The sequence below is a fragment of the Oncorhynchus nerka genome, linkage group LG21 (genome assembly GCF_034236695.1).
Source record: "Oncorhynchus nerka isolate Pitt River linkage group LG21, Oner_Uvic_2.0, whole genome shotgun sequence".
Lineage (NCBI taxonomy): Eukaryota > Metazoa > Chordata > Actinopteri > Salmoniformes > Salmonidae > Oncorhynchus > Oncorhynchus nerka.
Window position 1 is genome coordinate 23,123,200 of NC_088416.1, and position 144,179 is coordinate 23,267,378.

The 144,179-nt window shown below is 47.2% G+C and overlaps 3 protein-coding genes, 1 long non-coding RNA gene and 1 other non-coding gene across 5 annotated transcripts; 3 read left to right on the forward strand and 2 right to left on the reverse strand.

The window, feature by feature from the left end:
• The first annotated feature begins 5,900 nt into the window (after positions 1 to 5,900).
• LOC135563683 (uncharacterized) lies at positions 5,901 to 7,190 on the forward strand. The gene is made up of 2 exons (XR_010460434.1): positions 5,901 to 6,508; positions 6,685 to 7,190. It is a non-coding gene; the product is annotated as an uncharacterized LOC135563683 (long non-coding RNA).
• A 2,691-nt stretch (positions 7,191 to 9,881) lies between these two features.
• On the reverse strand, positions 9,882 to 27,802 carry LOC115104115 (cyclin-dependent kinase 12-like). Its single transcript, XM_029625337.2, has 14 exons — positions 25,761 to 27,802; positions 22,034 to 22,744; positions 21,281 to 21,460; positions 20,908 to 21,047; positions 20,380 to 20,550; positions 20,111 to 20,300; positions 17,145 to 17,201; positions 16,267 to 16,368; positions 15,871 to 15,948; positions 14,960 to 15,076; positions 14,699 to 14,830; positions 14,244 to 14,467; positions 13,605 to 14,048; positions 9,882 to 11,795 (listed from the first exon to the last, which is right to left on the reverse strand). Exons 1-14 carry the CDS (start codon positions 27,017 to 27,019, stop codon positions 11,371 to 11,373), a joined length of 4,230 nt encoding a protein of 1,409 aa, XP_029481197.1. The 5' UTR covers positions 27,020 to 27,802; the 3' UTR covers positions 9,882 to 11,370.
• On the reverse strand, positions 21,568 to 21,704 carry LOC115104445 (small nucleolar RNA SNORA5). The gene has a single exon (XR_003859748.1). It is a non-coding gene; the product is annotated as a small nucleolar RNA SNORA5 (small nucleolar RNA).
• A 2,964-nt stretch (positions 27,803 to 30,766) lies between the features above and the next one.
• LOC115104116 (F-box/LRR-repeat protein 20) lies at positions 30,767 to 54,512 on the forward strand. The gene is made up of 15 exons (XM_029625338.2): positions 30,767 to 31,067; positions 36,796 to 36,857; positions 44,315 to 44,369; positions 44,482 to 44,556; positions 45,247 to 45,341; positions 45,484 to 45,552; positions 45,670 to 45,765; positions 46,181 to 46,307; positions 46,851 to 46,925; positions 47,780 to 47,910; positions 48,241 to 48,301; positions 49,249 to 49,293; positions 49,391 to 49,447; positions 49,669 to 49,881; positions 50,042 to 54,512. The coding sequence occupies exons 1-15, from the start codon at positions 31,026 to 31,028 to the stop codon at positions 50,147 to 50,149; spliced, it is 1,311 nt and encodes a 436-aa protein (XP_029481198.1). The 5' UTR covers positions 30,767 to 31,025; the 3' UTR covers positions 50,150 to 54,512.
• Positions 54,513 to 58,124: 3,612 nt separating this feature from the next.
• On the forward strand, positions 58,125 to 90,053 carry LOC115103608 (SH3 and cysteine-rich domain-containing protein 2-like). Its single transcript, XM_029624451.2, has 11 exons — positions 58,125 to 58,242; positions 75,588 to 75,942; positions 79,896 to 79,990; positions 81,744 to 81,834; positions 82,842 to 82,960; positions 84,608 to 84,677; positions 84,818 to 84,906; positions 85,031 to 85,119; positions 87,526 to 87,577; positions 88,523 to 88,660; positions 88,921 to 90,053. The coding sequence occupies exons 1-11, from the start codon at positions 58,159 to 58,161 to the stop codon at positions 89,017 to 89,019; spliced, it is 1,281 nt and encodes a 426-aa protein (XP_029480311.2). The 5' UTR covers positions 58,125 to 58,158; the 3' UTR covers positions 89,020 to 90,053.
• The last annotated feature ends 54,126 nt before the right edge of the window (positions 90,054 to 144,179 follow it).

The following is a 144,179-nucleotide window of genomic DNA, read 5'->3' on the forward strand; positions in this document are numbered from 1 at the left end:
AAGCCCATGATGCGTGTACAGACTCTGAGGTAATACACACAAACAGTTCATCAGTGACAACAGCACATACAGAATCAGGGCCACTCAGAATACCAATGGAGAGAGATAGAGCGTAAACACTCACTCACACACACACACACACACACACACACACACACACACACACACACACACACACACACACACACACACACATATCCTGTAAAAGGAGAAGGTTCCACACGTTCAGAAGCACAAAAAAAGAACTGTCACAAGTGCTCACACAGTCATCCACACAAACACTCTCCCACAAACGCAGACTGACAGGCAGACGAGAGAAACTTCAAAAAGCAACAAATAAATAAATAAAAGACAAGTATGTTCGAGATTAATTATTAACAAGGAGAGAGAGATGCAAACAGGAAACAAGAGCAAGAGAGAGAGGGAGTGGGGGGGAGAGGGAGAGGGAGTGGGGGGGAGAGAGAGAGGTAGTGGGGGGAGAGAGAGGGAGTGGGGGGGGAGTGAGAGGGAGTGGGGGGAGAGGGAGTGGGGGAGAGAGAGAGGTAGTGGGGGGAGAGAGAGGGAGTGGGGGGAGTGAGAGGGAGTGGGGGGAGAGGGAGTGGGGGAGAGAGAGAGGTAGTGGGGGGGAGAGAGAGGGAGTGGGGGGGGAGTGAGAGGGAGTGGGGGGGAGATGGAGTGGGGGGAGAGAGAGAGTGGGGGAGAGAGAGAGGTAGTGGGGGGGGAGTGAGAGGGAGTGGGGGGGGAGAGGGAGTGGGGGGAGAGAGAGAGGTAGTGGGGGGAGAGAGAGGGAGTGGGGGGGAGTGAGAGGGAGTGGGGGAGATGGAGTGGGGGGAGAGAGAGAGTAGTGGGGGGAGAGAGCGGGAGTTGGGGGAGAGAGAGGGAGTGGGGGGAGAGAGAGGGAGTGGGGGGAGTGAGAGGGAGTGGGGGGGAGAGAGAGGGAGTGGGGGGGGAGTGAGAGGGAGTGGGGGGAGATGGAGTGGGGGGAGAGAGAGGTAGTGGGGGGAGTGAGAGGGAGTGGGGGGAGATGGAGTGGGGGGAGAGAGAGAGGTAGTGGGGGAGAGAGCGGGAGTTGGGGGAGAGAGAGGGAGTGGGGGGGAGAGAGAGGGAGTGGGGGGGAGTGAGAGGGAGTGGGGGAGAGATGGAGTGGGGGAGAGAGCGGGAGTTGGGGGGGAGAGAGAGGGAGTGGGGGAGAGAGAGGTAGTGGGGGGAGAGAGAGGGAGTGGGGGGAGAGAGCGGGAGTGGGGGAGAGAGGGAATGGGGGGAGAGAGCGGGAGTGGGGGGGAGAGAGAGGGAGTGGGGGAGAGAGAGGGAGTGGGGGGAGCGGGAGTGGGCGGGAGAGAGAGGGAATGGGGGAGAGAGAGGGAGTGGGGGGAGAGAGAGGGAGGGGGGAGAGGGAATGGGGGAGTGGGGGGAGAGGGAGTGGGGGGGAGAGATAGTGAGAGTGAAGACAGAGACAGCTGGGGAGGGTAGACCCCCATCTCACTTTTCTATTGAGCCTAATACCAATACTCACAGCTGTTGAAACTTAATAGACAGCAGGAACTACATTATTCACTGCATAAACAACTAGCAGAAGCTCTAGTTAAACTGTACGTTTGAATGTGGGGTTGTGAGTACTGTAGGTACTGACTACATGTACCTGTGTGTATAGTATATGAATGTGTGTAAGTTTTGGCGACAATGTTCATGAGTGCATCCTATTTTGCCCATTTTTTAAATTTCCTTCCCTCTCTCTTTTTTTGGTAAGGGAGCGAGTAGTGTGATCGCAGTATGCAAATGGAATGGTTATTACCGCATTGCTCATCAAGCAGCGCGGAGCAGACATTAATAGGCTGATGAATATGCATGTGAATTTGTTAATTAAGTTAATTATTCTGCTGAAAATGCATTCGTCTTCCAAGGACATCTTTCCCAGGATTCCAACCACCTCTCATTAGTCATGTGATATTTTACACTGGGCCTGGCTGGTGCCGGGACAAGTTGGGTCGGGGGTCAGGGGTCAGGGTGCAGCACACACTACATACAGCATGAGGCTTAAGCCTACTTAATAACAGTAATCACAGTCTCAGAGAGGAGAATAATGACCTCAGATCATTTATGTATTCAAAACTATGTCTTTCACATTCAGTCAGGAGAGAGAGTTGAACTTGACCAATATATTCTATCAAAACATACACCTGCCTTTTGTGATCAGGTTTTCCCCTCCATCTCTATTTTTCCTCCTCCCTCCAGCTCTCCTGTCCATCTCTCCTCTTTTCCAGTCTGGTAATTCCCTTTCTCTCCTGGTTTTCCTCTAATTGCTTATTAAAACCCTCTTAAATGAACTTTTTGTGCCAACTTTCCAACACATTAATTAATTGTTGTAGCCAATTAAGTGTCGCTGTGCAAATGAGCTTCAGCACAAATGGTCCTGCAGGGCCACCCCCCCCTTCCCAACCCCACCCCACCCCCAACCGCTCCCCAACAGTCTGCCATCCCAGCAGCCCCTGCTCCCTTAAAGAGGCAGACCTGAGTGAGAAATAGAAAGAGGCAGAGGCAGAGCGACGTCTGGCAATGGTCACTTTCACCCACCGGAAATGTGGGATTATTCAGTGACTTTACTTGGTCGATGGAGCTTTCTATTGACTAACCCCAGTCTTAACCCCCCCCTCAAACACTGTGAACACTGATCGGTTTCTCTCATCTCTGTCTAGTGATTCGACTAGCGATTCTGTTACTGTCTTTCTGTGGCTGTTACTCATTAGTGATAAAACGGCGAACAACAAACGGTGGCACCATTTTGGCTGTGAACTATAAACTGAGGAGGATTAGTATTTGGTGTTTAAAACAGCAATAAAGCACTCTGCTGCAGCAGTAAAACATATATCACTGGAGGAATAAAGTCAACGGGTTTTTTCAAAGAGCCCATCAATAAACATGTAGCCATATCTGGAACGACTGACACACAATTTGGTTGCAAAGATGGTGAGGAGAGACAGCTAATTAAACATTGTGCTTAACTTTCACCACACGGCCTGAGTTGAATTCGAAATGTAAATATTTTTCAACGTTTATAATTGTGTCTTAGCCGTGAGCGCCCTTAGCGGCATTGGCAGGAAGCAGATGTTTCTGGTTTTCAGGGATACAGTATTTTCAACCTAACTTCCGTTTCCCCCGAAAAAAAGGAAGCAAGGACTCCGCAACGTTAGGTTAAAGCCATGAGGTTCGTTGTAAGTGTTCAGCCATTTCACAAAATGTTGCAATTCTGCTGTTCATGCAACTCTATATGGAATTTGAATGTGACACGTGCTCAGCAGCGATGCCTGTACCCTTCTCTGTGTTCCAGTGGTGTGTGTGTGTGTGCGTGTGTCTGTGCGTGTGTGTGTCTGTGCGTGTGTGTGTGTGTGTGTGTGTGTGTGTGTGTGTGTGTGTGTGTGTATGTGTATGTGTATGTGTGTGTGTGTGTGTGTGTGTGTATGTGTATGTGTATGTGTGTGTATGTGTATGTGTATGTGTGTGTGTGTGTGTGTGTGTGTGTGTGTGTGTGTGTGTGTGTGTGTGTGTGTGTGTGTGTGTGTGTGTGTGTGTGTGTGTGTGTGTGTGTGCGCGTGTGTGTGTGTGTCTGTGCGTGTGTGTGTATATATAACTATGTCTTAGCTCTGGGGCCGCGGGAGTCTCTGTCTCCGCTCCCTGAATCTACACAGCCTTGGATCAAAGATCCTCAGTCATCAAACTGAACATCAAACTCTAGCAGGGCACAGGGAGGCAACTGTGGCTCAGACACAAGCAAACACTCAGGAAGTACAACAAGCATAAGCAAAACATACACACACACATACATGCACAGCTGCACACACACACACAAACACCATATTCCAATAGAACATATAAAAGTATCTTGGTCTACTGCTCTATGGGTACAAAGAATGACTAGTGGTATAATTAAGCAATAAGGCCAAGGGGGTGTGGTATATGGCCAATATACCACGGCTAAGGGCTGTTCTTATCCACGACGCAACGAGGAGTGCCTGGATACAGCCTTTAGCCGTGGTATATTGGCCATATACCACAAACTTCATAGATTCCTTATTGCTATTTTAAACTGGTTACCAACATAATTGGAGCAGTAAAAAATAAATGTTTCGTCATACCCATGATATACGGGCTGATATACCACGGCTGTCAGCCAATCAGCATTCAGGGCTCGAACCACCCAGTTTATAATATTTCTTATTCCTCCAGAACCATATCAAAAAAAGAAGTGTGTAGAACAAGCTGTGGGATGAAACCAATGACGACAGTCAAAATGGAGTGTCTTAGCACAGACATAGTCCATGGGTTGTCTGGATGGGCCATAGTGAGTATGATAATCAAAATGGCAGGGTGGCACTTTTATGGGCATTCCCTGATTGATGATAAAACCTTGTCTACCCCCGCTCCTCAATGTATTCCTCTTGTCTCTAAGACTTGGCACTGGCATGTCCACTACTTCTCCTGTGGCAGCTCCCCGTGGGCACATTCACTATCATATAAAGCCCCTATAGGACAGACACACATCACACACACACACACACACACACACACACACACACACACACACACACACACACACACACACACACACACACACACACAAGCACGTGAACACACAAACAGACATATATATGCACACACACACACACCACACAACCCTCTCAGTCACACACTCTGCGTTTGGGGCAGGTGAGCCCCCCACCATCACCACTCATAAAGGATCACTCACCCAGAGGGCTCAGCTGGGCCTGTGTCTGGCTGGTGGGGCAGGGGGTAAGCGTGTCTGTACGTGTGCCAAATGTAGAACTAGTCTGTGGGCAAAATAGGGCGCGGGGAGAACTCAACACCAACACACACAGCCTGCCATTAGACTGTTCAGCCCCACCTCTACATTTGCCCCATTCTTTACTTTCTACTGTTCAATTAGGCTACATGAGCTAGATGTTATTAGTTTAGTCCTTTTAAAAAAATCAAACAAACACATTGTAAAGCCATAAAAAACATTGAGCATGACATCCAGACATACCCTTCCAGGACAACACGCATTCACAATCTAATACTACTTCAGCTTCACATAAGATAGAATAAAACATGGGTTCACAAGCACAGTGTTAACATTCAACCTGGACTATCACCTCCCAGTCCCAGAAACGACGTGACGAAGACAGTGTGATTCTCTGAACGTTTTCATTTCTACCAGTGATTCTAGCAAGCATTTGTTCATAAGATGCCACGTCCAGCATTGATTCTATCCACTGTTTCAGAGTAGGTGTGGCATGGCCTTTCCAAAGCAGAAGGATCAATCTAGAAGCTGTAAGGATACCATCAGTGATCAGTGAAAATTCCATCATTTGATACATTAGGTAATTATGTTGTCACCTAAGAGACATATTCTTGATGAAACTGGGATTGTTGATTCTGACCATTCTCCCAAATGTTTTAGAATATCCTTCCAGAAAGGTAGCTATGCATTCCTATATAGCTTGTAAGAATGTCCCTGTGTCAAATTGACATTTCCAACACAGATTATTGTCCATAAAACCCATTTTATGAAGCCTTGTTGGAGTCCAAAAGAACCTTTCTAGTATCTTGTATTGAGTGACCTTCCCCCTGGCTTCCCTTATGTTCCTCCCCGAGTTAGACAAAAAATATTTAACCAGGTATCATGAATTTCACATGATGTCCAGCTACTTTTGAATTGCAAACCAAATGTTTAAGCCATGGGAGTTAAGAAATGTACAGGCAATCCCCCAGTACAGTTTCGGCCTTAGGTCATCCTCTCATGACTGAGAATCCGTAGCATGCTGTAAGTGTTAATTGCGTGCATGATTTTCCATCTGCATTTACTTTGGGGGTCTATGGGATACCGTTTTGGCCTACCCAAATGACGCGCCAGTCAATTGCTTATGTAATGTGCTCTTGACGATTCAAGTGTTGTCTTTGTCACCGTAAACAATTAGGTTTCTCACGCTTCCCGCCTCATCAAAAGGTGCTAACCCATTAAATACTGGACAGGACAACGATATTTTTGAGAAGACAAATAGCCTGTGGTTCCAACCGAATAAACCGTGTTACCGTCTGGATAAAATACAGGTAGGTCTAGGCTGGACTATGTTTACGGTTTTTGCGCATCGGTTGTTGTTTTTTTGCTACCTGAATGAGTTTGGTCTCAGAATTGTCCGACGACTCTTTTCATGTGGATGCCCTCAGTGCCCCGACAGGAGGAATATGCGGAGCCGGCTTTTTCAACACAGTCCTTGAAACCTAATGTGCCACCAAGAAGACTAAAACCCCATCCCTGTCCCTCAGGGTCCAAACCTTGCCCTCCCTAGACTACGGAGGTCCCAACGGGTTGTCAACCTAAATTCAGGGTCAGTCTCTCATTCCCCCAGGACGAAGACGCGCAGCACCTTCCGCTGGACTGGTGTTGGTAAACGAGACCAGACCTACTGAGAAGACACCCCGGTATAAGCGAAGGAGACGGAACAGGACCAGGGTGAGTCCTTCTCCGCTCTCATATGTAAGCAAAACTGTAGCATGTATCTTCTCTTTTCTCAGTATTTAATTTGGCTACTTCAATATTTGAACTATATGAGCCTAATATTCAGATAGCGATCATTTTTTGTTGAATGTCTCGTGGATTTGTCTAACCCCTTGCTATCTCTTCCACAGGGTAGACCTACAGCACATTCAAGGCAAGGACAGACAGTCCAGCTCACCTGCCGCTCCTGAGGCTCCACAGTCAGAGTCAGTGGACACGAATGGACATTAACCTACTTTGAGTAACGACCCAGCTCCAGGCCAACACTGAGCTGCAGCTAGCCTGGCATATCCAACACCTTATTCTGTCAGTGGACAGCAGAACAACACCTTGAGCGAACTCCCAGTAATCAGGACTGAAATGGTGGAGATATCTCCATTTAAAGCAATTTAAATGTTTGCTTGTTAGCAATACTTTACTCTACACTACACGATTAATCATATCAAGTATTCCATAAAATCCGATTTTGTGTATTAGTGCAATGGGTCGTGTGTGTGTGTGGGGTGGGGTGAAAAACATTTCTGGGGACTCTAATTTTTCCTGATCTGGTATGAAACCAGGTAAAACTCCGGACCTAATTTGGTATGACACGATTAATCTGTTGTAAAAAAAAAATCAAATAAAAGGTTTAATATAAGCTTGCGGGAGCCGTTTTTCTAGTCAGGTTACATGTTTGTTTTTTTTATCCTGGAAAAACCCCTGGCCTTGGGGAAGATCAAAACCCATTCATATGAATTACAATACCAGTCAAAAGTTGACACACCTACATCAAAACTGTGAAATAACCCATATGGAATCATGTAGTAACCAAAAATGTGTTAAACAAATCAAAATATATTTGAGATTCTTCAAGCAGCCACTCTTTGCCTTGATGACAGCTTTGCATACTATTGGCATTCTCTCAACCAGCTTAATCTGGAATGCTTTTCCAACAGTCTTGAATGAGTTCCCACATATGCTGAGCTCTTGTTGGCTGCTTCAAGGCAAAGGTGGCTACTTTGAAGAATCTCAAATATAAAATATATTTGGGATTTGTTTAACACGTTTTTGGTTATTCCATGTGTTATTTCATAGTTTTGATGTCTTTCTGTTATATTACAATGTAGAAAATAGTAAAAATAAAGAAAAACCCTTGAATGAGTAGGTGTGTCCAAACTTTTGACTGGTACTGTATATTTTAAAGGACTAGGGGGGTTCCTAAACACAGCCACTGGAGGCTGCTGAGGGGAGGACGGCTCATAATAATGTCTGAAACCGAGCGAACGGAATCATCAAACACATGGAACCTATGTGTTTGATAAAATTCTGCTCCAGCCATTACCACAAACCCATTCTCCCCAATTAAGGTGCCACCAACCTCCTGTGACACACAGAGAAAGCAACCTGGTTGGACAATAAAACTCACAGGGCTGAGCTTGCATCATGCAGGTTTGCATCATTTAGTCCTGCCCTATGCAACTGTAGGTCTAATAAAACAATTACTCACAGTCTTGTCAGCTATTGCATTTATTGATTCATTCCAGTTAATAATTCGGGACTGAAAAAGTCTAGCCTAGTCTGCCCAAGATGGAATATACACTGAACAAAAATATAAATGCAACATGTAAAGTGTTGGTCCCAGGTTTCATGAGCTACAATAAAAAAATCCCAGACATTTTTCATAAACGCAAAAAGCTTTTTTCTCAAAAATGTTTCTTTACATCCCTGTTAGTGAGCATTTCAACTTTGCCAAGATGATCCATCCACCTGACATGTGTGGCATATCAAGAAGCTGATTAAACAGCATGATCATTACACAGGTGCACCTTGTGCTGGAGACAATAAAAGGCCAATTTAGAATGTGCAGTTCTCACACACAACAAAGTGCCACAGATGTCTCAAGTTGAGGGAGCGTGCAATTGGCATACTGACTGCAGGAACGTCCACTTGAGCTATTGACAGGGAATATAATGTTAATTTCTCTACAGTGAACTGCTTCCAACATATTTTTTTGGGGGGGGAAACTCATTCTGATTGGCTGGGCCTGGCTGCCAAGTGGTTGGGTTTATGCCTTCCAAGACCCACCCATGGCTGCACCCCTGCCCATTCATGTGAATGTATCTTGATTCACCCATTTCCTTATATGAACTGTAACTCAGTAAAATCTTTCAAATTATTGCGTTTATATTTTTGTTCAGTATAAACCAAATTTGATCCCATTCACAACCCCCCCCCCCCCCCCCAAAAAAAGTGATAAAAGCACGGTACTGCTTCTTTTACCCTGGCCAGAGGGACAGCTCGTGTTAGCAGCCTAAAGTTGATCAGACTGAAAAAGAATGGTCTCGTTTCCATCCAATAAAACATGTCAGGTCACTAATGCTGCCACGATTGTTTTGCTCATCGCCTTTCTAAATTAAAAACCCGGAGGAAAGTAGAGAGATTTGTGGCCGGCCCGCGCGAACTGCAATTTCTGTCTGATTGGTCAAGGTAAGCAGAGGCTGCAGCAACACTCAACGTTTAGTACTGAAATAGTGCAGGAGTTGTCAAATCGTTTTTTTTTTTAAATACACAAAAATACTTTTGCCCTCCTTTTAAAACATTTGCGTCATTTGATTTTATTAAAACTTAATCAATAGTGCCACACCTGATTGAAAAGTCCTATGGCAAATTCTGCCTTGCAACACGTCTTCCAGTGACCCTGTCTGTGTGAGAAAGAGTGAGAAAGCGTTTGAGAGAAAGATGATTCAATGTGCCACCTAGTGGCCATTCTGAATTCTATCAAGGAAAATACACTGAGTATACAAAACACTAAGAACAACTGCTCTTTCCATATTATAAACTGACCAGATGAATCCAGGTAAAAGCTATGATCCCTTACTGAATTCAGTTATTAAATCCACTTAAATCAGTGTAGATGAAGGGGAAACTGGTTAAAGAATTTAAGCTTTGAGACAATTCAGACATGGATTTTGTATGTGTGCCAGAGGCTGAATGGGCAAGACAAAAGATTTAAGTTCCTTTAATAGGGTATGGTAGTAAGTGCCAGGCACACTGGTGTGAGACAAGAACTGCAATGCTGCTGGGTTTCATACTCAAGTCTCCCATATGTATCAAGAATGGTATACCACCCAAAGGACATCCACCCAACTTGACAACTGTGAGAAGCATTGGAGTCTACATGGGCCAGCATCCCTGTCAAATGCTTTCGACACCAGGTAGAGTCCATGCCCCGAAAAATTGTGGCGGTTCTGAGGGCAAAATGGCTACAATTCAATATTAGGAAAGTGTTCCTAGTGTTTGGTATACTATGTGTACATGATAAGAGAATAAATCACATCACTTTAAAAACTTTCTGGTCGCATGATTTCCTTTAATAAATTGAACCGAGAAAACACATATTACAAAATATCATCTTTTACAGTCTCATGAAACCCAAAGCCAGATCTCTTCCCAATTTCTCCCTTCCCCAAAACAAAACAAAGGAAACACAACCATGGACCATCGTTTTAACATGTAACTTTGTCTTTAAAGTAGAAAATAATCACACAAAACGTATTTGCTGCACAGAGTTAGGCAGGGAGGCAAGAGATAACACAAGGCTATCAGAGATCATCAGGGAAAGCTTTGGAGAGAGGTGTGTGTGTGTGTAGGTCTATAGGTGTCCAGTCACTATGGGGTTGGGTGACCGGCTTGCTAGCTGTAAACAGAGGGTCAATGAAAGACTAGTGAGTATAGTAGAGCAGTTAATGACACAGTGTCAGAGTTGGTGTTTTCTGCCAGTGTGTAGCAGAGGAAGTATGAGGGTTAAGAGAGGCACACGAATCTGTTATTAGAGAGCGCGAGCGATCGAGAATGAACATGTTCATTTCTACATGGGAATGCTAACGGAGGCTGACATACATAGATTGAGCGAGAGAAACAACAAGAGGAGATAGGACTGAGACCCAAATACCTTATTTTACAGTACCTTTGACCAAGGACACACAAGGTATGCTAATTTATTTTGAGCCATGCCTTCTCTTGTTAATGTGCCTTCCCAGAACAGAAGAAACAACTCAACTCTTCCGTGTGGGCAAAGATCATTCGGGGGTTGCTAAGGACACAAAGGAGGCACGAGGTTGAAAGTCAGGAGCCAGCTAGCATGATGAGACTGACTGAGTAGTTAACTCGCTCGCAGTCCCAGTGTTTCACATCTGTACCCCTAGTTAACCACCTCTACATTTCAGACTTGTTCTTTGTTCCACCGGTGTCATACATAGCAGACACCAACCCCCACCCATTCAACCGCAGATGAAAAGGAGTGAGGACACCAGACTCCAAAACCCACTGATAGCCTCGGCGTTAGAGGGCACTGCAGTAGACATAACAATCATTTGAGTTGCAAATTAAACAAAAGAAAATCACAGCTGATCACATTCCATGTGAGGAACCAACTTCTTCAGCAAGTCAGGAGGTCCAGGAGGGGCAGTGTTAGTGATGGAAGGGTGTGGAACTTTGTCCCACCCCCAGGTCTAGAACCCTCACCAAGGCCCAACCCCAGTCTGTCTAGAGTGGGGCTTAGTTTGTCCTTTAGCCAAACCAACACTGGCCATCTTCACAATAACATCCTCCAAATATCCAGACCCAAAGACCTGCTCTTTTCTCCAGACTAACAATCTCAAAGCCATCTACCTCACATCTTCCAATATACACAACCTGCTCAGGTGAGCTGCTCTTCTGTTCCCACCTAGAGAGACTGGTGTATAGTATCATCATTATCAGTAGAGTAGGAGTCCCTGGCTCCTGTCCCTGTAGGTCGGCCCACTCTACCCCAGGTCTCTAAACAGGCCCATCCAGGATCAGCGAGCTGTCCTGTGGGCAAAGCGGAGGTCCTGGTCCTTGGGGAACTGTGCTGGGATAGCAGAGGCAGTGGGTTCCATGCCAGTAGGAGGCTCTCTAGCAGGGGATGGTTTAGGGGAGTCAGTCATCCAGGCAGGGGGTGGCTGTCCCCGGACAGGGGTGCCCACAGCGGGGGAGTGGTCCCTGCTGCGCTGGGGGGCCCCAGCCTCTGGGTCCTGTTGGGAGATGAGCTGCAGCAGGGCGGCTGCCACCGCTGGACTGATGTCCTGGCCGGGTCCGGGCAGGGGTTCAGACCTGGGCTGCTGCTGGCCAGGAGAGAGGAGGGCTGAGGGTGGAGGGCCAGGCGGAGAGGGGGGACGTCGCTCGGAGGATGGAGGGACCTGATTTGTTCCAATCTGCTGCTTCCGCTTGGTGACTGCACAGTCTGAGGGGGGAGTCAGAGAAAACAAGACAGTCAATCGGATATTTACAAGAAGCACAAAAGCAGACGCAGTTACAGTGAGATTTCACCTGGACATTTGTGCCATCTACACTACAGACACATTTTTATTCAATTCCCTTTAGTGAAATGTCCCAGGTAAGTGTTTGTGAGTGGGGTCTAGACAACGTACAGCTGTATCTCCCACGGTGGCCAGCAGAGGGAGATCATGTACCATTCCTACCTCACCATCCAGTCAACAATGTCGTTTCAGTTGGATAAATGTTTTCAATAGGCTACTGTAGAATTGGATGAGTAAAATGTGTAGCTGTCACGGGTTGATAATGCTACTAAATACCACAATTGTGATTATGATAAATGTTCATGCTCAAAACTAGTCTGGAATTGTGCCACCTACGTAATTCCTCCCCTCTCGGTTCATGGTATGTCATAAAATCCTTACGTAGGTGTTTAAAGTGTACCAACATCTTTTTAAAATGTTGACAGACAAGTTGGAATGTTGAGAGATGATGGAATATCAAAAGACCTCACGGTGACCTAAATAATCAACATAACATTTATTCACACACGTATGTGAACAACAAAAGAAAGACGCAGGACATGGGGGGGTTTACAACAATAATAATTGACTGGACCAATATAGCGCTTTTCGAGACACCCAAAGCACTTTACATAGTAGAGGGAAATGCTCACCTTAGGGTTTGTTCAACCCTGACAGACACTCAGTTATATTTCAACAACAATACGAGCATGGGTTATTATGGATAGGGAGGGGTCAAACCTGAAGTTTGGGGAGGGGGAGAGGTGCATAAAGCTGAGACAGAGAGAGATGCCTTCTCAGTCTGCTGCCATGGCTACTGGGAAACACTGCTGCTACAATTGTTTCCTAGGCAACAGGGTTGTTGCATTAAGTGACAACAGTAGGGTGACTACGGATACAGACTACAGAGGAGAACGCTTTACTAGCGTTGGATGATTCCGAGGACTAATGTAAAAGACAACATACAAACATAAAATTTAAAATGTGTGATTTTAAATAAAAGTTAAATGAAGGACATGCAGGTGAAGTCTAAGGTTCAAAACATTTATTTTTGCTTGATAATTTATTAGACTTTCTTCAGAAAAATGTGGACATTACAGACTGGTTTTGAATCAATATATTTTTATGGAAGGAAGAACAATCCAAGAAACCTGCTTTAACAAATGGAGAAATGAGAGAGAAAGAGGGAACGGGAAAAGAAAACAGGGTGATAAAGAGGGGCCATTGTCTTTCTAACGCTGTAAAACTACAAACCTTCTCTTAGTTTACATTCACACCAATGACAAAAGTCCTTGTGCCCAAAGCCCAGTCCATGTGACCTGGGCCGTCCGAAGCCACTCTGGTCAGACATCTTGAGGACTTGCCAACTTCCTGTATGGTATGTTTCCACCTATGTGTGACTGAGTGGGTGAAAGTAGCCTTTGGAAGTAGGAGACGGGTGAGACAGACAAAAGGTGGGTGGGGGTGAAACTGTTGGTGAGAGGAGGGGGGAGAGGTGGTGGGTCTAGACAACATAAAACTTCCTCAAAAAATATTTAAAGTAACCGTGGAATCTTTCTTTCGATTTGCCATTTAGTTAAGATCTTTCATCTCATCAGCTCGTTTATAAAGTAATTTACAACGGCTTTATGGTAAGCGGGAAAATAATTGGATGACAAGATCCGCACCATGACAAGATCGTCCACCAGTCTCCTGTGAGATCCCCTGACCCAGTGCTCTCTGCCCCTCCCCCTAGAGACTGAACCCAGACTTGCCCTTGCGGTCAGCAGTTGAGGCTGACGAACCGCGAGTCACCGCCTCCTCTGATTGGACGCCATTGCTCTCGTCGCCTTGCTCCGCCCCCTCGGCCTGCGGCTTGATGAGCTGGCCCAATAGGAGGGCCAGGAGGTTGGTCTGGTCATCCTGGCTGAGGGGCGGCTCGCTGTGGTGCGGGGAGGGCTCCTGAGGCTCTGGGGGAGGTTCAGGGGGCTGGGGCCTAGCCGGACCCTGGTCCTCTGAGGCCCCCCGGTGGTGGGAGGCCTCGGTCAGGGCAGACAGGGACTGGCTAAGGGTCTCTAGCTGCTGCTGGCTCTCTGGGTTGGAGGAGACGTTGAGGAGCTGGGCCATCTGAGGCAGACTGAGGTCTGTCTGTCTCTGCAGCAGGTTCAACAGTACAGCCAGCTCTGTCTGGTTCAGCTGCTCCGCCGCAGCACCCAGGCCTGATGGGAGAGAGACAATGGTCACACATACTGTAGACAGCAGCCTGCTGAGAGCGTATGGAGACAACATGCGTTCACATTATCGACTTACAACAACCTTTGTCTACCTGTGCAGCCACTATCTAACCAAGGAGACATTTGGATAAGGGTATGTTCTTCTATAGTAGCGAACTGTGACTACTGTTTCTGCCTGACCTGCTAGCTCATTGGCAGAGATGGCTGAGGGTGGTGGTCTTCCCGGCGGAGGGGGCGGGGCTCCAGCTGGGCTGGCTTGGGGCCGGCTGTTCTCTCCACTGGAAGCCCCCGAGGGGTCCTTACGGGGCACTTTGGGCACAGGCACATCCTCGGGCAGCCCGCTCTGACGCTGGCGCCTCCGTTTCTTACTCCACAGCTCGTGGCAGTCCTGCCAGTGAGGGAGACTGGAGAGAGAGGGAGAGAGTATGATAAAGAGGCAAAAACAGGGTGATGAAAGTATGAGGGAGAAAAACAGAAAGGCTAAAGGTAATTGTATGGGATATAAAGCGAAGAGGGGTGTTGGGTGTGACAGAAAGAAATCAATAATGGTTTGGGAGTATGGTGGTGGATAGTTTGAGGTTGTTCTCTAGATGTAATGGGCCCAGGAAAGGACAGGGCAAAGACTAGGTCCTCACTTGGGCGGGGACATCTTGCTTGGCTCCACGTTACACAGGAAGTCACTATTGAGGGCCTGTTCGGCCGTGCAGCGCCGCGCAGGGTCAAGGGTCAGCATGCGGTCCAGCAGGTCCAGGGCCTGAGCAGGCAGACTGACAGAGAGAGAGATGAGAGCGTGCGAGTCAAACAAATAGCATCAACAACTGATGTACTGCCACAACTATCAGATTGATGAAAGGACTAGAAAATCCCATGGTGTGTATGTATGTCATGTTACGTACAAGGCAAACTCCTCGCGTAGCCGTCGGCGGTACTGTTTCTTGGGCTTCATGGTGTTGAAGTAGGGCAGCTTGATGACGTCAGGCCAGGCAGCGGGACACGGGCTCCCACACAGACGACTGAGACAGAGAGGGAGAGAGTTAGAGCTGTGGTAAACATGGACTGTATCCCAGATGGCAGCCTATTCCCTATATAGTGCAATGCTGTTGACCGAGGCCCTTAGAGCTCTGGTCAAAAGTAGTCCACTATATAGCAGGGTTATTCAACTACTATTTGAGAGGGTCCAGTCCCACAAATTTCCTAGGCGGCAAAGGCCCAGATGGGCAGCCATTTATCAGCGTAGTAACAAACCCCAACATCAAAACCCATACAACCCAAAATGGTTCACACGCCTCTTGTTGGCGAGGAGAACATACTTTTAATAAGCTAAATTCCTGCAATTCTACACATTTTGCCATGTCCTATGTGTGTTCATATAATACTCGCGTGACTCAATAAAATCTAAAATGGGGGACCAATGTGGGTCGAGGCCCCCGGGCACATCATTTGGCCATGATAACTACAAGATTTAGGTAGCTGGGTCAACTTACCTCTCTAGTTGACATCAACTGGACATTTATGACAAGTTAAAAACAGCTCTTTAAGATCGGTCAGTGAATGACATGAAGAGGAAACCTGCCCATGCCCTTCCAAATTTAGAAGTCACACTCAACAGCAGTAGGTTGAAAGCCCGACTGAGTTCCAAAAAACAAAAGAAAGTCAGGACCCGCGGTCCGTATTGACCCCATTCTGGGTCTGGACTGCGGTCTGCCTGTTGAGTATGGCGGCTATATAAGAAATAGGTTGCCATGTCAGACAGGATTTTAACGTGGCAATGCAGTCTTCCAGGCAGCAGGGGGCAACAGCAGCATACCTGATCAACTCTAACTGCAGCAGCTCCTGATTGGCCTGGAAGATGGGCTTCTTGGTGAACAGTTCTCCCAGAATACACCTGTGCACAAACATTCAATGGACAATGTTGATAACTCACATAAAAATAAAAATAAAGGATTTACCAATCTTGAGTTAGGATTTGTTAAGAGTGATAATTCTTTCCCAGTTTTTAGGTTTAGAGCTCCGACTACTTCAGTCAAAATTATATATCAGTTTTATAGTGACACCATGTGGAAAAACAAGGTAAGTGCAATCTGTTTTCCTACGTAGAGCATGTTTGATTGGAGAATGTGTGTGAATGAAATGTGTCCAGGTACATGGCAGTGTGTGGGTGAGTCACGCTGAGCTGTGTGTGTGTGTGTGTGTGTGTACTAACCCGCAGCTCCAGACGTCGATGGCCGGAGAGTACCTCTCCTCTCCCAGGAGGAGCTCAGGGGGACGGTACCATAGCGTGATTACTTTATTAGTGTAGGGTCGACTGGAGAGAGCAGGGAAGGGAACATTCAGATAGAACACGCAGATACAGTACCAGTACCTCTACTCTGCCCTCCAGTGCCCAAACACCCACAATGCATCGCTCAACAATGGGCTGACGGAGGGAGAACCTCTTTATACACAGCACCACCAAGTGGGGAATCATTGGAATAGATAGGTGTTTTCATTCAGACTGCCTTTTCTCAATTGGATTTGCTCAACTCCAGCGTCCTCTCTCTCCTCCGTCTTCTCTCGCTTTCTTTTGAAGAAGGTCAAAGGTAATCGAGGAAAGGTGAGGGAGCGTGGATGAAAATGTGCTTGTATGAAATGAGACTCCTCCACTCACAGATCATGAGGCAAATTAGGTTTACATTGGTGGATCCCAAAATAAATGTGTAAAGTGATCAACTAAACGAAGTAGCATATTGTTTGTGTGCATGCTTTTCTCCTCCAACAAAACAAAAGCGGATTCAAAGGGGGTGTGGCAGTTATTAAAACCTCCGTGAAGGACTCTGGTAGGATACACATATGACTATCCTCATGAAAGGTGGCTATCAAGGAGGGAAGGACACTGTTCCGGTCGCCTACTAACAAATTGAAATTTCCCGTGTCACAGAGGTCGTCGGACAGAGGGTGGAGGACGGGGCTTTTTACCCAAATGAGAAAAGGCCAGTGTGAGGGTCACCGTTTAAAAAGGTATGAACCAGGGACAGGAAGGACCTCTGACTTTATGATGTCACCGTTGCGCCGAAGCAACTTGAAAAAATCCAAGTCTCTCACCTTTCCTCCGAGTTGTAGAGGCGGGCCAAACCAAAGTCAGCCAGTTTGATCTGACCACTGCGCGAGGAGAGAGATAAAAGAAGTTAGAGACAGAGAATCAAACTCAATAACAACACAACTTATTGCATTTCTACAGCTGTTAACTTACACAACCCTAACTACAGAAGTGAATAATTCAATCACAACAGCGAGGCAGAGGAAAGGGCATTTGAATTATCATGGTAGAACGTTGCACATTGAAAGAAGCACCAATCAAAAAGGGAAAAACCCAACCCTACCATAGCTACAACAATCATTTCAAACAACTCCCTCGTGTTCACGACTAAAACCACACAAACTGCTACCGTTGCCATTACCATAACATTCTAGGTTCGTGGGTCCATTGTTTATATCAGGGACCGGCAATGCTATGCTTTTCCCTCCTTGGGGAACTGCTTACATTAAAAGGTAGACTCAGCGAGGTGACGTAGCTGTTGTCAAGTTCCACGACAACTAAGAGCGTTGAAGCGCGAGGCTGAACTCAGCCGCTGTTTTGGTCCCGTAGATACCACGTTGTAGCGGCGTAAGATATCACGTTGTAGCAGCGTGAGATACCACGTTGTAGCGGCGTGAGATACCACGTTGTAGCAGCGTGAGATACCACGTTGTAGCAGCGTGAGATACCACGTTGTAGCAGCGTGAGATACCACGTTGTAGCAGTGTGAGATACCACGTTGTAGCAGCGTGAGATACCACGTTGTAGCTGGGTGAGATACCACGTAGCAGTGTGAGGCACAGAGATACTCTGTGTGACGGGGAAGTCTTGCGTCACGCTCATCTCACGGTGCTGCCTGTCTTCTCGTTGAGTCTACCTTTAAAACTAGCACTGTGGAAGTGTATCATTTCAAATGGACAGTGAACCATCTCAGCGACCAGCCAGCAACATCTCACGTGCTGCCTGTCCCATGGACCAGCACTGGGTGAGATGTTGAACCATCTGGACCAGCCAGCAACATCTCACGGACCGGCCCATGGACCAGGGGTGAGATGTTGCTGGACCAGGGGTGGAAAAAAACACTGTTCCTTCCCTCCTTCTGAACCTATTAGTGTTGTTACGACACCAACATTTAACTAATGATACTATACGGGGGGGAATCAGTGGCCTAGCATCCTGTTTGCCCCGTCTCCCGGACGCTTGTACGCAAAGAACCGGTCACTGAAATTCACACTTCACACTACTCAATACAACGCATTGCATTTAACTGCATAGAATGGCTGATTTGCTCATATTTGCAAAGGCCCTACCTGTGATTTGGCTGGAGGAATGGGGGGACATGCATAATGATATGCATGGCATTGTAGCAGTAAGGGGAAAGCGCTGCATGACACATTTACTCTTCAGTTAACAGACACAGTCCCTCACACACACCGCCTCCCTCTCTCACAAACACACACACACCCACTACTCCCAACTTTTAAAACGTTAGGCACCAAACAGAATTTAAGGAGCCCCAGAAAGAGACATTTGATATAGTTTAGACTTACAATAGGCCTACCTCTATGAATCTAGCTTTGAAGCACATCTCATGAGTAGCAGCCCCTTCTCCGTTCTTCCTGTGCCAATCAAATTAGCCTAAAGCTACTGTCAAGTTACCAGATTGTTAGCTAGCTAGGTAACATGACTGAACAAAGTTAAAGACCCCGGATTCGTGTTACAAAACTAACTGCGACATGGTTTGTGAAATTATATCAAATGCGCACGAATCCCGCTAGAAAGACAAAAAGTTATCTCCGGTAATATTGCTCAGATGTTTTGTTGTTGTTGTTGCAGTTCAGGCTAGAGACAAGCCGTTTTCTTTGCTGCAAAGCTTGCAATGCCTGTCGTGACGCGGTGCTCCATTTCCCCTCTCTGACACTCAGAGGCTGTATGACAGTGAACTCGCAAAGTCTACTCTGACTGGCCTGTGTTCTTGGTTAGAACAGGCGACGAAATGATACAATGTATCAACATTGCTTGAACTGAGCGCTGCTCCAATGTAACACAAGTACAAATCTAACAGAAGCCATCTGGGTCTGCATCCATGCTCGCATTCACGGCTAAATTATATTTGAAAAAATAATGGAGGAATAGATTAGCATGAAGAGGGGATGGAGAGAGAAGCAGGTAGGGGATGCTGAGAGAAGCAGGTGAGTGAGGGCTGGTAGGGGATGCTGAGAGAAGCAGGTGAGTGAGGGCTGATAGGGGATGCTGAGAGAAGCAGGTGAGTGAGGGCTGATAGGGGATGCTGAGAGAAGCAGGTGAGTGAGGGCTGACAGGAGACGCTGAGAGAAGCAGGTGAGTGAGAGCTGGTAGGGGACGCTGAGAGAAGCAGGTGAGTGAGGGCTGGTAGGGGAGGCTGAGAGAAGCAGGTGAGTGAGGGCTGGTAGGGGATGCTGAGAGAAGCAGGTGAGTGAGGGCTGGTAGGGGATGCTGAGAGAAGCAGGTGAGTGAGGGCTGATAGGGGATGCTGAGAGAAGCAGGTGAGAGAAGCAGAGTGAGTGGGCTGATAGGGGATGCTGAGAGAAGCAGGTGAGTGAGGGCTGGTAGGGGATGCTGAAAGAAGCAGGTGAGTGAGGGCTGGTAGGGGATGCTGAGAGAAGCAGGTGAGTGAGGGCTGGTAGGGGATACTGAGAGAAGCAGGTGAGAGACGGCTGGTAGGGGATATAGCTGGCTGATTATAGCCGCCATACGTGATAAGCGCACGGAAGTGAAGTGGACATTATTGGACCTGTGCATACAAGAGACTACTGGCTGGTGCTTCAATTCAACCGACTTTATAAACCAAACTGACTTTATAAACATTTTCTAACAAGCAGCGGGTTCTTTAGATTGGTAGGGCTGAAAGATTCCGTAGTCTCATAGGAACGGTACTACGGTATGTTAAAATGTTGGTATCATAAGTGCCATGACGTTTTGGTACCGTGATATTACCATGCTACACTAGTACCTGTTGTTGAGCAGTATGTTGGAACACTTGATGTCTCTGTGCAGGAAGTTCTTCTTGTGGCAGTAGTCCAGCCCATCCATCAGCTGTCTCATGAAGCTCCTCACGTGTTCTTGGGAGAACTGACACAGCCCCGACTCCAGCAGACCCATCAGGTCATGATCCATGTACTCAAACACCAGGTAGAAGGCACCTGACGGGACAGGCAGGGGTAAGGAGGATCCGCATACAGGCACAGACATACACCAGGCACAAAACCCCCACACACACACCTTTGTCCTTCTTGAAGTCGAGTGCGTCCTGTTTGTCTGTGACGATCTCCTTCATGTTGACCACGCTGCGGTGGTTGAGCTGGCGGAGGATCTTGATCTCTCGGATGGCCGTGATGGGGAAGCCCTCCTTCTCATTGTCCAGACGCACCTTCTTCAGAGCCACCAGCTCACCTGGAGGGCAGGTAGAACAACATGAACATTACGTCACTGTCCAATGTAGGAGGGTGGATGAAAATGTCCGTTTAATGGTAGCAACTCTGTCGATTGTCCTGATCAGAAGATGAATAAATAAAAAACATTTGTCCGATGTACACGGACGCCCAACGGAAATGTGTCTTCTGCTTCATTTCAAATTCCTCTAAAAGACACGCATAGAGAGGCTGGAGCAAAGGGGACATGGGGAGGCGAGATCAGTCACAACACCCCGTGGCATACACACATACTGCAGGCGTGGGGATCCTTTGAGCCTCTCTCAAGAACAACGAAAACACAGGTATGCCAGTGAAAGGGCGAAACAGGGGCTCTCACCGGTGTCTTTGTCCTTGGCCTTGTACACCTGGCCGTAGGTGCCCTCCCCGATAATGCCGATGATGTCAAACTTGTCCACGCAGCGTTTGCCCCAGTCGCTCTGTGTCTGTTTGCGTTCGCCATAGCGTGGACAGCAAAACCTAGACAGGAGAGCCGAGGAGACATGCTATTAGGAAATGTTTTACCTCACGGAATAAGCCCTTGATGATAACTTTGTACTATCTTATGCTTATTTTTTCCCCCTTTCTATTGAAAGGAAATAGGCTGCGGTGGGAGAGGAGGGCTGTGGAAAAGAGGAGTGTAGAGAGGTGGTTTGAGGTGATTGATGAGGAGGAGGAGAAGGGTAGGTTAGGTTGAGCAGATAGGAACTCACTTTGGTCTCTTCTTGAGAGTGGACTGGGGCGGAGGTGGAGCTCTGTAGACGGGGGACTGAGGGGGAGAGGGGTCTCCTCCGGCCAGCGTGGGGGGCAGCGGGAGGTCGATCAGGGACGGCCGATTCCGCACCTCTTTCTCCTTCCTGGAAGACCTCTGAGGAGGAGTGGACTTCTTCGGACTGATGGAGGGAGAGAGAGAGAAAAAGAGAGCGCGAGAGATTGAAGGTAGAGAAGGAAGGAGAGAAAAATAACATTTCATTTCATGAGTTTGGATTTTCTTTTCCTTATATGTCTGTGGCACAAATGTATCCCCAACTACTATGACAAAGGGATGTGGGGCCCATGAACTACAGTTTCACCTCAGCAGCCATTTTGGCCAGCGCAGTCCACTGTAGAGGAAGCTCTGAATTTGACAAGGCTGCAAGGAGTTAGTAATGATTTTGAAGTCCCACGTAGGCCTGTTTTGACTACTTGACATAGTCACGGTCTGATGGCAGCTAAACCATCGCCTACAGAGCATTCAGGTAATCTGTTCAGAATTCCAGTACTGTACTGCAGGCAGGTGTGTGTTTCAGAGAGACTGACTGTTGGGGGAAACCTGAGCCTACAGTAAAGGCCTAATGACTGTTCTGTTGATGACTACACGTTTGCCAAGCAACAGGACTGGGGAGAGGATAGTTGTGTGTGTGTGTGTGTGTGTGTGTGTGTGTGTGTGTGTGTGTGTGTGTGTGTATGCACGTTTCATGGCTTACCTGTCCTGGCAGTCTCCCACTAGCATGGGTGGTAAAGGCAGGGGGGGCAGAGTGGAGGTCTTGTGGATGGGTGTCAGGCGGGCAGGGCTGCGTGTGGGCATGGGGGCAGGAGATTTGGACTGGGGAGACGACAATGAGGAGGAGGAGGAGGAGGAGAGGGCTGTGGAGGGTGCGAGGCTGGTCTCAGTCTGGCCCTGGGGTGTAGGTGGCTGAAGTTGGGTGACAGGGGTGGAGGGCAGAGGAGGTGGAGGTAGTGGGGTCGTCTGACCGGGGGGCAGAGGGGGAGCAGGAGATGAGAAGGGTGAAGATGCAGAGCCGTGTTCTTCCCCAACAAGAGTGTCCCGGGGCTGGGGTGCACTGGGTGGAGGCTGGAGGTCCGCGGCTTGGACAGTCTCTCTCTCAGGTACTCTCTCAGGCTCAGCTTTAGGGGGGCGTGAGGTGGACCCCTTGGTCTTGCGTGAGGAAGGTGGAGGGGAGGGGGGGCGAGCTGCAGCCACCGCAGCCTGGCGCTCCTTCTTCCTCCGGCTAAGCTCCGCCCCCAGGCTGGAGTTGAGTGGCAGGCGGGAGGAGGGTGGGGAGCGGCTGGTGGGCCGGCTGCTGTGAGACCCGCCTCCCCCGGCAGAGGACGAATGCTTCTTGTTGCGAGAGCGAGAGGAGGAGCGACGGGAAGAGGAGAAAGGAGGCGAGCGACTCCGGGAGCGAACTGAGCGCCTGGAGAGAGAGGGAAGATGTTAGGAAAACAATAATTCCTTGTTGGCTGCAAATTCTCTCTCTCTCTCTAAGTTGGGAGTGAGCAGCAAGAGAGAGGAACTCGAAGGGAGGCCATTTGACATTACTGGGGCATTGTGCACTGGTGTATTAAGGTGTTAATAAAAACAACAAATGGCACGTCATTGCAGATGATAACTACCAAACGTGTGTTATGTTTATATAATGAGATAAGACCATGCGGCAAGTTCACTCCACAGCTAGCTTGGCATTTCACCAATTGTGCTATGGAATTGGATCCTTTTCTATAACAACTGGTTTGTAAGTGGTCAACTGGCGGTCACTTGTGTTGGCGAGGCAGGACCCTGATTCAAGCTCAGTTAAAGGCAAGTTCAGGGAGGTAGTGCTATTTGCTAAGATAAAATGAGTTATGTGTAAATCCGGTCAGTGTGCGGTGTCTCCTTCCATATAAGCTACACTTCCCATTCCCTTAGTCAGCATACAAACATACAATTAGGTCAGTCAGGGGAACAACCTTTGCTTTAGTCTGAACTTAAAGTAGCCAATGTGTGTACAAACGTCCTCCGGAAGTCTGTCTTGTGAGTTAACCTCAACATTCCTCTGGCATTAGGCCAAATTCAGACACCTCATCACCATATATGCTTTTGATAACCATCAAAGTAACCCTTATTCAAATGTGGGAGACGTAAGTATGACAAGTACGAAGATTCTGAACATACTTAAAGGGATACTTTGGGATTTTGGCAGAGTGAGATAAACTCATCAATACCATTTTTATCTTTGTGTCCAGTATGAAGGAAGTTCGAGGTAGTTTTGCGAGACAATGCTAACTAGTTAGCAATTCATCTAGCGCTAGTTGGCAACTTCCTTCAAACTGCATGCAGACATAAAAATGGTATCCACAAGTTCATCTGACTCTTGGGAAGTAGATTTTTATTTGAGATTTTACTAGGCAAATCAGTTAAGAACAAATTCTTATTTACAATGACGGCCTCATAAAGGGCACTTAGAAGAAGATGGCACTGACTAAAATAATGAAGTATCCCTTTAACTGCGGAGACAACATTCAGATTCAATCATTTGTTTGAAGGTTAGGAATACAAATTAACTAGTAGCAAGTGAACATGTCCCTGAGCATGAAGACTTATAAAAGTCTACAAAGTAAATCTAAAATATGATTATTATAAGTTAATAACTAGGACATTGAAGTTAATTAGCTAGACTAAAAAAATAGCCTACAGTTAGATACAGGCTCGACTGGCACCCGAGGGACGCAGCAGTCTAAGGTACTGCATCTCAGTGCTAGAGGCGTCACTACACACCCTGGTTCGATTCCAGGCTGTATCACAACCGGCCGCGATTGGGAGTCCCGTAGTGCGGTGCACAATTGGCCCAGTGTCGTCCGGGTTAAGGTTTGGGCAGGGTAGGCAGTCATTGTAAATAAGAATTTGTTCTTAACTGACTTGCCTAGTTAAATAAAGGTTAAATAAAATGAAATAAAAAGACTACACCAACATGATTCACCAGCAGCATCTTTCAACAGAGTCTACTGACAGCAGAGAACCTTTTAACGATCACTATGGAGGGCCTAGTTTTATCGTACAGCTATGCCCCCTCCCACCAACAGAAGCTCAAGGTCCACTCTCTGACGCAACACAAAATCAAAATGGCTGAATGTCAACAGCCTAACCCAAGGCTCTCTAACCCTGTCCCTAGAGAGGTACCATCACCCCGCTGTCTGGCTAGTGTAGTCTATCTCCCAATTTATGCCCTCTCCTGTTCCAAAGACCACCACAGCTCCTCATAGGGTTTCCCTAGACTGGAGCACAGGCCTTGCCTGTGTCTGTCTGAGCCCAATGTGATGCCTCACCTGACTTCCATAGGTTTCCCTTCCCCCTCTACACCACATGGCAAGAGGCAACAACTCCCTGGCAGAAACAGCCCTGCATGTCACACAGACACATCTGAACATAGAATCAATGTCTCTTCCCTGACCATAGTTTTAAATAGCCTATACAGGACACTGCAACCTGGCCTAGCCATTCCCATACCCTGAGGCTAGGAGCACAGGAGAGGAAGCTGCAGGTACTGTCAGTTACCCATGGCTCAACCTCAGCTGTCTAAAGCGCTGTCTAGACCACTTACGATTTAAAAAGGTGCAATATGCAGAAATCTCTCCGCCATTTCCTGTTTGGTAAAATTCTAATAGTTCTCCTAATTTCAGTTTGTGACTAAACAAGCAATGCATCATTGTACCAACTAAACTCGCTGTGAAATATTGTCTATAACCCAAAATATTGTATTTTCAGCTGTTTGAAGCCGGTGTACAAAACCGAAAGTAAAAGACGCAAAAACGAAACTTAACAGGAAGCATAGAAATAGCACACACAGAACGTATCTACTGCTTCTTAAACTTACTTTCAATGAGAATGGCAGATCTATAACTCACATTTCTATGTAAATTTGGTCAGGTCGCCCCAAAAAATACATATTGCTGCTTTATCAAACACACAGTACAAGCACCTCCTTAGCACACAGACAAAAGAGGGTAGAAAAACAGTAGAAAGAGTGGCCTGGCCCTGTTCCAATATGACCAATGAGAACATCAACAGTAACAACAACAGTTCATTACCACGTTTGGGGCCTTACTGAGTCTCTGTAAAAAGGCACCTTGGGCATTTGTGAGAATCAATGTGTTAGACAGCACTGGTGAATATGCCTCTGTGTGTGGAGGTGCATGCCATGCATACAGTGAGTGAATAACCGACTGAGATTGGGTGGCTAGTAGTAGTCCATAGCTACATGTTAGTATTAGGCTGTATCTCAAATGACACCATATTCCCTTTGTAGTCCACTACTTTTGGGGGCCTGGTCAAAAGTAGTGCTGTATAAAGGGAATAGAGTGCGATTTGGTACGAACTACGCAACTAGCATAAATGTGAATGTGTATACGAGGCAAACTGAATGGAAGGTGCCTGGGCCTGGCTAGAATACTCACCGGGACACAGGGCTAGCGCTGGAGGACCTGCGGTTACCATAGGGACTGATGGAGCGTCTCCTTGAGTAGGGGCTGTCGTCTCGCTCATAGCTGGAAGACCTCTGCCTGCTGGCGTAGGGGCTGTCCGACCTCTGCCTGCTCCGCCTGGACATCTCCCTGTAGGGGCTGGGGCTCTGTGGGGCCGGTCTGCGTCTCTGGTGGTGGTAGCTGTCCACCTCCTGGCTGTAACTACTGACCATGGGGCTTCCATTACCCCCTCTCCTTGGGGGGCTGGGGGACTGTGTAGGGGCTGTTACCTTCCGGCGAGGGCTCCCCCTGCTCGAGGAAGGCTGCCCCTTGCCCTTTGGGCTGGACTTGTGGCTCTTTGAGGACTTGCGTTGGCTCCTCTCTGTCCGGACCTTCTGAGAGGCAGAGGTGCTCTGGCTGGCGGTTGCATCCCCCCGACCCTCAAGCCCTTCTCTCTTCTGTGGCTTATCCTTACGAGACTTCCCGGAGCGGCCACCCTCCTTGCTGCGAGATGACGAGGAGGAGGATGTGGTGCTTCCCACACTGGCCGCCGTTTGGGCCTGGGAGGAAGGGGGCAACTCTCCACGCTTTGGCCCCAAGTCAGCCTCCAGCTGACCCTGACGACGTGACCCGGAGGACAGGGATGCTACAGAAGACAGGGAGGCCACCTTCTCCTTGACTTTCCCAGAGCTCCCTCTCTCACGGTCTTTGCTGCTTTTTTTCTTGGTACTCTGACCCCCTTCCCCAGAGTCTCTAACTTTGTTGGGATCCTTCGACTTTTTGCGCGAGTGTCGGTGCTTGTGTTCCCGACCATCTCTACCAACAGCCCTGCCCCCATCCCCTTTACTATAATCTGGGACAGGTTCTAACCGATCCCCAGACCCTCTCTCAGCAGGCGGGTCCGAAAAAGTATCCGAATCGGAACTTATGTCGTCATATTCTACCAGCGGCTTCACGGCGCTAACGGAAGGAGGCGCTGTGGAGGCGAGCGCAGAAAAACCAGGGCCCTGAGCCACCTCGGACTCACGTCCATGTTTGGCTGATTTATGCCGTTTGCGCTTGGAAGAAGATGGCACTGACGACTTTGACTGGGGGTTACCGTCCTTGCTCGTCATGTTGCCCGCAGAGGTATGAGGCAGGACCAGGGGCTGGTGTAGCCCACTGTTACCGCTCGTTGTTTGGGGTGACAGGGCAACGCTACTGTTGGATTCCGGCTTCCTCTTGGTCCCATGGTGTCTATCCGACCCAGGCATTCCTCACGTCAGCGGCGGAACCTCTCCCGAGCGTGGGCCTCTGTAGCCGAGATAATACATTAACGGGAGAGTAGTACTCCGAAATCCGGTAAAATTAGATCCAGTGTTCTAAGCAAGCCGACAAATAGAAATTAGTCTGCCCAGGTTTAGTCCTCACGCATTATCCAAGTCGTTCGGCAGCATGGTTTGTCAAATCAGAAAAATAAAGGTTGCTAGTGCCAAAAAAACGCCACTAAAATGAAGGCCTGTGCATTCAGCTAGTTAGAGAAACTGGCTGAAAGGCCCAAACAATAAATCGGAGCATTGTGCGCTCTTCTCCGTTTCTATTTGGCTAGCTAGCTCTGTGTAGCTAGCATGCTGTTTGTAAAAAACGAAAGAAAAAAACAAGTCCCTTTTCTTTTAGATTCCCTTGTCCGGTGCCAAGCTTAGTTTGGGTTTTATTGTTCCTTAGATTTACGGTTTTGGAGTTCAATAAACAAACAGTTAGCCGTCATTAACAGCCGATGTTGTTTCTCGAACAAAATGAAAACTTGACCCGGTTGGTACTGTTTACATGGTCCCTTTTAATATAATTTTATCTCTTGTTAATTTGATATTGATCAGAAATTATAGTATTTTCATGTGCAGTAATTGTTCCAGTTTATTATTAATGGCTCTGGGAATCAACCAGGCCTATCTTTAGGGCGATGATAGTGGATTTAATAACATCCACAGCCCTGTCAAGAGACGACAACCGCCATTGTGGCTCCTGTTATAAATTCTGCAACTGCGCTCTTATCGTTATCGCCCTATGACTAGTACCGGAAGTCTCGACGGCTGTCATTCTTCATGGTAGCTCAGCAACAGCCTATCCCAAAGCGTTATCCAGGGAGCTGCACCGCCAACCGCCCTTAGTGAGACGTAATTTTTCACCTGTAGAGGGCCTATTAAATATAACTTTCTTTCCATGAAAGTCAACATTATTGTTTTCCAACTAAATTAGCTAGCTTGTAAATAATTTAAACATCTTCAGAAGTTTTATAACAAAATACGGAACACAAAAACGATACGGGTAGAATAATGTGTCAAAATTGTATTAAGAAATTAAACAGAAAGTGGCCATAGCCCTGTGCAGCCGTCCAACAGCTAGCTATGATGTGTAAATACAGATTACTGAGACCCCGTTGTCGCAAAACATAGCAAACTGACACTAACCGATTTAAAACAAATGTTAGTTTTTTATCACTCAGTGGTGTCACCTAAAAAAAACACAACACTCAGTGGTGTCACCCCAACAACCACAGAAATGGTAACCAGAGACCAACTGTTGCTTCCATGAGGTATCAGCACATTCAATAATTAATTAATTTTGCTCCATAATAAATCAGTGCAGTGCTCAACATTAGACAGTTTCTAGTAGTAACGCCAATGTTAAATAAATACTAACTTATTTATTTCAACACTAATGTTATCGTAGACCGGTCTCCACCATCAGAGACTTGTGTTATGAAAAAGTATCCATAATTGTATGTTGAAACATATAGAAAATTATCTAACCGATACATCAATTTCCAACCTGGACTCAAGGGTAGACGTAATATAGTCAACAAAGTCCGGGACACTCAACTTAGTATGATATGTTACATTTAGTATGGTATGTATTAATTTGCGGATGTCCATCATCCATTTCTATGATATGTTACGAATTTGCAATACGTATGATATGTTACTATTTCCAATTTGTTGTGGCTAACGTTAGCTACTTGGCTAATGTTATCTAGGTGGCTACGTTAGCTAGGCTAGGGGTTAACATTAACATTAAGGTTATGATTTAGGTTAAAGGTTTAGGGGAAGGGTTAGCTAACATGGTAAGTAGTTTCAGAGTAGTAAAAAAGTATTTATCCGTTATTTAACTAGACAAGTCAGTTAAGAACAAATTCTTATCTACAATGACAGCCTGTGAACAGTGGGTTAACTGCCTTGTTCAGGAGCAGAATAACATATTTTTACCTTGTCAGCTCAGGGATTTGATATAGCAACCTTTCAGTTACTGGCCCAATGCTCTAACCACTAGGCTACCTGCCACCCCAAAAGTAGTTGCAAGGTTGCTAATTAGCTAAAATGCTAAAGTTGTGCTTAATGAGATTCGAACACACAACCTTTGGGTTTTAGACCTTTGCATTAGCTAACATGCTAAGTAGCTAAAAAAGTAGTAAGTAGTAGCTAAAGTTGTCTGTGATGAGATTTGAACACACAATCTTTGGGTTCTATACCTTTGCATTAGCTAATAAAAATAAACTTTGCATTGGCTAACATGCTAAGTAGTTGCAAAGTAGCAAGTAGTTATAAAGTTGTCTGTGATGAGATTTGAACACACAACCTTTGGGTTGCTAGATGTTCTTGCCATATCCACCCCGACCGACCGACCAACCAACCACCCACTCTCCTTTAGTTTTAACCTTCTGTAACCACACCAAACGGATTTTAGTTTACTATCTTACGCCTAGTCTATGAGACCAGCCTGCCATTTCTCGACCAACTACGCTTGTCCATTGCTGTGTTCAAAACCACTTGGAACTCGAAACATATGAAGGCAAATCATGACGTTTGTTTTCTTCAGGTTGGAAAGTCAGAGCTCTAGAAAGAGGCCCGAATTCCCGAGTTGGATGATTGATCAAATCGATTTTTCCCAGTCAAACCTAGTTTTTTTTCGGATTTCCCAGTTGTTTTGAACGCACTAGTCGGAAGTCAGAGATTTCCGAGTTCCCAGTTGGTTTGAACGCGGCACATGTCCCGGATATGCGACGTTGGAAATTTTTGCCAAAGTATATTTCATCCGTTATAAAGACATTATGTGTAATCATGTTTTCTTTATACTGTGTGAGTCGACAATAGGAATCCAGAAAGAACTGCAACTTGATTTAAAGTGCAATGGCTCAGCATGGATTTCTACTCCCTGTTTATATGCACCTTTTCCCGCTACAATGACATCGGATGACAAGTCACATATATGTGTCTTGATTGGTTTCTTGCAGCTGGAAGCAGTCCAAAGCGGAAGTGCTCTTTCCTCCAACAGCAACAACAACAAAGTTACAATGTATCAATTCGTTCATCAGATTGGCAGTTTCAGAATGTTGTCCATTGTTTTGTCAGGGGCTATTGAAGTTTGATATATATATATATATATACACACGTTTTATAATGGGAAATAATGGACACCACAGTGAATTATTTTTTAATAAAGATATGTTTACATTATTATGACCATTTATGTGTATACACACAAAGTAGGTCTATGCAAAAGGCGATGATATTATGTATGTAATCTTTATTTATGCAACATCATTATGCCCTTTATCCTGCATATGAAAGACAACACACAAAAACTGTACAAAACAAATCGCAGGTAGGTTACGCTCCTGTCCAAAACTAGGCCTCACATGGCTCCAATGACAACTGGACAGCACAATAGCATATACAGTAGGTCTACCAATAAACTGCTATTGCATAGTGTCCTCCTTTATATCTCAGTTATTTAAGGTTAATGTTTTGATATCCCATAGCCCAATGATATAGGCAGGGCCTAGGCTAAAGGTAGAAATAGGCTAGGCCTAATTCTATAGAATTCTAAATAATGGCAGAATATTGCCCTGATGAAAAATGCATGTAGGCTATACTTCGTCCAGGGTTATTATCAAATGTCATTATTTGTGTCCATAATAAAGAAGGCTAATGCTAAAAGCAGTGTTCACATATAAAGGGGGAACGGTGGAGGGGAGGGCGAACTAGTGAGCGGCGATATAAGAGTTCGGGTTGTTGGCTGGGGCAGTTGTCGATAGGTAGGCTATTGCAATTGTGTTACAAACCGAAAAAACGATGAAATCCGCCGTCGCAGCTGCCGAAACAACGGTAGCATGGTAGTTTTGGACTGGGGTTTCCAAGACGAGCGCCGATATCTACACGTTACTGTAATTTTAACACCGAATTACTTATCCCCCTGATCGAGTCGGGTAAACCACCGTCCGAGATGGGGAAGGAGGTTAATGGTGTTTCGCGGAGCCGGTTTGAGGTGAGTTTATAATATATGCGATTGATAGATGACAATTATTTTTGATTGGTGTTATGGTGTTTGTTAAACTGCGTCCATGGTTGCGCACCGATGCAGCTTCCGCAGTCAATGTTTGGATTAGGGCAAACATGTTGTTTTCAAGTAACGACAACATCTTGATTTATTCAATAGCCTACCAGAATGTACAATTATTAAATTGGATTATAGTTTAACAATTTGTTTTATAAAGCATTCATAAGGTTAAGGCTGATTTTAACATTGTGGAGCCTATCCGAGCTTTCTCTTTGTGCCGTCAAAACAAAGACAATGGCACAAACACAGACTTTTAGGCTTCACACTGATACGAAGCCCTACATTTCCCATCGTTTTTATAAACATAAAATGTGATATAATATCCGGGCCTACTTCATCCTACTGTGTGACTGAGTTATTTCACAGAGTTGGAGAATTGGAATGTTGTCTTTGATCAGCTATGGTTCTGTTGTGTGTAGACTCATGGCCGCTGCTGGTTGATTCTAATACAGATGGGCCATTCGCTCGGCCACGACTCGGCTAGTCCACCACCACCACCCTCTGAATATCAACAGCAAATACAACAATATATATCTGTTTTTCAAATCATACAGGCTACAATTTCCCTATAGATGTTTACGTTGACAGGAGTCCCATGTAGTTTTTTTTATGCAAGCGATCGTTATTCAACGTTGTGGCAAAGTTTGTCCATTTATACGCAGCGATAAAGAATGCACCAAATGTGAAATATTGCTTTGGATAAATACAGTCTCACTAACAAATGCCACTCGTGTGTGTGTGTGTGTGTTCACACCGTGACATTGGCCTGTCTACCATGAGCACTCTGTGTTGTTTAATCCTCATCTAGGCGGCGTAGGATTTGTGGTTTTATTTATTTTTAAAGTGCAACAGCTGACGACTCAGAAGATTCAGGCCGTACCGTCTGGCCTGACAAGCTGACATCTGCGGCAGATACGTGATCTGTAGTTTATTAGCCAATAACAATGGACTTTAACGGTTTGCAGAGTAGAATTGAAATTGTGTTGCATTTATAGGCAGGCCTATTCTTAGTCACGCCCCTGTTTTTTTTTTATGGATCGACATATTGCATATTGTCAAGAGGCCTAGTGTTTGTACATTGAAACGCTACAGTTAGAGAGAAACAATTTTGTGTTGTGCGTATTTAGTTTCCAAAGGGATGAGGTGTGTTGTCTTCAGAAATTCTTAGTGTGAATCAGTCAGTGAGCTCAGTTCATCTACCAGTATATGTACTGTAACCAAGGCAAGGCAACACATATCCCTTAAGTCTTGAGCATTTCCAACAGTTTTTCACAGACCAGAGACAAAAATGTTATAAGAGAATTTTAACCCATTGGCTTTGAATTGTGTCTTGTATTCTGAACATTCTATTTCAACGTTTTTTAGACCACACTGTCAGTTATTGAACTAATAGAAAGTTATTCATGTCTAGATTTCATATTCAAAGGTTAGAGAACAGTGAACAATTTGTACATTTAACTTATAACTTATCATGATGGGAAAGGATCCAAGTTATTTGAAAACTTCCTAAATAGTATGAGTATGATTTAGCCTTATTTCAAACCATTTGATTTACAGTGCATTCGGAAAGTGTTCAGACCTCTAGACTTTTTCCACATTTTGTTACGTTACAGCCTTATTCTAAAATGGATGAAATATATATATATATATATCAACCAACAAACAATTCCCAATAATGACAAAGTGAAAACATGTTTTCAGAAATGTATTTATAATTTATTTATTTAATTAATTTATAAATCAGCAAAAACAGAAACCTTATTTCCACACGTATTCAGGTCCTTTGCTATGTGCCTTGAAATTTAGCTCAGGAGCATCCTGTTTCCATTGATCATCCTTGATGTTTCTACAACTTGATTGGAGTTCACCTGTGGTAAATGGACATGATTTGGACAGGCACACACCTGTCTATATAAGGTCCCATAGTTGACAGTGCATGTCAGAGCAAAAACCAAGCCATGAAATAGAAGGAATTGTTCATAGAGCGCCGAGACAGGATTGTGTCGAGGCACAGATCTGGGGAAGGGTACCAAAACTTTTCGGGAGCATTGAAGGTCTCCAAGAACACAGTGGCCTCCATTCTTAAATGAAAGAAGTTTGGAACCACCAAGACTCTTCCTAGAGCTGGCCGCCAGGCCAAACTGAGCAATCCGGGGAGAAGGGCATTGGTCAGGGAGGTGACCAAGAACCCGATGTCTGTGGAGATGGGAGAACCTTCCAGAAAGACAACCATCTCTGCAGCAATCCACCTTTATGGAAGCCACTCCTCATTAAAAGGCACATCCCACTTGGAGTTTACCAAAAGGTATCTAAAGGACTTTCAGACCATGAGAAACAAGATGATCTGGTCTGATGAAACCAAGATTGAACTCTTTGGACTGAATACCAAGTGTCACTTCTGGAGCAAACCTGGCACCATCCCTATGGTGAAGCAAGGTGGTGCATCATACTGTGGGGATGTTTTTCAGAGGCAGGGACTGAGACTAGTCAGGATTGAGGGAACTGTGCAAAGTACAGAGATCCTTGATGAAAACCTGCTCCAGAGCGCTCAGGACCTCAGACTGGGGTGAAGGTTCACCTTCCAACAGGACAACAACCTTAAGTACACAGCCAACACAACGCAGGAGTGGCTTCGGGACAAGTATCTGAATGTTCTTGAGTGGCCCAGTCAGAGCCCGCACTTTAACCCGATCAAACATCTCTGGAGAGACCTGAAAATAGCTGTGCGTCGACGCTCCCCATCCAACTTGACAGAGCTTGAGAGGATCTGCAGAGAAGAATGGGAGAAACTCTCCAAATACAGGTGTGCCAAGCTTGTCACATTATACCCAAGGAGACTCAAGGCTGCAATCGCTGCCAAAGGTGCTTCAACAAAGTACTGAGTAAAGGATCTGAAAATGTTTTGCTTTGTCATGGGGTATTGTGTGGAGATTGAGGGGGGGGAAACAATTTAATCCATTTTTTTAGAATAAGGCTGTAATGTAACAAGATGTGGAGAAAGTCAAGGGGTCTGAATGCTTTCTGAATGCACTGTACAATAGGATATATCACATGGAAGAGTATTTACCATTCAAGAAAAGGTACTTTGTAAAAATGTGTGACATAACATACTCAAACCATAAGGGCAGTTCCACGGTAACGGAATTGCGTTGATTTTTCGCTTAAAATGTATGCCCAACAAAAACCATTGATTTCAAAGTTTAACAAGCCTATGCACAAGGAATAGTTTTAAAAGCAATTTACACGGAACATTTTACAATAACACATTCACTGGAAGAACTGTGCAGACGCAAAGTTTGTTAACAGAATTTCATTAAAAAAATCTCCCTGTGTCAACGTTTTCCAGAAACTCTAAACATCTGCTCCGAATTAAGATTCAACAATGTCTGCAGACAGACTGCAATGTCAGCTATGACCTGAGACATTGACTTTGAAAAATCTCTTTTGGTTATTAAACTACAGCAAGTGAAGTGGATTTACACCCGGTAACGGAATTGCGGTAACAGAATTTCGTCATGGGTCCCTGATCTGTACGACACAGAAATGCATAATTCTGGATATGCATATCATTCTCTTCATAGTGTTGTATCCTAAATAGGTACACAAAAGGTATAAATATGTAATATCCTCCTCTGCATATTTGGGTATTATTCTACACACGGGCTATTATTTTAATGAGCTCTGCCCCCAGACAAGACCAAATATGGTTGGACCGGACCAAATCAAAACCAATCATAGACCTCTGTTTCACAAGCTTGGACATTCAAAGTACAGTACAGCACAATCGAGCTCAGTGAAGGACAGAACAGTAGAGTTCGGTAGAGTATAGTTTACCATTGTAGCCAATTCAATTTCAGAAAATCACTTACCAATTGGGGGGGTTAATCACTTAATAATGAATTAACAAAATGGATATCTGTAAAAACAGTAACTTATTGATAGGTCTACCTTTACTTGTTACTTAAAGATATGTGGGTTTTTGGTAAAGGAATTTCAAGGCACAGGGCAATGTTTCTTAAACTTACACGTGGCAAAAAAGTTATACAAAACATGTTTATTAGTTGGCAGGGGTCTTTATTTACTTAAGCATTGTTATGTTTTTATGTATTTCTATTACCTTTAAAAAAAAAAAAAAATTTCTGGTAGATGTTTTCTAAGACCCATTTTCCATCTGTTTGGCCCAAAATCAAAGCCTTTACTCATTCTGAAATGTTTAGGATGGATTTTTTAAATGTATGTATGTATGTATGCCTTAATTTCTCAAAAATATAGTCTTCGCTTTCATTTGACACCAGATTTGATATGCTCATGTGGATTTCACATGTTGGTGCTCATGGGTCCTCTTTACATGGAAATGACCAATAACTACTGTGGCCCTGCAAACGATCACATAATGTTACACCAAAAAGGAAAAACAACGTAGCCTATACGCCCCAGACCATGAGCATCTGGTTATTTTGGGAATGGCCGTGGATTATTTGACCCGTTGAGTAGTTCTCTGAAAGGCAAGCTTGTCAGAGTGAATTTGCCCCAAAAGCGAAATGCCTGTCCTTTCCTGCTCCCTCAGTGTGGAAGTAAACAGGGATCATAGGACAGGCTTAATGTACTATTGACCCAGTGTGTCTCCTGAATTTGTATTATAAGTTAACAGACAAATCATAGATTCACATTCAAAATATACATCTATTGGAGGTCAGGCTAACAGCAGACTCATGTTGACTTTGTCAGAAATTTGCTCAAGTCTCTACAATGGATTAAGTATATTCCTGTTTATGCTTGATATCTTTGTCATTACATGGAACACCAGTATGGTTCAGCATTACTGCATTTGACAGGTCCTATTCTGACTACAATACTCCTCCCATGAATAATTTTAAAAATGATATATGCCATTTAGCAGACCAAATTTATCCAAAGCATCTTAGCCACAGGCCAACTAAGATATTTGTTCCACTAATTGGTGTTTTTGACCAATCACATCAGATCTCTTCGTGTATCTTTTTCAGAGCTGATCTGATTGGTTGAAAGACAAAAAAAAATCTGAATTTAATTGGCCTATCAGAATTGGGCTGCTTGTGTAACTGCAGCCTTAGTCATACAACCAATGTTGTATGGGTGGCCCCAGGAATCAAAGACGAATGCAATTGACTTACCCATTAAGTGCTTCATACTTGGACAAATGTAAGTTTGCTCCTAAATATGGGAACTCTGCAAACTAGAGTAGAATACTATTTTCCATGACATCATCTTTCAGTGTATCGAGGGACTGAATATCTCATGGGTATGAATTCTCTGTCTGTGGGTGTGTTAAAACACCTCTTCTGTCATCACTGTTCAGACATTTACAACGTAAACATGGGAAGCAAGAAAACAGTGAGATGATCAGACAGGAAGGAAGCAAGTGACATTTCACACCGGGTTTGATTAGGAGGTAGAAAATGTCTCCTTTCCTCTCAATCTCCACCACACTCACTGAATCACCCCCTTTCTCCCATCAAGCTTTGACATTGAACCTATCTACTGATGGTGATTTGTTTATATGCTGGAGCTTTCCTTGGGGCGGGGCCAGAGAGAATAGAGGAAGTCTAGGCCAGTCCTGCTGTGAGCGACAGAGCCAGAGGAAGTTAACACGCTCTTCTTCATCTCTTCCTCGCAGATGTTCTCAAACAGCGACGAGGCCGTCATCAATAAGAAGCTGCCCAAGGAGCTGTTGCTACGGTGAGCGAGGGCTTTCCAATGACTGGGCCGTATGAGCACACAGAATATGCCACGCCACATGCTCAACGCCATCAGACATCTTAACCTGCCCAAAACACAGCCATGTACACTCATCCACCTGCTCCACACAACACAGCCATGTACACTCATCCACCTGCTCCACACAACACAGCCATGTACACTCATCCACCTGCTCCACACAACACAGCCATGTACACTCATCCACCTGCTCCACACAAAACAGCCACTGACAGTTTGGGAGGTTACATCGTGACACTTAGCCATGATCCACCTTAGAAACAAAGGGTGACTATACCGGGGCTCTAGTGGTTTGGTCAACATCACCGACCAACTGCCATCTGCTGCTCTCCCTCATGCGCCCCATCCCACTTCCCCCAATTTCCCCTCCCCCAATGCTAAAACTAATTAAACACAGATGGTGTGGGCTATAAAACATTCAAATCAATTAAGCAAAACAAAAAAAGTAAAAGCCCTTGAGCAAACAGAAAATGGAGGCCATAACTCAAGCCTGGGTCTCACCAGCAGAACGGTCTGGGATAGAGGTGCTGACGGTTGGGGGTGTGCTGAAGGTGCGGGGTGCCACAGACTGAGCTCTGATTTACTAGGGCTTTTGGTTTAGGGGCAGGCTTGCCGAGGCCAATTGCAACATTATACTCACCCTATATCACACTGGGCTGCAGAGTGCAATGTGTTCCATATGAATCCATCAAGGCAGTATTCACACCTTGACTTCTTCCACATTTTGTGTTACAACCTGAATTTAAAAATGGGTAACATTTACATTTTTGGGTTCACTGGCCTACACACAATACCCAATAATGTCAAAGTGGAATTGTTTATGGAAATGTTTACAAATTTTATAAAAATTAAAAGCTGAGATGTCTTGACTCAATAAGTATTCAACCCCTTTGTTATGGCAAGCCTAAATAAATTCAGGAGTTTAAAAAAAAGTCTTAACGAGTGGCGTATGTTGTATGGACTCACTCTGTGTGCAATAATAGTTTTTGAATTACTACCTCATCTCTGTACCCCACACATACAGATAATTGTAAGGTCCCTCAGTCAAGCAGTGAATTTCAAACACAGATTCAACCATAAAGACCAGAGATGTTTTCCAATGCCTCGCAAAGAAGGGAACCTATTGGTAGATGGGCGAAGAATTTAAAAGCATACCATTTGAGCATGGTGAAGTTATTATTTACACTTTGGATGCTGTATCAATTCACCCAGTCATTACAAAGATACAGGTGACCTTCCTAACTCAGTTGCCAGAGATGAAGGAAACTGCTCAGGAATTTCACCAGGTGGTGACTTTAAAACCGCTACATAGGTTAATGGCTGTGATGGGAGAACTGAGGATGGATCAACAGCGCTGTAGTTACTCCACAATACTAACCTAATTGATAGTGAAAAGGAACCCTGTACATAATTCAAATATTTGAAAACAATCATGCATCCTATTTGCAACAAGGCACTAAAGTAATAATGCAAAATATGTGGCAAAGCAATTACCTTTTTGCCCGTAATACAGTGTTATTTTAGGAGGCCAATATGTTACGGAGTACCACTCTACATATTTTCAAGCATAGTGGTTGCAGCATCATGTTATGGGTATGCTTGTAATCGTTAAGGTCTGGGGAGTTTTTCAGGATAAGAAAATTAATGGAATGGAGCTAAGCACAGGCAAAATCCTAGATGAATTCACCTTTCTGCAGGACAATAACCTAAAACGCAATGCCAAATCTACACAGGAGTTGCTTACCAAAAACACAGTTTGACTTAAGTCTACTAAAATCTATGGCAAGACCTGAAGTTTCACAGCTGCAATTGCTGTAAAAGGTGCTTCAACAAATATTGACTCAGGGGTGTGAATACTTTTATGTAAATGAGAATTTAATAAATGTTGAGTTCTGGCTGTAACGCAATGTGGAAAAAGTCTAGGGGTAAGAATACCTTCTGAAGGCACTGGTACACTACATACATACATACATACATACATACATACATACATACATACATACATACATACAGTTGAAGTCAGAAGTTTACATATACTTAGGTTGGTGTCATTAAAACTCATTTTTCAACCACTCCACAAATTTCTTGTTAACAAACTATAGTTTTGGCAACTTGGTTAGGACATCTACTTTGTGCATGACACAAGTCATTTTTTCAACAATTGTTTACAGACATTATTTCACTGTATCACAATTCCAGTGGGTTAGAAGTTGACTGTGCCTTTTTAAACAGCTTGGAAAATTCCAGAAAATGATATCATGGCTTTATAAGCTTCTGATAGGCTAATTGACATCATCTGAGTCAATTGGAGGTGTACCTGTAGATGTATTTCAAGGTCTACCTTCAAACTCAGTGCCTCTTTGCTTGACATCATGGGAAAATCAAAAGAAATCAGTCAAGACCTCCACAAGTCTGGTTCATCCTTCGGAGCAATTTCCAAACGCCTGAAGGTACCACGTTCATCTGTACAAACAATAGTACGCACGTATAAACACCATGGGACCACACAGCTGTCATACCGCTCAGGAAGGAGACACGTTCTGGCTCCTAGAGATTAATGTACTTTGGTACGAAAAGTGCAAATCAATCCAAGAACAACAGCAAAGGACCTTGTGAAGATGCTGGAGGAAACGGGTACAAAAGTATCCATATCCACAGTAAAGCGAGTCCTATATCAACATAACCTGAAAGGCCGTTCAGCAAGGAAGAAGCCACTGCTCCAAAACTGCCATAAAAAAGCCAGACTACGGTTTGCAACTGCACATGAGGAAAAGGGTCATACTTTTTGGAGAAATGTCCTCTGGACTGATGAAACAAAAATGGAACTGTTTGGCTATAATGACCATTGTGATGTTTAGAGGAAAAGGGATGGTGTTCTTTGCAAGCCTCCCCCCAACTGTGGAGGGACTGGTGCACTTCACAAAATAGATGGCATCATGAGGAAGGGGAATAATGTGAATATATTGAAGCAACATCAAGACATCAGTCAGAAAGTTAAAGCTTAGTCACAAATGTCTTCCAAATGGACAATGACCTCAAGCATACTTCCAAAGTTGTGGCAAAATGGCTTAAGGACAACAAAGTCAAGGTATTGGAGTGGCCAGACCTCAATCCTATAGAACATTTGTGGGCAGAACTGAAAAGGTGTGTGTGAGCAAGGAGGCCTACAAACCTGACTCTGTTACACCAGCTCTGTCAGAAGGAATGGGCCAAAATTCACCCAACTTATTCTGGGAATGTGGGTCAGAAGCTGAAATAAATCACTCACTATTATTCTGAAATTTCACATTCTTAAAATAAAGTGGTGATCCTAACTGACCTAAAACAGGGAATTTGTACTAGGATTAAATGTCAGGAATTGTGGAGAAAAAAAACTGTATTTGGCTAAGGTGTATGTTAACTGACAACTTCAACTGTACATGCAGTACCAGTCAAAAGTTGACACACCTACTCATTCCCGGGTTTTTCTTTATTTTGACTATTTTCTACATTGTAGAATAATAGCGAAGACATCAAAACTATGAAATAACACATGTAGAAACAAAACAACTGTTAAAGCTTGTTTTTGTTTGTTGTGTTATTGGCTTGTTTATTCCATGTGTAACTGTTGTCTGTTTTGCTTTATCTTGGCCAGGTCGTAGTTGTAAATGAGAACTTGTTCTCAACTAGCCTACCTGATTAAATAAAGGTGAAAAAATAAGTTTAAAAACAAAACAACATATTTTTTAGATTCTTTAAGTAGCCACCTTTTGCCTTGATGACAGCTTTGCACACTCTTGGCATTCTCTCAACCAGCTTCATGAGGTAGTCACCTGGAATGCATTTAAATTATCAGGTGTGCCTTGTTAATTCGTGGAATTTCTTTCCTTAATGCGTTTGAGCCAATCAGTTGTGTTGTGACAAGGTATGGGTGCTATACAGCAGATAGCCCTATTTGGTGAAAGACCAAGTCCGCTTTATGGCAAGAACAGCTCAAATGAACAAAGAGAAATGACAGTCTTCATTACTTTTAAGATATGAAGGTCAGTCAATGTGGAACATTTCAAGAACTTTGAAAGTTTCTTCATGTGCAGTCGCAAAAACCATCAAGCGCTATGACGAAACCGGCTCTCATTAGGACCTCATTAGGACCGCCACAGGAAAGGAAGACCCCGTTAACTCTGCTGCAGAGGATAAGTTCATTAGAGTTACCAGCATCAGAAATTGCAGCCCAAATAAATGCTTTACAGAGTTCAAGTAACAGACACATCTCATCATCAACTGTTCAGAAGAGACTGCATGAATCAGGCTTTCATGGTTGAATTGCTGCAAAGAAATCACTACTAAAGGACACCAATATTATTATTATTATTAAGAGCCTTTCTTGGGCCAAGAAACACAAGCAAAGGACATTAGACCAGTGGAAATCTGTCCAAATTTGAGATTTTTGGTACCAACCGCTGTGTCTTTGTGAGACACCGAGTAGGAGAACGGATGATCTCTGCGTGTATGGTTCCCACCGCGATGCATGGAGGAGGAGTTGTGTGGATGCTTTGCTGGTGACACTGCCAGTGATTTATTTAGAATTCAAGGCACACTTAATCAGCATGGCTACCACAGCATTCTGCAGCGATACGCCATCCCATCTGTTTTGCGCTTAGTCCCACTATCCATTTGTTTTTCAACAGGACAATGACCCACTATATTTCCAGGCTGTGTAAGGGCTATTTGACCAAGAAGGAGAGTGATGTAGTGCTGCATCAGATGACCTGGTCTTCACAATCACCCGACCTCATCCCAATTGGGATGGTTTGGGATGCGTTGGACCACAGAATGAAGGAAAAGCAGCCAACAAGTGCTCAGCATATGTGGGAAGTCCTTCAAGACTGTTGGAAAAGCATTCCAGGTGAAGCTGGTTGAGAGAATGCCAAGAGTGCAAAACTGTCATCAAGGCAAAGGGTGGCTACTTTGAAGAATCTAAAATAAAAGTGTTAGTTACTACATGATTCCATATGTTATCTTATAGTTTTGATGTCTTCACTATTGTTCTACAATGTAGAAAATAGTTCAAACAAAGAAGAAACCTTGAATGAGTAGGTGTGTCCAAACTTTTGACTGGTATTGTACACACACTGAGTATACCAAACATTAGGAACACCTTAATATTTAGTTGCACCCCCGTTTTCGCCCTCAGAACAGCCTCAATTCGTCGGGGCATGGACTCTACAGTTGTGGCCAAAAGTTTTGAGAATTACACAAATATCATTTTCACAAAGTCTGCTGCTTCAGTGTCTTTAGATATTTTTTGTCAGATGTTACTATGGAATACTGAAGTATAATTACAAGCATTTCATAAGTGTCAAAGGCTTTTATTGACAATTACATGAAGTTGATGCAAAGAGTCCAAATTTGCAGTGTTGACCCTTCTTTTTCAAGACCTCTGCAATCCGCCCTGGAATGCTGTCAATTAACTTGTGTGCCACATCCTGACTGATGGCATTCTTGCATAATCTATGCTTGGAGTTTGTCAGAATTTGTGGGTTTTTATTTGTCCATCCGCCTCTTGAGGATTGACCACAAGTTCTCAATGGGATTAAGGTCTGGGGAGTTTCCTCGCCATGGACCCAAAATGTCAATGTTTTGTTGCCCGACCCACTTAGTTATCACTTTTGCCTTATGACAAGGTGCTCCATCATGCTGGAAAAGGCATTGTTCGTCACCAAACTGTTCCTGGATGGTTGAGAGAAGTTGCTTTCGGAGGAAGTGTTGGTACTATTCTTTATTCATGGCTGTGTTCTTAGGCAAAATTGCGAGTGAGCCCAGTCCCTTGGCTGAGAAGCAACCCCACACATGAATGGTCTCAGGATGCTTTACTGTTGGCATGACACAGGACTGATGGTAGCGCTCACCTTGTCTTCTCCAGACAAGCTTGTTTCCGGATGCCCCAAACAGTCGGAAAAGGGATTCATCCGAGAAAATGACTTCAACCCAGTCCTCAGCAGTCCAATCCCTGTTACCTTTTGCAGAATATCAGTCTGTCCCTGATGTTTTTTGACACCAGGCCATCCTCTTGACACCAGGCCATCCTCCAAAAGTCTTTGCCTCACTGTGCGTGCAGATGCACTCACACCTGCCTGCTGCCATTTCACGAGCAAGCTCTGTACTGGTGGTGCCCCGATCCCGCAGCTGAATCAACTTTAGGAGACGGTCCTGGAGCTTGCTGGACTTTCTTGGGCGCCCTGAAGCCTTCTTCACAACAATTGAACCACTCTCCTTGAAGTTCTTGATGATGCGATAAATGGTTGATTTAGGTGCAATCTTACTGGCAGCAATATCCTTGCCTGTGAAGCCCTTTTTGTGCAAAGCAATGATGACTGCACATGTTTCCTTGCAGGTAACCATGATCAACAGAGGAAGAACAATGATTCCAAGCACCACGCTCCTTTTGAAGCTTCCAGTCTGTTATTTGAACTCCATCAGCATGACAGAGTGATCTCCAGCCTTGTCCTCCTCAACACTCACACCTGTGTTAACGAGAGAATCACTGACATGATGTCAGCTGGTCCTTTTGTGGCAGGGCTGAAATGCAGTGGAAATGTTTTTTGGGGATTCAGTTAATTTGCATGGAAAAGAGGCACATTGCAATTCATCTGATCACTCTTCATAACATTCTGTAGTATATGCAAATTGCCATCATACAAACTGAGGCAGCAGACTTTGTGAAAAATAGTATTTGTGTCATTCTCAAAACTTTTGGCCACGACTGTACAAGGTGTCGAAAGCGTTCCACAGCGATGCTGGCCCATGTTGACTCCAGTCCACAGTTGTCAAGTTGGCTGGATGTCCTTTGGGTGGTGGACCATTGTTGATACACACAGGAAACTGTTGAGCGTGAAAAACCCAGCATCGTTTACAGTTCTCGACACAAACCGGTGCTCCTGGCACCTACTGCCATACTCTGTTCAAAGGCACCTACCTTTTTTGTCTTGCCCATACACCCTCTGAATGGCACACATTCTCAGTTGTCTCAAATCCTTCTTTAACCTGTCTCCTCCCCTTCATCTACACTGATTTGAAGTGGCTTTAACGAGTGACAAATGAGGGATCATAGCTTTCACCTGGATTCACATGGTTAGTCTGCCATGGAAAGAGGTGTTTTTAACATTTTGTGTGTGTTAATGCCCCACAACACAATCTCGCTCTGCAAAAGTAAACATTTATCTAGCCTTCAAGCACAATAACCATAGTAAAGTTAACATAAAGTCACCCACACAATAACACAATCATATGTGTCCTGCTCATCAAACAAAGTGGCATACATAGCAGAGTTCTATATGTAATTATAGGGTAGAACAGGGATTCTGGATAGAGCCTTGTATACATTGAGGGCTCTGGTTCTGGGTACCAGGGGTTCTGAACCATCCCTGTCTGTGTTCCAGAATCTTCTCCTTTCTGGATGTGGTGACACTCTGTCGCTGTGCCCAGGTCTCACGGGTGAGTTTGTGTTTCTGAAGTGTGTATTTGGTTCAGTGTGAGTGTGTTCAATTGTGTGTTGGACAGAATAGTGAAACCAGTGAAGTTGACCTTGTGCCCCTCTCTCCCTCAGTCGTGGAATGTACTCGCCCTGGACGGCAGTAATTGGCAGAGGATTGACCTTTTCGACTTTCAGAGAGATATTGAGGTCAGGAAGTCTTGCATAAACCTTCTTTTTCCTCACCTCTTCTCTCTCCTATCCTCTCCATCTCCTCCTCACCTGCCATTGATTTTTGTTTAGTTTTTTTGTCTGTCTGTCTTGCCATCTTTTATGGAAACACAGTGGATATTCATGGCTTTGACCTTATAAACACAAACAACGTTGACATTAAACCCACATACCGTGATTATCTAAGATTGAATTCAGGACCTTAGCACTTGGTTGTCTACCAAAGGAAAGTTTTAATGGACTACTATTGATGTCGTGCGTTCACCACAATCAATGCCATGTACTGCATGTCAGTCTATTGACCATGTCACTGTATGGATGACAACAGATGACCATTTAAAGACATTTGAAATGTATGACTGATGTATTCACACACGTGACAAGTTTAGTACATTGCCATAATCAACGATGAACGACCTGAACGCCAGGTCAAGTATAATCATGTTTGCCAGACTTGAGTGCCATATGAAGACAGACACTCAACAGGCTCTGTGAAATGGGTTCAAGTCAAGCAGTCCGTGTTTACAAAGATGGTTGAGTTTAGCCTAAACAGGCAGACTCCTACCCTATGCTCCTGCTACATGTATTTTTGCATGTATGTGAAAGTGAAGATGATCTGAGGATGAATCTGGTTTGTGAGAGGTGTTTGTTTGTGTCCGTGTGTTGCAGGGGCGAGTGGTGGAGAACATTTCGAAACGATGTGGGGGATTCCTGAGGAAGTTGAGTCTGAGGGGCTGTCTGGGGGTGGGGGACAGCGCTCTGAGGTGAGGACTGACTGGGAATCTGGCCTAGACTAGGAACTCTTGGCACTGAGGAGGGTGAGGGGAGGAGATTGATTGTGGGAGCTGGAGGGCAAGTACACACACTCCGGTGCAAATATGTCTGTTCCTGTTTGTTTTTCAACAGAACCTTCTCCCAGAACTGCAGGAATATTGAGCTGCTTAGTTTGAATGGCTGCACCAAGATTACTGACAGGTATTTGCAGACATTTATGCCTTGTTATGTTTGTCTAGTATAATTATGTTTCGCTAATGTACTAAAGTGTTACAAGAGGCTTACATGTATAATAATGTATCTTTCTCTCCCATGCAGCACATGTAATAGCCTCAGTAAGTTCTGTCCCAAGCTCAAGCATTTGGACCTCGCGTCCTGTACCTCAATCACCAACCTGTCACTCAAAGCACTTAGGTGAGGGGTCTCTCTTTCTCCCTCTCTCGTGCACACACGCTCATACTGTCAGCATTCCTGGAAAAACCTTGTCACTCACCTTTTGGTGATTGGATTGTAGTCATCCCTCTTCATGCTCCGTGACAGTTTGTTGATTCTAGGACTAATATAAGCCATTCAAAATATCCTGGGACTTTTTTGAGATACAAGGTTTTTCCAGGACTCCGACAATGCTCACTCTCTCACACACACACACACACACCGAGGAGTCTCCTCAGCAGGAGCAGATGGTTGCATCTGTTGTGCAGGCGTAGGGTGAACAGGTAATTCCGCTATTCAGGGGATGTGCATAAATTTGTGGGCACATTTGTTGTTGTTTTGCCGTCTTTTTATCTAATATCTGTGCCGGGGTCTGACCCATTTTCTTCCCCTGCAGTGAGGGCTGTCCTCTGTTAGAGCAGCTCAACATCTCGTGGTGTGACCAGGTGACTAAGGATGGCATCCAGGCCTTGGTACGATGCTGTCCCGGACTCAAAGGCCTTTTCCTCAAGGGCTGCACACAGGTAGGGCCAGGGCAAAGGGCAACAAACGGGTCCGCTAGAGATGGAACCATTAAAAAGCACAAGGTCTCTACCTCGGTCTAAGACGGGTGCATTAACAGAAGAAGAGACTGGATATGTGAGAGGTATTCAGACACCCTTGGGAGGTGAAATGAACAAACAGATCGCATAGCTAGGAAGATGAAGCGTTAAGATATAAGTAAACTGAAGGGCTGACTGACGGGAGAGGGGCTTCGCTAGTCTAGATATGAGACCAGGGCTAATGTTTGTATTGCACGCAGTGTTATGGGGATGGTAGATCCAAACAGCAGGTAGGGCATTTTGTTGCAGAAGGGGGTTAGCTAGCTACCTCATTGGTGGGGTTACCTTGGTGCACTGCTAATGGGATTTCAAATGACTCTCTCTGCCTCTCTGCCTCTCTGCCTCTCTGCCTCTCTGCCTCTCTCTCTCTCTCTCTCTCTCTCTCTCTCTCTCTCTCTCTGCCTATTTCTCTCTCTCTCTCTGCCTATTTCTCTCTGCTTCTTTCCGTCTCCACATATTAACTAGTTGGAGGATGAAGCACTGAAGCACATTGGTGCACACTGTCCAGAGCTGGTCACTCTCAACTTACAGACGTGTTCGGTAAGCAAGCACCTCTTTCAGTGTTTAGGTCACATAACAGCAAAACCTGCTGGTCTCACAGCTTCAAAATAAAGTGAGTGTCTTGCTTGATATTTCAGCACCCATCATGTTTGGGGCTGAATGCTTTGTTGTGGTGGGTTGGGGGCTAGTAACTCCTGAATAGGTTTGTAATTGAGAAATTAGGAATTTGAGAAATGAGGAATCTCTAATAGCTGTTGTGGCCATCCCATATGGAAGGTAAATGAGTAATGTCCTGCCTCTCTGCTGTTTTTTTGTGGACTTTTTTTGTGTACAAGGCTGCTCAGTCAGTCTGCATCCTGCCCTGCAGTAGAGGGACTGGTGTGGACTGAGGCCTGCCCTGCCATCTAACCTACATAACGAATAGCGTGTGAAATCCTCCCAGACAACACATTTGTTTCTCTGGCATCCTCTTTATCGGTGTCTCCAAATTCCCTTCCTGTTATGTCTACACCCCAAATGCCTCCCTCCCCCCCTCCCTCCCTCTTTCATTCCTTGTCTCCTTCTCAATGTCTCCCATCTTTCAACAGCTCCCTCTTCTTTTGCCAGACTCACCTCTTTTTCGTCCTCTCTCTCTCTCTTTTTACACCTGTGCTTTCTCTGTGTGGTTCCCCCTCGCAACTTTCTGCAATCTTGTAAGATCAGAACTATAGAGGGAAAAGAGATGAAAATATATCACAAAACAAGATATGATTCTCATTCACCGTTCTGAGGTGGATATTCATAGCCTACGGCACCAGTTATGGTAATATTATGTTAATTTTGATAATGGTGTTATATCTGTTTGATGCCGTGGAAGTTCTGCTAGTGACCCGTGCCTGTTTCCCTCTGAGCAGCAGATCACAGACGAAGGTCTCATTACTATATGCCGGGGCTGTCACCATCTGCAGTCGCTGTGTGTCTCAGGTTGTGCCAACATCACAGACGCCATCCTCCACGCCTTGGGACTGAACTGCCCGCGCCTCAGGTTGGTACTCCCTCTGCTCCTATTCTACCTCCTCACCCCGAACTTTGCTGAAACCCCTCCACACTGGTCTAAGGTGTGTGTGTGTCCCCCCCCCACCAAGCCCGCCTCATCCAACCCACATCCACCCTACCCCCACCCATCCCTGCTTCTATCCCCTGTTCACTCCAAATACCACCAGAAACCCCATACAACCCTTCATACATTAATGACTCAAATACACCCCGCTCTCCTTTCTGGTTAGTGCCCAAGTTAACCCATCTTGTATTTCCTCAGACACGTCAATACATAGTAGTTCCCCTGACCATAACAGTATGTCCTGTCTCCTTTCAGAATATTAGAGGTGGCTCGCTGCTCTCAGCTCACAGATGTGGGCTTCACTACACTGGCAAGGGTGAGTGTGGAAACTGATGCAGGTCACACACACCTCTGACATACACTACCGTTCAAAAGTTTGGGGTCACCTAGACATTTCCTTGTTTTTAAAAGAAAATCATTCTTTTTTTTGTCCATTTAAAATAACATAAAATGTATCAGAAATACAGTGTAGACATTGTTAATGTTGTAAATGATTATTGTAGCTGGAAACGGCTGATTTCTTATGGAATATCTACATAGGTGTACAGCGGCCCATTATCAGCAACCATCACTCCTGTGTTCCAATGGAACGTTGTGTTAGCTAATCCAAGTTTATCATTTTAAAAGGTTAATTGATCATTAGAAAACCCTTTTGCAATCATGTTAGCACAGCTGAAAACTGTTCTGATTGAAGAAGCAATAAAACTGGCCTTCTTTAGATGAGTTGAGTATCTGGAGCATCCGCATTTGTGGGTTCGATTACAGGCTCAAAATGGCCAGAAACAAAGAACTTTCTTCTGAAACTCGTCAGTAAATTCTTATTTTGAGAAATGAAGGCTATTCCATGTGAGAAATTGCCAAGAAACTGAAGATCTCGTACAACACTGTGTACTACTCCCTTCACAGAACAGAGCAAACTGTCTCTAAGCAGAATAGAAAGAGTGGGAGGCCCCAGTGCACAACTGAGCAAAAGGACAAGTACATTAGTGTCTAGTTTGAGAAACGGATGCCTCACAAGTCCTCAACTTGCAGCTTCATTAAATAGTACCCGCAAATCACCAGTCTCAACGTCAACAGTGAAGAGGCAACTCCGGGTTGCTGGTCTTGTGTCTGTGTTCTTTTGCCCATCTTAATATTTTCTCTTTATAGGCCAGTCTGAGATATGGCTTTTTCTTTGTAACGCTACCTAGAAGGCCAGCAAACTTTTGAACGGTAGTGTATATGTGTTGTCTTCGTGTTCATTTTTTTTTTTTTTTTTGGCAGAATTGTCATGAGCTGGAAAAGATGGACCTGGAAGAGTGTGTGCAGGTGAGCTAGCCTGCGCAACACGCACATTCCCATACACACTAACATACACTGTAGCACCATCCACCAGAAGGATACGTTTGTTTATGTCTCTCCCCAGATCACGGACGGCACACTCATCCAGTTGTCCATCCACTGCCCTCGTCTGCAAGTTCTGGTGAGCACTAGCTAATGGCTTCTATCCTAGGAGCTTGTCTCAAACATGCTTTGTTCAATCTAAGGAACCTCTTGAAATTCTACGAAATACATTTCAGAAGAACTTGTTTCTTAGATAATCCACAGTCTCATGGTGTTAATAACAAAAGACACCCAGTGTGTCAGGTGGCAGTAGTATTGCTGTTCTAAACTGTTCCCTTGTTGTTGTGATCTCTCTCTCAGAGCCTGTCTCACTGTGAACTGATTACTGATGATGGCATCAGACATCTGGGCAGCGGGCCCTGTGCCCACGACCGGCTGGAGGTGATCGAGCTGGACAACTGCCCCCTGATCACGGACGCCTCGCTGGAGCACCTGAAGACCTGCCACAGCCTGGACCGCATCGAGCTCTACGACTGCCAGCAGATCACCCGCGCAGGCATTAAGAGACTACGGGTAGACACTGGTGCTACAGCGTACATTGCTGCTTATGCGTTGTGCACAGACACCCAGACTCGCATAGATTACAGTAGAGGAATCAACATTTCTTAGATGCGGTTATATAGACCCTTACACCAACACTTGTCTTTTTATCTCTTTCTCTCCACCTCTCCAGACCCATCTACCTAACATCAAAGTGCACGCGTATTTCGCCCCAGTCACCCCACCCCCCTCGGTCGGGGGGAGTCGCCAGAGATTCTGTCGTTGCTGTATCCTGCTATGATGTGAAGACTGCGCCCCCACCCCCCTCAGCCCAAAATCTGCCCTTCCACCCAACCTGGCTCGGCCTGGTCCGATCCAGCCTCCAGGTATACATGCTGGTGTGTCCCCCCCGATTGGAGCCGCAGAGAGAGGGAGAGAGCCCAACCACCACAGGGTCTGGGAAGAACCTTCCCCACGACGTTCCCAAACCCACTCACAACAGCCTTTGTCAAACACACAAATAAACACACACCCACATACACATCACCACAGATGAGCGTCAGTACATTCCCTGCTGTCCCCAGGCCCATGTGCTAAAGACCACCCAGCATTACAGGGAGGATTACATAATAGAACCACTGCTGTTTACAGATTAGGCTCCTGATACACTGTATGGACTACATGAAACTAGGGCTCACTGGATACAAGGTTCCCTATGGACTAGTATGACCTTTTACTGAAGGATCAGGAAGATAGGTTTGGATCAGAAACTCACATCCAATGTGTGTCTGGGTGTTGGGAGGATAACCAGAAACATGGCTAGAGCTATGAGGATATTGGTTTGGTAGGAATGCCCTCAGAATCTTTCAACGACTTACAAGCTACCTCTAGACATAACTGCTCTTTGTTATCCTCTGGTTCCAGACTGCCCACTCCAAACATATAGCTAGGACAGTTTTTTTTATTTATTACAAAAGACCGGTTTCCATTGGCACTTTGAAGTCAACCCAGGTTGGACTGGCCTTGGTGGGCAAGCTGAAATTGCGTTTCCGCTGCCTCCAAATAGAATAAATGATGTCATGTTACTAGGTAGTCAATATGTGACTGCAGCTGGCTTCGCTAATGTTGCTAACTGGCAAGATGTTGACGAAGTTAAAGCATTTTGAGGGTGAATTTAAATAACTTTAACCCATACTCCTGTCAGTGCTAGCCATACTCGGAGCCATGTATTTAGCTTGCTAACTAAGCCAAACGGTTAGCGTCGCCATTCGCAATTGGCTAGTTGGCTAACCAAGCAAACCAGGCAACCGGTTTAACATGATGCGACTACGACCTGGCCAGCTACAATTCCTGCTAGCTCACTTTAGCTAGCTACAGTAGCTTGTTTTAACTCTGAAATGCTTGCTAATAATGGTAGCTATCATTTTAGGGCTGACTGTTGTCATAAAGGTTTGTGTAATGCAAAGATATATGGATCCAGCTGTGGCGGTAATTCGTGTCATGTCTAACTACTGCATTACTGCTTGTCCATGTGCTAGCTGTCAGCTCGCACACCCAGATGAGCTAGCTAAACGTTGGCAGCACCCAGCAGCGAATTTTTTTTTAAAATTTTAAAATATATTTTTAACTGCGTTACCAGCCCGACCAGTTGTGAAACTGGGCTGCGCTGGCTCGAATTTGGGAATTCCATTCGAAACCGCTCTAATTTGGCCCTAATTTTAAGTGCTAGTGGAAAAGGGTGTCTTTCTGGTGTCTTCTACAGCCATTAAACTGCCCCCCCCCACACACACTCACAAACATAGTGTACATGCAGTAGGTGGTAGTTCTTATCTAGACTCAAAGTAGCTGCAAAGTAGCTGCAGCTTAATGCAGGCCTGCTAGGGGATATGCTGAGTTTATCCAGCAAAATGATGACAGAGTCTCTGACTCACCTAATAGTTTACTGCCACATGACTACACACACTTGAACATGCAAGCGCATACACACACACACACACACACACACAGCTCAATACCCTTACCCCTTTCTCTGTTACAACCAGAAGCTTCATTGTACAAAAAAAAAGAGAATGGTGAATATTTTTCTAAAAAGGACACCAATTGAGACTTACACGTGGGGACTTGAGAAGATGCCAAATGTTGCATGTAACAATTCTAGTTTTTTAAATGTAATATATGTAAGTACTGTGGAAATCCAGCCCCGCAGCCAGCTAAACCACACCACAGACCATGGTGTGAAGGCGAGATTTACATCAATGGGTCTCGCACTATGAACTATGTTAAGCCAAACACGTACTGTGTGTGTGTGTGTGTGTGTGTGTGAGAATGTTCCGGGGCTATGGGGAGTAGTTTGGACAGTGAACCATTTTGAGACATAATAAACCAGGCCCCTGCAAGCTAGTCTTAACAACAGCAAAATATAGAATACAGACACAAACTCATAAAATAAAAAAGATTGACGTCACTGCGAGTTTGTGATGCCAGACAGACCAGGAGAACGGAAAGAAAAAGCCAACCGAAAACAAAGTATCTGTATTTTCATTTTGTTGCTTTTAGTCTTTTTTTTTCCCTTGTTGATGAACATTCTTGATGAATGCGAGCTGGCGAACCACACATGGGTAGGAGGAGATGCCCAGTGTTGCTCGCGCGCACCGGGATCTGGTCAGTGACAGTGATGCCCCTTCAACTCCCATGAGGCCTTGCAGGGGAGAGGGTGCCATTGGAGTTGACCCTGCCACCAGCGCAACGCCCCCTCTTTCTGCCTGGAACCAGTGACATGAGAGGAGGAGGGGCCGCTGGGATTGGATAGGAACAAGGAAGTTGTTTAGAATCTTGACCTGGAGTGAGCTGAGCACACAACACTGGCCTGCTGACAGATGTTGGAGTGCAGGGGTATGTGTCCCAAAACGCCACGACTACCACCTTATGAAAAGACTTTGACCCCTGTTCATGAGTATCAAAGCCTTTCATCTGGATCCTTCCTCCTCTCCCACACGTGAACCTTCTATGTTTTCTGTCTCTCCTCTTCAATTCTCTCTGTTCTGTTTTTCTTTTTGTAGTTGTCTTTGTTTTAGCCTTTTTCTGTTCAAGTTGGTGACTTCTACATCTCGTTCTCACCCCTCGCCACTCTCTTTTCTGTTTGGTGTGTTTTGGGTAGGGGCTGTTTGGTGTGTTTTGGGTAGGGGCTGTTTTTTTTTGTTTTGCATTCAGTCATGAGTTCAGTGTTTTCCCAAGTTAAGTTCGAGCCCTCTTGCAGTCCTTGGTTTTTGGTCTTATGCGGTTTGTGTTCTATTACGAGTTCTTGTTACCTAATGTCCAGAGTGTAGCCTTTGTACAGGGGGAAGGGTTGGACACAGTGCAATTTGTAAAATAAGTTAATGATGAGTCGATGAGGATGAACCGGTGTCCATTGTATGTATAATGGATGTTATACCACGTATTGAATGTGTTTCCATGAAGGTGTTGTCTGGGAACGTGGGGTGTTAGGGCCTAGGTTGTGTGCTGATGTAGCAGAAACAGATTCCTCTCCTGATGTGCTTTCCCTTTACTTGTTATGCCTTGCTTTGGGGATCCCCTAACACCATGATGCAGCCCAGCCTACTGTAGAAACAAAACAGAGTTGGTACGCCCAATATAAATGTTTTAATGTTCCCTAAAAATGCATATTTCCTTCTAAGATTCAAACAAAGCAACAGGCAAAACATTTAATGATGATTATTTTCTATTTTGTGATTTGTCAGCCAGGGGTAGAAGTGGGAGGGGGATAATGCAAACTGAGATGAATCTAGTCTGATCTGTTTTGTTGAATGTGGGTGTATTGGGGATTAGAGAACATCCAGGAGCCAAGATGGCAGAGATGCATAATGTACTCTCGTACTACTCACCCTCTGGCTACGTGCAACTGTGCTTCCACTGCTCCGTACGGTCTGAAGTTACTGGAAGGAAAGTCATGGTGAAGCCTGGATCCATAACACCTGTTTGCCCTCTTCACACATAGTTGCTGAGTCACAGGCACCACTTCTACTCGCTTAGTCATACACAGACACACTGAGACACACGGTACGCACTGACCATTTGCACTGCCATGATCCTCTCTGAATCATAACTCAGTTGAGAGCGAAGGTATGCAGAGTAGACATGCAAGCCTACACATACACACTATTGACAGCACAGACAACAGGCAAATTCAGACTCGAGCGGTACCTTTTAGAATGTATTCAGTATACAAACACATGAGAGCATGTCCATCCCGGGTTCTCATAAACTACACAAACTACCCTGTAGAATGTCAAGACGAAACACATGCAAAACAATTATACTGCTTCATTCCACTTTTTTTCCCCAGCAGTTTACATGAAAGATGACAGATTACTGAATTCTGGATCGGTCCACTCAGTCTCTATGACTAGGCTGTGTGTTGGAGGGGGTAGGGGAGGATGGATGGCTGCGTGAACAAGATGGTGGATCTAAAGTGTGTCCTTGGTAGTTTGACACCCGGGGATTACTTTACTTTTTAAATTTTATTTTATTTACTTTACACAATGACAGTAGTTCATATAAATTAATGTCAATCTTTTTTCTCTTTTTTTTTCTTTTCTTTTTTTTACAATTTAACTGATTATAAATAAATATGTATGTATGAATAAATATATAACTATATATTATTAAGATTTGCCTGTTTGTTTATTTCTGTAATTGCAGTATGTTGAAGTGTTCATTAATTTTGCTCTGAAATTTTTCCTGGCCTGACTAGGAAAAACTCTTGGCCCCAGTTATAATCTATATATAGGGACTAGAGTTTTTCCTGGTCAGGTAGTCTCCATTATATTGTAATAGTCCTACATGTTTTACTGTTACTGTATGTAATGCATGTTGTCCTAACCTTAGCGCAACACTAGAGGGCAGCAATAAGCTACTTTCCCCCAAAAAAGTCAGAGAAACCCAACCACGAGGATTGTGCAGGGTTGGAAGAAGCAGACTGGAACTACGTTACGAGTAGTTAAATGCTCTTTTACTTAATTTATCCACTTTGTAGCAAAACTTAATTCAAACATGTATGTGACCCAAGTCTTCATACTAATGGTGTGTGGGTCAGTGACGAAATCGCAGAAGAATGATCCTGTTCATTCAATCTGCCCCATTGGGAGTAACCACACTTCTACCCGTCCTACAGTGCCATGACGACCAGCGACTTAGCTTGTGATGTTGTTGGGCTCATAGTGCCACACGGGGGCCATTTTGGCTCCAGTTGTCCCCCTGCTGCTCGAGATATTGTGTTCCTCCTTCTCCTTCCCTCTGGCATGGAGTGGCTTGTTTTTGCCTCCTATCTTGTCATTGGGGGGGACCTTATTTTTAGCTGGCTTACAGACACCTGGGGTATTAGTCTGCGAGTGCACAGGAGAATAGGCAGATTGAAAATCGTATGAATGTTCATTGAGGGTGTATTGTTTTTTCCACACAAAGCAATTGACTAATAAGAATGGCTAAGTTTGTAGTCAAGACTCACTCGGGTAATTGGTCACACTTGTGCCATTCAGGATAATGACATTCTGCACACACTTTAGAGACGAATGTGGCATATGCTTAAATATGACGCATGTGGCAGTCAACAAACAATGCGCACACACATGCCTCCCCTAAACACACATGCAGGAGATCAAACTGCAGCCCCAGTGTTATATCAGGAAGCGTGTTCCATTGCTCTCTGCGTCTGCACAATCCGCCATGCAGCTGGCACTTGCTGCTGACGTGCTGGAGAAAACTAGGAATAATGATTACTGAGGCTGGGGTAACACAATAATAATGTCACTCTCCTTGGCTTCCTTTTCTCCTCTCTTGCTTTCTCTTCTCGCTCTCCCTCCCTCCTCCATTAAATGGCTTCTGACAGCTTAGCCCAAACTTTGATGAAGGGCTTAGGTGGAATAATGGAATGCATACATACAGACATAGAAATACTGTAATCATATGCAGAAGTGTAGCTCTCTCTGATGTTGTGGCAGACTGCTACCAGCTCTGTGTTTGCGCGCGTGCGCACACACACACACACACAGGCTCTCCATCACTCTTTCACCTATGTGAAAGTAGAAGAGTTTGTCCCTGATTGTCCCTGTCAGTGAGTCCACAGTTGAACAAATGACCAATCAATGGAAAACAACAGATGAATGTGATGGGCTCAAAGACTAAGGAAAATGTTTGTAACCACAGCCACCACCCGTAGCCTCCCTTTTAACCATCACCCTGTCAGTATCACATGGCCCATGACGAATGGCCACTGGCTGCTGTTTAAGCATCAGAGGCACATCTGTATAGGAGATTAGGAGCTCACCTTTTATAAGGCAGATAGGGTCTGTGACTGTGCCCGCTGTGTTTTATAGGACAGGGAGAAAATGAAGGCGAGATGGGCTGTGCAACACTTACTGAATCCGCTAAATGGAAGCTGCTGTAACAAAGACAGCACGTAGGGGTTAGTTTTATAAGCACAGGTAACCTTGGAGAGGAGCATAGTGGTTAAAGAAAGAAGAGGACAGAAACCAGGAAGAGAACAGAGAAGATCATTACCTGAAGATGCTCTGGTGTTTCTCTTTCCCTCGCTCTCACTCTCTTGATTCCCTTTCTCTAATATCCTCCCACTTCCTACCTCTCTTTTAGATACGCTCATGTAGATACTTTCACACAGACAGTGGAAAATGGGCCAACCCGTCCCACAAGGGTCGTCTTTCTGGGGGAAATCACTTGAAAACTATTAATACAAATTGAATCTCTCCTCAGATTAGATTCCCAGAATTTTCATCCCTCCTCTGGGTCATTCAGATCAGTGTTTTTCATATTTAGCCTAAGTATAAACACACCGTGTTCTCCGTAGGCTACCCGGTGAGACAGCTTCATTCTCTGTATTCATTCCAAGACAAGTGCACTAGTCAACGTGCAATGATTGAAACGTTTTTTGAATAATCTGTGGTGTGTGCTCTAAGGTGTAATAAGGTACAGTCTATTATTTGGAAGTGATTCATCATGCTGATTCATGAGCTGTCCAGTACACACACACACACACACACACACACACACACACACACACACACACACACACACACACACACACACACACACACACACACACACACACACACACACACACACACACACACACACACACACACAGAGAGAGAGTCTGATCTGGTTGGTCTTGTGCTCGATGACGCATACAGAAAGAAGGGCACATATAGTCTGGCTACCTACATTGATGACTAACACCTAGAAACAAGACATGGTGGTGACGGTGGAAACAAGTAAAGGAGATTATTTTCTCAAGTTTTTGTTCATTTTTTTTTTTTTCATTTATTCTAAAATAACAATCTCTAATGTAATCCTTACACGAAATGTAGGTAAACACTTTATGATAGCCCATCAATGGAAATGTTGACAAGTGTTCTGTGACCATGGCATTCATTTACACGGAGATGGTCCCTGTTCCCAATACGTTGATGGGAACTTTACTCGAAGCCCAGTATTTTCTATCATAACCTACTGTCACACCAAGATACCGCCCCCTTTATGAAATTCTGACAACAACCAATCCTGAAATTGGAGTAAATGAATATTGACATAGTTGTAAAGAGTGCTCCAATCATGCGACACGGACGCACATGGAGGCGTGACTGGGTTTGAAGTTTAGTCGAATTTATGTAGGCAGCACACGTCCACTAAAAGGTTCGACGAAAGGAAAATGCTATTGCACCCTTACCATACTACTACTACAGGAGTTCTGGCTTGTGCGAGGAACCTTACTGGAACGTCTCAACTACTTGTTTTTGGAAATCTAATGGACTATAAACCCTCAGATTCGAACACATTATTAATATTTGTTCTTCTTTAGTAGAGTCGCACCTGCTTGTTGCAACATGAGGTATTTGGATTAGAGTTTAGTTGACTACTATAGTACTATCAGAGTGAATAGCAGTTGGTAGGTTACTTGCCTCGCAGGGCAGGATAGGACCGTTATTTGCTGATGCGTAACTAAAGTCCAATCTTTCGAATACCGCCACAGACTGCACCCTTTCTGCAGCCCTGACCTAAAATGCCTTTAGACCTGTGATGTGTATTAATTGGATGTAACCCTGTGCATCTCGTGGCGCATAATCCTCAACAGCCTGTCTATTACCCGCGCGCGTGAATCGTTAAAACGTGGTGAGATGTCACACTTACATTTAGCCAATTTCAACGGCTACACTGGGCAGTACTTTTGACTAACTCACATTTGAATGAATTCAGCAGTAACAGCCGACTGTCTCATTTCATCCCGTGAAGAGACTGATGATGACGGAGAACAGCGAGATGGAGACCGAGACGCAGCTTCAGCGCTCGCCAAGCAACATGTCCATCACACCGGTGTCAAAGGCAAGTAGTATACTACAATCACATGTCTCACTAGCTGACAACTGTTTCGGACCTCGGTGAAACAACAACTACCCTTGCAAGATAACCAGCGGGAGAAATTTGAACCTCAGTCCACAGTGGTGTGAAGGTTTTACGCAGTCCGTTCTTCTGACTAGATAGCGGAGCTTTTGAAATATGAAGGTGTTTGAATGGTTGTTCCAGGTTTTCACATGGTGAATATGTTTGATTTGTGTTAACACGTGTAATATTTGGCCAGAAAGCCATGACACAACCACATACCAGTAGCTTGTATAACTTGGTTTAAGAAAGTTAAAAGTACTTGTTGCTTTCACTATCACATTGATACCTTTCTTTTGTTTTACGATGTTACTGTTGACTTAATATCAGGGAAAAAATAATAGTTAATCACTGCTTTATTACAGTATTGTAGTTTTTTATATGATTTATTATAACGTATAGAGTTTTTTTTCATAATTTGAATCGTTATAAACCCAACTGTCTTGAACACAGTAGATTTCAACCAGGTGCATTTCAAACCGCATCATCAGTAAATTGCGTCACTATGGCGGAACTAAAATAACTCACGTCAGGTGACGTAAAGGGGGCAAGATGATTGGAACATTCTCTTTCTCTCACTTACTGTGCGTGTGTGTGTCTATGCTTACACACATGCTCAAAATGAAGAAGACTTTACAAAGGGACACTCGGGTTCCAGAATGTCTTGGAATAAATGTCCTGTCCAAGTTATCTTGCCATCAGGCCCATTAGGACAGTTTGTTTAGTTTTGAATGTAAATTATTTGAACACTGCAGACACTCACAGCATTACTTCACTCACAATTATTTAGTTTAATGGAAGAGATTACAGAGTGCCAAGCAACTTCTCAATTGATACAAACTCATTTACTGTCCAGAATTCAAGGTCCCTGGGGTCAAACATGAAAGAAACAAGCTATTACATGTTGTCTCTTGACGTTCTGGTCATTTGACTGCCTTGCTGTGTGCATGTATGTTTCTATCATTGTCTATCATGTGTCATTGACTGAGGTTAATGCTGGGTTTAGATGGCACGAGGTAGACGGCAACCTGGATGTCATCGTTTTCAATGAGAGAATGACGGTAAATGCCTTGAGGCTGGCAATGAACGCAGTCAGACGCCACTGTAGACGGGTCTTGCCGCCAGAGTTCAACTATTTCGACTTTTGCCTTTCTGCCATAGCGTTGTTTTCTATGTTGAATTGCACCCTTTGTTTACTGAAATCACCATAGCAACGCATACACTCGTGCTGGCTTGCTTTTGCCGTCACTCTCTTTCTTGCTTCTCTTTCTTGCATTCTTGTCCTCTGCTACGCCGACTGGCATGAAGGTTTGTGCATGCAGCATTAGATTAAAGCACACAGCATCCATTGATGTAGCCTGCCTACGCTCAGCCTCAGTTGTTCAAATGAATGCTAGCTGACTGTGAGACACTATTTCGAAAGGTACATTGAAAACATTTCTTGAAGTGCCTTTTTAAACAGACACACACACACACACAATTCTTTGGGGACTGTTTTCTTCCGACCTGAAATCCAACACAACACCGCTGTCGTCCTCAAGCTCCTTGTGGAGAAGCTGGGTGACACCTAGGAGGAAGATGTTAAAGAGGACCGGTGCCACCCCCTGCCTCACACCGATGCTTACTCCAAAGGGCACTGACTCCTGCCCTCCTATGGCCACCTGAGCCATCATCCCATCATGGAACTGGCAAAGGATGTTGAGTAGAATGCCCCATAGTAGTTCCCTGCTCACTATGTCGAAGGCCTTGGAGAGGTCGACAAAGGCCATGAAAAGGTCCTGTTGTTGTTCACGGCACTTCTCCTGGAGTTGCCGTGCCGTGAATATCATGTCGACCGTACTCATGTTCTTTCTGAAGCCGCATTGTGACTCTGGCAGCAGTTCCTCTGTGGTGTTGTTCGCCAGCCTGTGTAGCATCACCTTGGCCAGGACCTTGCCGGCAACAGCCAGAAGGGATTTCCCCCGGCTGTTGCCGCAGATGGACTTGTCACCCTTGTTCTTATAGATGGTGACAATGTTTGCATCCCGCCACTGTTGGGGGACGTTCTCCCGGTCCCAAACCTCTGTGATGTTCTGGTGCAGAAGTAACCTCCCTTCTTATATAGCTTTACCGGGATGCTGTCAGCGCCAGGAGTCTTGTTGTTCTTGAGCGAACACATAGCTGATAACACCACTTGGAAGGTTGCGAACGGTTGAGGTCTTGAATGGGTGGACGGACAAGCAGTTCTTCCAGGATGGAGTGGTCTGTAGGAGAATGATGATTGAGTAGTGCTTCAAAGTGGTCAGCCCACCTCATAGGATCTGGGTTTTGGTCCTTCAAGAGAGTCAGACCATCAGCTGTTTTCATGGGGGTGATGGTGCGACTTCTTGGGCCATAGATAGCTTTTGTTGGAGAAATTGTGCATGTCGTTTTTGTCCACATAAATTCGGATTTCCTGTGCCTTCGTTCTGCAGAGCATGCAAGGTTGTTTGCAATTTCTTGCGCGATGCACAACATTCCTTTTGAAGGGTAGCAGATGTGGGGCATTAATTAGGGCCGATTTCAAGTTTTCACTTATTCACTTATGCCAACAGGTGTTTCGGTGAGGCTGGGTAGAAGGCTGTTCTTAATTGCCAGTCCCACACCGTGCTGATGTTGTCCACCCGGAGGGTAACCTTTCCAGAAGAAGGTGTAACCTTCTCCCTCCCCTTTCAGGGAACCTTCATCCAGGAACCTGGTCTCACTCAGGGCAGCAATGTCAATGTTGTCGCACCTTAGTTCTGCAGAAATCAAAGCTGTTCTCTGACGGGGTCTATCGCTATTATCCTCAGTGTCCAAAAGAGTTCTGATGTTCCATGTTGCCAGTTTCAGGGGAATTATTTTCTTCAGCATTTTTTGACCGCTGAGTGGAACTGAAATAGGTGCGGTAGCCTATCCAGGATGGAGCGAGTGGGCAATTTTTAGGCCACCTTTTCTAGGCCTCTTCCCAGCTTGGGTGAGCAGTGTGGCTCCTAAATTGGGCTGCTCAGTCACACAGGGGTCTGCCGAGAGCAGCTGCCAATCAAGTCCCAGCTGCTGGCGACCATAATAGCCCTATGCCGTTGGCGTGCAGGTGTCTGAGTAAGCGCTCCCGGTGCATTCACTCCTGCCTAGTCACCAGACACCTCAAGGCCGCCAGACTTTAGTCCGGTTTCCGGTCGATGGCTTCACCGAGGTCAGAAGTGGTTACCTGCGCAAAGAAAGTTATTTAAGGTGTCGCTGAGGGTGCGCAATCCCCAACAGCACTACTTCACCGGAGGAGGGTTGAAATTCCAATGGCAAGGAGGGAAACCCAGGACGACCAGTATCTTCCACATCTGCAGGAGGCTGCTGGAACCCCAGTCTGTCTGCGTCCGCCTACCGCGCGCCTCCAGCACGCTGCTTTTCTCTCAGGGTGAGCTCCCCTAGCTCTTGTCCTACCAGACTAACGCATAAGGCAGTGGATCAGTGGTTGATGGCTGCCAGAACGTGTCCACACAGAGGTGGGCCTGCACAGTCGCATCTCTGGGGCCCACTGCTGCTCTGAGATCCCCTGCCGGAGAGCCTGGAGTTTCAAGTCAACCAGTTAATGTGTGCGGTCGTGAGGAGGCCGGACAGGAGTCTTGGTCATGGAGAGGCTTTGTACCGGAAAGGGGAGACTTGTGCATGAAGCTGCTCCCCAATTCACCACAAGGGCCAGTCGGCTAGTACGCAAGCACGTGGTAAGGGGGCATGCAATTAACTTCTACCTAGACACTACTGTAGTAGACGCGTCACATGCACCCTGCGGTTGCCCACACGCTCACTCCAACTCTCTCTCTCTCTCTCTCTCTCTCTCTCTCTCTCTCTCTCTCTCTCTCTCTCTCTCTCTCTCTCTCTCTCTCTCTGGCACACCATACACTGTCTCACACAGACACTGAATCAGCTCACACATGCTTCACATTACTATTGTATTCCAGATGTCTATGGTTTACTACATCACCCTGAAGAAGGCACAGTGATGCCAAAACATTGGTGGTTTATCCAATGAATGACTTGGAGCTTGTGTTATTTTCATAGCATACAACCTACTACATCACTCTGACATTGCAATCAGAACATGTTCCTATCATATCATCACTGCTAGGAAAAAAACACATTTACCCACGTAGAATGATTTCTCTCCTGTCTTTGTTTTGTGCTCAGTGAGCATGTGCCTCATCAGACACGCAGAGTGACCTGTCTCTCTGTCTCTGTCTCTCTGTCTGTCTGTCTCTCTCTGTCTCTCTGTCTGTCTGTCTGTCTGTCTGTCTGTCTGTCTGTCTGTCTGTCTGTCTGTCTGTCTGTCTGTCTGTCTGTGTGTGTGTGTGTCTGGGTGTGATTGGGAGTTATGCTATTCACACACACTCACTCTCCCACCAGCCACCATTCAAAAACCACCCGACTCATCAAGGATTTGAACATCCTGCTTCATTCCTCAATGTAAACTACTACTATAATCTCTGCTTTCGTTACTGGGAGATTAGGTTGTAGTATAAAGGCATCAAGGGTCAGTGCCACAATGATTGATCTTTTTCACCTTAAACCCCATGGTTCTGATTGAGGTTGACTCCTACAGTGTTAAAATAGTAGGTTAATTGCCTATGGAGTTCCCATTTAAATGCTTGAAATATAATAGGTTTGTGCCCAAAGACACTTTCTCGGTTGTCGTCTATTAAGAATCCATTAGTTGAACACTGTGGTAAATGTCAAAGCCATTCTCTCCAAATAATTGGATCAGGGGGAGGGGTATGGACCCTATAGACGGGATCTGATGGTCTCAGGATTTGGGGTTCTTGCTGTCAATCTTTCGCACATGCACACATACACCCACATACACCCACCCACACACACACGCTGCACACATCCCATCTCCCCGTCTATCCTTCTTTCTTATCTTTCTGTCCGTCTATTTCTCTTTCCCACACATAATCAGAGCCACTCCAAAAAAAGAAGGCCTCCTGAGTTATTTGACGTGACCAGATATCAGACAAGCACAAGGCCATTCTGATGAGAGGGAGATAGAGAAGAATGACTCCCACCAGATAACAGATGCTCCCTGAAGCTGCCTGCAGCGTGTTCTCACTAGTCCCAACTTAGATGAAGGATGTCAGAAATTGAGAGAAAGGCAGAGGGCCAAAGAGGGAGAAGGAGAGGAGGACTCTAGAGTGTCGCCGCTGGGCTGGCTCACAGTGGCGTGCCTTGTCTAGACGGGCTGAGGTCTGTGTGTGTGTGTGTCTGTCTGTGTGTGTCGAGGGGCAGATTAGATTCTGGCGGAGTGGACAGCAGCCAGGAAAATAGCACCCTTCTAGTAGCTGCAGACTGTCATCACTATCAACATCTTGAAGAACAATCTGGCCTTAATGGACATGCACTCTTCTAATCTCCACCCTGCTCAGCCAGAAGAGGACTGGCCACCCCTCAGAGCCTGGTTCCTCTCTAGGTTTCTAATATCCACCCGGCACAGCCAGAAGAGGACTGGCCACCCCTCAGAGCCTGGTTCCTCTCTAGGTTTCTAATCTCCACCCGGCTCAGCAAGAAGAGGACTGGCCACCCCTCAGAGCCTGGTTCCTCTCTAGGTTTCTAATATCCACCCGGCACAGCCAGAAGAGAACTGGCCACCCCTCAGAGCCTGGTTCCTCTCTAGGTTTCTAATCTCCACCCGGCACAGCCAGAAGAGGACTGGCCACCCCTCAGAGCCTGGTTCCTCTCTAGGTTTCTAATCTCCACCCGGCACAGCCAGAAGAGGACTGGCCACCCCTCAGAGCCTGGTTCCTCTCTAGGTTTCTAATCTCCACCCGGCACAGCCAGAAGAGGACTGGCCACCCCTCAGAGCCTGGTTCCTCTCTAGGTTTCTAATCTCCACCCGGCACAGCCAGAAGAGGACTGGCCACCCCTCAGAGCCTGGTTCCTCTCTAGGTTTCTAATCTCCAGCCGGTACAGCCAGAAGAGGACTGGCCACCCCTCAGAGCCTGGTTCCTCTCTAGGTTTCTAATCTCCGCCCGGTACAGCCAGAAGAGGACTGGCCACCCCTCAGAGCCTGGTTCCTCTCTAGGTTTCTAATCTCCTCTCCACCCGGCACAGCCAGAAGAGGACTGGCCACCCCTCAGAGCCTGGTTCCTCTCTAGGTTTCTAATCTCCACCCGGCACAGCCAGAAGAGGACTGGCCACCCCTCAGAGCCTGGTTCCTCTCTAGGTTTCTAATCTCCACCCGGCACAGCCAGAAGAGGACTGGCCACCCCTCAGAGCCTGGTTCCTCTCTAGGTTTCTTCCTAGGTTCAAGCCTACAGGATACAGGAGACTTCAGGGAGACTGTATGTGATCGGCAATGACTCCTTCAGTAAGACAGGCCACAACACCAAACTTTCACATTCAATATGCTCTTCATCAGTCAGGTTTGGGGATTTTGCTTTGGGGTGTGCTATAACATGGTGTCTGTCATTCCCTCTGACACTTCTAATACTCCTCTACCTCCCTTTGGGCAGGGCTCTTGTGTCAGAGAGACAGAGACCACAGAGTGATGGGGGAGGGGGACTTTAATTGGTGTAACACCTTCACTGCCTGTTTGTTTATTGATGCGACACCTTGCCTGACACCTTGCCTGTCACTGACAGGGATGCACTGCTGTAGGACTATGGCGCGCTGCAGGGAGGGAGCAGTGCAAGGATAAGGAAACATCCACATATTATGTGTTCACTGGAAGAGCTCCAGATATGCCGCAGGTAGCATGTGCTTTGGCAATTGGGTCTCCCTCTCTCTCTCTCTCTGTCTCTCTCTCTCTCTCTCTCCCCTTCTCTCATTTACATTTACATTTTACATTTAAGTCATTTAGCAGACGCTCTTATCCAGAGCGACTTACAAATTGGTGCATTCACCTTATGACATCCAGTGGAGCAGCCACTTTACAATAGTGCATCTAAATCTTTTAAGAGGGGGGGTGAGAAGGATTACTTTATCCTATCCTAGGTATTCCTTAAAGAGGTGGGGTTTCAGGTGTCTCCGGAAGGTGGTGATTGACTCCGCTGTCCTGGCGTCGTGAGGGAGTTTGTTCCACCATTGGGGGGCCAGAGCAGCGAACAGTTTTGACTGGGCTGAGCGGGAACTGTACTTCCTCAGTGGTAGGGAGGCGAGCAGGCCAGAGGTGGATGAACGCAGTGCCCTTGTTTGGGTGTAGGGCCTGATCAGAGCCTGGAGGTACTGAGGTGCCGTTCCCCTCACAGCTCCATAGGCAAGCACCATGGTCTTGTAGCGGATGCGAGCTTCAACTGGAAGCCAGTGGAGAGAGCGGAGGAGCGGGGTGACGTGAGAGAACTTGGGAAGGTTGAACACCAGACGGGCTGCGGCGTTCTGGATGAGTTGTAGGGGTTTAATGGCACAGGCAGGGAGCCCAGCCAACAGCGAGTTGCAGTAATCCAGACGGGAGATGACAAGTGCCTGGATTAGGACCTGCGCCGCTTCCTGTGTGAGGCAGGGTCGTACTCTGCGGATGTTGTAGAGCATGAACCTACAGGAACGGGCCACCGCCTTGATGTTAGTTGAGAACGACAGGGTGTTGTCCAGGATCACGCCAAGGTTCTTAGCGCTCTGGGAGGAGGACACAGTGGAGTTGTCAACCGTGATGGCGAGATCATGGAACGGGCAGTCCTTCCCGGGAGGAAGAGCAGCTCCGTCTTGCCGAGGTTCAGCTTGAGGTGGTGATCCGTCATCCACACTGATATGTCTGCCAGACATGCAGAGATGCGATTCGCCACCTGGTCATCAGAAGGGGGAAAGGAGAAGATTAATTGTGTGTCGTCTGCATAGCAATGATAGGAGAGACCATGTGAGGTTATGACAGAGCCAAGTGACTTGGTGTATAGCGAGAATAGGAGAGGGCCTAGAACAGAGCCCTGGGGGACACCAGTGGTGAGAGCACGTGGTGAGGAGACGGATTCTCGCCACGCCACCTGGTAGGAGCGACCTGTCAGGTAGGACGCAATCCAAGTGTGGGCCGCGCCGGAGATATCAGTATCGAAGGCAGCCGATAGGTCTTGAAGGATGAGAGCAGAGGAGAGAGAGTTAGCTTTAGCAGTGCGGAGTGCCTCCGTGATACAGAGAAGAGCAGTCTCAGTTGAATGACTAGTCTTGAAACCTGACTGATTTGGATCAAGAAGGTCATTCTGAGAGAGATAGCGGGAGAGCTGGCCAAGGACGGCACGTTCAAGAGTTTTGGAGAGAAAAGAAAGAAGGGATACTGGTCTGTAGTTGTTGACATCGGAGGGATCGAGTGTAGGTTTTTTCAGAAGGGGTGCAACTCTCGCTCTCTTGAAGACGGAAGGGACGTAGCCAGCGGTCAGGGATGAGTTGATGAGCGAGGTGAGGTAAGGGAGAAGGTCTCCGGAAATGGTCTGGAGAAGAGAGGAGGGGATAGGGTCAAGCGGGCAGGTTGTTGGGCGGCCGGCCGTCACAAGAAGCGAGATTTCATCTGGAGAGAGGGAGAAAGAGGTCAGAGCACAGGGTAGGGCAGTGTGAGCAGAACCAGCGGTGTCGTTTGACTTAGCAAACGAGGATCGGATGTCGTCGACCTTCTTTTCAAAATGGTTGACGAAGTCATCTGCAGAGAGGGAGGAGGGGGAGGGGGATTCAGGAGGGAGGAGAAGGTGGCAAAGAGCTTCCTAGGGTTAGAGGCAGATGCTTGGAATTTAGAGTGGTAGAAAGTGGCTTTAGCAGCAGCGACAGAAGAGGAAAATGTAGAGAGGAGGGAGTGAAAGGATGCCAGGTCCGCAGGGAGGCGAGTTTTCCTCCATTTCCGCTCGGCTGCCCGGAGCCCTGTTCTGTGAGCTCGCAATGAGTCGTCGAGCCACGGAGCGGGAGGGGAGGACCGAGCCGGCCTGGAGGATAGGGGACATAGAGAGTCAAAGGATGCAGAAAGGGAGGAGAGGAGGGTTGAGGAGGCAGAATCAGGAGATAGGTTGGAGAAGGTTTGAGCAGAGGGAAGAGATGATAGGATGGAAGAGGAGAGAGTAGCGGGGAGAGAGAGCGAAGGTTGGGACGGCGCGATTACCCTCCAGTAGGGGCAGTGTGGGAAGTGTTGGATGAGAGCGAGAGGGAAAAGGATACAAGGTAGTGGTCGGAGACTTGGAGGGGAGTTGCAATGAGGTTAGTGGAAGAACAGCATCTAGTAAAGATGAGGTCGAGCGTATTGCCTGCCTTGTGAGTAGGGGGAAGGTGAGAGGGAGAGGTCAAAAGAGGAGAGGAGTGGAAAGAAGGAGGCAGAGAGGAATGAGTCAAAGGTAGACGTGGGGAGGTTAAAGTCGCCCAGAACTGTGAGAGGTGAGCCGTCCTCAGGAAAGGAGCTTATCAAGGCATCAAGCTCATTGATGAACTCTCCGAGGGAACCTGGAGGGCGATAAATGATAAGGATGTTAAGCTTGAAAGGGCTGGTAACTGTGACAGCATGGAATTCAAAGGAGGCGATAGACAGATGGGTAAGGGGAGAAAGAGAGAATGACCACTTGGGAGAGATGAGGATCCCGGTGCCACCACCCCGCTGACCAGAAGCTCTCGGGGTGTGCGAGAACACGTGGGCGGACGAAGAGAGAGCAGTAGGAGTAGCAGTGTTATCTGTGGTGATCCATGTTTCCGTCAGTGCCAAGAAGTCGAGGGACTGGAGGGAGGCATAGGCTGAGATGAACTCTGCCTTGTTGGCCGCAGATCGGCAGTTCCAGAGGCTACCGGAGACCTGGAACTCCACGTGGGTCGTGCGCGCTGGGACCACCAGATTAGGGTGGCCTCGGCCACGCGGTGTGGAGCGTTTGTATGGTCTGTGCAGAGAGGAGAGAACAGGGATAGACAGACACATAGTTGACAGGCTACAGAAGAGGCTACGCTAATGCAAAGGAGATTGGAATGACAAGTGGACTACACGTCTCGAATGTTCAGAAAGTTGAGCTTACGTAGCAAGAATCTTATTGACTAAAATTATTAAAAATGATACAGTACTGCTGAAGTAGGCTAGCTGGCAGTGGCTGCGTTGTTGACTTTGTAGGCTAGCTGGCAGTGGCTGCGTTGTTGATTCGGGGGCTAGCTGGCTAGCTAGCAGTGTTGATTACGTTACGTTACGTTGCGTTAAAAGAATGACAATAGCTGGCTAGGTAACCTAGAAAATCGCTCTAGACTACACAATTATCTTTGATACAGAGACGGCTATGTAGCTAGCTATGTAGCTAGCTACGATCAAACAAATCAAACCGTTGTACTGTAATGAAATGAAATGAAAATGTGATACTACCTGTGGAGCGAGGCGGAATGCGACCGGGTTGTTGAGTTCTAATCGGTAGACGTTGGCTAGCTGTTGGCTAGCTAGCAGTGTCTCCTACGTTAAGGATGACAAATAGCTGGCTGCGTTGTTGATTCAGGTGCTAGCTGGCTAGCTAGCTAGCAGTGTTGATTACTTTACGTTGCGTTAAAAGAACGACAATAGCTGGCTAGGTAACCTAGAAAATCGCTCTAGACTACACAATTATCTACACAATTATCTTTGATACAGAGACGGCTATGTAGCTAGCTATGTAGACGGTGGGCGTTAGCTAGCTGGCTAGCTGCTGGGCAGATACGTTAGGACGACGAAATACGATAATTACGCAATTATCTTTGATACAAAGACGGCTATGTAGCTAGCTAAGAAGAAATTGCTAAGATTAGACAAATCAAACCGTTGTACTATAATGAAATGTAATGAAAAGTTATACTACCTGCAGACCGAAGTGCGGATGCGACTGCTCGCTCCAACCCGGAAGTCACTCTCCCCCCTTCTCTCTCTCTCCCCTTCTCTCACTCTCCCCCCTTCTCTCTCTCTCTCCCCCTTCTCTCTCTCCCCCTCCTCTCACTCTGTCTCTCCCCCTTCTCTCTCTCTTTGTCTCCCTCTCCCTCCCACTCTGTGATTGACAGGCCGTGTCTCGGGGTCTCGCATGTGGACAGTGACCAAGAGCGTGCAAAGGGCGGGTGATGAGCTGTCAGGGTGAAGGTGATGGTGGGTTCCTGGGTGTGGGGGGGTACTGCTGATCTGAGGGGGTGAAGAGAGGAGGGGGACGGGGGTGGAGGTGCCAGCCAGGTAGAGCAGCTATCCTTTTATATGGAGCTTGGTTTCACACAGCCTAGCACAGTAAGTCTGGAATAAATACAGGGAGACAGAGAGAGAGTGTGCTCTGTGTGTGTGTGCCCATTGTTGGATCAGTTGGGTTCATGTGTGTACTTGTGTGTCTGCGTGTGTGCGTGCAGAGAGAGCTAGAGAGAGACTGCTCGTGCATCTCTCATTCAAAGTGGGACTCTGCCGTTGCCATGCATAATGAGCAGCTTTAGTCTAGCAGTGAAATCTACAGACATTCAACAGTTTCATGTCTCTTCTGTTTTTCTTGCTTATATAATAAAGAAGAAAAGTGTTTATATTACCCTTAGTACCTGATTGGCTACTTGAATCCTCTCACAATAGGATTCCCTTGCATTTAATTGGACCTTAGAAACACTGTTGCATAACGTGATCATTTGTGTCTTTCCCCACTAGTCCTCTCTTCCTCTCTGGCCACCTCTTGTTTCTATCAACATCAGCAGCAGCACCAACACAGCATCTGCATCCCCAGCACTTCTTACATCCACACAGACTCTGCAGATATTTGTATCCTCATTAGAATAATGGGAGGTCTCTTGTCAGCATTTTAAATGAGTCCTCTGTTCACATTTTCTCCCCAAGTCCCTCTCCCTCGGGCAGGATAGAGTAGAGTACTCAATATAACACTGACTGAACCGAGCAGTAAAGAACAGTCCTATCATCTATCTATCTAGCTATCTATCATCTACAAGTAACTGCCAAAATAATGGAAACACTTCAGTAAATGAAGGATACAAGGTGTCTTAAAAGTAGGTGATTCCACACAGGTGTGGTCCCTGAGTTAATTAAGCAATTAACATCCCATCATGCTTAGCGTCACTGAATGGTTTATTGTGGTCACTGAATGGTTTAATGAGCATGAAAACGATGTAAACCATACGCCATGGCCGCCTCAGACACCACATCTCAACCCAATTGGACACTTATGGGAGATTCTGGAGCAGCGCCTGAGACAGAGTACCCATCAACAAAACATCAACTGATGGAATTTCTCTTTGAAGAATTGTGTTGTTATCCCTCCAATAGAGTTCCAGACACTTGTAGAATCCATGCCAATGTGCATCGTGGTGAACCAACGCCCTATTAACACGATTTATGTTGGTATTTCCTTTATTTTGGTAGAGACTTGTATCCTATCTATCTATCTATCTATCTATCTATCTATCTATCTATCTATCTATCTATCTCTTGACCTACTTACCTACAGTACATACCTTACTGTTCCTACCTACCTACCTACTCTCTATCTAATCTATCTAACTCTACCAGTGTCCTGACCTGATCTAAGCGGTGAGGGATGGAGCCACTCTGCTGTGGTGCTTCTAGCAGGATCACTGCAGCAGAATGATCACCTAGCGTAGCACTTTAACCTGGTTGATTTTTCTATTGAATTGACATAATGTGTGCACTCTAAACCAATAGCTATGGAAGTAACCCAGAGTGGAGGCAGCAGTGGAGATATTGGGTCAGAGGATGTCTACAGAGAGTGGTGGGGGGAGTGAAGAATATGAAGACACCTGTGTGTCCCCAGGGCCAGCTAGTCAACCTGCTGCAGTCAACCTGCTTCAGTCAACCTGCTGCAGTCAACCTGCTGCAGTCAACCTGCTGCAGTCAACCTGCTGGCAGTCAACCTGCAGTCAACCTGCTGCAGTCAACCTGCTTCAGTCAACCTGCTTCAGTCAACCTGCTTCAGTCAACCTGCTTCAGTCAACCTGCTGGAGTCAACCTGCTTCAGTCAACCTGCTTCAGTCAACCTGCTGGAGTAGTCAACCTGCTGCAGTCAACCTGCTTCAGTCAACCTGCTTCAGTCAACCTGCTGCAGTCAACCTGCTTCAGTCAACCTGCTTCAGTCAATCTGCTGCAGTCAACCTGCTGGAGTAGTCAACCTGCTGCAGTCAACCTGCTTCAGTCAACCTGCTTCAGTCAACCTGCTGCAGTCAACCTGCTGCAGTCAACCTGCTTCAGTCAACCTGCTTCAGTCAACCTGCTGCAGTCAACCTGCTGCAGTCAACCTGCAGTCTGAACAATAATCTGGTCCGGTCAGGGAGAGGATTGCTGGGTGATGGTAAAATAAGATTATACTTGATTGTTTGCTTGCGCTGAAATTTGCCTTTCCGATACAATAGTTCCTTAGCAACCAATATCAGACAGGTAAAACAAGTTAAAATAGATAACTGGGTACACAGAAAACCAATACTGGAGTAGAAATGAGCTGTGTCATATATTTACCTTTTTGTGTCATATCTTCTTTGCCCTTATGCACCAGCCAGGGTAATGGGGATGAGTGAGTGAGTGTCATATCTTCTTTGCCCTTATGCACCAGCCAGGGTAATGGGGATGAGTGAGTGAGTGTCATATCTTCTTTGCCCTTATGCGCCAGCCAGGGTAATGGGGATGAGTGAGTGAGTGTCATATCTTCTTTGCCCTTATGCGCCAGCCAGGGTAATGGGGATGAGTGAGTGAGTGTCATATCTTCTTTACCCTTATGCGCCAGCCAGGGTAATGGGGATGAGTGAGTGAGTGTCATATCTTCATTGCCCTTATGCGCCAGCCAGGGTAATGGGGATGAGTGAGTGAGTGTCATATCTTCTTTGCCCTTATGCGCCAGCCAGGGTAATGAGGATGAGTGAGTGAGTGTCATATCTTCTTTGCCCTTATGCGCCAGCCAGGGTAATGGGGATGAGTGAGTGTCATATCTTTACGTAACACACCCATGAGTCAGAGAGGTAAGGAAGGGCTGGTTCTGAGGAGAGGAGAAATATTGGAGGGGGATAAATTCAACAACGACTCAAAGACCACAAAGCATCAGTCACTGCAGCTTTGGATCAAAGTTCTCACAGAGACCTTTGCTTCGCTGGGATAATGTTCTAAAAGACAGACAGCACAACATTCCCCAATGCCCCCTCCCCCCGTGCTGCTTGCATCCGATTAACAAGTGAACCGCAGCAAGAAGAAATAGAAAATGTGTGTGTGTGTGTGCATGAATTCTTGCAAGTGTGTGTGTGTGTGTGGGTGGCGTGCGGACGGTGTCTCTTCCGTTATTCCCAGCAGGTTATTTATACTGTATCGTCTGCCAATCGTTTCTCTTACATCTCCAGACAGAGAAAAACCCCAGGGATGTTTTTGTGTGTGTGTTTGTGTGTTCTGTTTGTTCCCTTGTTTTTCATTTTGAGAGCTGTCCATAAACAGCCCTTTGTCTCTCCCAGGGCTGCAACAGTGTTTGGTGCTCAGCACAGCTTTGACCTGGGAGTTGAACAGTTAGACATTGGAGAGGGATTCTTCTTGAGGTGGTGGGTTGGATGCCCATGATATATGGCAGGGAGAGAGAGGGGGGAAACAGTTGGATGGGAGAGACAGAGAGAGAAATGAAAAGATAGCGAGATAGAGAAAGCTTTTCCTCTGAGGCAGCCCTTCTCTTCTCAGCCCTTCCTCTGACGCAGGACCCACGTGACTACACAGGACGTGGAGAGGCTGGTGTTAGGTAAACACTCCTAGACCTTCTGGCAGTATTATCACGAAATTGCAGGGGATAGGCATTGAATATGGCAGTTAAGCGACTAGTTCACACATACGTATGCCAGGGTTGGATTGTACAGTTGCTAGGTCACCTAAGGTATTGTATGCAAAGGACATAATATACATGTAAATGACAACAAACAGTCATTATGAACTGGAGCCTTGTGGATTACTATGCATGAAGACAACTGGCAGTACTGAAGGTTAATGTTGACGTTACTTCAGATGATAAGCTGCGGCCGTCTCAACTAAAATAGAGTTTGACGAGGGTTTCTCTCTGGCCGAGTCCCAAATGGCACCCTATTCTATCTGTAGTGAGCTGCTTTTGACCACGGCCCATATGCGCTAGAAAGGGAATCGAGTGCTATTTGAGAAGATCAGCACAGAGGCTTGATTAGATGCGCTCTAATTGAGACGTGTGTTCTAAGCACGGCGCGGGCGGCAGGCTACGACCGACCATAGAAATAGAATCTAGATTCGGTTACTATGACACATGCTCCGGATAAACGCCTCTGACGCGCTGCACCGCAACTCATGGTCGCTGAGTAGGGAGCGCCGCGCTGACAGGTGTGTCAAACCAAACCGCCTCTCCGCTTCAATTCCCAATCGTCATAGGCTCAGATGAGCAGCTGTAAATCAAATGATTTGACACGGGGAGAAACACACACTCGACACAGACAGGCACCCGCGTGCACGCACACACAACACTTCTATGCTCATCAACACGTACACAGGGACAGCTATCTGACTCACACGCTCTCTTGGACAAACTGTCTTCATCTCCTATTCCCTGAGAAACAGAGGCGTAAGCCTCCGCTAGCAGCAGACAGACGGACAGAGAGAGAGAGAGAGAGAGAGTGTGTGTGTGCCGGTGTCGGTGTGCGTATGTTCATTCACACACACAGCGCAGGGAGCTGTGTCTGTGGTGGATCCACGGTGTGTCTGCCTACCCTGGTCCGTTCTTTTAGTTTCCGACAGAGGAGAGGACAACGCCCTCCTCTCTCTGCTAGCTCCTCACCTCCATGGTGTCTCTGTGACAGACACTTCACCACAGCACCATCCATAACACCGAACTCCACATGATGTATGATCATCAATATCTCTGGCCTGAGGAGCAGGTTGGCATTTATTGTCATCAATCTTGCCCCAGAAGCAGCTCTGCGGTGGTCACTAGCTAGCACAGTCAAAGTCATCAAATCTGGTTTTAAACCTAACCCTCAACTTAACCACACCGCTAATCTTAATGCCTTACCCTAACCTTAAATTAAACATTAAAAAAAAAAAAAAAAATTTTGTTTTCATACATTTTTAAGATAATAGACCATTTTGACTTTGCAGCTGGCCCATCTAGCAGAAAATATTCAGTTCTGCCACCAGGGCAAGATTCATAACAATTAAAGGTCAACCTGCGCCTGAGGAGATCATCAGTCAGTTGAGGGACATGTATTTATTTAGGTAATCAATGCAAGATGGAGAGACAGAGAGACAGGATACAGGAGTGATGGCTTTGACATGTGTTCATTAATCAGTCATGCAGGAACAGCTCGGTCAATAGAGCTGATAAGGACTGAATTATAGTCACGTCATGTACAATACGTGGGGTGGGGTAAGGATGCTGTGTGTATAATTGTGTGTGTGTGTATGTGTGCATTGCATGTATACAGTAGGTGTGTGTGATATGTGTGTACATTTACCATTTTAAGCCCAGCACTCGCACTGACAATGGGCCAGAGGTAGGCTGATGTGATGACATCGTCAATAGGCCCTCAACTAACCTGTACCCCTGCACACTGACTCGGCACCGGTGCCCCCTGTATATAGCCTCATTATTGTTATTCTTATTGTGTTATTTTAGTCAACTTGGTAAATATTTTCTTAACTCTTCTTGAACTACTCTGTTGGTTAAGGGCCATTTCACCTTAAAGTCTACACTTGTTGTATTCGGCGCATGTGACAAATAAAGTTTGATTTGATTTGATAAAGGTACTGAATCCGATAAGGAGCCAGGAGATTGGCTGCTGATAAGGCTGCTGGGTAATCTGTCTCGGTCCTTTTCATCAGCCTTTCTCCCTCTGAACCAGGGAAATGTTATTTACACACATCCAAACCTCCACGTAAAGCTTTCCCACTGGGCACACACTGGTTGAGTCAACGTTGTTACCAAGTCATTTCAACAAAATTACTTTGAAATGACTTTGAAATGACGTCCATGCCCAGTGGGTTACGGCTAGCAACCTTAAATGAAACCCAACTAAATGGGATTTCCCAAATGATTATTTTCCATGTGAGTGCTAACGTCTTTTTGTGCTGTCGTTTTTTTTCATGAAATGGTAAGTCAGCATCGCGTGTTTAATGGAACTACTATGGAAACGACTTGGCAATGGAAAATTGCTTGTTCATAGTCTCGGGGGAACAACTGGTATGAACAACCTGTTATTGTACCTGTTAAGACCCTGACGTGTTGATACCTGTAGTGAATGTTCTCCTGAGGCTCTCCTCTCTCCCTCCCTGCAGCTCTAGCGTCTGAAGCTCTCCCTCTCCTTTAAGACCCTGATGTGTTGATACCTGTAGTGAATGTTCTCCTGAGGCTCTCCTCTCTCCCTCCATACAGCTCCAGCGTCTGAAGCGCTCCCTCTCCTTTAAGACCCTGATGCGCAGTAAGAGTGTGGAGAACTTCTTCCAGAGGTCCTACAGTGACGCCCGTCTCCCCCCTGACTTCATCACCGACCCGCCACCCCCCTCCCCGCCCCCCGGCTCTCCCCTCGCCAGTGAACGCTCACCCTCCCTCTCTCCGTCACTCAGCCCCAACCCCTCCCTCTGCTCCCACTCCCCGTCTCTAAGCTCCTCCCCCTCGCTGTCTTCCAAGGCCCCGCCCCCACCCCATCTGACGCAGGTGACCCACTGCTTCCAGGAGCACGTGTTCCGCAAGCCCACCCACTGCCAGCTCTGCAAGCACCTGATCGTGGGTAAGGTGCCTACTTTACTCCCAGGCCTCTCGACACTACCAGCCTGCTTAGGCCTCAGTGTCTATGTAGGACTAGTGGCTTCATTCAGCCATTTCTCCTGGTTACTTGATCTTGTATTTCTAGCTGGTCATTGTCCTTACTTTATTAGGTCACAGCCACTATCCATTATACTAGAATCGACTTGACTATTAAGTGAACAGACTTCAAAGGCAACACTTGACTAGGTAGCTAATGACTGGAATAGATATTTGAAATGGCTCACATCATTTAATTCCTATTCAGTAGCAATAACAATGTAACAGTGAAGCAAACATTAGGTGGACTATAATTGGAGTTTATGCAGGAGAATAGCAGAGGTACCACAGAAAGGGTGGACTCCTCTCGTGGTATTCTTGGTTTTCGGACATGAAGCATACGGTTTGATTGGAATGAGAAGCTGAGGGCAAGTCTAGTTAGCGTTTTCACGTGCCCTTGGTTTGATAAGCTGCTATGTGTGTACAGGTCCCTTAACATTCTCATACTATTTTCCTCTTTGCTAAATCTACTTCCTGTCGCCATGATTGATTGCAGAAGATGTCTTACTCTTTGTTTTTGCTTGTGTTTTGCTTACCTCGTCATTTTTTTTCTTCACCGCACCAGCTGTCCTGTAGCCTGCCTCATCGCTCCCAGTCTCCTCTCTCTCTCTCTCTCTCTCTCTCTCTCTCTCTCTCTCTCCCTCTCTCTCTCTCTCTCCCAGTCTCTTTCGCTCTCCCAATCTCACCTCTCTCTTCCGGTCTCTCCTCTCTCTTACCGTCTCCTCTCTCTTCCGGTCTCCCCTCTCTCTTACCGTCTCTCCTCTCTCTTCCCGTCTCTCCTCTCTCTTCCCGTCTCTCTCTCTCCTCTCTCTCCCGTCTCTCTCTCTCTCTCCTCTCTCTCTCTTCCCGTCTTCCCTCTCTCTCTCTTCCCTCTCCTCTCTCTCCGTCTCTCTCTTCCCGTCTCCCGTCTCTCCTCTCTCTTCCCTCTCTCTCTCTCTCTCGCCTCTCTCCTCTCCCGTCTCGCCTCTCTCTTACCGTCTCTCTCTCTACCGTCTCTCTTCTCCCGTCTCTCCTCTCTGTCTTCCCGTCTCTCCTCTCTCTTACCGTCTCTCCTCTCTCTTCCCGTCTCTCCTCTCTCTTCCCGTCTCTCCTCTCTCTGCTCTCTCTCCGTCTCGCCTCTCTCTTACCGTCTCTCCTCTCTCTTACCGTCTCTCCTCTCTCTTCCCTCTCTCCTCTCTCTTGTCTCTCTCTCTTCCCGTCTCTTCCGTCTCTCTCTTACCGTCTCTCCTCTCTCTTCTCTCTCCTCTCTCTTCCCGTCTCTCTCTCTCTCTTCCCGTCTCTCCTCTCTCTTGCTCTCCCTCTTCCCGTCTCTCCTCTCTCTCTCTCCTCTCTCTTCCCGTCTCTCCTCTCTCTTCCCGTCTCTCCTCTCTCTTCCCGTCTCTCCTCTCTCTTCCCGTCTCTCCTCTCTCTTACCGTCTCTGCTCTCTCTTCCCGTCTCTCCTCTCTCTTCCTTACCGTCTCTCTCTCTCGTCTCTACTCGTCTTCCCGTCTCTCTCTTCCCGTCTCTCCTCTCTCTTCCCGTCTCTCCTCCTCTCCCTCTTCCCTCTCTCTTCCGTCTCTCCTCTCTCTTACCGTCTCTCCTCTCTCTTACCGTCTCTCCTCTCTCTTCCCGTACCGACTCTCCGTCTCTCTTCCCGTCTCTTCCTCTCTCTTCCCTCTCCCTCTCTCTCTCTTCCCGTCTCTCTCTCTCTCTTCCCATCTCTCCTCTCTCTTACCGTCTCTGCTCTCTCTTCCCGTCTCTCCTCTCTCTTCCCGTCTCTCCTCTCTCTCCCGTCTCTCTCCTCTCTCTTACCTCTTCCAGTCTCTCCTCTCTCTTACCGTCTCTCCTCTCTCTTACCGTCTCTCCTCTCTCTTACCGTCTCTCCTCTCTCTTCCCGTCTCTCCTCTCTCTTCCCGTCTCTCCTCTCTCTTCCCGTCTCTGCTCTCTCTTCCAGTCTCCTCTCTCTCTCCCAGTCTCTCCTCTCTCTCTCCCAGTCTCTCCTCTCTCTTACCGTCTCTCCTCTCTCTTCCCTACTCCCCTCTCTCATACCGTCTCTCCTCTCTCTTCCCGTCTCTCCTCTCTCTCTCTTCCCAGTCTCTCTCTCTCCGTCTCTGTCTCTCTCTCCCTCTCTTCCTGTCTCTTCTCTCTCTTCCAGTCTCTCCTCTCTCTCCCAGTCTCTCCTCTCTCTCTACCAGTCTCTCCTCTCTCTCTCTGTCTCTCCTCTCTCTCCCAGTCTCTCCTCTCTCCCTCCAAGTCTCTCCTCTCTCTCTCCCAGTCTCTCCTCTCTCCCTCCAAGTCTCTCCTCTCTCTCCCAGTCTCTCCTCTCTCTCCCAGTTTCTCCTTTCTCTCTCCCAGTCTCTCCTCTCTCCCAGTCTCTCCTCTCTTTCCCAGTCTCTCCTCTCTCCCAGTCTCTCTCCCACTCTCCTTTCTCTCTCCCACTCTCCTTTCTCTCTCCCAGTCTCTCCTTTCTCTCTCCCAGGCTCTCCTTTCTCTCTCCCAGGCTCTCCTTTCTCTCTCCCAGTCTCTCCTCTCTCTCCCAGTCTCTCCTCTCTTTCCCAGTCTCTCCTCTCTTTCCCAGTCTCTCCTCTCTCTCCAAGTCTCTCCTCCCTCTCCCAGTCTTTCCTCCCTCTACCAGTCTCTCCTCTCTCTAGTCTCTCTCTCTCTTTCCCAGTCTCTCCTCTCTCTAGTCTCTCCTCTCTCTCCCAGTCTCTCCTCTCTCTACCAGTCTCTCCTCTCTCTACCAGTCTCTCCTCCCTCTACCAGTCTCTCCTCCCTCTACCAGGCTATCCTCTCTACCAGTCTCTCCTCTCTCTACCAGTCTCTCCTCTCTCTACCAGTCTCTCCTCCCTCTACCAGTCTATCCTCTCTACCAGTCTCTCCTCTCTACCAGTCTCTCCTCTCTCTACCAGTCTCTCCTCCCTCAACCAGTCTATACTCTCTACCAGTCTCTCCTCCCTCTACCAGTCTATCCTCTCTACCAGTCTCTCCTCTCTTCCCAGTCTCTCCTCCCTCTCCCAGTTTGTAACAGAACTGAGCTTGAGCAAATAGAAGATTCAGTTCATGTATTTTTTGTTTGTGTTTCCATGTCTTTGTCATGGATTGGTAATCATAGATCTCTAGACTAAATCCTTCTAAACCATATTTCTGGCACGGTGAGTAAGTAAACCTTGAATTGGAAATGAAGAGTCAAAACAATGCAGCTGAATGGCATAGGGACTATCTTGTCACTCTCCAACATATCAAAGAAAAACAAAAGTAATTATGTCAAGAAAAAGGACAAAGAACGTGTCTCCACTCTTACAAGGCTTTTGTTCCTAAGACAATGCTTGATGAGAATTGGTGTGACTAAAAAACAAATTGAACCCAAATGCCTCAGTCTCTCCATGTTTTGAGAGGGACCGTTGATGATGCTTAGCTCAACAGGCAGTGCAGCACAATAGAAGCTTGATCAACACTCTCTGGATGACCGAGATGAGATTTACATCAAACAGGAACCTGCTCTGATCACATGCCTTATTTATTACTACATTCTGTCTCTCTCTCCCTCTCTCCCTCAACCCCCCCTCTCTCTCTTTTTGCTCCCTCTCTCTCATTTACATTACATTTACATTTAAGTCATTTAGCAGACGCTCTTATCCAGAGCGACTTACAAATTGGTGCATTCACCTTATGACATCCAGTGGTCCCCCTCTCTCTCTCTCCTCTCTCTTAACCCCTCTTCTCTCCCCCCCTCTCTCTCCTCTCTCTCTCTGTCTGTCTCTCTCTCTTTCTCTCCCCATCTCTCCTCTCTCTTAACCCCTCTTCTCACTCCCCCCTCGCTCTCTCCTCTCTCTCTCTCTCTCTCTCTTTCTCTGTCTCTCTCTCTCTCTCTCTTTCTCTGTCTCTCTATCTGTCTGTAGGTAACTCTAAACAGGGTCTTCGGTGTAGAACCTGTAAGATGGGTGCTCACCTGTGGTGCACCTCAGAATTGTCCCAGCAGCCCTGCAATGGAAAGGTATGTCCCCTGCCCTGGTCTACAGATCTGGACACACACACACACACACACACACACCCCGCAGTACTGGCCCCAAGGCTGAATAAGTGCTTCTCAACGTCCTGTCCATGTATGCAGTGAAAAAGTGCTAACCGTATGGGCACACATATGGAATGAGAGGTGAGTATGCAGCAGTGTTTGTGTGTGTGTACATTTGTGTACTGCTGTGCGTGCATAGATACTGCTGATGCTGTTGAAACCGGCCCGTTAATCAGTGGTCAGAGTGGTCCCTCTGGTAGAAGGCAGAGGCTCCCCTGTCTGAACTCTGTCTAAATATTCCCTATCTGTTTCAAACCACACATGATCTCTCTGGATCCCTTCCAGGACGCCAGATAGATGCCATTGGTAGGCAGGGGAAGTCAGGTCCCTGAACAACGCTGTTTGAGATTCCCTGAGAAACTCAGGAGCTGTTGGATGTAGATCAAATACCGTACTGAGAAGTTGAGGGGGAGGGAGAGGGAGGGAGAGAGAGAGAGAGAGGGATGGAGGGAGGGAGAGAGAGGGATGGAGGGAGGGAGGGAGAGAGAGAGAGAGGAGGGAATAAGGGAGGGAGTGATAGAGGGAGGGAGGGAGGGAGGGAGAGAGAGAGAGAGAGGGAGGGAATAAGGGAGGGAGAGAGAGAGAGAGGGGGATGGAGGGAGGGAGAGAGAGGGATGGAGGGAGGGAGGGAGGGAGAGAGAGAGAGAGGGAGGGAGGGAGGGAGGGAGGGAGGGAGGAGGGAGGGAGGGAGGGAGGTAGAGAGAGAGAGAGAGGGATGGAGGGAGGGAGAGAGAGGGATGGAGGGAGGGAGGGAGAGAGAGAGAGGGAGGAATAAGGGAGGGAGTGATAGAGGGAGGGAGAGAGAGAGAGGGGAGGGAGGGAGGGAGAGAGAGAGAGAGGGAGGGAATAAGGGAGGGAGAGAGAGAGAGAGAGAGGGGGGATGGAGAGGAGGGAGAGAGAGGAGAGGGATGGAGGGAGGGAGAGAGAGAGAGAGAGAGAGGGAGGGAGGGAGGGAGGGAGGGGGAGGGAGGGAGAGAGAGAGAGAGAGAGAGGGATGGAGGGAGGGGAGAGAGAGGGATGGAGGGAGGGAGGGAGAGAGAGAGAGGGAGGGAATAAGGGAGGGAGTGATAGAGGGAGGGAGAGAGAGGGGGGGGAGGGAGGGAGGGAGAGAGAGAGAGAGAGGGAGGGATAGGATTATCTACGATGAGCCAGAATATCTCTGGAAGGAACAAAGGAAGACCATTCATCCCTGTTACTCTGCCTCTGTATTATAACAGTACTGATAGCTCATCTCAATGTCAGCGCACATGGAAATCAATATCTTCATTGAAACGGTCCCCGTGCCTAATTCAGTGTGAAATTGTTTGTTGTGTTCTGTGTGCAGTTGTGAAAGTGTAGGTAGGCTATGTGCTTGTGTGAGTGTTTCATTATGTGTATGTGTGTGAGTGTGCGCGCTCACGGTTGCGCGTGTCGAGACCCCGGCAGTAGGTTTAATTGATTTACAATTAAGCCAGAGAAAACACAGTGATGTTAGCAATCTTACTTCTCGCAAGATACTCACTCATGTATTGACTTTTGGCAACTGTTGGTCAGACTCTATCTCGTCCTCTCTCTCTACTTCAATTACTGTAATGTAATTCTATACATTTTCTGAATAAATACCCACTACCACAGGCTATAAAAATGAATGCATGTAAACAGAAAATCCATATTATTCTCCCTCTGTGTGTGTTAGTCTGGGGTCGGGGCCTTCAAGCGGAACTTCAGCTCTCCCATGCTGGTCAACGAACAACTGGCTGTCGTCAAGGAGGTGCAGCCCACCCAAGGTGAACATGCTCAGTAAAGAAAGTGTGTGTGTGTGTGTGTGTGTGTGTGTGTGTGTGTCTGCAGCCATGTGTGGGGTGTCGTGCATGAAGACGTGTGTATTCTCCACGTGTCCATCTGCTTGTGTGTGTCCTATCCTAGCCCTGCGAGGAAGTGGACGTGATTCATGTCCTTCACCCTATAGAATAGATCCTTGTGAATAAGGGTCAGCTCTCATTCCACCTGCTGTCCTTTCCTTCTTCCCGGTTTCCTTCCTCCTTCCATCCATAAGTGTTCCGTTAACCTGCCCCCTCCCTCCCACCACCATAACCCCAGGTCTGTCGCTTTGACCTCTGGGCTTGTGTTCCAAAATGGGACCCTATCCCCTTGGCCTTGTCAAAAATAGTGCACTATAAAGGGAATGAGGTGCTGTTTGGGACTCAGACATTGGGTCTGAGCCAGGGCAAGCTAGGATTATCACCTGTCATCACACACATCAGGTAATACGTGACATTCCATCTGGCTGCCATTACAGTGACTGTCGAGCGTGGAAATGACTGGTTCAGTTTTAGTTCAATCTAGGCTTAGTTAAGTTTGGTTAAATCTAGGTTTAAGTTGATGGAATAGAGAACCAGTCTGATTCTCATTCTGACTGAAACTCTGAAAACACAGCTTCAACCACTAATGCTTGACTTTCATCTCACAGAACTCTGAAACAACAATGTACTTCCTGAAAATACAATGTGCAAACTTGTAAAGAGCCTTGGACTTCACTGGTGCCCTCTGTCAGATCTTCAGCAGGTCACTGTGTGTCTGGGACTGGGTCATTACACCTATATTTAGAGCTCTGGGCTGGGCCTCCCTTAATGGTAGTTATGATGGCAGTTATACATGATCCCGATCTGTGATGCTGCTTCTACAAGGTTGTGTGTGTTTGTGTGTGTGTGCGCGCATGTGTTTGTGTCTTCTTGCATGTGTGCGTGTCTGTGCGTGTGTCCCTGTAAAGGTTTAAATATCTGTGTGTTTTCAGGGGCAGGCCGGGGGCGTGGGGTGGACCCTATTTACGCAGCCCTGCGCTATGGGACGTCCCTGGCACAGATGAGCCGCTCCAGTTTTGGGAGCGTGTCCGAGTCGCCCACACACAGCCAGGTATGACCTCGCCACCTGTACCATGGGGACACGCAGTCTGTTAATTAGTGACTCTATAGATGGTGTCTTCACCTTCATGTGACCCTGTATTCAATCTTCACATGTGCCTTCCCCTTCGTGTGACCCTGTATTCAATCTTCACATGTTCCTTCACCTTCGTGTGACCCTGTATTCAATCTTCACATGTTCCTTCACCTTCGTGTGACCCTGTATTCAATCTTCACATGTTCCTTCACCTTCGTGCGACCCTGTATTCAATCTTCACATGTTCCTTCACCTTCGTGTGACCCTGTATTCAATCTTCACATGTTCTTTCACCTTCATGTGACCCTGTATTCAATCTTCACATGTTCTTTCACCTTCATGTGACCCTGTATTCAATCTTCACATGTTCCTTCACCTTCGTGTGACCCTGTATTCAATCTTCACATGTTCCTTCACCTTCGTGTGACCCTGTATTCAATCTTCACATGTTCTTTCACCTTCATGTGACCCTGTATTCAATCTTCACATGTTATTTCACCTTCGTGTGACCCTGTATTCAATCTTCACATGTTCTTTCACCTTCATGTGACCCTGTATTCAATCTTCACATGTTCCTTCACCTTCGTGTGACCCTGTATTCAATCTTCATATGTTCTTTCACCTTCATGTGACCCTGTATTCAATTTTCACATGTTCCTTCACCTTCATGTGACCCTGTATTCAATTTTCATATGTTCTTTCACCTTCATGTGACCCTGTATTCAATCTTCACATGTTCTTTCACCTTCATGCGACCCTGTATTCAATCTTCACATGTTCCTTCACCTTCGTGTGACCCTGTATTCAATCTTCACATGTTCCTTCACCTTCATGTGACCCTGTATTCAATATTCACATGTGCCTTCCCCTTCGTGTGACCCTGTATTCAATCTTCACATGTTCTTTCACCTTCGTGTGACCCTGTATTCAATCTTCACATGTTCCTTCACCTTCGTGTGACCCTGTATTCAATCTTCACATGTTCCTTCATCTTCATGTGACCCTGTATTCAATCTTCACATGTTCCTTCACCTTCATGTGACCCTGTATTCAATTTTCACATGTTCCTTCACCTTCATGTGACCCTGTATTCAATCTTCACATGTTCCTTCACCTTCATGTGACCCTGTATTCAATCTTCACATGTTCCTTCAACTTCACGTGACCCTGTATTCAATATTCACATGTTCCTTCACCTTCACGTGACCCTGTATTCAATCTTCACATGTTCCTTCACCTTCACGTGACCCTGTATTCAATCTTCACATCTTCCTTCACCTTCATGTGAGCCTATTTCTCTTGTCCTGTTGTGTTTCTGTACAACAGGAAGGCTGTTTAAAAAAATAATACAAATGAACCCTTATTTTAGCAGGTAAGTTGACTGAGAGCAGATTCTCAGGCTCTGAGTCATAGAGATATATTGTAGGTAAGAATGCTAGTTGAAGTGAGGGAGAATTTCTGGGATTACTGGTTGACGGGAAAAGTTTTGACATAGAAAACCACAGAAACACATTTAGTGTCTCGATGTGTCCCGAGTTTGTCCTCTCTCACTCTGTCTCTCACTTCCTCTATGATTTGTTGTCTTGAATCCCTCTTTTTCCATTTCTTTTCTCTGTTTCTCAGGGTGAAGGAGGAGAGGAGGGGGAGCAGAGGCAGTACAGCATGGAGGAGGAGATGCCACAGGAGACAGGGGGTAAGAACACGTGTGTGTGTGTGTCTGTTTGTGTGTGTGTGCCCTAATGTATTTATGTGTGTGTATCTTGAGTATGTACATCCTTGCTTGCTGTCTGACCTGATCGTTCAGGCTGAGTGACCCATCTCCTTGTCTGTCAGATCTGCCTCCGTGTGAAAACGAGAAGGCTGAACCTGAGGGTGGGGGCAGCGAGCAGCTCCAGGAGCCTGTAGAGGAAACCAGCGTGAAGGTACACACACACACACACACACACACAGTCCTTTTCCTGCTAGCTGACCTTATGTTCAGAGACACTATATTTAACTAAAATGTTTTTCCGTCTGTATTCCTTCTCCCTGTCTGTGTCCATCCAGGTTCCCAGGCGTATTGAGGTTCACTCCATCCACACGTATGTAGCGCTCTTCAAGTTCCTGCCTCAGGAGCACAACGACCTCGGACTAGAGTGAGGGGTGGAATGGGGTCTGTTTGTGTGGGTTTGTTGTGTGCCTCTATGTGTGTCCGTCCCAGCTGTCATTTCTTCGATATTCAAACGTCCTTCAAACGTCCTTCAAACGCCATCTGTAGAAGGGACAATGTGAAGGAACCCTTAAGGAGGTGCAGCATGGGGCCTCCCGGGTGGCGCAGTGGTGCCACCAGAGATTCTGGGTTCGAGCCCAGGCTCTGTCGCAGCCGGCCGCGACCGGGAGGCCCATGGGGCGGCGTACAATTGGCCCAGGGCCGGCAGGGATATCCTTGTCTCATCGCGCACTAGCGACTGCTGTGTCGGGCCGGGCACAGTGCGTGCTAACCAAGGTTGCCAGGTGCACGGTGTTTCCTCCGACACATTGGTGCGGCTGGCTTCCGGGTTGGATGTGCGTTGTGTCAAGAAGCAGTGTGGCTAGGTTGGGTTGCGTTTCGGAGGACGCATGGCTCTCGACCTTTGCCTCTCCCGAGTCCGTGTGGGAGTTGCAGCGATGAGACAAGACTGTAAACTACCACGAAATTGGGGAGAAAAAAAAGGAGGTGCAGCCTGCTAAATATCAAACACAACAACAATTACCGCCCAGAAAATACACACAGTCAGCTTTAGGGAGGGGCTGAGTGATAAAGACTGAAAATGAATTAGAGATGAAAGGATGAGGAGAAATATGGAGGGACTAGATGGAGAGAACAGCTTGAAACAGACACAGAGGGAGAGGAGAAAACAAGGGGGCTGGGGGGTGGGGGGGAGAGACAAAAGATAAGCAAACAATGCCAGCAGAACAGAGAGAGGGTAGAAGGGAGTGAGAGGAAGAGGAGGAGGAAGGAAAGATAGAAGAGTATAAAGGTCAGGATGTGTGTTAGGGAGAGAAGAGAGCTGTGGGTGCAGGTAATAAAGAGGGATGGGGATGGCTCACAGCCACCTGGTGTCTCACGTGTGTGTGTGTGTGTGTGTGTATGTGTGTGTGTGACAGGCCAGGACGATCAAATAGGGCAGCAGGGAGAGCAGACACCCAAGGGACTCCATAGAGAGAATTTGTGTAATGGGGACGGTACAGTAGCTCTGTGTATATAGGACAGTACAGTATACTAGCTCTGTATATAGGACAGTGGATACTAGATAGTCTGTGTACATGAGTCTGATTCGTGTTTTTAAGTGCTGGGTGCTTGTGAGCTGTGACGTCATGGAATTTTGGGTGATGGTAATTGGCCAGCCAAATGACCGCGGTCACCGTAATAACTGTTCTGGGGAAAAATAGATATACACATTTTCTCCTTTCCTCTGCTCCTGGCTGCATGTGCTGCCATAGAAATATAATTAATAGAGTGGGCGTCCCCATTCAAGTCGATGGGGGCATAATGGGTGGAAGTAAAAGCAGGAAGTACCCGTCAATCTGTGCTGTGATTTGTTGATTCAACTCAACTGACATTACAAAAAATGCATTACATCGCATGAGCCACGTCAGTCAACATCTACATCGCCATGGAAGGTCTTCTGTCACAGTATTAAACAGCCTAGGCAACTGAAGACACGTTTGCTACAACACCTTGCTTGCTTCGGCAAGGAGAAACAAAGTCTCATTGCGTTGTTAAGAGTCCATGTTACCGCAGATAACCGCACCACTGCCCGGCCGCCCCGTCTCCAGTCAGCTGTTCGCTCCGCAAAAAAAAAGAAATCACCTCAATAATGTTTTTTCTTTAAGCGCTTGTTTTATTTTCATATTTTCAGCCTTCATCCATAACTGTCTGTTGCGCGCTTATACGGTCGTTGTGCCAGATCTATGCTGTACATGCATGTGTGCGTGTGTTTCCTTTTGGGGGGGGTCTGTGAGTTATTGTGTATGTGTAAATTGCGTGCATACATACGTGGGTGTGTGCTTCTGTGAGTGAGAGAAACATAGAGCGGGAGAAAGACAAGAGTCACCGTGCTTGACACTGATTGGTGCTATTACGTCAGTTAAACATCCAATGATATGTTGCTCTTTTCAACGTCATTATTCTGTGTAGGAATCAAAGTCACCTGTTCCTTACCTACATTTTATTCATTTACCAGACGCTCTTATCCACAGCAATTAGGGTTAAGTGCCTTGATCAAGGGCACAACAACAGATTTTTCACCTAGTCGGCGCGGGGAATCGAACCAACGACTTTTCGGGTTTATGGGCCGACGCGCTTAACCTCTAGGATACCAGCTGCCACCTCTGAGTCATGTGAGGGTAGCATGCTGTGTGCAAGGATACACCACAGAGTACAGTACTCACTCAGTCTACAGTCCCTATACTCTGGTCACATTTGTTTGAAATCATGGACACATTCTCCCTGTATGGTTCTCTTCACTTTTCTTCCCCCTTCCCTTATATTCCTCTCTGTCTTTCTTTCTCTCTCTCAGGCCTGGTGATCGGGTGCTGGTCACTGATGATTCTAATGAAGAGTGGTGGAAGGTGGGCAATGAATAATCTACACCACTGTAAATGTGTGTGTGTGTGTGCGTTAGTTAGGCGTGTGAGTATGAACTATATCACCTGACATATTGTTTGCCTCTCCTAAACATCCAGGCAGTCAGAAATAGAAACATAATTTCCTCAGAAAATCAAATGAAATCAAATTTATTTATATAGCCCTTCGTACATCAGCTGATATCTCAAAGTGCTGTACAGAAACCCAGCCTAAAACCCCAAACCCCAAGCAATGCAGGTGTAGAAGCACGGTGGCTAGGAAAAACTCCCTAGAAAGGCCAAAACCTAGGAAGAAACCTAGAGAGGAACCAGGCTATGTGGGGTGGCCAGCCCTCTTCTGGCTGTGCCGGGTGGAGATTATAACAGAACATGGCCAAGATGTTCAAATGTTCATAAATGACCAGCATGGTCGTATAATAATAAGGCAGAACAGTTGAAACTGGAGCAGCAGCACGGTCAGGTGGACTAGGGAGAGCAAGGAGTCATCATGTCAGGTAGTCCTGGGGCATGGTCCTAGGGTTCAGGTCCTCTGAGAGAGAGAAAGAAAGAGATAATTAGAGAGAGCATATGTGGGGTGGCCAGTCCTCTTCTGGCTGTGCCGGGTGGAGATTATAACAGAACATGGCCAAGATGTTCAAATGTTCATAAATGACCAGCATGGTCGAATAATAATAAGGCAGAACAGTTGAAACTGGAGCAGCAGCACGGCCAGGTGGACTGGGGACAGCAAGGAGTCATCATGTCAGGTAGTCCTGGGGCATGGTCCTAGGGCTCAGGTCCTCCGAGAGAGAGAAAGAGAGAATTAGAGAAAAAATCACTTTAAGAGAGAAACATAATGAATTAAACTAGCGTTGCGACCCGAAATAGCTTTTTAATTAGTATTTATTTGAATATATGTCACAATTACTTTACGTGTCATCTGTGTGGCAGGGAAAGAGTGGAGACAAGGTGGGCTTCTTCCCTGCTAACTTCGTTCAGAGGGTGCGCCCAGGGGAGAGGGTGTGGAGGGTCACCCAGCCTGTCCCTGCCAGCCGAGGGATGGGCCACATGCCAGTGAAGGAGGATCAGGTGAGACATTCATTTTGTCTCGTCTTTCTTCCTTTGCCCTGTAGTTGTGCCAAAACTATCTATTTCTTGTCTGCTTCCACTGCCTTTCTATTTGAACCTCCCTAAACACCCTTGTCTCTCTCTCTCTCTCTCTCTCTCTCGCTCTCTCTCTCTCTCTCTCTCTCTCTCTCTCTCCCTCTCTCTCTCTCTCTCTCCCTCTCTCTCTCTATCTGTCTGTCTCTCTCTATCTCTGTCTCTCTCTCTCTGTCCCTCTCTGTCAGATCTGTGTGGGGAAGAGTGAGGACGGTGAGGGTTTCCTGAAGCTGAGCAGTGGGAAGAAGAGAGGACTGGTCCCTGCTAAATCCATTGAGGAGATCTAACCTCTGTCTCAACACCAGCCCCCCGTCTCTCTCTCTCTCTTACCAGCACCCTGTAACCTCCCCACACACCCCTGAGGAGGACCAGCCAGTCCGGGGGTCCTCCAACACCACCCTACTAAACTGAGTGGGGAGCCGTGATAGTTCAGCTTGTGAATTCCAGGTGATGTGGAGGATGCTTCAGCTTTATCCTTGCTGACCTTGTCTCCTCCACCCCAATGTAGCTGACAACCCAGACTTGAAAGGGTTAGCTTCCCTTCCACAGTGGGTTGGCCTAGGTGTTGTGGAGGACTATCTAAGACCCCAGTACCCCATGTTTTCCTGCTGTAATGTACCTTAGTCTATTAGTGAACTGGGTTGGTCTGTAGTCCACACCACAGGGGTACGAGTTTTAGGACTGAAGGACTGGCTGCTGTGGACTCCAGTAACTTCCCTCGGGATGGAAGGAGACTATTTTCTGTCTGATGAGTCTGGTCTCTGTGTGTGATTTGACCAGTTCTTTTTCACTGTCCTCTATGGCTGGATATCACGAGGCTGAAGAATGCAGGATTAAGGGCGTCGCACACTATACAGTCGAAACGTGGCGCGTTCTGTTTCGCGCATATGTAATGACTCAAATGTGTTTTGGTGTTTGGCAGGTTTTTTTTTTTTTGTCTGTTCGCTCACACAACATTTTTTATTGGGGCAAGTTGAAGTTCAGTAGCCGACGTCTACGCCCTTTCGTCTGTCATTGGTCAACTGTAGTGTTTTCAAATGAAGGTCCTTTAAGGGAGTACGAGAGCACAGTCGTGAGCGGACACCTAGCCGAGTTCTGCCAGGAGCAAACAGAACCTAGTATTAGTATACGTTGCCTTAATCAGGAGGATTTACTTGTGTTGTGTGTGGGGGGGTAATGTTCCTGGTCACTGCATGGAAGAAAACATTTGTTCTTTCTCTGATGAACTAGAACAAGTGTCACACTCCTGATGGCAGCATCACAGATGGACGCCCACTATGATCACAGTAATTCATTAAAGAGGTGACCGTGAAGGAGATAATTGCATGCTGAAGGATGCACTTGTTTCAATGTCGGTGTCAGTGAGATGTTCAAGATACCGCCGATGGTTGTAGGTTTCGGGGCTCGCGTTTTCTCTCCGCTGTTCCTTTGGTCCACCTTCTCTCTCTCTCTGTCGCTCTCTCTCTCTCTGTCGCTCTCTCTCTCTGTCGCTCTCTCTCTCTGTCTCTCTCTCTCTCTGTCGCTCTCGGTCTCTCTCTCTCTCTGTTGCTCTCGGTCTCTCTCTCTCTCTGTTGCTCTCGGTCTCTCTATCTCTGTCGCTCTCTCTCTCTGTCGCTCTCGGTCTCTCTCTCTCTCTGTCGCTCTCGGTCTCTCTCTCTATCTCTCCTTCCCTCTTCCATCTTTCTCAGCTATCACATTGGTCCCTTGGCAGGGATTTGACTTCAGCTTAATTTAGACTGGCACAGAACTTAACTGCTCTGCAAGGACGGATGGACGGGCAGGTGGGTGGGTGACACTGGGCAGAGTACACCCTGCTCAGACCGACCAGACAGCCAGCAGAGGACAGGACAAACTAGGTCTATTTCGACACACACTCTCTCAGATCCTGACTCACTGGCTGACTCACTGACATTTGACCTCGCACTTGGCAGGTTCCAGAAGGTCATGGATGTAAGCCACGTCATTCTATTGTACAGGTCAATCAGTCGCACACTTCAGAGAATGTGTTTTTCTATGTCCTATTTATGAAAAATACAAGAGACGACATTAGATTGGGGCGGTGAATACTTACATAAATACTTCAGTGTTTTTTTGTTCTCTCCCTCAGTAGTGTTTGAATAGCCTAGACTAGAAAACATCTATGAATAGAGTTATTGTTTATAAAAAAAAGAAGAAGAAACAAATGGAGCAACAACACATTTTTTTTAACTGCTCTAAATTTGTTTCAATTTTCTGGCCAATTTAGCAGACGGGCACTGAGGAGCCGTGGAAGACTTGGGAAGTGTTTTCGTGTCTTTTGACTCGTCTGTTTGGTTCACCGCTGGTAAACAAACAACAGCCAAGAGCCAGTCGGCTGGAAAACCACATGAACAGACCTTGTAAGTGTGACCACCGGACATGGTCCCGCTGGTCTGAGGGACAGGGAGCGAGGGATATGGAGGGACAGGGAGCGAGGGATATGGAGGGACAGGGAGCGAGGGATATGGAGGGACAGGGAGCGAGGGATATGGATGGACAGGGAGCGAGGGATATGGAGGGACAGGGAGCGAGGGATATGGAGGGACAGGGAGCGAGGGATATGGAGGGACAGGGAGCGAGGGATATTGAGGGACAGGGAGCGAGGGATATGGAGGGACAGGGAGCGAGGGATATGGAGGGACAGGGAGCGAGGGATATTGAGGGACAGGGAGCAAGGGATATTGAGGGACAGGGAGCGAGGGATATGGAGGGACAGGGAGCGAGGGATATGGAGGGACAGGGAGCGAGGGATATGGAGGACAGGGAGCGAGGGATATGGAGGGATGTAGACAAAAGGGGTTGACCCAGGTGTTGAACCATCATGAATCAATGTGTCTGTATGCAGCTTTCTTTGTCTATGGATGACCAATTCAACACTGATCACGTCAGTCCATCTCTCTCTCTCCATTCCCCACTCGCTTTCCCTCTGTCTCTGACACTATTGGGCATTTTTGCTGCTAGTGGGAAGGGTGGCTGGACTGTTGTATTGTACATGTAGATGTAAGCATGTTTAATGATAGGATAATGGGTTGGATTTCAACGTTTCCATAATGTACTGATAATTTATTGATTTAGACAGATATCTATCTACTTGCTGAGTTGCAGCACGTAGCGGTCACACTGTTGGCATTAACGGCCAATAACATGTCCCCTCCCTCTTCCTGTAGTATAAGAATGCAGTATATACAGTAAGTCATCGGAAGTGTAAAAGAAGTACGATGATGAACATATTGGGTGCGTTCGTAAATTCAATCTGGAGTGCCAGAGTACTCAAACTAAATTCAGATTGTTGTCAGATTGTCCGTTGGTAAACGCCCTCGGAGCGCTCAGACACTGGACGCTCCGGCCGAGGAGGAGGTTTGATCCAAGCGTTCAGACCCCACAACGACAGTCAAGCACCCAAGCTAACTTGCTAGCTACTTACAGACACAAATGAGAGAACACCTCACTCTGACCAGTTTACTCGCCCTAGCAGAGCTGGTTAGGCTGTTTTCATGTTATCCAGAGTGTTGGGGACTGTAACTGTTCTGCCGGCAACAATTTAATTACGCTTTCTTTGCCGACGTTTACTGACGCCGGCCATATTCAACGGGTGTGGCGTGTTCGTAAATTCATCAGTTATACTCTGGCACACTCAGACGAGAGTGCTCTGAAATCAGTGTAGATGGGCAGAGCGAATTTACGAACGCACCCATTATTTCATGTTTTGTTCCTCACATTGTGCATGATAATATGATCATATTTGCGTCTATATCCTCTGTGTGTGTGTGGACGTATGAAGTTTCACAGACTGTGATGAATATTGTATTTTCCTTCCATTGGGTCCATGTGTTCCTATGTGTAGCAAGGACTTCTCTGGTCCTCACAGTCCCAGACCAGGAGCTAACAAGACCACAGTGGGTGTATAACTGGATTTAATTGTTTGTTAGCTTATTCGCTACCGAATTTTCACACAAAATGTACATTATCGGTGTGTTCATGTAGACTTAAGAGCCTGTCACCCTTTGTGGACCCTGTTTGAGTCGCTCTTCGTGTAGCATTTCTGTGTACAGGCCCTGGCCTCGTTTCCCAGTTGCGATGTAACTTAAGCATTGCGACGATTTGACCAACTTTTTAAGGAGCTACTGCCTCTGAAATGTTGGTCATAAATGGTATGTCACGGAATGAAGGGTACAGGAACAGTTTTTCGTGTTTTATTTGTATTTTTATATCCTGCCCATAGATAGCAGAGCAGCACACAAGTAATCATCTATTCAAAGCGACGCTGCACGCGACCCGATCATTATGCCCATGGTCAATTTGGTTTGACAGTCAATATCCCTATGGGGCAAGTTAGGGACCATCAGTAAATTACACAATTTTGGGACAATATTTTAAAACTTTAATAGCTCCGAAATTCAATGACTTAAAAAAACTCAAACCAATTGTAAAAATTAATATACAAATATTGCAAGCATTTAACCTTTTACTGCAGTGGGCTAAATCAGGGTCACACAGAGTGTTTCTTGGTAGTCTTAAACACATCTGCTTAGAAACAAAGTATACACCTCACACACATGGTTATGGGCTTAAAAATAAGAAGATGCCTTTACCTTGTCAGATTTAGAGTTGAAATGTATTCCATTCTGAGTTTGCATCCCAATATTACACGTTATATACATCACAGAATACTGAAATGTAACAAAACTTTTTGACATAGAAACAAGATTTTCAGAAGTTTTTTCAAAATAATGTTGATTTATTGTGAAATTATGAAAAATATGAATAACATTCCACTCATGAGGCCACTAGGTAATTTGACTGCATGAAAGAGCTACTGAGACAAAAAAAAGAATATGCAACATGAAAATATTGTCCCATTTACATTGTGTAATTTATTGATATCCCTAACTATCCCCAGAGATAGGCTGTCCAAAGTCAAACCATTCTTTCCCCGATTAGCTGAAGCTAAATAATTTGGCTAACTATTCCCACCTGCGAACACACAAGACACCCACATTAAACCACACCCCAAAACCAACTCACGTTTGAATTCAGTCATGGCCGCTAGCATTTGATAATGAACCAAATCCAGAACAAGGCAAAATTAGGAAGTGCAGTCACCTTTTAAGAGTGTTACCCAAACAAGCATGTAGAGAGGCATACCGCTCGCGTCATTAGACCATGTGTCGATACTGATTGGATCAAAAGAAAAGCAGCACTCTCAAATCAGCTTTCTCCATTCAAATCTTACCTTAACATTATAATTAGAATTATCCCACAATCCTGACGATGGATGACTTCCTATGAGATATTACCACCTACAGTATGGCTGGAAATAAGCTATTGATGCAGCTTATTATGCTTCCCCAATAATAATGCACTAAATCACAGAGTGGGCCCATCACTGCACAAGTGTTGTCACACATCATGAAACACATTGAGGCAAAAAAATACAGATAGTAGCAAAATAGAACTGAATTGAATGAACATTAAATGCATTTCAGTATGATTGAAATAGGTTACATGGCCATGTAACCTATGTCTTTTAAAGCAGTCATCTCACTTTTCATTTGAAACACAATTGTATCCTTGACTTGTCTGTAACAAATACTTTGGTAACTTTGTATTTGTAGTCAACTTCGTTTTGAAGTTATCCGCAGTCACAGTCAGACAGATAGAATCCAGATGTTTAGCAGGAGATCTGTGAATAACGTGACGCAGAAGGGCACTTTGGGCACGAGTGGTCTGCAAAAGGTTTTTAAGAGCCACGTTACTAACGAAGGCTCTGGGAAAACACCTCGGCTACTAAAGACACATCGTCTACAAAGTTCTAACGATCTGATCTGTCAAGATGAAGGCTCTGGGAAACAAGGCTCTGCACAGTAAGTGTATGTTTTAGTGTGTGTGTGTGTGCGGGATATAGCCTTAGTTAATATTACTGGAAGAACACATGCCTCAATAATAAATAATAAAAACTCTTTAACCTTGAATGAAACTCTGGTGTTGTGTGAGTATCTGCCTCTGCTCTCATTCTCCCTCATCTAGCCACGTTACTCTGTGATACCAGCACCATGTCCTCTTTGCTCTCTCTTCGCTCTCACTCAGTCGTTCTCACTCACTTCCGCTCTACAGACGTCGGACCTTAATTTGAGACAGTTCGCTACAGCAGGAAAATAATCCCGCAGCAACAGGAAATGTGATTTATTATGTGGATTATAATAAATGGACGTTGTTAAATGTTTTGATGCATTTTTCACAAGGGAAAGTCAAGTACAACATTTCATGAATTGCATTCTCCTCCAACACACCTCTTTCTTTTGTGAAAGAACCTCTACACTTCATTTTGCAGGGTAGGATAGTGTGCAGAAATCCAGTAGGTTTGGAAAAGACAATGGTATTCCAGACTCCTTGTTTAAGTATAGGGATAACAAACGCTTTACTGAAATGGGGCCTACTTTTATAACTACCAATGACTGCAATCTGGCCTTTCTCTAGTGTGTGTGCCTTAGTATGAGTGTGTGTGTTTTCTCCTATTCTCTCAGCCTCCACACTGTTACATTAGAGAGAGAGGGTGTGTGTGTGCGCGCAGTATGTGTGTATGCCTGTGTGTGTGAATGTGTGGTGTGGGCACCCTTCCTGGCAGAGGTGTGTTACAGCAGCAGGGGTATTTTGGTGTCCTCTTGTTTGCCTGTAGTAACCATCATCTGTCTAATTGGTGTATAAGCAGCAGAGCATGGGAGGAGGCATGCTGAGTGAAACAGTACTTAATGGCACCCACCCACACACAGTCAGTCACAAACGCAAATATAGGGACTAAATATTTTGATGCTTATGCAAGGAACACAAATCGTAAGGGGTTGTGCTGTCGTTTCCTAGTTTACAACGAGGCTGCTGAAAGGAAGAGCTCTGACAAGCCAGAGAGAGAGAAGCGGAGGTAAAGAGATAGATAGAGGAAGAGAGTGGGGGGGACTGAGGGAGAGAGGTGCCAGAGGAAGCTCCATATCAGAGTGAAAGGTAACACTTTATTTGGATTGTCCATCTGTAGATGCTCTACAGACTATCAGTAACATTTCAACTAACCCTAACCTTCACCTTTATCCTAACCTTCATTCTAACCCTAACCTTAGCAAGCAGTTGCTTATCAACAGATAGTTTGTTGATAGTATGAGATTCCAGACAATCCAAATAAAGTGTGAACGAGTGAAAATAAATGAATCACAAGCTCTATGTTATGTCACTGACCGTCGAACATCCCCTGGTTTTTGGGAGTCCTGATGGGTTCATGTTTGTTCATAATTTACAAACCAAAATGAATGAATGACATGTATGCAGGACACGTCTCCCGAGGGGAATAAACAGGCTGTCCGCTGTACCAATTGATCTTCGGATTTCTGTGAGCGTGATAGGGCAAAGCTAGCCTGGGAACCCTACTAAGGTAGATAGAAGGCTGCATTGGAAGGCTTTCTGAATAAAGTTTGCTGCCCTGTGCAAAGCCTGATCTTAAGGCCAAGATACTACACCAAAGGTGAAACATACACTGAGTGTACAAAACATTATGAATTTAGTTTTTTTTTTTTTGCCTCAGAACAGTCTCAATTCATTGGGGTGTGGACTCTACAAGGTGTGATGCTGGGATGCTGGGCCATGTTGATTCCACTGCTTCCCACAGTTGTGTCAAGTTGGCTGGATGTCCTTTGGGTGGTGGACCATTCTTGATACACACAGGAAATTGTTGAGCGTGAGAAACCTACTACCATACCCCCTTCAAAGGCACTTACATCTTTTGTCTTGCCCATTCACCCTCTGACACACATACACAATCCATGTCTCAAGCTTAAAAATCCTTCTTTAACCTCTCTCCTCCCATTCATCTACACTGATTTGAAGTGGATTTAACAAGTGACATTAATAATCAATCAATCAAATGTATTTATAAAGCCCTTTTTTACATCAGTAGATGTCACAAAGTGCTGTACAGAAACCCAGCCTAAAACCCCAAACAGCAAGCAATACAGTGGATGGGAAAAACTCCCTAGGAAGAAACCTAGAGAAGAACCAGGCTCTGAGGGGTGGCCAGTCCTCTTCTGGCTGTGCCGGGTGGAGATTAGAACAGTACATGGCCAAGATGTTCAAACGTTCATAGATGACCAGCAGGGTCAAATAATAATAATCACAGTGGTTGTAGAGGGTGCAACAGGTCAGCACCTGAGGAGTAAATGTCAGTTGGCTTTTCATAGCCGAGCACTCAAGAGTTTGAGAAAGCAGGTGCGTTAGAGGGAGAGAGTCGGAAAGAGCGCGGGTCCGGGACAAGGTAGTACGTCCGGTGAACAGGTCAGGGTTCCATAGCCGCAGGCAGAATAGTTGAAACTGGAGCAGCACGACCAGGTGGACTGGGGACAGCAAGGAGTCATCAGGCCAGGTAGTCCTGAGGCGTGGTCCCTCCGGGAGGGGAGGGAGAGACCATAGCTTTCACCTGGATTCACCTGGTCAGTGTATGTCATGGAAAGAGCAGTTGTTCTTAAAGGAAAATTCCACCCAAAACTGATATTTTGGCATTTGTTTCATTAGTCCAAACTGTTTGGCTTGTCAGCAATCAAGTTTTCAAGATATGTAACTTTCAAAATGAAGCCTGGTTTGGTGAGTCATGTTTTGGAGAACGCATGACTTGACCTTCGCCTCTCCCGAGCCTGTTGAGGAGTTGCAGCGATGAGACAAGATTCTAATGGGATCACAATTGGATATCACGAAATTGAGGAGAAAAAGGGGTTAAAATACCAAAAATATATAAATACAGAAATCATCCCCAAAATGCATCATATGGGGTTGATTTCTGTATTTTGAAAGTTGCATATTTTGAAAACTTGACTGCTGACAAGCAAAACATTTTGGGACTATGTCAACAATGGACTAATGAAACAAATACCAAAATATAGTTTTGGGGTGGAGTTTTCCTTTAATACACTCAGTGTAAGTTTCTGTCCTGACCCAGAAGAGCCACCACTACGGTAGTAATTCATCATCGTTGGCTCACCAGCTTCTCTAAACACTTCACTGTGACGCCTGCTGCCCATCTGTTGTGAGTCAAGGCCCTCTGTGTCCTCCTCCAACTGATGAACTCTGCTACTCTGCTGTGGGGGACAACTGGACAGAAACTTGTAGTTAAACAATTCCACCTCTCTCCTCTGTTTTCAGTCTCTCTCTGTCTGCCTGTCTCTGACACTGATGTCATTCAATCCCTCCCACAAGGTCTCGTACAGGGGCGCAACTTTGGTTTTAGAAGTGGGGGGGACATATATTTTTCTGTCCAGTCGGATAAACACTCCAAACAGCCTATCTGACCGCTTAGAGGCGGCGTCCGCACGGTGCTAAAGCACACAATTGCACAAAAGCAATTTTGGAATGTGTCCCCCCCGTTCCCCAGTTAAACTGTGTTCCCCACTGTGTTCCCCAGTGAAAGTTGCGCCCCTGGTCTCGTACAAACAGACACTCACACACACTCTCACTCATATCAACCCTCGCTCTCTCTCTTCTCTCTCAATGTCTGTTTCTCTCCTTCACATCAGTCTCCTTCTTTCTCCCTTCCTCTCTCTCTCTCTCTCTCTCATCCCTTCCCCCTCTCGTCCTGTGATTCATCACTGCTGACTGGGAACGACTGACTCACTCTCTTGTTCATAGTTACAGTTTTTCTCAATTGCTAAAACACTAAAACCCGTTGGCTGAACAAAGTTATCAGTTGCCTGGACTCATTTAGCTAATTTTGCAGTCTGTTGTCAATACCTTAAACCATTTCGCATGGTAAAACACAATTTGCAGATCTCACTTAGACTTTTCAGCAAAACTCTAAACACATTCTCATTCTCAAAACACATTCTGCACTCTAATGCACATGTCATCCATACTGGTAAACACAAGTGGCAACAATCGAATACAAATAGAGAAGACTTGTCATTGATTGAACACAACCACTCAAAATTGATTTAACCTGTTTCAAATGATGTGACACAACCAATATAAGCCAGTTCAGAGAGCAAACAGGTTGTTGAAGGTGGGAAGGAGAAAGTCTGAGAATGGATACTGTAGTACAGTGCATTGTATGCTGTATACTGTACAATGGACACATTTTATGGCCCTGAACATTGTGCTTTCCATTTATTACAGTTTTTCTCAGTCGCTTTGGTGCATTTTTCACATCATCCCTAACATGTGCAAAATAATAAGTGCATTTCTCAGAACAATTTGTACAAACTGCAATATACAATAGATATGTTTCTAAAGCTAGTCAGTCACTAAAAATCCTTAGTACATCTCTCAAAAGTAAATATTAATGCCAATGATCATGTCAGTGTCATCAGAATGATAAGTCATTGAGTCATTGTTCACGAACAAGGTCTTCAAAATGTTTAGGCATGTTGTCAATGTAACTGTGTACTTTGACAGTATTACCTGATGTAAACTTAGGCTACAGTTTGGATGACAGTTACTGTATTGAAAATGCACAAGGCTGCACTTCTATGGCATATATCAATTTCAACAGTACTATTTACATATTACTGTATGTGGGTTATTGATTGAAAGAGACTGGACAACCCAAGGGGCACAAAGGAAAAAAAACGAAATTAGAAAGAAACACAGGAAACCACCCCTAATGAATACCTAGGATAGGATAAAGTAATCCTTCTCACCCCCCTTAAAAGATTTAGATGCACTATTGTAAAGTGGCTGTTCCACTGGATGTCATAAGGTGAACGCACCAATTTGTAAGTCGCTCTGGATAAGAGCGTCTGCTAAATGACTTAAATGTAATGTAAATGTAAGGCACAACTTTGCCCGCAGCACTGTTGTGCTGTCTCTACACATTCAGACGTTCCTGTCTGTCGGCCCACATATTCTCATCCACATCACACCGGATATTTTCCCTTCCAATGCAACGTGGAAAGAATCTTTTGGAATGCCTTATCCATCCTCTGCAGGAGTCTACTGTGATGTCCTCACATGCTGCATCCATTGCAGCCAGCAGGGTCATCTGTGTGTGTGGCTGACGATCGTACACCTTCCACCTCCATGCTGAAAATAACTACTCAATTGGATTAAGGAATGGTGAATAAGGTGGGAGGAATTCTATGAGCATCCTCGGGTGGGTCACAAACCATTGCCTTATGATGTTTGATCGATGGAAACTCACATTATCACAAATGACCACGTACTTTGGCAAATCCTCTCTAAGCAGACCCCTCTCATCATCAGGGATGAGAGCCCTGTAGAGAGTCTCTAAAAAGTTGAGTAGATATTTCCTTCCCGTTGGCCTGGCAAATCCACAGTAGCTCTGTGACCGATGATATTCCGACCCCGCCTTATGCATTTGGTCAGGTTGAAGCCAGCCTCATCCACGTATACAAAGTTGTGAGAGGGTTCACTTGATTCCAACTCCATTATACGCTATATCCCAGAACACACAGTTTAATTTGTTTTGGTAAGGAAGAGTGATATAAAATGTACATATATTGCATGTTCCTTCCACAGCAATGGAAATGTGTGCAGTTTATGCTTACTGTACTATGTATCACTATAAAATGTTGCTGTAAAGTAGTTACATAGATATATGTTTTACCTGTACATACTGGTACCGTAGCACCTTAACTCTGTCCTCATTCCTGGTACACGGTACAGCTGTTTCATACTCATCTGGTTTCTGGTTTCTATGCAGCACCCTGTCGATGGTTGAGATGCTAACCGTATGGATGTTTTCAAAGACATCGCTGTCTTCTATAATGGTCCTTTGTATTTCCCTGAGTCTCATGGCATTGTTTGCTCGGTCCATGGTGCAAATAGCCTCCTCCTAATCGTTCAGTCCTATGTGGGGAATAATGCAGTGATCCATGGCACACTTTCACATAGACAAAAACTATGCAAACACACATTTTACTGTAAAACATACAGGTGGGTGCATGTAAGGTGCAGTATGTATCTGTATAGAGTATATTTCTGTATGCTGTGAAATACAAGTGGACTACTCTAATATGAAGCATTGTAGGAAGTATACAGTATACTGCTTATATACAGTAACAGTGCACTGTACATTGGTGGATATACCTGTTCTCTCTTCGAAACGTTTGAACTATTGAGGACACGGTTGATCTCCCAATATTCGGCTGCACCCTTCGACCCGCCTCCGCCATTGTAAGACCATGATTGACAACATGGTCTACAATAGTGGCCCTTATGTCATCAGATATGCGCCTATGTCCTCTTCTGCCTCTTCCTCTGTTTTGCCTTCCACCACACATCCTTGCTCCTCTTCTTCCTCCTCTTGGCTGTTGACCCTGTTCGTTTCCTGGTCCATCCATTATTGGAAAATTGCAACTCTGTGTTGTGGTCTGTCTATATATGCTTGCCAATTGATTCTTCATGGATTGCACATTTGAGCAATTTAGACAACTGGTTGATTGTTGGCTGAACTAACACTTTACATTCCTTCAGGGGTTTGAGGGGTAAGACTATACAACAGAGAACCATCTACTATATTTTGATCAACATGACATGAGCAATTGATAATGTGGAAAAAAGCTGACACTTGTACATTATCAATTGCAATTTGTTCAAAGGAATAAGAAAGTGCTTTAATGATGTGCACAAGTGACTAGATGATTTGGAATTTGTACAAGTAGTATCAAGAATTGCACTTTTGATCTAAGAAATGCACCAAAGCGACTGAGAAAAACTGTAACAGTACTGACTGCTCAATAGATTTTGACTGGTTGCAGGTTCATATCAACAAAGAACAAGAATTACAGTATCACAGAGACAAAGGACAAGTTTGTGAGATGCAGGGTACAGTACTGTAAAAATAGGGGTACAAGGAGGAAGAACAGAAATCAAAATTGCAAAGAGCAAAGCAGAGTAGTAATTTCTGATCAATTTTGAGCTACTATCATAGAACATGTTTTCGTTCATCAAAAGACAATGATGGAAAAATATGAATATTTTTTTAGATTAAAAATGTACTTCTCCCTGAAAATTGTATGTTTTGAACAATGTGTTTTAAATTTTTCGGTGTATTGTTTACTGACTGCTTGAGAATGTATATAATTTTGATCACTTTGTTTATGATTTGAGAGCAGTGTTTGATTTTGAACACAGGTAAAACTGTTTTGAGGCGAATGTTTCATTTTGCAAGAGGAGTCAGAGGTTATGTAAATAGTGCTTGAAGATGAGGTTTTGTGTTTAATGTTTTCAGGAAATGGAGCAAGGATTCAGAAATGGTGTTTTAGCAATTGGGAAAAACTGTAATATGGTCCTTCTCTTGATGGGACTTATGATCGGAGTTATTGAAAGGAGTTCTCCGTTAAGCCTTCATCTATATTCACCCCGACACATTAGGTGATGAGACGAGGGGGAGGGGAAGGGGGAGCAAGAGGAGAGGAGGGTGTGAGAGGCGAGGGAAGGAGAGGAGAGGGCACTGAATATGAAATGATTCATTAATAATGGCTCATCTCCTGACTCTAAAGGTACTACAACAGACAGCGAGTGGCAATTATCGGGCTTTATGAATCTGGTTGTCTGATACATTGCACGGTGGTGTCAGTGCTGGCCAGCCCCCACACAGACAGATTGTTTGTGGCCCCTGAAAGAAATGTCTGAAATCGCTATTCAAAAGGCCTCATGCAGTTATTACCATCACTGTCTGACAACCTTTTGGCACCGACTTGAAAGCAGCGGATGGCTGGACAGACGAATAGCTTGTTTGTGTGCTTGTGTCTGTTCTGTCCTAGATGCTGGAGAGCCTGGACAAATTGACGGATGGCACATCATCTGGTGTAGTGTGGCATGTTGTTTGTCTTCTACACTCTCTTTTCACCTTTTTGTACATTCCCCTTTTCTCCTGTTCTCTCAGCCTCCACATTGTTCCATCAGAGTGTGTGTGTGTGTGTGTGTGTGTTTGTGTGTGTGTGTGTGTGTGTGTGTGTGTGTGTGTGTGTGTGTGTGTGTGTGTGTGTGTGTGTGTGTGTGTGTGTGTGTGGGTGTGTGTGGGTGTGTGTGGGTGGGTGTGTGTGTACACGCACGCGCACGTTTGTGGAGGACTGGAGGACACAGACTTGATCACAGGGCTCCGTATTCACGAGAAGAAGCGTTTCATCACCAAAGAAAGGGGGCCGTGAAAATGGAACAGAGGAGGAGGGAGAGCAGATCAAACGCCAGAGGACAAGAGAAGGAATGAGAGGAGTGAGAGGAGAATGCTAAAAGGGAGGAGAAGGTTATTAACTGACACGACTTTCTCCAATACACACTCACACATACGGAGACACAGAACCGCAAACACGTGTACACGGACACACAACACACTCAAAGTGTCCATCTCTCTGGGAGTTCAGGAGTGTTGTGTCATTGTTATTAGCTTGTGCTTACACAGTGTAGTACATTTCCTCTCTCCTTATCTCTCGTTCATTACAGTGAGTGATTAGAGACAAAAAAACAGTGCCCCATCTCTCTCTCTCTCTCTCTCTCTCTCTCTCTCTCTCTCTCTCTCCCTCCCTCCCTCTCTCTCTCTCCCTCCCTCCCTCTCTCCCTCCCTCCCTCCCTCTCTCTCTCTCTCGGGGTGAAATGGAATTGAGTGTGCAACACAGAGCCATTCAACTCAATACAACTGGGCAATTCCGCAGTAACGGAAATAGTGATAGTTGGGTACTGTACTGAACTATACTCTACTTTTCTCTACTCTACTGTACCCTACTATGCTGTACTGTGCTGTCCAAACTTGTGAACCCAATTGTGGTTTGTGACTACTATGATTTCCCATTGTAGCCAATTCAACTGCAGAAATTACATAACAGATTTTTTTTTAAATTCCGTTACTGATTTGAGAATGCAATTTCTAGTTTTAATCACTTAATAATTCATTAACAAAATTGATATCAGTAAAAACACTATTACTAAATGATAGGTCTACCGTTACTTGTGATGAGGGAGAAAAATTGAAAAACGTGTATCCAAAACGAAATATGTGTTGGTATTAGTTGGCAGGGGTCTTTACTTCAAACATTGTTGTGTTTTGATGTATTTCTAAAACTTTTGAACCCGTCAGAATCTATGCCCTGTCTAAGCCGGGGGAGTGGGTTCTACTAAGCTATATGGAATTGTTTTACAGAAGGTCATACCAAGGATCCTTTTGCTCTTTGATTTGGAATTTTAAGACCCTTGAAGTATCCCCCCCCAAAAAAATAATTTTTACATTTGTTTTTTTAAATGGCCTTACTGCTATTAACCCATACAAACGCATTTGATAACTGATTCACTACATGGAACAACAGTCCCCAAAAATATCAAAAGGAAGTTTGTTCTTTAGTGTCTGTTCTATATCTGAGAGATACACTATACAGTATATCAAAAAGTATGTGGACACCCCTTCAAATGAGTGAATTCGGCTATTTCAGCCACACCCGTTGCTGACAGCTGTATAAAAATCGAGCAGACAGCCATGCAATCTCCATAGACAAAAACTGGCAGTAGAATGGCCTTATGTAATGGCCGTTGTTGGTAGAAGAAGGTGTGGACCAAGGTGCAGCGTGGTATATGTCCATATTTATAATGTGAACACGGAAATAATGAAAAATAACACAGAGAAACGACCAAAAACAGTTCTGGCTGGTGCAGACACAAAACAGAAAACAATCGCCCACGAAACACAATAGATAACAGACTCCCTAAATATGGTTCTCAATCAGGGACAACAATTGACAGCTGCCTCTGATTGAGAACCATACCAGGCCAAACACAGAAATAGCAAATCATAGAAAAACGAACATAGACAACCCACCCAACTGAGTGTTGAATTGTCTGTCCCTCGGTTGCAACACTCACTACCGAGTTCCAAATTGCATCTGGAAGCAACTTCAGCACAATAACTGTTCATCGGGAGCTTCATGAAATGGGTTTCCATGGCCGATCAGACGCACACAAGCCTAAGATAACCATGCGCAATGCCAAGCGTCAGCTGGAGTGGTGTAAAGCTCGCCACCGTTGGACTCTGGAGCAGTGGAAATGCGAACTCCGGATGAGATGAATCACGCTTCCCCAACTGGCAGTCCGACGGACGAATATGGGTTTGGCGGACGCCAGGAGAATGCTATCTTCCCCAATGCATAGTGCCAACTATAAAGTTTGGTGGAGAAGGAATAATTGTCTGGGGTTGTTTTTCAATGGTTCGGGCCCCTTAGTTCCAGTGAAGGGAAATCTTAACGCTACAGCATACAATAACATTCTAGACTATTCTGTGCTTCCAACTTTGTGGCAACAGTTTGTGGAAGGCCCTTTCCTGTTTCAGCATGACAATGTCTCCGTGCATAAAGCGAGGTCTATACAGAAATGGTTTGTTGAGATCAGTGTGGAATAACTTAACTGGCCTGCACAGAGCCCTGACCTCAACCCCATCGAACCTCTTTGGGATGAATTGGAGCGCCGACTGCGAGCCTGCCCTAATCACCTAACATCAGTGCCCGACCTCACTAATGCTCTTGTGACTGAATGGAAGCACGTCCCCGCAGCAATGTTCCAACATCTAGTGGAAAGCCTTTTATAGCAGCTCCATATTAATGCCAATGATTTTGGAATGAGATGTTGTTCAATGGGTAATGCGGTGTATAAGAAAGACCAGGAAACATTTGTTTTGTTTTTTGACATGTATTTAATCCCATATTTTTTGTCATTGAACAGTCTCCATATGTACTTCCATTCATTTTTTCAACTGGTACTTCAAACAAGTCTTGTGAGGCCTGTGGGGGTCCTAGAGCAAACCAACCGACATGCACATGTTCGTGAGAGTCTCACCTTTGCACAGAGGCATCATAATTGTTTGTAGGCCACCATTCAGACGCTTTGTGAGAAGACTGATTTTCAGGATGCCTCATGGTCTGACCAACACTGCTCTAGCTCTGTCCCCTTTCACCGCAGATGCGGGAGTGTGATATAGGTGGATGCAGACGATTGAGAATGGAAAAACATGGGGATTTTTGTATTATGCTAATTAGATATATTCGACCTTAGGGCATTTAATGTATATATGCCTTAATTTCTCAAAAATACAGACTCTTATCTTTGACATGCTCCTATCAACTTCACATGTTGGTGCTCATGGGTAATTTAAAATGGGAAATGACCAACTACAGTCCTGCATGGTGCTGATAATATCCCTTGATGTAATTTTCTCTGTTTCCATTCTCTGAATAGGAGGAAGCACAATCAATAGACAATGCAAACAACAACTTGTCAGAGATTCAAAGCACACGCAACAATTAAATGCTGGTTAAATTAGTTTCTATTCTAAATATAGCAGGTAATCGGAGGTTACACACACAGGCACACCCGGGCATAAAAACACAAACACACACACACACACACACACACACACACACACACACACACACACACACACACACACACACACACACACACACACACACACACACACACACACACACACACACACACACACACACACACACACACACACACACACACACACACACACATACACACACAGGCTTGTATGGCTGACACCTGCTGACAGGAGCATAAAGAGTTCTTCCTGTATAACATACCATTAGGCTATCCCCGTATTTCACCCACACAGTAACACATGCAATGCAGTGCTCTCATGCAATGCAGTATGTGTACTTCTCACAATCCTGTAACTCTCTCTCTTTTGCTCTCTCTCTCTCTCTCTCTCTCTCTCTCTCTCTCTCTCTCTCTCTCTGTCTCTCTCTCTCTCTCTCTCTCTCTCTCTCTCTCTCTCTCTCTCTCTCTCACACACACACACACACACATAAATACATGCACACACGCACACACACAACCATAATTTAATTCTCCAATAAGGGAATCTGTCAAAGTAATCAGATCCCATCTCAGTCAGTGGAAGAACTGGATAGTTGTATCTTTTGATCGTGGCTCTGCCTCCCCTCTCCTCTGGTCCTGTCGCACATCTCTTTTTGATCAAAGACAAATATTTCCAGGATATATTAACTTTATGGAGGAGAGACAAGCCACAGGGGACAAACGGAATGAAATGGCCGTGACACCGGACTTCCAAGCACACGCCGCAGGGACCAGTTTCAGTGTCGCACAGGAAGAGGCACAGCACAGCTCAGCTACACAGCAACACTGAAACTGTATAACAAACAGATCAGATTATAGTACATACCTTATTTAGTCTATTTCTGTACCAGCCACACAGACCCCCTATACTCTGTAGACAGTAGATATATTTTGCAGTCTAACAATGTTATGGTAGAGTATGTGGTGGTGGTAGTATTGTGTGACAGACAGACAGAAACACGAATGTCTCACGGCAGACTGTCCCTTTTGACTTTGACTCCCACTGTAGCTGTGAACAGCAGGAGTCACGCCAAGGCCAGTAGCCAGAGGAGAAGTCATATCTTGGATGGACACAGGTTATATCAGACATCCTGACTGGATGTAACTGGGCCTGGTGTGCTGTAGTTTCAGTTTGGTGGCTGTCTTTTTGGTCTGTCACGACCTTAAGTTCCACATCAACCTACCTACTGTATTGATCCACTGACAATCAAATAACGACAGACAAGAACGAAGTGTAATCTATGGAAATTGTTTTCAGTGTAAGGATACAGATCAGATCAGTGAGTTTTTTTTGGTCCACATCCTGGCTCGACCCTAACCATAGCCATAACCCTAGTTCCTTAAGGTTTGTCTCTGGTCCAGGATTAGTAGTGGTGGTGTCCAGGGACAGTGTTGGGTGTTGTAGGTCTAATACAGACTGGTCCAGGATCAGTAGTGGTGGTGTCCAGGGACAGTGTTGGGTGTTGTAGGTCCCGTGGTGATTTTAGCATTTAAATCTTGGTGGGGCAAACTCCACAAAAAAAATGTTTGATGGATGCCAGCAAAGACACAACACAGCACTAAACATTACATTAATTGCACTATAACGGCGACAAGCAGTTGCCACAAACTGTTAGTGCCTATATGTCCCAAAGGCAAAGCTTTCTTTTCAGCAATTTGAAATGAATTGAATCCACCGCTACACCTGCCTATCAGCAGAGCCTTGTCTGGCAGCAAACCAGTTCATTCAGCCTCATTTACTGCCTTTTTAAAAACATAGCTGATGTCGCTGACTTACTTAAACAAATGTGGTTTCTACTGACTATTGAGATGTACAAGCTATGGCATAAGAGAACGACAAGTGGATAAGAGGCATTCCGTCATTTCGATTAAGACATTAATGAGCGAGCAACGACGGACGTAGTCAATATAACTATGTGTTCAGCACTTTTGAAATGTACAGCGACAGAATGCAGAACATGGGCTGCTCTTACAGTATTTTCCTTGTACACCAAGTCAGAACCGTAGGATAAATAAAGTGGGCATATAAGCAGACAATGAAACCTCTTACAATAGTACAGTGCCTTGCGAAAGTATTCGGCCCCCTTGAACTTTGCGACCTTTTGCCACATTTCAGGCTTCAAACATAAAGATATAAAACTGTATTTTTTTGTGAAGAATCAACAACAAGTGGGACACAATCATGAAGTGGAACGACATTTATTGGATATTTCAAACTTTTTTAACAAATCAAAAACTGAAAAATTGGGCGTGCAAAATTATTCAGCCCCCTTAAGTTAATACTTTGTAGCGCCACCTTTTGCTGCAATTACAGCTGTAAGTCGCTTGGGGTATGTCTCTATCAGTTTTGCACATCGAGAGACTGACATGTTTTCCCATTCCTCCTTGCAAAACAGCTCGAGCTCAGTGAGGTTGGATGGAGAGCATTTGTGAACAGCAGTTTTCAGTTCTTTCCACAGATTCTCGATTGGATTCAGGTCTGGACTTTGACTTGGCCATTCTAACACCTGGATATGTTTATTTTTGAACCATTCCATTGTAGATTTTGCTTTATGTTTTGGATAATTGTCTTGTTGGAAGACAAATCTCCGTCCCAGTCTCAGGTCTTTTGCAGACTCCATCAGGTTTTCTTCCAGAATGGTCCTGTATTTGGCTCCATCCATGTTCCCATCAATTTTAACCATCTTCCCTGTCCCTGCTGAAGAAAAGCAGGCCCAAACCATGATGCTGCCACCACCATGTTTGACAGTGGGGATGGTGTGTTCAGGGTGATGAGCTGTGTTGCTTTTACGTCAAACATAACGTTTTGCATTGTTGCCAAAAAGTTCAATTTTGGTTTCATCTGACCAGAGCACCTTCTTCCACATGTTTGGTGTGTCTCCCAGGTGGCTTGTGGCAAACTTTAAACGACACTTTTTATGGATATCTTTAAGAAATGGCTTTCTTCTTGCCACTCTTCCATAAAGGCCAGATTTGTGCAATATACGACTGATTGTTGTCCTATGATTGTTGTCCTCCCACCTCAGCTGTAGATCTCTGCAGTTCATCCAGAGTGATCATGGGCCTCTTGGCTGCATCTCTGATCAGTCTTCTCCTTGTATGAGCTGAAAGTTTAGAGGGACGGCCAGGTCTTGGTAGATTTGCAGTGGTCTGATACTCCTTCCATTTCAATATTATCGCTTGCACAGTGCTCCTTGGGATGTTTAAAGCTTGGGAAATCTTTTTGTATCCAAATCCGGCTTTAAACTTCTTCACAACAGTATCTCGGACCTGCCTGGTGTGTTCCTTGTTCTTCATGATGCTCTCTGTGCTTTTAACGGACCTCTGAGACTATCACAGTGCAGGTGCATTTATACGGAGACTTGATTACACACAGGTGGATTGTATTTATCATCATAAGTCATCATAAGTTGTGCACCGGGGCCTCCCACTCCTCTTTCTATTCTGGTTATAGACCGTTTGTGCTTTTCTGTGAAGGGAGTACTACATAGCGTTGTATGAGATCTTCAGTTTCTTGGCAATTTCTCACATGGAATAACCTTCATTTCTCAGAACAGGAATAGACTGATGAGTTTCAGAAAGGTCTTTGATTCTGGCCATTTTGAGCCTGTAATCAAACCCACAAATGCTGACGCTCCAGATACTCAACTAGTCTAAAGAAGGCCAGTTTTATTGCTTCTTTAATCAGGACAACAGTTTTCAGCTATGCTAACATAATTGTAAAATGGTTTTCTAATGATCAATTAGCCTTTTAAAATGATAAACTTGGATTAGCTAACACAACGTGCCATTGGAACACAGGAGTGATGGTTGCTGATAATGGGCCTCTGTACGCCTATAAAGATATTCCATAAAAAATCTGACGTTTCCAGCTACATGGTAGTGTATTACGTGATTTGGCGTAAGGGCACTTGCAATATAACTCTATGGCAGAACTTAAAGGGCTGACATTTTGGAGATCTACCCATACTAAGAACATAAACTTTGCGATGACGTAGTGTCCCCATGAGTGACAGAACACTGAGCCAATCATGGCGCAATGCTCCTATTTTTTGCTGTCTCCCCCCACCAACACAGAAAGCACTGAGCTAGGCTGAAACACCTGCATTTTGGAGCTGCCTTACTCAAGAAAACTAAAAAGAGACCATGTGAGTATGTGGTATATATATATATATATTTTTTTACATTGTTTGCAAACTGATATGTGACACATATTAATGTCAAAATAACATGCAAAACAGGCAAGCACCGCCCAAAATATATACAGTATATTTATATGACGGGTCGCCACTGTGTAGGTCTGATACAGACTGGTACAGGATCAGTAGCAGTGGTGTCCAGGGAACGTGTTAGGTGTTGTAGGTCTGATACAGACTGGTCCATGATCAGTAGCAGTGGTGTCCAGGGAACGTGTTAGGTGTTGTAGGTCTGATACAGACTGGTACAGGATCAGTAGCAGTGGTATCCAGGGAACGTGTTAGGTGTTGTAGGTCTGATACAGACTGGTACAGGATCAGTAGCAGTGGTGTCCAGGGAACGTGTTAGGTGTTGTAGGTCTGATACAGACTGGTTCAGGATCAGTAGCAGTGGTGTCCAGGGAACGTGTTAGGTGTTGTAGGTCTGATACAGACTGGTACAGGATCAGTAGCAGTGGTGTCCAGGGAACGTGTTAGGTGTTGTAGGTCTGATACAGACTGGTTCAGGATCAGTAGTGGTGGTGTTCAGGGGCAGTATTTTTTAGGTGTGTCATTATTACCCTGCGGAGAATTTGTTTAACACATTTCCTCAAATTAAACTGAGGTGACCCGGCCTCATCTCTCCCTGCGTGCTGCCCTGTATTAATGAAACATGAGCCTCAGCCTCCTCATGAGGCTGTAGCGTACCACGCAGATCACTCAAGAGTGACTTCGAAATTGGACGTCTATCCACATAGGCCATCGTTGTAAATAAGAATTTGTTCTTAACCGACATGCCTAGTTAAATAGAAGTTCAATTTAAAATATATATTTTTAAATGTCCTGAGGACGTCAGGAAATGACTTCAAAACGGGCCTTTAGGGGAAACAGTGAGCACTATTACCACCAGGTAGGCTTGGGTTTTTGCTATGGCAGTTGTGGATATCGGTGGCGGACGGTGTGATCCTATGACTCTGGATCACATGGTTGTGTGTTTAATCCCAGTGGTGGACCATTGTTTTAATTTTGTTTTTGTTTTAACCCGATCCCAAACCTTTAACCCTTGCTGTAACCATTTGAAATGAGTGCTGAAACGTAATGTTTTAACCTGATCCAAAACCTTAACCCTTAACCTTCTGCATTTTACATTTGGAGCAATTTCAAAATTTGACGTTTAGAGAAACGGAACGATACGGAGCAGGAGGAGTCAACCCAGGGTGTCAGAAACACTTTGAAGTCTGCTATACTGCGGAACTGTCTGTGTGAACAATACACATCAAGCCCTTTTCTGTCTCGCTGTAAATTACCTTTCTCTCACAGAGTCCCTCTCTGTCCTCCACTAATAATTTATCAGTCTTACTCTTCAAGTACTCCAGGCTATCTCTCTGCCTTTCACCCTCTCCTTCTGTCCATTAATTACACTCTTCTTTCCTTCTGTTTAAAAAGACCATTTCTATCCATCTCCATCGCTCCCTCCTCCTCACCTCGTTTCAGATTAATGATGCACCTCAACAAACACTACATTTGTCTCTCTCCTCTCCTCATTTTTCTTTCTCCTGACCACCTCACTGACATAGTGACAGAACACCAGAGAGATTTAATTCAACTGCAAACATAAATACAGCAATCGTTTCTCAGAGGAGGACATGCAGACAGACTGGCTGTAATGTGAGCATGTTTGCTATCTAACATTTTTGTCATCCTTACTACATTTCTCACAATGTTATTTTCAGATCCAGTTTACCAGCCTCCTGTATACCTGTCTCCTCTCCTTTCTCTCACCTTGGTGGTCATGTCAAACACACACCTCTAGGGTTCCCCTCTACACACTCACCACTGGGAGATAACGAGACATGTCTCCAGTTACCACCTACACCCCAACAGAAGGCATTACCACAGACACCCCAGCAGATAGAACTACCACAGACACCCCAGCAGATAGCACTACCACAGACACCCCAGCAGATAGAACTACCACAGACACCCCAGCAGATAGCACTACCACAGACACCCAGGCAGATAGCACTACCACCTGCACCCCAGCAGAAAGCATTACCACAGACACCCCAGTATAGAACTACCACAGACACCCCAGCAGATAGCACTACCACAGACACCCCAGCAGATAGCACTACCACAGACACCCCAGCAGATAGCACTAACACAGACACCCCAGCAGATAGCACTACCACAGACACCCCAGCAGATAGCACTACCACAGACACCCCAGCAGATAGCACTACCACAGACACCCCAGCAGATAGCACTACCACAGACACTCCAGCAGATAGAACTATCACAGACACCCCAGCAGATAGAACTACCACAAATATACCAGCACTACCACAGACACCCCAGCAGATAGCCCTACCACAGACACCCCAGCAGATAGCACTACCACAGACACTCCAGCAGATAGCACTACCACAGACACCCCAGCAGATAGCACTACCACAGACACCCCAGCAGATAGCACTACCACAGACACTCCAGCAGATAGAACTATCACAGACACCCCAGCAGATAGAACTACCACAAATATACCAGCACTACCACAGACACCCCAGCAGATAGCCCTACCACAGACACCCCAGCAGATAGCACTACCACAGACACCCCAGCAGATAGCACTACCACAGACACTCCAGCAGATAGCACTAACACAGACACCCCAGCAGATAGCACTGCCAAAGACACTCCAGCAGATAGCACTAACACAGACACCCCAGCAGATAGCACTACCACAGACACCCCAGCAGATAGCACTACCACAGACACCCCAGCAGATAGAACTACCACAGACACCCCAGCAGATAGAACTAACACAGACACCCCAGCAGATAGCCCTACCACAGACACCCCAGCAGATAGAACTACCACAAATATACCAGCCCTACCACAGACACCCCAGCAGATAGCCCTACCACAGACACCCCAGCAGATAGCACTACCACAGACACCCCAGCAGATAGCACTACCGCAGACACCCCAGCAGATAGCACTACCACAGACACCCCAGTAGATAGCACTACCACAGACACCCCAGTAGATAACACTACCACAGACACCCCAGCAGATATAACTACCACAGACACCCCAGCAGATAGCACTACCACAGACACCCCAGCAGATAGCACTACCACAGACACCCCAGCAGATAGAACTACCACAGACACCCCAGCAGATAGCACTACCACAGACACCCAGGCAGATAGCACTACCACCTGCACCCCAGCAGAAAGCATTACCACAGACACCCAAGTATAGAACTACCACAGACACCCCAACAGATAGCACTGCTAAAAACATCACATCAGATAGCACTACCACAGACACCCCAGCAGATAGCACTACCACAGACATCACAGCAGATAGCACTACCACAGACACCCCAGCAGATAGCACTACCACAGACATCACATCAGATAGCACTACCACAGACACCCCAGCAGATAGCACTACCACAGACACCCCAGAAGATAGAACTACCACAGACACCCCAGCAGATAGCACTACAACAGACACCCCAGCAGATAGCACTACCATAGACACCCCAGCAGATAACACTACCACAGACACCCCAGCAGATAGCACTACCACAGACACCCCAGCATATAGCACTACCACAGACACCCCAGCAGATAGAACTACCACAGACACCCCAGCAGATATAACTACCACAGACACTCCAGCAGATAGCACTACCACAGACACCCCAGCAGAAATAAATACCAGAGACACCCCAACAGATAGCACTACCACAGACACCCCAGCAGATGGCACTACCACAGACACCCCAGCAGATAGCACTACCACAGACACCCCAGCAGATAGCACTACCACAGACACCCCAGCAGATAGTACTTCCACAGACACCCCAGCAGATAGCACTACCACAGACAGTCCAGCAGATAGCACTACCACAGACACCCCAGTAGATAGCACTACCACAGACACCCCAGCAGATAGCACTACCACAGACACCCCAGCAGATAGCACTACCACAGACACCCCAGCAGATAGCACTACCACAGACACCCCAGCAAATAGCACTACCACAGACACCCAGGCAGATAGCACTACCACAGACACCCAGGCAGATAGCACTACCACCTGCACCCCAGCAGAAAGCATTACCACAGACACCCCAGATAGAACTACCACAGACACCCCAGCTGATAGCACTACCACAGACACCCCAGCAGATAGCACTACCACAGACACCCCAGCAGATAGCACTACCACAGCCACCCCAACAGATAGCACTGCCAAAGACATCACAGCAGATAGCACTGCCAAAGACATCACAGCAGATAGCACTACCACAGACACCCCAGCAGATAGCACTACCACAGACACCCCAGCAGATAGCACTACCACAGACACTCCAGCAGATAGAACTACCACAAATATACCAGCACTACCACAGACACCCCAGCAGATAGCACTAACACAGACACCCCAGCAGATAGCACTACCACAGACACCCCAGCAGATAGCACTACCACAGACACTCCAGCAGATAGAACTACCACAGACACCCCAGCAGATAGAACTACCACAAATATACCAGCACTACCACAGACACCCCAGCAGATAGCCCTACCACAGACACCCCAGCAGATAGCACTACCACAGACACCCCAGAAGATAGCACTAACTCAGACACCCCAGCAGATAGCACTACCACAGACACCCCAGTAGATAACACTACCACAGACACCCCAGCAGATAGAACTACCACAGACACCCCAGCAGATAGCACTACCACAGACACCCAAGCAGATAGCACTACCACAGACACCCCAGCAGATAGCACTACCACAGACACTCCAGCAGATAGCACTACCACAAATATACCAGCACTACCACAGACATCACAGCAGATAGCACTACCACAGACACCCCAGCAGATAGCACTACCACAGACATTACAGCAGATAGCACTACCACAGACACCCCAGCAGATAGCACTTCCACAGACACCCCAGCAGATAGCACTACCACAGACACCCCAGCAGATAGCACTACCACAGACACCCCAGCAGATAGAACTACCACAGACACCCCAGCAGATAGCACTACCACAGACACCCCAGCAGATAGCACTACCACAGACACCCCAGCAGATAGCACTACCACAGACACCCCAGCAAATAGCACTACCACAGACACCCAGGCAGATAGCACTACCACAGACACCCAGCAGATAGCACTACCACCTGCACCCCAGCAGAAAGCATTACCACAGACACCCCAGTATAGAACTACCACAGACACCCCAGCTGATAGCACTACCACAGACACCCCAGCAGATAGCACTACCACAGACACCCCAGCAGATAGCACTACCACAGCCACCCAACAGATAGCACTGCCAAAGACATCACAGCAGATAGCACTGCCAAAGACATCCAGCAGATAGCACTACCACAGACACCCCAGCAGATAGCACTACCACAGACACCCCAGCAGATAGCACTACCACAGACACCCCAGCAGATAGAACTACCACAAATATACCAGCACTACCACAGACACCCCAGCAGATAGCACTACCACAGACACCCCAGCAGATAGCACTACCACAGACACCCCAGCAGATAGCACTACCACAGACACTCCAGCAGATAGAACTACCACAGACACCCCAGCAGATAGAACTACCACAAAATACCAGCACTACCACAGACACCCCAGCAGATAGCCCTACCACAGACACCCCAGCAGATAGCACTACCACAGACACCCCAGAAGATAGCACTACCGCAGACACCCCAGCAGATAGCACTACCACAGACACCCCATCAGATAACACTACCACAGACACCCCAGCAGATAGCACTACCACAGACACCCAAGCAGATAGCACTACCACAGACACCCAGGCAGATAGCACTACCACCTGCACCCCAGCAGAAAGCATTACCAGAGACAGCAGATAGAACTACCACAGACACCCCAGCAGATAGCACTACCACAGACACCCCAGCAGATAGAACTACCACAGACACCCCAGCAGATAGCACTACCACAGACACCCCAGCAGATAGCACTACCACAGACACCCAGGCAGATAGCACTACCACCTGCACCCCAGCAGAACGCATTACCACAGACACCCCAGTATAGAACTACCACAGACACCCCAGCAGATAGCACTACCACAGACACCCCAGCAGATAGCACTACCACAGACACCCCAACAGATAGCACTGCCAAAAACATCACAGCAGATAGCACTACCACAGACACCCCAGCAGATAGCACTACCACAGACATCACAGCAGATAGCACTACCACAGACACCCCAGCAGATAGCACTATCACAGACACCCCAGCAAATATAACTACCACAAATATACCAGCACTACCATAGACATCACAGCAGATAGCACTACCACAGACACCCCAGCAGATAGCACTACCACAGACACCCCAACAGATAGCACTGCCAAAAACATCACAGCAGATAGCACTACCACAGACACCCCAGCAGATAGCACTACCACAGACATCACAACAGATAGTGCTATCTGCGGTAGTGCTATCACAGACACCCCAGCAGATAGAACTACCACAAATATACCAGCACTACCACAGACATCACAGCAGATAGCACTACCACAGACACCCAAGCAGATAGCACTACCACAGACACCCCAGCAGATAGCACTACCACAGACACTCCAGCAGATAGAACTACCACAGACACCCCAGCAGATAGAACTACCACAAATATACCAGCACTACCACAGACACCCCAGCAGATAGCCCTACCACAGACACCCCAGCAGATAGCACTACCACAGACACCCCAGCAGATAACACTACCACAGACACCCCAGCAGATAGAACTACCACAGACACCCCAGCAGATAGCACTACCACAGACACCCAAGCAGATAGCACTACCACAGACACCCCAGCAGATAGCACTACCACAGACACTCCAGCAGATAGCACTACCACAGACACCCGAGCAGATAGCACTACCACAGACACCCCAGCAGATAGCACTACCACAGACACTCCAGCAGATAGAACTACCACAGACACCCCAGCAGATAGAACTACCACAAATATACCAGCACTACCACAGACACCCCAGCAGATAGCCCTACCACAGACACCCCAGCAGATAGCACTACCACAGACACCCCAGAAGATAGCACTAACTCAGACACCCCAGCAGATAGCACTACCACAGACACCCCAGTAGATAACACTACCACAGACACCCCAGCAGATAGAACTACCACAGACACCCCAGCAGATAGCACTACCACAGACACCCAAGCAGATAGCACTACCACAGACACCCCAGCAGATAGCACTACCACAGACACTCCAGCAGATAGCACTACCACAAATATACCAGCACTACCACAGACATCACAGCAGATAGCACTACCACAGACACCCCAGCAGATAGCACTACCACAGACATTACAGCAGATAGCACTACCACAGACACCCCAGCAGATAGCACTTCCACAGACACCCCAGCAGATAGCACTACCACAGACACTCCAGCAGATAGCACTACCACAGACACCCCAGTAGATAGCACTACCACAGATACCCCAGCAGATAGCACTACCACAGACACCCCAGCAGATAGCACTACCACAGACACAGCAGATAGCACTACCACAGACACCCCAGCAGATAGCACTACCACAGACACCCCAGCAAATAGCACTACCACAGACACCCAGGCAGATAGCACTACCACAGACACCCAGGCAGATAGCACTACCACCTGCACCCCAGCAGAAAGCATTACCACAGACACCCCAGTATAGAACTACCACAGACACCCCAGCTGATAGCACTACCACAGACACCCCAGCAGATAGCACTACCACAGACACCCCAGCAGATAGCACTACCACAGACACCCCAGCAGATAGCACTACCACAGACACCCCAGCAGATAGCACTACCACAGACACCCCAGCAAATAGCACTACCACAGACACCCAGGCAGATAGCACTACCACAGACACCCAGGCAGATAGCACTACCACCTGCACCCCAGCAGAAAGCATTACCACAGACACCCCAGTATAGAACTACCACAGACACCCCAGCTGATAGCACTACCACAGACACCCCAGCAGATAGCACTACCACAGACACCCCAGCAGATAGCACTACCACAGCCACCCCAACAGATAGCACTGCCAAAGACATCACAGCAGATAGCACTGCCAAAGACATCACAGCAGATAGCACTACCACAGACACCCCAGCAGATAGCACTACCACAGACACCCCAGCAGATAGCACTACCACAGACACTCCAGCAGATAGAACTACCACAAATATACCAGCACTACCACAGACACCCCAGCAGATAGCACTAACACAGACACCCCAGCAGATAGCACTACCACAGACACCCCAGCAGATAGCACTACCACAGACACTCCAGCAGATAGAACTACCACAGACACCCCAGCAGATAGAACTACCACAAATATACCAGCACTACCACAGACACCCCAGCAGATAGCACTACCACAGACACCCCAGCAGATAGCACTACCACAGACACCCCAGCAGATAGCACTACCACAGACACCCCAGCAGATAGCACTACCACAGACACCCAGGCAGATAGCACTACCACCTGACACCCAGCAGAAAGCATTACCAGAGACACCCCAGATAGCACTACCACAGACACCCCAGCAGATAGCACTTCCACAGACACCCCAGCAGATAGCACTACCACAGACACCCCAGCAGATAGCACTACCACAGACACCCCAGCAGATAGCACTACCACAGATACCCCAGCAGATAGCACTACCACAGACACCCCAGCAGATAGCACTACCACAGACACCCCAGCAAATAGCACTACCACAGACACCCCAGCAGATAGCACTACCACAGACACCCAGGCAGATAGCACTACCACCTGCACCCCAGCAGAAAGCATTACCACAGACACCCCAGTATAGAACTACCACAGACACCCCAGCTGATAGCACTACCACAGACACCCCAGCAGATAGCACTACCACAGACACCCCAGCAGATAGCACTACCACAGCCACCCCAACAGATAGCACTGCCAAAGACATCACAGCAGATAGCACTACCACAGACACCCCAGCAGATAGCACTACCACAGACACCCCAGCAGATAGCACTACCACAGACACCCCAGCAGATAGCACTACCACAGACACTCCAGCAGATAGAACTACCACAAATATACCAGCACTACCACAGACACCCCAGCAGATAGCACTAACACAGACACCCCAGCAGATAGCACTACCACAGACACCCCAGCAGATAGCACTACCACAGACACTCCAGCAGATAGAACTACCACAGACACCCCAGCAGATAGAACTACCACAAATATACCAGCACTACCGCAGACACCCCAGCAGATAGCACTACCACATACACCCCAGTAGATAACACTACCACAGACACCGCAGCAGATAGCACTACCACAGACACCCAAGCAGATAGCACTACCACAGACACCCCAGCAGATAGCACTACCACAGACACCCCAGCAGAAAGCATTACCAGAGACACTACTACCACAGACACCCCAGCAGATAGCACTACCACAGACACCCCAGCAGATAGAACTACCACAGACACCCCAGCAGATAGCACTACCACATACACCCCAGCAGATAGCACTACCACAGACACCCAGGCAGATAGCACTACCACCTGCACCCCAGCAGAAAGCATTACCACAGACACCCCAGTATAGAACTACCACAGACACCCCAGCAGATAGCACTACCACAGACACCCCAGCAGATAGCACTACCACAGACACCCCAGCAGATAGCACTACCACAGACACCCCAGCAGATAGCACTAACACAGACACCCCAGCAGATAGCACTACCACAGACACCCACAGATAACACTACCACAGACACCCCAGCAGATAGAACTACCACAGACACCCCAGCAGATAGCACTACCACAGACACCCAGCAGATAGCACTACCACAGACACCCCAGCAGATAGCACTACCACAGACACTCCAGCAGATAGCACTACCACAAATATACCAGCACTACCACAGACATCACAGCAGATAGCACTACCACAGACACCCCAGCAGATAGCACTACCACAGACATTACAGCAGATAGCACTACCACAGACACCCCAGCAGATAGCACTACCACAGACACCCCAGCAGATAGCACTACCACAGACATCCAGCAGATAGCACTACCACAGACACCCCAGCAGATAGCACTACCACAGATACCCCAGCAGATAGCACTACCACAGACACCCCAGCAGATAGCACTACCACAGACACCCCAGCAGATAGCACTACCACAGACACCCCAGCAGATAGCACTACCACAGACACCCCAGCAAATAGCACTACCACAGACACCCCAGCAGATAGCACTACCACAGACACCCCCAGTATAGAACTACCACAGACACCCCAGCAGATAGCACTACCACAGACACCCCAGCAGATAGAACTACCACAGACACCCCAGCAGATAGCACTACCACAGACACCCCAGCAGATAGCACTACCACAGACACCCAGGCAGATAGCACTACCACCTGACACCCCAGCAGAAAGCATTACCACAGACACCCCAGCAGATAGAACTACCACAGACACCCCAGCAGATAGCACTACCACAGACACCCCAGCAGATAGCACTACCACAGACACCCCAGAAGATAGCACTACCACAGACACCCCAGAAGATAGCACTACCTCAGACACCCCAGCAGATAGCACTACCACAGACACCCCAGCAGATAGCACTACCACAGACACCCAAGCAGATAGCACTACCACAGACACCCCAGCAGATAGCACTACCACAGACACTCCAGCAGATAGCACTACACAAATATACCAGACAGACCCCAGCAGATAGCACTACCACAGACACCCCAGCAGATAGCACTACCACAGACACCCAGGCAGATAGCACTACCACCTGCACCCCAGCAGAAAGCATTACCACAGACACCCCAGTATAGAACTACCACAGACACCCCAGCAGATAGCACTACCACAGACACCCCAGCAGATAGCACTACCACAGACACCCCAGCAGATAGCACTACCAAAGACATCCCAGCAGATAGCACTACCACAGACACCCCAGCAGATAGCACTACCACAGACATCACAGCAGATAGCACTACCACAGACACCCCAGCAGATAGCACTACCACAGACACCCCAGCAGATAGAACTACCACAAATATACCAGCACTACCAGAGACACCCAGCAGATAGCACTACCACAGACAACCCAGCAGATAGCACTACCACAGACACCCCAACAGATAGCACTGCCAAAAACAGCAGCAGATAGCACTACCACAGACATCACAGCAGATAGGCTAACTACCACAGACACCCCAGCAGATAGAACTACCACAAATATACCAGCACTACCACAGACATCACAGCAGATAGCACTACCACAGACACCCCAGCAGATAGCACTACCACAGACATTACAGCAGATAGCACTACCACAGACACCCCAGCAGATAGCACTACCACAGACACCCCAGCAGATAGCACTACCACAGACACTCCAGCAGATAGCACTACCACAGACACCCCAGTAGATAGCACTACCACAGACACCCCAGCAGATAGCACTACCACAGACACCCCAGCAGATAGCACTACCACAGACACCCCAGCAGATAGCACTACCACAGACACCCCAGCAAATAGCACTACCACAGACACCCAGGCAGATAGCACTACCACAGACACCCAGGCAGATAGCACTACCACCTGCACCCCAGCAGAAAGCATTACCACAGACACCCCAGCAGATAGAACTACCACAGACACCCCAGCTGATAGCACTACCACAGACACCCCAGCAGATAGCACTGCCAAAGACATCCAGCAGATAGCACTACCACAGACACCCCAGCAGATAGCACTACCACAGACACCCCAGCAGATAGCACTACCACAGACACCCCAGCAGATAGCACTACCACAGACACCCAGCAGATAGCACTACCAGCACTAACTCAGACACCCCAGCAGATAGCACTACACAGACACCCCAGCAGATAGCACTACCACAGACACCCCAGCAGATAGCACTACCACAGACACCCCAGCAGATAGCACTACCACAGACACCCCAGATAGATACCACAACTACCAGCACTACCACAGACACCCCAGCAGATAGCACTACCACAGACACCCCAGCAGATAGCACCACAGACACCCAGGCAGATAGCACTACCACCTGCACCCCAGCAGAAAGCATTACCACAGACACCCCAGTATAGAACTACCACAGACACCCCAGCAGATAGCACTACCACAGACACCCCAGCAGATAGCACTACCACAGACACCCCAGAAGATAGCACTACCACAGACACCCCAGAAGATAGCACTAACTCAGACACCCCAGCAGATAGCACTACCACAGACACCCCAGGCAGATAACACTACCACAGACACCCCAGCAGATAGAACTACCACAGACACCCCAGCAGATAGCACTACCACAGACACCCAGCAGATAGCACTACCACAGACACCCCAGCAGATAGCACTACCACAGACACTCCAGCAGATAGCACTACCACAAATATACCAGCACTACCACAGACATCACAGCAGATAGCACTACCACAGACACCCCAGCAGATAGCACTACCACAGACATTACAGCAGATAGCACTACCACAGACACCCCAGCAGATAGCACTTCCACAGACACAGCAGATAGCACTACCACAGACACTCCAGCAGATAGCACTACCACAGACACCCCAGTAGATAGCACTACCACAGATACCCCAGCAGATAGCACTACCACAGACACCCCAGCAGATAGCACTACCACAGACACCCCAGCAGATAGCACTACCACAGACACCCCAGCAGATAGCACTACCACAGACACCCCAGCAGATAGCACTACCACAGACACCCCAGCAGATAGCACTACCACAGACACCCCAGATAGAACTACCACAGACACCCCAGCAGATAGCACTACCACAGACACCCCAGCAGAGACACTACCACAGACACCCCAGCAGATAGCACACTACCACAGACAGACACCCAGGCAGATAGCACTACCACCTGCACCCCAGCAGAAAGCATTACCACAGACACCCCAGTATAGAACTACCACAGACACCCCAGCAGATAGCACTACCACAGACACCCCAGCAGATAGCACTACCACAGACACCCCAGCAGATAGCACTACCACAGACACCCCAGAAGATAGCACACCACAGACACCCCAGCAGATAGCACTACCACAGACACCCCAGCAGATAGCACTACCACAGACACCCCAGCAGATAGAACTACCACAGACACCCCAGCAGATAGCACTACCACAGACACCCAAGCAGATAGCACTACCACAGACACCCCAGCAGATAGCACTACCACAGACACTCCAGCAGATAGCACTACCACAAATATACCAGCACTACCACAGACACCCCAGCAGATAGCACTACCACAGACACCCCAGCAGATAGCACTACCACAGACACCCAGCAGATAGCACTACCACAGACACCCCAGCAGATAGCACTACCACAGACACCCCAGCAGATAGCACTACCACAGACACTCCAGCAGATAGCACTACCACAGACACCCCAGCAGATAGCACTACCACAGACACCCCAGCAGATAGCACTACCACAGACACCCCAGCAGATAGCACTACCACAGACACCCCAGCAGATAGCACTACCACAGACACCCAGCAGATAGCACTACCACAGACACCCCAGCAAATAGCACTACCACAGACACCCAGGCAGATAGCACTACCACAGACACCCCAGTATAGAACTACCACAGACACCCCAGCAGATAGCACTACCACAGACACCCCAGCAGATAGAACTACCACAGACACCCCAGCAGATAGCACTACCACATACACCCCAGCAGATAGCACTACCACAGACACCCAGGCAGATAGCACTACCACCTGCACCCCAGCAGAAAGCATTACCACAGACACCCCAGGATAGAACTACCACAGACACCCCAGCAGATAGCACTACCACAGACACCCCAGCAGATAGCACTACCACAGACACCCCAGAAGATAGCACTACCACAGACACCCCAGAAGATAGCACTAACTCAGACACCCCAGCAGATAGCACTACCACAGACACCCCAGCAGATAACACTACCACAGACACCCCAGCAGATAGAACTACCACAGACACCCCAGCAGATAGCACTACCACAGACACCCAAGCAGATAGCACTACCACAGACACCCCAGCAGATAGCACTACCACAGACACCCCAGCAGATAGCACTACCACAAATATACCAGCACTACCACAGACATCACAGCAGATAGCACTACCACAGACACCCCAGCAGATAGCACTACCACAGACACCCAGGCAGATAGCACTACCACCTGCACCCCAGTAGAAAGCATTACCACAGACACCCCAGTATAGAACTACCACAGACACCCCAGCAGATAGCACTACCACAGACACCCCAGCAGATAGCACTACCACAGACACCCCAACAGATAGCACTGCCAAAAACATCACAGCAGATAGCACTACCACAGACACCCCAGCAGATAGCACTACCACAGACATCACAGCAGATAGCACTACCACAGACACCCCAGCAGATAGCACTATCACAGACACCCCAGCAAATAGAACTACCACAAATATACCAGCACTACCAGAGACATCACAGCAGATAGCACTACCACAGACAACCCAGCAGATAGCACTACCACAGACACCCCAACAGATAGCACTGCCAAAAACATCACAGCAGTTAGCACTACCACAGACATCACAGCAGATAGCTATCTGCACTACCACAGACACCCCAGCAGATAGAACTACCACAAACATACCAGCACTACCACAGACACCCCAGCAGATAGCACTACCACAGACACCCCAGCAGATAGCACTACCACAGACATTACAGCAGATAGCACTACCACAGACACCCCAGCAGATAGCACTTCCACAGACACCCCAGCAGATAGCACTACCACAGACACTCCAGCAGATAGCACTACCACAGACACCCCAGTAGATAGCACTACCACAGATACCCCAGCAGATAGCACTACCACAGACACCCCAGCAGATAGCACTACCACAGACACCCCAGCAGATAGCACTACCACAGACACCCCAGCAAATAGCACTACCACAGACACCCAGGCAGATAGCACTACCACAGACACCCAGGCAGATAGCACTACCACCTGCACCCCAGCAGAAAGCATTACCACAGACACCCCAGTATAGAACTACCACAGACACCCCAGCTGATAGCACTACCACAGACACCCCAGCAGATAGCACTGCCAAAGACATCACAGCAGATAGCACTGCCAAAGACATCACAGCAGATAGCACTACCACAGACACCCCAGCAGATAGCACTACCACGGACACCCCAGCAGATAGCACTACCACAGACACTCCAGAAGATAGAACTACCACAAATATACCAGCACTAACTCAGACACCCCAGCAGATAGCACTAACACAGACACCCCAGCAGATAGCGCTACCACAGACACCCCAGCAGATAGCACTACCACAGACACCCCAGCAGATAGCACTACCACAGACACTCCAGCACATAGAACTACCACAAATATACCAGCACTACCACAGACACCCCAGCAGATAGCACTACCACAGACACCCCAGCAGATAGCACTACCACAGACACCCAGGCAGATAGCACTACCACCTGCACCCCAGCAGAAAGCATTACCACAGACACCCCAGTATAGAACTACCACAGACACCCCAGCAGATAGCACTACCACAGACACCCCAGCAGATAGCACTACCACAGACACCCCAGAAGATAGCACTACCACAGACACCCCAGAAGATAGCACTAACTCAGACACCCCAGCAGATAGCACTACCACAGACACCCCAGTAGATAACACTACCACAGACACCCCAGCAGATAGAACTACCACAGACACCCCAGCAGATAGCACTACCACAGACACCCAAGCAGATAGCACTACCACAGACACCCCAGCAGATAGCACTACCACAGACACCCAGCAGATAGCACTACCACAAATATACCAGCACTACCACAGACATCACAGCAGATAGCACTACCACAGACACCCCAGCAGATAGCACTACCACAGACATTACAGCAGATAGCACTACCACAGACACCCCAGCAGATAGCACTACCACAGACACCCCAGCAGATAGCACTACCACAGACACTCCAGCAGATAGCACTACCACAGACACCCCAGTAGATAGCACTACCACAGATACCCCAGCAGATAGCACTACCACAGACACCCCAGCAGATAGCACTACCACAGACACCCCAGCAGATAGCACTACCACAGACACCCCAGCAGATAGCACTACCACAGACACCCCAGCAAATAGCACTACCACAGACACCCAGGCAGATAGCACTACCACAGACACCCCCCAGTATAGAACTACCACAGACACCCCAGCAGATAGCACTACCACAGACACCCCAGCAGATAGCACTACCACAGACACCCCAGCAGATAGCACTACCACAGACACCCCAGCAGATAGCACTACCACAGACACCCAGCAGATAGCACTACCACCTGCACCCCAGCAGAAAGCATTACCACAGACACCCCAGTATAGAACTACCACAGACACCCCAGCAGATAGCACTACCACAGACACCCCAGCAGATAGCACTACCACAGACACCCCAGCAGATAGCACTACCACAGACACCCCAGAAGATAGCACTAACCACAGACACCCCAGCAGATAGCACTACCACAGACACCCCAGCAGATAGCACTACCACAGACACCCCAGCAGATAGAACTACCACAGACACCCCAGCAGATAGCACTACCACAGACACCCAAGCAGATAGCACTACCACAAATATACCACACTACCACAGCAGCAGATAGCACTACCACAGACACCCCAGCAGATAGCACTACCACAGACACCCAGGCAGATAGCACTACCACCTGCACCCCAGCAGAAAGCATTACCACAGACACCCCAGCAGATAGAACTACCACAGACACCCCAGCAGATAGCACTACCACAGACACCCCAGCCAGCACTACCACAGACACCCCAACAGATAGCACTGCCAAAAACATCACAGCAGATAGCACTACCACAGACACCCCAGCAGATAGCACTACCACAGACATCACAGCAGATAGCACTACCACAGACACCCCAGCAGATAGCACTATCACAGACACCCCAGCAAATAGAACTACCACTACCAGCACACCAGAGACATCACAGCAGATAGCACTACCACAGACAACCCAGCAGATAGCACTACCACAGACACCCCAACAGATAGCACTGCCAAAACATCACAGCAGATAGCACTACCACAGACACCACAGCAGATAGCATCTGCTACTATCACAGACACCCCAGCAGATAGAACTACCACAAATATACCAGCACTACCACAGACATCCCAGCAGATAGCACTACCACAGACACCCCAGCAGATAGCACTACCACAGACATTACAGCAGATAGCACTACCACAGACACCCCAGCAGATAGCACTACCACAGACACCCCAGCAGATAGCACTACCACAGACACTCCAGCAGATAGCACTACCACAGACACCCCAGCAGATAGCACTACCACAGACACCCCAGCAGATAGCACTACCACAGACACCCCAGCAGATAGCACTACCACAGACACCCCAGCAGATAGCACTACCACAGACACCCCAGCAACAGCACTACCACAGACACCCAGCAGATAGCACTACCACAGACACCCAGGCAGATAGCACTACCACCAGACACCCCAGCAGAAAGCAGATAGAACTACCACAGACACCCCAGCAGATAGCACTACCACAGACACCAGCAGATAGCACTGCCAAAGACATCCAGCAGATAGCACTACCACAGACATCACAGCAGATAGCACTACCACAGACACCCCAGCAGATAGCACTACCACAGACACCCCAGCAGATAGCACTACCACAGACACTCCAGAAGATAGAACTACCACAAATATACCAGCACTAACCAGACACCCCAGCAGATAGCACTAACACAGACACCCCAGCAGATAGCACTACCACAGACACCCCAGCAGATAGCACTACCACAGACACCCCAGCAGATAGCACTACCACAGACACTCCAGCCATAGAACTACCACAGATACCAGCACTACCACAGACACCCCAGCAGATAGCACTACCACAGACACCCCAGCAGATAGCACTACCACAGACACCCCAGCAGATAGAACTACCACAGACACCCCAGCAGATAGAACTACCACAAATATACCAGCACTACCACAGACACCCCAGCAGATAGCACTACCACAGACACCCAGCAGATAGCACTACCACAGACACCCCAGCAGATAGCACTACCACAGACACCCAGCAGATAGAACTACCACAGACACCCCAGCAGATAGAACTACCACAAATATACCAGCACAGACACCCCAGCAGATAGCACTACCACAGACACCCCAGCAGATAGCACTACCACAGACACCCCAGCAGATAGCACTACCACAGACACCCCAGCAGATAGCACTACCACAGACACCCAGGCAGATAGCACTACCACCTGCACCCCAGCAGAAAGCATTACCAGAGACACCCCAGTATAGAACTACCACAGACACCCCAGCAGATAGCACTTCCACAGACACCCCAGCAGATAGCACTACCACAGACACTCCAGCAGATAGCACTACCACAGACACCCCAGTAGATAGCACTACCACAGATACCCCAGCAGATAGCACTACCACAGACACCCCAGCAGATAGCACTACCACAGACACCCCAGCAGATAGCACTACCACAGACACCCCAGCAGATAGCACTACCACAGACACCCCAGCAAATAGCACTACCACAGACACCCAGGCAGATAGCACTACCACAGACACCCAGGCAGATAGCACTACCACCTGCACCCCAGCAGAAAGCATTACCACAGACAGCAGATAGAACTACCACAGACACCCCAGCTGATAGCACTACCACAGACACCCCAGCAGATAGCACTACCACAGACACCCCAGCAGATAGCACTACCACAGCCACCCCAACAGATAGCACTGCCAAAGACATCACAGCAGATAGCACTGCCAAAGACATCACAGCAGATAGCACTACCACAGACACCCCAGCAGATAGCACTACCACAGACACCCCAGCAGATAGCACTACCACAGACACTCCAGCAGATAGAACTACCACAAATATACCAGCACTACCACAGACACCCCAGCAGATAGCACTAACACAGACACCCCAGCAGATAGCACTACCACAGACACCCCAGCAGATAGCACTACCACAGACACTCCAGCAGATAGAACTACCACAGACACCCCAGCAGATAGAACTAGCAGATAGCACTACCACAGACACCCCAGCAGATAGCACTAATACAGACACCCCAGCAGATAGCACTACCACAGACACCCCAGCAGATAGCACTACCACAGACACTCCAGCAGATAGAACTACCACAGACACCCAGGCAGATAGCACTACCACCTGCACCCCAGCAGAAAGCATTACCAGAGACACCCCAGTATAGAACTACCACAGACACCCCAGCAGATAGCACTACCACAGACACCCCAGCAGATAGAACTACCACAGACACCCCAGCAGATAGCACTACCACATACACCCCAGCAGATAGCACTACCACAGACACCCAGGCAGATAGCACTACCACCTGCACCCCAGCAGAAAGCATTACCACAGACACCCCAGTATAGAACTACCACAGACACCCCAGCAGATAGCACTACCACAGACACCCCAGCAGATAGCACTACCACAGACACCCCAGAAGATAGCACTACCACAGACACCCCAGAAGATAGCACTAACTCAGACACCCCAGCAGATAGCACTACCACAGACACCCCAGTAGATAACACTACCACAGACACCCCAGCAGATAGAACTACCACAGACACCCCAGCAGATAGCACTACCACAGACACCCAAGCAGATAGCACTACCACAGACACCCCAGCAGATAGCACTACCACAGACACTCCAGCAGATAGCACTACCACAAATATACCAGCACTACCACAGACATCACAGCAGATAGCACTACCACAGACACCCCAGCAGATAGCACTACCACAGACATTACAGCAGATAGCACTACCACAGACACCCCAGCAGATAGCACTTCCACAGACACCCCAGCAGATAGCACTACCACAGACACTCCAGCAGATAGCACTACCACAGACACCCCAGTAGATAGCACTACCACAGATACCCCAGCAGATAGCACTACCACAGACACCCCAGCAGATAGCAGTACCACAGACACCCCAGCAGATAGCACTACCACAGACACCCCAGCAGATAGCACTACCACAGACACCCCAGCAAATAGCACTACCACAGACACCCAGGCAGATAGCACTACCACAGACACCCCAGTATAGAACTACCACAGACACCCCAGCAGATAGCACTACCACAGACACCCCAGCAGATAGAACTACCACAGACACCCCAGCAGATAGCACTACCACATACACCCCAGCAGATAGCACTACCACAGACACCCAGGCAGATAGCACTACCACCTGCACCCCAGCAGAAAGCATTACCACAGACACCCCAGTATAGAACTACCACAGACACCCCAGCAGATAGCACTACCACAGACACCCCAGCAGATAGCACTACCACAGACACCCCAGAAGATAGCACTACCACAGACACCCCAGAAGATAGCACTAACTCAGACACCCCAGCAGATAGCACTGCCACAGACACATCCCAGCAGATAACACTACCACAGACACCCCAGCAGATAGAACTACCACAGACACCCCAGCAGATAGCACTACCACAGACACCCAAGCAGATAGCACTACCACAGACACCCCAGCAGATAGCACTACCACAGACACCCAGCAGATAGCACTACCACCCCATACCAGCACTACCACAGACATCACAGCAGATAGCACTACCACAGACACCCCAGCAGATAGCACTACCACAGACACCCAGGCAGATAGCACTACCACCTGCACCCCAGCAGATAGCATTACCACAGACACCCCAGATAGAACTACCACAGACACCCCAGCAGATAGCACTACCACAGACACCCCAGCAGATAGCACTACCACAGACACCCCAACAGATAGCACTACCAAAACACCCCAGATAGCACTACCACAGACACCCCAGCAGATAGCACTACCACAGACATCACAGCAGATAGCACTACCACAGACACCCCAGCAGATAGCACTATCACAGACACCCCAGCAAATAGAACTACCACAAATATACCAGCACTACCAGAGACATCACAGCAGATAGCACTACCACAGACAACCCAGCAGATAGCACTACCACAGACACCCCAACAGATAGCACTGCCAAAAACATCACAGCAGTTAGCACTACCACAGACATCACAGCAGATAGTGCTATCTGCGGTAGTGCTATCACAGACACCCCAGCAGATAGAACTACCACAAATATACCAGCACTACCACAGACATCACAGCAGATAGCACTACCACAGACACCCCAGCAGATAGCACTACCACAGACATTACAGCAGATAGCACTACCACAGACACCCCAGCAGATAGCACTTCCACAGACACCCCAGCAGATAGCACTACCACAGACACTCCAGCAGATAGCACTACCACAGACACCCCAGTAGATAGCACTACCACAGACACCCCAGCAGATAGCACTACCACAGACACCCCAGCAGATAGCACTACCACAGACACCCCAGCAGATAGCACTACCACAGACACCCCAGCAAATAGCACTACCACAGACACCCAGCAGATAGCACTACCACAGACACCCAGGCAGATAGCACTACCACCTGCACCCCAGCAGAAAGCATTACCACAGACACCCCAGTATAGAACTACCACAGACACCCCAGCTGATAGCACTACCACAGACACCCCAGCAGATAGCACTACCACAGACACCCCAGCAGATAGCACTACCACAGCCACCCCAACAGATAGCACTGCCAAAGACATCACAGCAGATAGCACTGCCAAAGACATCACAGCAGATAGCACTACCACAGACACCCCAGCAGATAGCACTACCACAGACACCCCAGCAGATAGCACTACCACAGACACTCCAGAAGATAGAACTACCACAAATATACCAGCACTAACTCAGACACCCCAGCAGATAGCACTAACACAGACACCCCAGCAGATAGCGCTACCACAGACACCCCAGCAGATAGCACTACCACAGACACCCCAGCAGATAGCACTACCACAGACACTCCAGCACATAGAACTACCACAAATATACCAGCACTACCACAGACACCCCAGCAGATAGCACTACCACAGACACCCCAGCAGATAGCACTACCACAGACACTCCAGCAGATAGAACTACCACAGACACCCCAGCAGATAGAACTACCACAAATATACCAGCACTACCACAGACACCCCAGCAGATAGCCCTACCACAGACACCCCAGCAGATAGCACTACCACAGACACCCCAGAAGATAGCACTACCGCAGACACCCCAGCAGATAGCACTACCACAGACACCCCAGTAGATAACACTACCACAGACACCCCAGCAGATAGCACTACCACAGACACCCCAGCAGATAGCACTACCACAGACACCCAAGCAGATAGCACTACCACAGACACCCAGGCAGATAGCACTACCACCTGCACCCCAGCAGAAAGCATTACCAGAGACACCCCAGTATAGAACTACCACAGACACCCCAGCAGATAGCACTACCACAGACACCCCAGCAGATAGAACTACCACAGACACCCCAGCAGATAGCACTACCACAGACACCCCAGCAGATAGCACTACCACAGACACCCAGGCAGATAGCACTACCACCTGCACCCCAGCAGAAAGCATTACCACAGACACCCCAGTATAGAACTACCACAGACACCCCAGCAGATAGCACTACCACAGACACCCCAGCAGATAGCACTACCACAGACACCCCAACAGATAGCACTGCCAAAAACATCACAGCAGATAGCACTACCACAGACACCCCAGCAGATAGCACTACCACAGACATCCCAGCAGATAGCACCTACCACAGACACCCCAGCAGATAGCACTATCACAGACACCCCAGCAAATATAACTACCACAAATATACCAGCACTACCACAGACATCCCAGCAGATAGCACTACCACAGACACCCCAGCAGATAGCACTACCACAGACACCCCAACAGATAGCACTGCCAAAACATCACAGCAGATAGCACTACCACAGACACCCCAGCAGATAGCACTACCACAGACACCCCAGCAGATAGCACTACCACAGACACCCCAGCAGATAGCACTACCACAGACACCCCAGAAGATAGCACTACCACAGACACCCCAGCAGATAGCACTACCACAGACACCCCAGCAGATAGCACTACCACAGACACCCCAGAAGATAGCACTACCACAGACACCCCAGCAGATAGCACTACCACAGACACCCCAGTAGATAGCACTACCACAGACACCCCAGCAGATAGAACTACCACAGACACCCCAGCAGATAGCACTACCACAGACACCCAAGCAGATAGCACTACCACAGACACCCCAGCAGATAGCACTACCACCAGACACCCCAGCAGAAAGCATTACCACAGACACCCCAGATAGAACTACCACAGACACCCCAGCAGATAGCACTACCACAGACACCCCAGCAGATAGCACTACCACAGACACCCCAGCAGATAGCACTACCACAGACACCCCAGCAGATAGCACTACCACAGACACCCAGGCAGATAGCACTACCACCTGCACCCCAGCAGAAAGCATTACCACAGACACCCCAGTATAGAACTACCACAGACACCCCAGCAGATAGCACTACCACAGACACCCCAGCAGATAGCACTACCACAGACACCCCAACAGATAGCACTACCAAAAACATCCAGCAGATAGCACTACCACAGACACCCCAGCAGATAGCACTACCACAGACATCACAGCAGATAGCACCTCCACAGACACCCCAGCAGATAGCACTATCACAGACACCCCAGCAAATATAACACCACAAGCAGATAGCACTACCAGAGACATCACAGCAGATAGCACTACCACAGACACCCCAGCAGATAGCACTACCACAGACACCCCAACAGATAGCACTACCAAAAACATCACAGCAGATAGCACTACCACAGACACCCCAGCAGATAGAACTGCGGTGTAGTGCTATCACAGACACCAGCAGATAGAACTACCACAAATATACCAGCACTACCACAGACATCACAGCAGATAGCACTACCACAGACACCCCAGCAGATAGCACTACCACAGACATTACAGCAGATAGCACTACCACAGACACCCCAGCAGATAGCACTACCACAGACACCCCAGCAGATAGCACTACCACAGACACCCCAGCAGATAGCACTACCACAGACACTCCAGCAGATAGCACTACCACAGACACCCCAGCAGATAGCACTACCACAGACACCCCAGCAGATAGCACTACCACAGACACCCCAGCAGATAGCACTACCACAGACACCCCAGCAGATAGCACTACCACAGACACCCCAGCAGATAGCACTACCACAGACACCCCAGCAGATAGCACTACCACAGACACCCAGGCAGATAGCACTACCACAGACACCCAGGCAGATAGCACTACCACCAGACACCCCAGCAGAAAGCATTACCACAGACACCCCAGTATAGAACTATCACAGACACCCCAGCTGATAGCACTACCACAGACACCCCAGCAGATAGCACTACCACAGACACCCCAGCAGATAGCACTACCACAGCACCCCAGCAGATAGCACTACCACAGACACCCCAGCAGATAGCACTACCACAGACACCCAGGCAGATAGCACTACCACAGACACCCAGCAGATAGCACTACCACCTGCACCCCAGCTGATAGCACTACCACAGACATCACAGCAGATAGCACTACCACAGACACCCCAGCAGATAGCACTATCACAGACACCCCAGCAAATATAACTACCACAAATATACCAGCACTACCAGAGACATCACAGCAGATAGCACTACCACAGACACCCCAGCAGATAGCACTACCACAGACACCCCAACAGATAGCACTGCCAAAAACATCACAGCAGATAGCACTACCACAGACACCCCAGCAGATAGCACTACCACAGACACCCCAGCAGATAGCACTACCACAGACACCCCAGCAAATAGCACTACCACAGACACCCAGGCAGATAGCACTGCCAAAGACATCACAGCAGATAGCACTACCACAGACACCCCAGCAGATAGCACTTCCACAGACACCCCAGCAGATAGCACTACCACAGACACTCCAGCAGATAGCACTACCACAGACACCCCAGTAGATAGCACTACCACAGACACCCCAGCAGATAGCACTACCACAGACACCCCAGCAGATAGCACTACCACAGACACCCCAGCAGATAGCACTACCACAGACACCCCAGCAGATAGCACTACCACAGACACCCCAGCAAATAGCACTACCACAGACACCCAGGCAGATAGCACTACCACAGACACCCAGGCAGATAGCACTACCACCTGCACCCCAGCAGAAAGCATTACCACAGACACCCCAGTATAGAACTACCACAGACACCCCAGCTGATAGCACTACCACAGACACCCCAGCAGATAGCACTACCACAGACACCCCAGCAGATAGCACTACCACAGCCACCCCAACAGATAGCACTACCAAAGACATCACAGCAGATAGCACTGCCAAAGACATCACAGCAGATAGCACTACCACAGACACCCCAGCAGATACCAGCACTACCACAGACACCCCAGCAGATAGCACTACCACAGACACCCCAGCAGATAGCACTACCACAGACACCCCAGCAGATAGCACTACCACAGACACTCCAGCAGATAGAACTACCACAGACACCCCAGCAGATAGAACTACCACAAATATACAGCAGAGCACTACCACAGACACCCAGCAGATAGCACTACCACAGACACCCCAGCAGATAGCACTACCACAGACACCCCAGCAGATAGCACTACCACAGACACCCCAGCAGATAGAACTACCACAGACACCCCAGCAGATAGCACTACCACAGACACCCCAGCAGATAGCACTACCACAGACACCCCAGCAGATAGCACTACCACAGACACCCAGGCAGATAGCACTACCACCTGCACCCCAGCAGATAGCATTACCACAGACACCCCAGATAGACTACCACAGACACCCCAGCAGATAGCACTACCACAGACACCCCAGCAGATAGCACTACCACAGACACCCCAGCAGATAGCACTACCACAGACATCACAGCAGATAGCACTACCACAGACACCCCAGCAGATAGCACTACCACAGACACCCCAGCAGATAGCACTACCACAGACACCCCAGCAGATAGCACTACCACAGACACCCCAGCAGATAGCACTACCACAGACACCCAGGCAGATAGCACTACCACAGACACCCCAGCAGATAGCACTACCACAGACACCCCAGCAGATAGCACTACCACAGACACCCCACAGATAGCACTACCAAAGACATCCAGCAGATAGCACTGCCACAGACATCCAGCAGATAGCACTACCACAGACCCAGCAGATAGCACTACCACAGACACCCCAGCAGATAGCACTACCACAGACACCCCAGCAGATAGCACTAACACAGACACCCCACAGACAGACCCCAGCAGAATACCACAGAGCACTAGCCACAGACACCCAGGCAGATAGCACTACCACAGACACCCAGGCAGATAGCACTACCACCTGCACCCCAGCAGAAAGCATTACCACAGACACCCCAGTATAGAACTACCACAGACACCCCAGCTGATAGCACTACCACAGACACCCCAGCAGATAGCACTACCACAGACACCCCAGCAGATAGCACTACCACAGCCACCCCAACAGATAGCACTGCCAAAGACATCACAGCAGATAGCACTGCCAAAGACATCACAGCAGATAGCACTACCACAGACACCCCAGCAGATAGCACTACCACAGACACCCCAGCAGATAGCACTACCACAGACACTCCAGCAGATAGAACTACCACAAATATACCAGCACTACCACAGACACCCCAGCAGATAGCACTAACACAGACACCCCAGCAGATAGCACTACCACAGACACCCCAGCAGATAGCACTACCACAGACACTCCAGCAGATAGAACTACCACAGACACCCCAGCAGATAGAACTACCACAAATATACCAGCACTACCACAGACACCCCAGCAGATAGCCCTACCACAGACACCCCAGCAGATAGCACTACCACAGACACCCCAGAAGATAGCACTACCGCAGACACCCCAGCAGATAGCACTACCACAGACACCCCAGCAGATAGCACTACCACAGACACCCAGCAGATAGAACTACCACAGACACCCCAGCAGATAGCACTACCACAGACACCCAAGCAGATAGCACTACCACAGACACCCAGGCAGATAGCACTACCACCTGCACCCCAGCAGAAAGCATTACCAGAGACACCCCAGTATAGAACTACCACAGACACCCCAGCAGATAGCACTACCACAGACACCCCAGCAGATAGAACTACCACAGACACCCCAGCAGATAGCACTACCACATACACCCCAGCAGATAGCACTACCACAGACACCCAGGCAGATAGCACTACCACCTGCACCCCAGCAGAAAGCATTACCACAGACACCCCAGTATAGAACTACCACAGACACCCCAGCAGATAGCACTACCACAGACACCCCAGCAGATAGCACTACCACAGACACCCCAACAGATAGCACTGCCAAAAACATCACAGCAGATAGCACTACCACAGACACCCCAGCAGATAGCACTACCACAGACATCACAGCAGATAGCACTACCACAGACACCCCAGCAGATAGCACTATCACAGACACCCCAGCAATATAACTACCACAAATATACCAGCACTACCAGAGACATCACAGCAGATAGCACTACCACAGACACCCCAGCAGATAGCACTACCACAGACACCCCAACAGATAGCACTGCCAAAAACATCACAGCAGATAGCACTACCACAGACACCCCAGCAGATAGCACTACCACAGACATCCCAGCAGATAGTGCACGGTAGTACCACAGACACCCCAGCAGATAGAACTACCACAAATATACCAGCACTACCACAGACATCACAGCAGATAGCACTACCACAGACACCCCAGCAGATAGCACTACCACAGACATTACAGCAGATAGCACTACCACAGACACCCCAGCAGATAGCACTTCCACAGACACCCCAGCAGATAGCACTACCACAGACACTCCAGCAGATAGCACTACCACAGACACCCCAGCAGATAGCACTACCACAGACACCCCAGCAGATAGCACTACCACAGACACCCAGGCAGATAGCACTACCACAGACACCCCAGCAGATAGCACTACCACAGACACCCCAGCAGATAGCACTACCACAGCCACCCCAACAGATAGACTGCCAAAGCACAGATAGCACTGCCAAGACACCCCAGCAGATAGCACTACCACAGACACCCCAGCAGATAGCACTACCACAGACACCCCAGCAGATAGCACTACCACAGACACTCCACAGATAGCACTACCACAACATAGCACCAGCACTACCACAGACACCCCAGCAGATAGCACTACCACAGACACCCCAGCAGATAGCACTACCACAGACACCCCAGCAGATAGCACTACCACAGACACTCCAGCAGATAGCACTACCACAGACACCCCAGCAGATAGCACTACCACAGACACCCCAGCAGATAGCACTACCACAGACACCCCAGCAGATAGCACTACCACAGACACCCCAGCAGATAAGCACTACCACAGACACCCCAGCAGATAGAACTACCACAGACACCCCAGCAGATAGAACTACCACAGACACAGCAGATAGCACTACCACAGACACCCCAGCAGATAGCACTACCACAGACACCCCAGCAGATAGCACTACCACAGACACCCCAGCAGATAGCACTACCACAGACACCCCAGCAGATAGCACTAGAACTACCACAGACACCCCAGCAGATAGCACTACCACAGACACCCCAGCAGATAGCACTACCACAGACACCCCAGCAGATAGCACTACCACAGACACCCCAGCAGATAGCACTACCACAGACACCCCAGCAGATAGCACTACCACAGACACCCAGCAGATAGCACTACCACAGACACCTGCAGCAGATAGCACTACCACAGACACCCCAGCAAATAGCACTACCACAGACACAGCACTACCACAGACACCCAGGCAGATAGCACTACCACCTGCACCCCAGCAGAAAGCATTACCACAGACACCCCAGTATAGAACTACCACAGACACCCCAGCAGATAGCACTACCACAGACACCCCAGCAGATAGCACTACCACAGACACCCCAGCAGATAGCACTACCACAGCCACCACAGAGACACCCCAGCAGATAGCACTACATCACAGCACTACCCAGACACCCCAGCAGATAGCACTACCAGAGACACCCCAGATAGCACTACCACAGACACTCCAGCAGATATAACTAGCATACCAGCACTACCACAGACACCCCAGCAGATAGCACTACACAGACACCCCAGCAGATAGCACTACCACAGACACCCCAGCAGATAGCACTACCACAGACACCCAGCAGATAGCACTACCACAGACACCCCAGCAGATAGAACTACCACAAATATACCAGCACTACCACAGACACCCCAGCAGATAGCACTACCACAGACACCCCAGCAGATAGCACTACCACAGACACCCCAGCAGATAGCACTACCACAGACACCCCAGCAGATAGCACTACCAGCACTACCACAGACACCCCAGCAGATAGCACTACCACAGACACCCCAGCAGATAGCACTACCACAGACACCCCAGAAGATAGCACTACCACAGACACCAGCAGACACTACCACAGACACCCAGCAGATAGCACTACCACAGACACCCAGGCAGATAGCACTACCACCTGCACCCCAGCAGAAAGCATTACCACAGACACCCCAGATAGAACTACCACAGACATAGCAGATAGCACTACCACAGACACCCCAGCAGATAGCACTACCACAGACACCCCAGCAGATAGCACTACCACAGACACCCCAGCAGATAGCACTACCACAGACACCCAGGCAGATAGCACTACCACTGACACCCCAGCAGAAAGCATTACCACAGACACCCCAGATAGCACTACCACAGACACCCCAGCAGATAGCACTACCACAGACACCCCAGCAGATAGCACTACCACAGACACCCCAGCAGATAGCAGCACTACCACAGACACCCCAGCAGATAGCACTACCACAGACACCCCAGCAGATAGCACTACCACAGACACCCCAGCAGATAGCACTATCACAGACACCCCAGCAGATAGCACTACCACAGACACCCAGGCAGATAGCACTACCACAGACACCCAGGCAGATAGCACTACCACCTGCACCCCAGCAGAAGCATTACCACAGACACCCCAGCAGATAGAACTACCACAGACACCCCAGCTGATAGCACTACCACAGACACCCCAGCAGATAGCACTACCACAGACACCCCAGCAGATAGCACTACCACAGCCACCCCAACAGATAGCACTGCCAAAGACATCACAGCAGATAGCACTGCCAAAGACATCACAGCAGATAGCACTACCACAGACACCCCAGCAGATAGCACTACCACAGACACCCCAGCAGATAGCACTACCACAGACACTCCAGCAGATAGAACTACCACAAATATACCAGCACTACCACAGACACCCCAGCAGATAGCACTAACACAGACACCCCCAGCAGATAGCACTACCACAGACACCCCAGCAGATAGCACTACCACAGACACTCCAGCAGATAGAACTACCACAGACACCCCAGCAGATAGAACTACCACAAATATACCAGCACTACCACAGACACCCCAGCAGATAGCCCTACCACAGACACCCCAGCAGATAGCACTACCACAGACACCCCAGAAGATAGCACTACCGCAGGACCCCAGCAGATAGCACTACCACAGACACCCCGGTAGAGCACTACCACAGACACCCCAGCAGATAGCACTACCACAGACACCCAGCAGATAGCACTACCACAGACATCCCAGCAGATAGCACTACCACAGACACCCCAGCAGATAGCACTACCACAGACACCCCAGCAGATAGCACTACCACAGACACCCCAGCAGATAGCACTACCACAGACACCCAGACAGATAGCACTACCCACCTGCACCCCAGCAGATAGCACTACCACAGACACCCCAGCAGATAGCACTACCACAGACACCCCAGCAGATAGCACTACCACAGACACCCCAGCAGATAGCACTACCACAGACACCCCAGCAGATAGCACTACCACAGACACCCCAGCAGATAGCACTACCACAGACACCCCAGCAGATAGCACTACCACAGACACCCCAGCAGATAGCACTACCACAGACACCCCAGCAAATATAACTACCACAAATATACAGACACCCAGGCAGATAGCACTACCACAGACACCCAGGCAGATAGCACTACCACCTGACACCCCAGCAGAAAGCATTACCACAGACACCCCAGATAGAACTACCACAGACACCCAGCTGATAGCACTACCACAGACACCCCAGCAGATAGCACTACCACAGACACCCCAGCAGATAGCACTACCACAGACACCCCAACAGATAGCACTGCCAAAGACATCACAGCAGATAGCACTGCCAAAGACATCACAGCAGATAGCACTACCACAGACACCCCAGCAGATAGCACTACCACAGACACCCCAGCAGATAGCACTACCACAGACACTCCAGCAGATAGAACTACCACAAATATACCAGCACTACCACAGACACCCCAGCAGATAGCACTAACACAGACACCCCAGCAGATAGCACTACCACAGACACCCCAGCAGATAGCACTACCACAGACACTCCAGCAGATAGAACTACCACAGACACCCCAGCAGATAGAACTACCACAAATATACCAGCACTACCACAGACACCCCAGCAGATAGCACTACCACAGACACCCCAGCAGATAGCACTACCACAGACACCCCAGGCAGATAGCACCAAAAACACCCCAGCAGATAGCACTACCACATACACCCCAGTAGATAACACTACCACAGACACCGCAGCAGATAGCACTACCACAGACACCCAGCAGATAGCACTACCACAGACACCCCAGCAGATAGCACCCACAGACACCCAGCAGATAGAACTACCACAGACAACATATAGCACTACCACAGACACCCCAGCAGATAGCACTACCACAGACACCCAGCAGATAGCACTACCACAGACACCCCAGCAGAAAGCATTACCACAGACACCCCAGCAGATAGCACTACCACAGACACCCCAGCAGATAGCACTACCACAGGACCCAGCAGCACTACAGATAGACACAAAGATAGCACTACCACAGACACCCCAGCAGATAGCACTAACTCAGACACAGCAGATAGCACTACCACAGACATTACAGCAGATAGCACTACCACAGACACCCCAGCAGATAGCACTACCACAGACACCCCCAGCAGATAGCACTTCCACAGACACTCCAGCAGATAGCACTACCACAGACACCCCAGCAGATAGCACTACCACAGACACCCCAGCAGATAGCACTACCACAGACACCCCAGCAGATAGCACTACCACAGACACCCCAGCAGATAGCACTACCACAGACACCCCAGCAGATAGCACTACCACAGACACCCCAGCAAATAGCACTACCACAGACACCAGGCAGCACACACAGACACCCAGGCAGATAGCACTACCACCTGCACCCCAGCAGAAAGCATTACCACAGACACCCCAGTATAGAACTACCACAGACACCCCAGCTGATAGCACTACCACAGACACCCCAGCAGATAGCACTACCACAGACACCCCAGCAGATAGCACTACCACAGCCACCCCAACAGATAGCACTGCCAAAGACATCACAGCAGATAGCACTGCCAAAGACATCTCCCAGCAGATAGCACTACCACAGACACCCCAGCAGATAGCACTACCACAGACACCCCAGCAGATAGCACTACCACAGACACTCCAGCAGATAGAACTACCACAAATATACCAGCACTACCACAGACAGATAGCACTACCACAGCAGATAGCACTACCACAGACACCCCAGCAGATAGCACTACCACAGACACCCCAGCAGATAGCACTACCACAACTCCAGCAGATACTACCAGCAGATTACCAGCACTACCACAGACACAGCAGATAGCACTACCACAGACATCCCAGCAGATAGCACTACCACAGACACTCCAGCAGATAGCACTACCACAGACACCCCAGCAGATAGAACTACCACAAATTACCAGCAGACACAGACCTGTAGCAGATAGCCCTACCACAGACACCCAGCAGATAGCACTACCACAGACACCCCAGAAGATAGCACTACCAAAGACACCCCAGCAGATAGCACTACCACAGACACCCCAGCAGATAGCACTACCACAGACACCACAGCAGATAGCACTACCACAGACACCCAGGCAGATAGCACTACCACCTGCACCCCAGCAGAAAGCATTACCAGACACCCAAATATACCAGAACTACCACAGACATCCCAGCAGATAGCACTACCACAGACACCCCAGCAGATAGCACTACCACAGA

Excerpts from the sequence above, each read along its gene's own strand:
- LOC115104115 (XM_029625337.2), bottom strand. The coding sequence starts at position 27,019 with ATGCCTGGGTCGGATAGACACCATGGGACCAAGAGGAAGCCGGAATCC. Across the intron at positions 21,461-22,033 it reads GTGGGAGACTGCCAGGACAG|TCCGAAGAAGTCCACTCCTC; the intron begins GTAAGCCATGAA and ends TCCCTCCATCAG. Across the intron at positions 16,369-17,144 it reads CTCTACAACTCGGAGGAAAG|TCGACCCTACACTAATAAAG; the intron begins GTGAGAGACTTG and ends TGCTCTCTCCAG.
- LOC115104116 (XM_029625338.2), top strand. The coding sequence starts at position 31,026 with ATGGGGAAGGAGGTTAATGGTGTTTCGCGGAGCCGGTTTGAG. Across the intron at positions 36,858-44,314 it reads CCCAAGGAGCTGTTGCTACG|AATCTTCTCCTTTCTGGATG; the intron begins GTGAGCGAGGGC and ends TCTGTGTTCCAG. Across the intron at positions 44,557-45,246 it reads ACTTTCAGAGAGATATTGAG|GGGCGAGTGGTGGAGAACAT; the intron begins GTCAGGAAGTCT and ends CGTGTGTTGCAG.
- LOC115103608 (XM_029624451.2), top strand. The coding sequence starts at position 58,159 with ATGATGACGGAGAACAGCGAGATGGAGACCGAGACGCAGCTTCAGCGC. Across the intron at positions 79,991-81,743 it reads AGCAGCCCTGCAATGGAAAG|TCTGGGGTCGGGGCCTTCAA; the intron begins GTATGTCCCCTG and ends TGTGTGTGTTAG. Across the intron at positions 88,661-88,920 it reads TGCCAGTGAAGGAGGATCAG|ATCTGTGTGGGGAAGAGTGA; the intron begins GTGAGACATTCA and ends CCTCTCTGTCAG.